Source organism: Cygnus olor, chromosome 3 (assembly GCF_009769625.2).
Source record: "Cygnus olor isolate bCygOlo1 chromosome 3, bCygOlo1.pri.v2, whole genome shotgun sequence".
NCBI classification, from domain to species: domain Eukaryota; kingdom Metazoa; phylum Chordata; class Aves; order Anseriformes; family Anatidae; genus Cygnus; species Cygnus olor.
In genome coordinates, this window is record NC_049171.1 from 1184124 (window position 1) to 1316325 (window position 132202).

The 132202-nt window shown below is 58.9% G+C and overlaps 9 protein-coding genes across 18 annotated transcripts in view; 7 read left to right on the forward strand and 2 right to left on the reverse strand.

Moving 5' to 3' along the window:
• The first annotated feature begins 5494 nt into the window (after positions 1–5494).
• Positions 5495–17062, forward strand: LOC121066936 (L-gulonolactone oxidase-like). Its single transcript, XM_040550778.1, has 12 exons — positions 5495–5530; positions 5765–5953; positions 6182–6307; positions 7538–7632; positions 8447–8537; positions 9213–9398; positions 14330–14437; positions 14716–14792; positions 15300–15449; positions 15774–15938; positions 16363–16453; positions 16665–17062. Exons 1-12 carry the CDS (start codon positions 5495–5497, stop codon positions 16791–16793), a joined length of 1443 nt encoding a protein of 480 aa, XP_040406712.1. The 3' UTR covers positions 16794–17062.
• A 771-nt stretch (positions 17063–17833) lies between these two features.
• Positions 17834–32697, forward strand: LOC121067567 (nuclear GTPase SLIP-GC-like). 3 transcript variants are annotated; one of them, XM_040552258.1, is made up of 21 exons: positions 17834–17903; positions 18133–18264; positions 18463–18530; positions 18852–18996; positions 19854–19934; positions 20539–20653; positions 21333–21555; positions 21894–22100; positions 22418–22636; positions 23188–23363; positions 23539–23557; positions 23808–23888; positions 24242–24347; positions 25257–25390; positions 25860–26024; positions 26908–27065; positions 28837–28969; positions 29383–29491; positions 30548–30684; positions 31559–31649; positions 32128–32697. In XM_040552258.1, the coding sequence occupies exons 4-21, from the start codon at positions 18969–18971 to the stop codon at positions 32193–32195; spliced, it is 2250 nt and encodes a 749-aa protein (XP_040408192.1). In that variant the 5' UTR covers positions 17834–17903; positions 18133–18264; positions 18463–18530; positions 18852–18968; the 3' UTR covers positions 32196–32697. The 3 variants fall into 3 exon arrangements, with proteins under 3 accessions (XP_040408192.1, XP_040408194.1, XP_040408193.1); XM_040552260.1 differs by lacking the exon at positions 18133–18264 and having other exon boundaries at positions 17844–17903; XM_040552259.1 differs by having other exon boundaries at positions 17864–18264.
• Positions 32698–34446: 1749 nt separating this feature from the next.
• LOC121067568 (nuclear GTPase SLIP-GC-like) lies at positions 34447–48453 on the forward strand. Its single transcript, XM_040552261.1, has 19 exons — positions 34447–34836; positions 35591–35703; positions 36933–37025; positions 37481–37586; positions 38049–38271; positions 38776–38985; positions 39588–39809; positions 40150–40325; positions 41031–41049; positions 41241–41327; positions 43026–43131; positions 43234–43367; positions 43910–44074; positions 44898–45055; positions 45778–45910; positions 46365–46473; positions 46953–47089; positions 48052–48142; positions 48381–48453. The coding sequence occupies exons 2-19, from the start codon at positions 35688–35690 to the stop codon at positions 48428–48430; spliced, it is 2235 nt and encodes a 744-aa protein (XP_040408195.1). The 5' UTR covers positions 34447–34836; positions 35591–35687; the 3' UTR covers positions 48431–48453.
• Positions 48454–50590: 2137 nt separating this feature from the next.
• SCARA5 (scavenger receptor class A member 5) lies at positions 50591–78323 on the forward strand. 3 transcript variants are annotated; one of them, XM_040552264.1, is made up of 9 exons: positions 50602–50799; positions 51721–51843; positions 55141–55269; positions 61636–62310; positions 66478–66558; positions 67727–67825; positions 73093–73140; positions 76885–77073; positions 77989–78323. In XM_040552264.1, exons 2-9 carry the CDS (start codon positions 51732–51734, stop codon positions 78123–78125), a joined length of 1470 nt encoding a protein of 489 aa, XP_040408198.1. In that variant the 5' UTR covers positions 50602–50799; positions 51721–51731; the 3' UTR covers positions 78126–78323. The 3 variants fall into 3 exon arrangements, with proteins under 3 accessions (XP_040408196.1, XP_040408198.1, XP_040408197.1); XM_040552263.1 differs by having other exon boundaries at positions 50604–50799; positions 76882–77073; XM_040552262.1 differs by lacking the exons at positions 76885–77073; positions 77989–78323 and adding an exon at positions 73561–74155 and having other exon boundaries at positions 50591–50799; positions 73093–73169.
• A 1375-nt stretch (positions 78324–79698) lies between these two features.
• Positions 79699–87326, forward strand: PBK (PDZ binding kinase). Its single transcript, XM_040552271.1, has 8 exons — positions 79699–79790; positions 80710–80774; positions 81241–81331; positions 81571–81713; positions 82519–82688; positions 83581–83710; positions 85230–85406; positions 86728–87326. The coding sequence occupies exons 2-8, from the start codon at positions 80726–80728 to the stop codon at positions 86931–86933; spliced, it is 966 nt and encodes a 321-aa protein (XP_040408205.1). The 5' UTR covers positions 79699–79790; positions 80710–80725; the 3' UTR covers positions 86934–87326.
• Positions 87327–87652: 326 nt separating this feature from the next.
• On the reverse strand, positions 87653–105056 carry ESCO2 (establishment of sister chromatid cohesion N-acetyltransferase 2). Of its 5 annotated transcripts, none has more exons than XM_040552269.1 (11): positions 104665–105056; positions 103216–103278; positions 100303–101320; positions 97746–97833; positions 95082–95142; positions 92812–92935; positions 90994–91125; positions 90624–90713; positions 89840–89983; positions 89385–89566; positions 87653–88462 (listed from the first exon to the last, which is right to left on the reverse strand). In XM_040552269.1, exons 2-11 carry the CDS (start codon positions 103260–103262, stop codon positions 88324–88326), a joined length of 2025 nt encoding a protein of 674 aa, XP_040408203.1. In that variant the 5' UTR covers positions 103263–103278; positions 104665–105056; the 3' UTR covers positions 87653–88323. The 5 variants fall into 5 exon arrangements, with proteins under 5 accessions (XP_040408203.1, XP_040408200.1, XP_040408204.1 ...); XM_040552266.1 differs by having other exon boundaries at positions 90817–91125; positions 104665–105042; XM_040552270.1 differs by lacking the exon at positions 104665–105056 and adding an exon at positions 104586–104641.
• Positions 105057–105138: 82 nt separating this feature from the next.
• Positions 105139–114756, forward strand: CCDC25 (coiled-coil domain containing 25). Of its 2 annotated transcripts, XM_040552273.1 has the most exons (9): positions 105169–105296; positions 107643–107690; positions 108406–108445; positions 110117–110168; positions 110506–110581; positions 111145–111248; positions 112270–112472; positions 113552–113597; positions 114655–114756. In XM_040552273.1, the coding sequence occupies exons 1-9, from the start codon at positions 105272–105274 to the stop codon at positions 114682–114684; spliced, it is 624 nt and encodes a 207-aa protein (XP_040408207.1). In that variant the 5' UTR covers positions 105169–105271; the 3' UTR covers positions 114685–114756. The 2 variants fall into 2 exon arrangements, with proteins under 2 accessions (XP_040408206.1, XP_040408207.1); XM_040552272.1 differs by lacking the exons at positions 107643–107690; positions 108406–108445 and having other exon boundaries at positions 105139–105296.
• A 4757-nt stretch (positions 114757–119513) lies between these two features.
• Positions 119514–132202, forward strand: part of CLU (clusterin) — a 20721-nt gene continuing 8032 nt past the window's right edge. Inside the window, exons 1-2 of the mRNA XM_040552275.1 lie at positions 119514–119598; positions 129501–129510. Coding sequence (XP_040408209.1) covers positions 119533–119598; positions 129501–129510 — 76 coding nt within the window. The 5' untranslated portion in view covers positions 119514–119532. The remainder of the gene's footprint in view (positions 119599–129500; positions 129511–132202) is intronic.
• Positions 120172–124673, reverse strand: SCARA3 (scavenger receptor class A member 3). Its single transcript, XM_040552274.1, is given in 7 exon segments — positions 120172–120636; positions 120638–120747; positions 121514–122557; positions 123041–123139; positions 123538–123657; positions 123739–123792; positions 124541–124673. Coding segments are annotated over 7 exon segments (1875 nt in total). The 5' UTR covers positions 124659–124673; the 3' UTR covers positions 120172–120306.

Consider the following 132202-nt stretch of genomic DNA (forward strand, 5'->3'; position numbering starts at 1 on the left):
TCACTTGTTTTGTCAGAGGCGTTTGCAGGAGAGCAGAACACAGCCCGAGTGGCAGAGGGAGCCCCCCGCAGCCCCAGCCCCTTGTGCGGTCCCCCCCCGGCTGTTTGCACCCATCAGCAGGCTCTGGAGCTGCAAGCACACCGTGCCCAGGTCCCGCAGCCCCCCTGGGGACGGCTTCCAGAGCGAGGACCTGCAGGGAGCTCCCGAGCCCCCTTCCCTCATTGCACACCTTATAAACCCCCCCCCAAATCCAAAGCAAGGCATTGCTCTGGCAGCCCCCTTGTCCCGAATCCCAACCCCTGCTCCATGACCCCTCTCCTGCAGCCTGGACCGGCTCCTTCAGCCCCATGGGCGCGGGCATCTTTGGGACCCCTGGGCGCACACATCCGTGGTCCCCTGGGCGCACACATCCTCGGCACGCTTGGAGAGCTCTGGTGTTACGCAGATGGGTGGATGGGGTTAGCCCAGAGTGACTCCCCCCCAGGATGGAGGCACCCCACAGCCTGCAGACCCAAAGCAGCCGTGGGGCCGGGTGGTGACGAGCCCAGGGGACCACGGCCAGAGCCATGCAAACGCCCCCAGAAAGGTGCCGGGTGCCCCCGGGTTTGCCTCTCGCAGGATTTGGGTGGGTGGGCTGCAGGGCACAGAGCCCCACGCCGGGGTTTGACCGGCCAGGTTGGGGGGGGGGGGGGGGGCCAGGTAGGTGGGAGGGCTTCAGCTGGGCTGGGGTGAGAAGAAGCACCCCGAAATTGATCCACGACGTTTTGGTGAGCGCTGGCAGCAGAGACGAAGGCGTCGAAACAGCCACGTCCTTGTAATGCCCCACGGCCAATGTCCAGCCCCTCTGGGGGTCACCGAAGCATCAAGAAAGCAGAAAAGGTCAGGGAGAAGCCTGGGGGGGGGGAAGGGGTTCAAGTCCTTGATTCAAGGAGCAGAGGCTTGAAAGAAATTGTCTCAGCACGAGGGGCAGCTCACAAAAGGCCGGCTTCAGAAAAGAAAAATCTTTGCAATTCCTGCTCCATAAATCACAACGCTCACCTTCAAGAACAGGGAAAAAAAAAAAAAAGTATATTAGTATCGAGAAGAAAAATCATTACGTGGCCCTCTGGGAGTGGAGACTCAGCGGTTTGGCCTTGGCAAAGAATAAATCCAGCCAGGGAGGTATTTGTGCACCACTTGGGTGGTGGTTTAATGCCACCCCCACCCAGAGTTACACCTCGCCACCTGCCCCGATGGCACGTGGGGCACCAGCCCCTCAGCCTCGTGCCAGATTTGTCCCTGTGCATGGGAATAAAAGCTGCAATTCTCATTGTTTATCCCCTGCCAGGTGTTTTTTGGTCCCCCCGGGACCCACGTGGGCATGGGGTGCACGCACTGGGGTGCGGGGTGCAGGCAGAGCCTGGTGGCTGAGGGCTGAGCCACTCGAGGGGTGTTTTTAGGGGATGCTCTTGCCCCACGTATGCCAGGTGTGGGCTGGAATATGCACATCTGCCCCCACTTCCCCTTAGAAATGAGCCTGCAGCGAAAGATATTGACTCTGCAGGGGGAACCAAGGAACCACAGGAGCTTTGGGGCATGGCTCGCGCTGACCCCGAGCCCCTGGCCAGGCTCAGCCCTCAGCACTGTTAAATTACAACCCTGGGGGCTGCATTCCTGGGGGAAGCTCGGGTAATCCTGCGGGGCCAGCTCCATCCCCCAGCGGGGTTTTGCCCCTCGAGCGGGCGCCGTGGTGCTGGGCAAAGTGCGAAGGGCCCGCCGGGTCCCGCACGTCTTCGCTCAGCTGGAGCTCAAACCACGCGGCCACAGCTTCACAAACCGGGTTTTGGGGCTGGCTCCCCTTGTCCCCTGCAAATGGGCTTTAATCCTTTTTTTCTTCTGCCTTTAATCAGCTTCTCCCCGAACGCTGCGGGGCAGCCAGGGGCCTGGCAGCAGGGCCATTGATCCCCAGGGGGATACAGGGGGGTCCTGGTGTGTGCAGGGTCGCAGCCCCCCTGGGACAGCCCCAAAACCCAGCTCCCCACGGCAGGTGACACCGGTCCAGGGGTCCCATTCCACTGATAGAGCATGAAGAAAGCAATTAACAGGGGAAGGAGAAAGATGAAAAAGCCCTCAGAGGCTGAGAGGCGAGAAGTAAAGTATAAAAGCCGCCCGTAATTCAATTTTATCTTTTATTTTTAAATGGAGAAGCAAGAAGGAGGGAAAAAAAGCAAAGTAGCTGATCGCTGCCAGTGCTCGAATTGCTCTCACCTCCCAGACCCTCAGAGATCTCTGCAGCAAAGCCAAGCCCCAGACCCCATCTGCACGGCGGGGTCGTGGCTCTGGCAGACCCCTCGTGTGCAGCCGGCCCTGGGAGGAGCAGGGGGCAGAGGAGAGGGGAGAGGGCTCCAGCCGTGAGACACCAGTTTGGGCAAACCCCACTGCCCCTAGGTGCAATTTGAGAACATGGTGCAATTTGTGAACGTGGTGCAATTGAGGAACATGTTGCAGTGTGGGAACGTGGTGCAATTTGGGAATGTATTGCAATTTGGGACCGTGGTGCAACCTAAATGATTATCTGATTCTCTCTGATTTGGGAACGCATTGCAATTTGGGAACGCGTTGCAATTTGGGAACGCGTTGCAATGTGGGAATGAGATGTGACAGTGAGGAGAATAGCTGCAAAGGTTGGAAATTCCTGCAGGTTTCCTGAAAATAAGCTTTTGGAGAGTGGCCCAGAGCAGAACCCCAGGGCTGTGCCAGCAGCTGCAGAGGCGCCGCAGTGGCTGCTGTCTGCAGGCACTGCCCAGGCCCTGGGGCAGAGGAGGAGATGAGCCCTGGGGATTGAATCCTGCCCTGCCCTGGACGCTCCCCGGGGTCTGCAGGAGCACCCAAGCCAAGCTTCGCAGCAATTGCTCCAGGAGGGAGACACGGCATGCCTGGGCATCCCCCATCCCACCCAAACCTTCCCTGATTCACAAATACACTCAGAAAAAAAAAAAATCACATTTTTTTTTACCACCTGGCAAAATGCAACAGACCACTCCCCTCGTTTTTATTTATTTATTTATTTAATCAAATGATTCCCTGCTGCTCAGCTTTAATAGCCCAAGCTGGGTCACCCCCCCGTGTCACCCCCCTGGGTGCCAAAAGCGTGCGGAGACCCAGGCAGGGGGAGCCGTGTCCCAGCCCCTGCTCCCCCCACCATGTGCATCCCCCACCTGCACTGTTAATGAATAATCCTTTGGGCTGTTTTTGGAGGCTCTGCTGACCTTTGCGCCTGCTGGTGCAGCACTTGGCCCCAGAGCTGTTAGCTGGGCCGGCACGGAGGGGTCTGACCCCAATCAGCTGCCCCCCTCAGCGTCGATCTGGGCAGGAAGACGTGTCGGCGAATTACTCATTAATTTGCTCTAATGCAGGCAGAAAAACAGCAGCGGGGGCTCGGGATGGTCAGCAGGCCAAGGAGCTTTGAAGGGAGACGTGGAGACCGGTGGAGAGCTCTGATGGAGCGGGGGTGCGGGGTCCGTCGCAGGCTGCGCAGCTCCTGCTCTGTAATTAAGAAGCAATTTTCCCCCGGTCGGTAATTGTGTGAGGGAAGGGATGGGTGTCCCAGCGTGTCCTGCAGACACAGCTCCCTGCCCGATCCCCCCATGGGTCACCTTGCTGTGGGTGCCAGCGGCTCGGGTGACTCGTTATCATCCTCCCTTAATGAGGGGCTGGGGACAGCTTTCTTATCACCAAAGCGCAGCCTCGGCGCAGTGCAGAGCTCGTGCAAGCGCCGCTCCTCGCTCACCCATCCGTCCTCCAGATGAAAGGGGCGACGGGGAGCTGCTACCAGCTCCTGCTCGGGTCCTGCCTCCCCTTCTGCTCACGGGGAGCAAGTTTTGGGTGCACGGCGAGCGTGCGAGGTGTGGTGGAAGAACCCCAGTGCGCGTGGAGAGGCGATGCTTGGAGGCCAAATCTGGCCCCCCGTGCACACACAGCCGGGGGGTCGCGCAGCCCCCAGACGTGGCAGGGCTTTTCCCTATTGCCCCTTCAGCTGCTGCTCCAAGGAATGCTGTGCCTTCACATGAAGAGTCTCCTCCCAGAGCCCCAGGGTTCACAGCATCCCTGTAGGATGAGGCCGGCTCCCCCCACCTGCCTGGGGCGAAGGGCGCAGCCCCTCTCCTCCCCCTGCAGAGCTCCGGGCAGGGCTGTTACTCATTGACCCCAGGCCTGAGGAGCAGCCGCTCGCCAACCCAGGCAGCAGGAGCAGCCCCACATCGCCCCACATCACCCCACATCGCCCCACATCACCCCACATCGCTGGCCCCCATCACCCCGCATCGCCCCGCGTCATTGCCCCGCATCGCCCTGCATCACCTCCTTGCATCGCCCCGCATCACCCAGCACCGTCGCCCCACATCGCTGCCCCACATCGCCCCCACGTCCCCCCTGCTCCATCAGCAGCTCCAGGAGGCCAGCAGCATGGTAAGGGGGAGCCCACCCAGCTGGGGGGTGGATTTCCTATCACTTGGGGTGGGGAGGGAGGTGCAGGCAGCGCGGCGGGGCAGGCAGGGCTTTATTTATTGTGACCTTCGACGGGGATTTAATAACAAATTAAATGATGAGATGAGAAACGAGAAAGGTTTATCAGGAGAGGGGGGAGGGAAGGCAGCAGATTCCTACGAAATAAGGTCAGGCTCCGGCTGCTGAGCAGGAATGTTTTTTCTAATTTTTTTTCTAACCCACAGATTTCTGATTTTTCTAATTTTTTTTCTGATTCTTTTTCTGATTTTTCTGATTATTTTTTTTAACCCACAGATTTCTGATTTTACTGACCACCTGCTTTCCTCGATTCTGTTCTCTTGCTTTTTTCAATACATTTTGTAGATTAAAGCAGCCTGCCTGTTCCCTCTACCTCTGAACTCAGGCAGCCCCAGCTGCCCTTCCCCTCGCCCCGAGGGCTCCGATCTCTCTTTGGGAGGTCTGCAAAGCCTGCGGGGGGGGGGGGGGGGATTGGGAGATTGGGAGGGGGGCATTGGGGTGGCAGGGGCAGAGGTGCTGGGACCCCCCCTGGGAGAGCCCTTACTGCTTCCTGGAGCAGTTCGGCCAGATTTGGGGTCTTTGCACAGGAGCTGAACCCATCGGAGAGACGGGGGGGGAAGGAAAATGAGATGAGGTGGGGGTAGGAGAGGAGGGGACGTGAGGAAGGAGGCAGCAGGGGGTGGTGAGGGTGCTGAGGTGGGACACGTCTGCTGGGGCAGCACGGAGCATAGAATCACTGAATCCTGGAGTGGTTTGGGTTGGACGGGACCTGAAAAATCACCCAATTCCAGCCCCCAGCCCAGGCTGCCCCCAGCCCCATCCAGCCCAACCTTGGGCACTGCCAGGGCTGGGGCACCCACAGCTCCTCGGGGCAGCTTGCGCCAGGGCCTCACCACCCTCATCGTAAAGAATTTCTTCACTTTCTCCTCTGGGGCTTGGTGCCTGGCCCCATGTCAGCTCCTTCCTTGCCCAAGCCCCAACCGGGCCGGCCATGGGCAGGGGGAAGCTGCCCCCGGCCATGGCCCATGTGAGGTGCCCGCGGTGCTGAGACCGGGTCTGGGAAGAGAGCAGAAGAGAAGGGGCCACGCAAACAGGGAGAGCAGGGCTCTATATGTATTTATGTCCATATATACGTCCCCAGCATGGGCCTGGCTGGCTGCAGTGGGCCTGGCCGGCCTGTTCATGTCGCCACTGGGGCTCCAAGGGTTTGGGGTGAGCCCCTGAGCCCCCAAAGGGCCAGGCATTGGGAACCTGGCTCCAGGAGGGGGGTTTTGACGGGGAAGGGGACTGTGTGAAGGGCACTGGGGGGGTTTGCTTTCCTCTGCTTCACCTCTTGGTTTTGGCCCAGGTTCACGGCCAAGGAGGAGTCAAGTTCCAGAACTGGGCCAAGACGTATGGCTCCTGCCCGGAGCTCTACTTCCAGCCCACCTCGGTGGAGGAGGTCCAGGAGGTAAGGGGGAGGCACCTCGAGAAACCAGGCAGGGAAAGCCTGCGGCCCCCCAGGGTGCTCCAGTGGGTTATCACCATTTTGGGGTGGTCCCGAGGGCCGTGTTAGGAGAAGTCCGGGCTCTGCGGGGCGAATTCTTCAACCCCAACGGGTGAATTTTGAGCGTAATGGTGGTGTCGGAGGTGAGAGTGGAGGTCGGGGCCTCTGCCCTTCTCCCTGTGGCCTCCGCAGATCCTGGAGATGGCCCGGCAGCGGGGCAAGAGGGTGAAGGTGGTGGGGGGCGGCCATTCGCCTTCCGACATCGCCTGCACCGACGACTTCATGATCCAGATGGGGAAGATGAACAGGATCCTCAAGGTGAGACCTGCTTTTGGCTGGGTGGTCCTGAGCCGTGGTGGCATGTTGTTGGGTTGGCCACTGAGGGCTGGGCATTGCACTGGCACTGCCATACCTGGGGCAGGGGACGAGAGGGGAGTTTTCCTAAACTAGCCCCTGAAAATGCTGGCACAGGAATGGGGAACGGGCATTTCCCCCATGAAAAAGCATTCCTTGTGCATGGGAAGCATATGGAGCAGCTATAAATTTGCAAGGAAGCGAAGATGTCTTCCCGGGATGTGTTCGTTGGGTCTTCAGCACCTTGTCCTCAGCACCTTGTCCTCATCACAGCCTCAGCACCTCAGAACCTTGTCCTCATCATGGCCCTGCCTGCTGGTGGAGAGGAGCCCTCTGGCAGCTCTGCCTTTCCTGGCTTGCTGGGTGCAAGCTTGCAGAGCTGCCTTTGGTACCCGTCTGGGTGTCCATGGTCCCCAGGTTTATGTCTGTGTCGGGTGGGAAATGTCCCTGCAGCAGGGAGGGGGATTGCTCCCTTTGACAATGCTGTGAAGGGCACAGCTCTTGCTGGGGGGCTCTGGATCATGTCCTGAGCACCTTGGGGAGAACGGGGACTGCTGGGGCTGTCCTGCTCTTCTCTGCACCCAGACCTCAGGAGAGCAGGGAGCACTGGGCGCTTACTGGGCTCTCTTACTGGGGCTGCATGGCCAGCTGATTACAAACACTGTGTGTGTGCACATATGTGTATGTGTGCACGCATGTGTGCATATACATGCATGTGTTTCTGCATACCTGCACGTGTGTGTGTGCAGCCAAGGATGCAGACATCCTGACTGTAGCAGCAGATTCTGAGCTCTGGATCATTACTGGTAATTAACAGCAACAATTAATGACGGCAGGGCTCCCCCCGACAGCCCTGCCTGCCAGAAGCAGGATGAGCAGCACGGCAGCAGAAGCTGTCCTTGCAGCAGGAGCCGGCACGGCAGGGCTGAGCCGCTTTGCTGGGGCTGTCTGCTGACTGCAATGAGCGTGGCGAGGGAGAGGGGATGCCTGTGAGGCACCGGGAACAGGGCAGGAACCAGTGGCACCATTGGGCTGGGTGATGTTTGGAGCTGGGTGAAGGTTTGAGAAGGGCAGCAGCTCAGGATGGAGCCCGGTCTGCATGGCACGCGGCTCTCCTCTCACCAGCCGCCTCGGGAGGAGCAGCGTGCCATGGGGTGCTCCTCTTCTGCCCGTCCCCGTGCCCGTCCCTTCCAGGTGGACAAGGAGAAGCAGCAGGTGACGGTGGAAGGTGGGATCTTCCTCTCGGATCTGAACATCGAGCTGAGCAAGCACGGGCTGGCCCTGGCCAAGTGAGTGGGACACGCGTGCGGGGCTGTCCCTGGGTGTCCCCCAGGTGTCCGCCCTTGCCCTGGGTCAAATGCTGGGACTTAGCAAATCAGGGGTGCTTGGAGAGCTTTTACAGCAGAACGGGGCCTTTTGGTTTGGGATCTGGTTTCTGCTGGGGTCCTGCAGAATGCGGGTCAAAACCCACATGACGGAGGAGCTGATCCTGCCTCGGAGCAGGACAAGGGCAGCCTTCATCCCCACACCGGTACTTCTCCTGCACCCGCCTGCCTGGTGTGTTCTATGTCATGAAGGAAAACTCTGCTCCCCAGCTGTAAAAAGGGTGATGGCTTTAAGCTAAAAGAGGGCAGGTTGAGGTCAGACATTAGGAGGAAATCCTTCCTTTTGCAGGCTGCCCCGAGGAGCTGGGGGTGCCCCATCCCTGGGGGCACAAGGCCAGGCTTGATGGGGCTGGGGGCAGCCTGGGCTGGTGGGGGTGTTGTGCCCATGGCAAGGGGCTGGAACCAGGTGGGCTTTAAGGTCCCTTCCAACCCAAACCATTCCAGGACTCTGTGATTCCATGAATAAGATGAGAGCTCCTCTCCTAGGGATGCCTTGAATGGGGTGGAGACCAACAACAGGCAGCTCTAGTAGGCCAAAGGAGGCTGATGGTCGATGAAATCAGACTGGAAATGACTTTTTGACAGCAAATGGCAATCAAACGTTGGAATATCCTAGCAGGAGGTGTGGGAGAGTCTTCTCTCTGCCTTGCTTTGGGATGTCTGCTGTCCCCAGAGGAGGAGGCTCAGGTCCTCACCCAGCCCCTTTGTCTGCCCGCAGTATGGGAGCCGTTTCCGAGGTGGCAGCAGCCGGTGTGATTGGGACGGGGACGCACAACACCGGGATCAAGCACGGCATCCTCCCCACCCAGGCGAGACTTGGCGGGATGGTTTCGATGCAGGGACATCGACCGGTGCCTGCGGGGATTGTCCCCGCTCTGGGGCTGGTCAGCCTGACCCAGGAAGGACCCTGCCCCCGGGGTGCTGCCGCTAAGGGGGCTTCTGTGAGCACAGCCCCCGTGTCGCCCACACAGGCCAGCCCAGCTCATTCCCTGGGACCCTAAAACACCGTGATCCAGCCCCAGGGTCCTCTGTCCCTATGCTTATGCTCCTGTAATTCAACAAAATAGCTCTGTACCAAAGGGAAAGTAGTTCTAATATTGGAGCCCCCCCAAACCAAGCCTCTGTAGTGCCCAGGTTGGTTTATAACTAGACAGTTATGAAAATGCTCTGCCCCTAGCTCAAACCCTGTACGGTGACCCCACGAATGGGTGTGGAGAGGTGAAGGCATGTGGGGGAGATTTACTTCTTCAGCTCCTGGCTTTTCCTGGCATCCCCAGGGAGAGAGGGGTCCTTTTATGTCACCACATCAGAGGTGGCAGGATTGGGGCTGGTGGGGCCCGGCTCAGCAGAGATCACCCTGGCTCTGGTACAGGGTCTCCCCGCGCAGCCCCCAGCCGTGAGGTTTGGGGTGGATGCGGGATTTGGGGCTGGTGACGGGACACCAGGTCGAGTGCTTGCTGACGTCCCTGCTCTGCTCCCGGCAGGTCGTAGCGCTCTCGCTGCTGACAGCCTCGGGGGATGTCCTGGAGTGCTCCGAGTCCGTCAACGCGGACATCTTCCAGGCCGCCCGCCTGCACCTCGGCTGCCTGGGCGTCGTGCTCACCGTCACCTTCCAGTGTGTGCCCCAGTTCCACCTGCACGAGGTGACCTTCCCTTCCACCCTCACCGAGGTATGGCTCCCTGGGGCTGAGCAAAGTTCCTGGCAGGAGAAATGGGCAGAGGGGAGCTGGGCAAGAGGGGAGAGCTGCAGGGAAAGGCACAGGGATGAAACTGCTCAGCCTGGAGAAAATGAGGCTGTGTCTCTGCAGCATCATCCTCGCTTCTCAGCATCAGTGGTCCCGGCCTGACTCAGCCCACAGGTGGCAGAAACCAGCCCCAGGGGTCCTGGCTCTGAGCCCGTCCCCTGCACATAACCCTCCTGGGTTTTAAATCTTTCATGTATCCCGTGGTTTTGAATCATTCCCACATCTCGTGGGACCGAGCCTGGCGCAGATTCACTGTTCCAGCTGGAGGAAATTGCCCTGGCTGGAAACCCCGGGCTGCCGAGGTGACGTGCTGGCCAGCCCGAGCAAGAAGGAGGAGAAGGGGGTGCCTCGTGTCCCACGGGTCCCGCAGGCATCCTGCTGCCTCCTGCTGCACCGTGAGCGGGGAGCCTCGCTTCTCCCAGCGACAGATGGGCCACCTGAAATAGTCCGAGAGCATCTTGTGCTCTCGGTCTTACCTCCATCCCTTCTCGTGTGTGAGGTCTGCATGTTTTTGTGATGGGCTTCTCCATCTCCCAGGGTTTAAATCTTTTTTTTGAGCTGAACTTGAGCGGAACCACGCTGGGGATAAGAAAGGGCACAGTGGGCGGCACGTTTCAAGGGCCGAGCTGAACAAATCCCTTCTCAGCACCCAGCCACAGAGCTGCATGGAGCCCTGCGGTGGAGAGCTCCCTTTAAACTATTTGCCATGTTGGCAAACTACTGGCCTCATCTGTCTCCGTCTTACCAAAGGTCCCAATCACCTCGACGGAGGTGTATGGCACTGGTGGCTGCCCCATCCGGGACCTCCCCCCAGTGGAGGTGACCTCCTGACCTGGTCTTTCATAGATCAGGGTCTGGCACGGCCCTGAGACCCCGCTACGGTGGGAGTGATGCACGTCCTTCAGAGAGCATTTTGAAGGCCCCGCGGGCATTTCTGGAGAGCAATTCCAAGGAACCCTTTCTCCTGGGAGCACATCAAAACTGATTTTCCCCATCTCCGCCGTTATATAAACTCCTTTTAACTGCTGGCTGCGTTTCCTCAGAGCTCTCCCACCCTCGTGGTGCTGGGACATTGGATGGGGCCAGCTCCTCAATCAGGTGCTGAGCCCCCCACCGCTGGCTCCGAGCTTGTCCCAGGTCACCTGCACCAGGGCATCACTGGAGGCTAAAGCCAACAGCACAGGACCATCTGCAGATAGACCCTTGTGAGATCTGATGGCCTCCTAACACCACGGGACTCACTGGAAGGAGTTACCTTGCTGGATGGGGAAACTGAGGCACAGCATCCAGCAGGAAGAAGAAACCAGTGGCGATGGAAAGCAAACGCTCCTGGAGCTTGGATCTGCATCAGCTTCTGGTCGTCTCTGTCCTCCTGCGAGGTCTGACACCCCTGCTGACGCTTAAACCTCAGCAGCATCTCCAGCCGTTGTCTCATCCGAGTCCCACAGGTCCACTTCCAGCCCTGGCCAACGACGGCACAAAACTTGGTTGAGCTGGGCTCATGGAAAATGGATGGTCCTTGGACCGAAGCAGCAGGATTCGTTGCAGGATTGATCAGCGCTGCGGCACCAGCAAAGCTCTGAGAAGTGCCGTCCTTAATTTTTTAAGGGCTGAATTATTCAGCGCCCCGCTGGGGTGGCTCGAGCACCACCAGGAGTGTGAATTTAGCACGCTTCTGCAGGGTTGGCTTTGTAAGCCCTGATCGAAAGCAACCTGGTGGCCCTCGTAAGGTGCCACAAGAAGGAGGACGGGGAGGTCCGGGCACGTCCCCAAGTGTGCTGGCATCTCTGCCTGCCTGCTGTCACCTCTGCTGCAGCACTGCAGGGCCTTGTTTAGCCCGGGAGGCAGGCAGGGAAGCTGGAGGAGCACAGCAGCCCCCGGAGACATTTCTCAGTGTGCCCTGGCAGCCCGCACCGAGCTCCTCGCAGGTGTTTCCAGCTGCAGAGGCGACAAGTTTGTGTTTCGTGGCTCGGGGGTGTCTTATCTGGGAAGCGCTTGCGGCTGCCCCGGTGTCCCGTGGCAGAGAGTTCCCTGCTTTAAATGCACTTAAATGTGGCAGGGTCTGCCAGCTCCTCGTGGCTTCATCCTCAGCCAGGCTCTGGCACCTCTCCTCGGCCCAAACCACACAGAATCCCCGAGTGGCTGAGGTTGGAAGGTGCCGCTGGGGCCACCCGGTCCAGCCACAGCGTGCCCTCCCCATTCCCCGGGGACCAGGGATGTGCAGGGTGGCTTGGCGCTGCCCTGGACCTCTCCTAAGGGCCGATCATCTCGCCTTGAGCAATGGAGGGGTGCCAGCCGGAGGAAGGTTTTACACCTCCTAATCTGCCTTTTAGCGAGGAGCTGGAGCCTTGTGCCGAGCAGGGGCCAGGCTGCTCGGGGCATGCCCTCAGCACCGCGCGGCCCCGCGGGGCCGGCGTGTCTTTCCCTGTCCCTCGGGGCTATCAGGAGGACGAAACAGGAATGCGCTCTATAAATATTAATGCCATTATCAATCCTCTGTTGTCGCTGCTCCTCGCTTGCTTCCAGATCTCCGGCTTTCATGTCGAGCGGCCCAGCGAAGCGGAAGAGAATAATGGCAAGGGAGCAGGTTGCCTGAAATATTTAAGCCCGAGTTATCTAAGACGTTGCAAATAATATATGTGTCAGAGGAGCCGGGCTTGGATTTGCAGTTATGTAAGATCTGCATGCCTTCTTTTCTGGCCTCGTGATCGTCTTCATCCCTGGAATACGCTCAGCTGCTCTGGCTGCCAATGGTGACCGGGAGCGAGGCACGGACAAGGCGGGTTCGTGGCACACCTGAGGCCACCCGAGCCCTGCGGTGTGTCCCTGGGCTTGCAGGGAGGCTCCTGCTCTGCCTCTGAGCCCCTGCAGACTTTTGCAGAGACCTGCACAGCCTGGCTGCCTGCTGGGTGAAGAAGTCTGGCTCTGAGCCTACCGCTTCGCACCCAAACCCTCCGCGTGGGGTCCCAGGGTGCTGGGACGCATCCCTTGAGCCCAGGTCCCCCACGGCCGCCCGGTGCCCAAACCTCTGTGCATGCTCTCGCAGTGCAGGGCCTGATCCAGTCCCTCGCGGGCTGGGGTTGCCTTCGGTGTGTGGAAGTGGATCTCCCAGGGGGGCACGGGCAGCGGGGGAGGCTCAACACCCACCTCCTCCCCCAAACCACGAGCTCCCCGTGCTCCCTGGCTCTCCTGCATCGCTATGATGGACCCAAGGGATGGATGCCAGCGACTTTGTGTGCTTCATCCTCCGCAGCACCCTGCCCACATCTGTCCCTGCTCCCAGCCCACTTGCCCCATGTTTGCCCATTCCCCAGGGCCCAGCTGGGGCAATCGAGCCCGCACTGCGCCCGACCCGCGGCTCGGCGAGCCAGCACAAGGCAAGCAGCGTGTTTTGACCCGGCCTTTACACATCAGAGGGGTTTGTTCCGGGAGGGAAGCGAAGCTCAGCAAATCCCCCGGGTCTCTTCGTGCTCCAGGGCCATCTCCGTTGCGTGTGTTGGCCACGTAACAGCGAAAAGATTTCCGCTGCCAACCTCTGCCTCCAACCCAGGCGGCCGACAGCGTCCCCAAGGACTCCCGGCCAGCTCGCTGCCCTCGGCTCTGCTGCAATTAGCCTACAAAGCCGACGGCTTATTTTCTTCAGACCGATCTGGCTCTATCAGAGGGATCAAAGGCGCACATTTTAAAGGTCGCCCTGCTGGCAGTTTGCTTTTTTTTCGCTCGGGAAGACGAGCGGGCGCTGCAGGATCACCTTGGGAAAGCTGCAGAGCGCTGCTGCCCGCTGCACCCTTCTTTCCACCACTTGTTTTAGCTCCTCAGTGCACTTGTTCCTAAACCAAAGGGGTGAAAATGCGTGGTCATGGCTTCTGTCTCTGCTTGCACAATCCTCTGTTTCCTTGGGGAGGCAAGGAGCTGAAAATAAGGACTTCTCCAGCCAGAAAACGGGCTGCGTTGGGACCTTCTTGGAGAGAGCTCATGGCTCTGCAAGCAGTGCAGATGTGTGGTTGATGGCAGCAGCGTTCGGTTGTTAATTAACACTAATTGCAGGAACGGCTGTGTGCTGTCCCACCCGCCCTGAGGTAACAGCCACTGAAGCATCGGCACCATGCGAGTGCACGATGGCCGTAACCTTATGGTGGGGGTCACAGCGAAATGCTGGGTGCTAAAACAGCCCAGCCTGCTGATTAATAGCTCGTTAACACAAATCTGGAAGCGAGCAGCCGTGACCTCCCCGGGGTTATGTCCGTGGGTCACTGCACCCTGCACGCTTCCCCTGTGTCAAGCAAATTCCTGGAGGCAAAGCCTCTGGGTTGTCTTTGTGCCTTTCTGCAAAGCTGGAAGCGATGGAAGATCTCTGCTGGAGGAGCTGGGGATGGCGAGGCTGCTTGAAAAGTGATGGAGCCCCGGCCGAGAGCACCATGCCCGGGGCGAGCACGTGTCCTCGCCAGCCTTGCACAGAGCAGGGACGAGGGCTGGTGTGTCTTCCCATTTCTGCAGGCGCGGCTGGGTCAGGCACAGATGTCCTTGCAGATTTCCTTTTCCGTGTCCCTGGGACAAGGCTGAGTTTGTCCTGGGGCTGCAGCCGCCCCCAAACCCGTCACCGGCATTGTCCCGGCTGTCACCTCTGCGCCTCCCTGTGCTTTGCTGTCCTCGGCTGCCAGCAGGCAGCTCGCCCACGGTGTCTTTAAAGAGCTGCCTTTCCTAAAGCTCCTTTCTGTGTCTTTATGAATAATTTGGTGACTCTGCATTCGGAGCAGGGGACATCTCTGGGATGGGGCCGTGCCGCACATCCCGGCTGTGTGTGCATCCCGGCTCCATCCCAGAGCTGCAGGCCCCGTTTCCTCTGGTTGCTGCAGGTGCTCGATCACCTCGAGGACCACCTGAAGAGATCCCAATACTTCCGATTCCTGTGGTTCCCGCACAGCGAGAACGTCAGCGTCATCTACCAGGACCCCACCAACAAGGCAGGTGCTGCTGGGCCCGGGCAGGAAGGGAGAAGGGGCCATGCCCAAAGCTGCATCCCTCAGCACGGCCACAGCTGGGGCTCTGCAAGCCCTCAGCACCTCCCTCCCAAAGCCTGCTCTCTTTCTGGGACTGGATGTGGCCCTATTTCATCACGGGAGAGAGATCTGGGGGGTCCTGGGGTGCCCTTCTCCAAACCCGTGCTCCCCAGTGGGGTGGAGAAGGATGCAGTCCCTGCCAGTCCCTAATGACCATCATCTTCCTCTGCTTGGCTTTGCAGCCCCCCTCTTCCTCCGCCAGCTGGTTTTGGGATTATGCCGTTGGCTACTATCTGCTGGAGTTTCTGCTCTGGATCAGGTAGGAGCGCAATCCGGGCAGCACCCGGGACGAGCGGGTTCGGGTGGGTTTTGTCCAGGGCTGGCCTCATCCTGCTCTGTTCCCCGCACCTCTGCACGAAGACCTGTGCTGCTGGGTGTCCTCGGGATGGTGGCAGGGGAGGGCTGTGCCCCGCAGCACCCCGTCCATCCATCCCCGGGAAGAAGAGGATGAAGAAGGCTGCCTGCTCCCCTCCGAGCGGGCTCCTGTGCCGGAGCAGCGGGGCTGTGCTGGGGCTGATGCCTGGGGCTGCGCTGCCCTCTCGTGTGCACGTAGCAAGAGCAGCGTGCTGAGGGTTTGCAGCAGAGAAGGAGCTTTTAGGGGACGGCGTTGGATGCAAGCCCTGAGTCCCAGGGTGGGCTCCAGCCCCGTTCAGAGGGCACCCCCTTGCCCAGCATCCCTGGGACGAGGCTTGGGGCACCACAGCTGCCGCCCTGCCCGTGGCAATGCCCCGGCGCCGGGTTCTCACCTTCCGCTCTCCCCCTGCAGCACCTTCGTGCCCAGCTTGGTGTGCTGGATCAACCGCTTCTTCTTCTGGCTCCTCTTCAGCTCCCGGGTGGAGAACGTTGCCGTCAGCTACAAGATCTTCAACTACGAGTGTCGCTTCAAGCAGCACGTGCAGGACTGGGCCATCCCCATGTAAACGGCTCCGCAGGCCACCCCAAACCAAACCAGCCGTCCCCTGCCCGTGCTCTGCCCCAGCCCACGCTGCGTGGAGCAGGAGCAAGGCCACGGGGAAAGGGTGCTGGCTAGCAGGCACCATTGCCACCTGCAAACATAGCATGGGGACCTTTGACATCCCTGTCCCGGGGCACCAGCTCCACACACACCACATCCCAGGGCGCAAAGCGATGGGAGGGAGGTGCTGGGACGTGCCCTGGCTTAGCGTGGGGCCAGGGATGGAGCTGGGGGGGGGGTTCGAACTCAAAGGGATCTGACATTAACTGTGCTGCTCCTGGGCAGTGAGAAGACGAAGGAAGCCCTGCTGGAGCTGAAGGCCGCCTTGGAGAACAACCCGAAGATGGTGGCGCACTACCCCGTGGAGGTGCGCTTCGCTCGGGGGGACGGGATCTGGCTGAGTCCCTGCTTCCAGCGGGACAGCTGCTACATGAACATCATCATGTACAGGTGAGTTGCAGCTCCCTCCTTCTCCTCTCCTCTCCTGCTGCTGCTCGGGTTGTGCTGGGGAGCACCAGGAGCCGTGCCCGGGGACCTGCCGGCAGCAGCACACAGCTCAGCCACCACCGTGCTGGTGGCATGGAATCGCAGAATCCCGGAGCGGTTTGGGCTGGCAGGGCCCTCAGAGCCCCCTCAGTGCCACCCCCTGACATGGGCACGACCCCTGCCCCCAGCCCAGGCTGCCCCCAGCCCCATCCAGCCTGGCCTTGGGCACTGCCGTGATGGTTCCAAGAGGGTTTCCATCTCTTGGTGCTGGTCAAAAAGCCAGCAATGGGTCCCTGGCGTTGCCGTTCTGCCCTGGGTGAGAGTTTTTTGGGGAGGGTGTGCAACCCCCTCCATGGCTCCTGATGTTATCCCCCTACCTGTCCCTCAGGCCCTATGGAAAGAACGTGCCCCGGCTCAACTACTGGCTGACCTACGAGGGCATCATGAAGAAGTACGGCGGGAGACCCCACTGGGCAAAGGTACAGGTGGCCTCGCAGTTCGGGGGGTCCTTCTCCCTTCTTTTGGTGGGGGCTTTGCGCCTGGGAGAGGCTCAGAGGAGAGCCCCAGAGGGAGATGGCTGCCTCGAGGAGCTGCGGTGCAGCCCTCTGCCTGTGGGGTTTACCCAGGGGGGCTTCCTGGCAGTGTGTACCCCAGCCATGGGCAGCCCCCCTGCTTCTTTCTCTCCTTCAGGCCCACAGCTGCACCAGGAAGGACTTTGAGAAGATGTACCCGGCCTTCCCCAAATTCTGCTCTGTCCGGGAGAAGCTGGACCCCACGGGGATGTTCCTGAACACCTACCTGGAAAAGGTGTTCTACTGACAGCACGGGGATGGATGGGGTGGTGCAGGGGACGGAGGAGAAGCCAGCCATCAGCCCTGGCTCTCAGGACACCCCCAAAGCTCACGGTCCTTGGTGGCTGCACCCCCAGCTCCGGTCTCTGCCCTGTGATGGGGGCTGGCTCTGATCTGCGAGCTGGCAGGGCTCTGCGGTGCCTGGAAGCCACTCCTCGTGGTCACTCCCTGTCCCCCCAGGATGTGCCCAGCCCCAAATGTCTCCCGTCCAAGCCAACATCTCAATAAAGACCTTTCTCCCAGCAGAGCCGGACTGCGCGTGTGCTTGCAGCCCCGACGCGCGTGCAGTGGAGGTGCCCAGCCCCGGGGACCAGAGAAGGGGCTCAGTGTCCCGGGTCAGGGCTGGGCACGGGGACTGGAGCCCACTGCACGGCCTGGGCTGGTGCCAGCCGGGGTGCAAGGCAGGGGACAAGGGACACCAGTGATGTCTCGTGACATCTCTGGTGTTGCTCTTGCTGGGCGATGACAGCGCATTTCTGGGCAGATGAGCTTTGACTTTCGGCGCCATCGGCTGGCACAGGGTGGTCCTTGGCCTCTGGGTCCTGCTTGTTTCCGCTTCCCTTGACCCTGGGCAGGCGTTGTGGCCAAGAACTGGGCACAGAACTGTGAATTTTGTGTTTATTCTGGTTCTCGAGCAGGCAGTGCACCAGCGAGGCAGCGGCTGAGCTGCTGCAGGGGCACACGGGTGTCACTGCTGGTCCCCACGAGCACCAGGGGAGAGGGACATGGACGCATGTCCCTTTCTTGGGGAGAAAAGGCACGGTGGCTCCTGCACCCGGTTCTGGTGCTTTCCCCTGAGGCTTCGCAATTGCTGGAGTTTCACCAGCCCCAGAGACGGGTGGGTGCCAGCCCCACGTCCCGAGGAGCGCGGTGCGGCTCCCCGACGGGTGGCCGAGACCTGAACAAAGCCCTCGGCAGAGCGGCCGGCATTTATAGACGGCGAGAGTGTGAGGAGGAAGCAGCTGAGGACTTAAATGACTCAAGTGACAGGGCTGGCCCCTGCCCTGCAGGAGGAGTTTGGAGCTGCCCTGGGTTTCGAAACCTGAGTTTCGTTTCTGCTGCTGGAGGGGTGTTTCGGGTAAGCCTTCGACTCTGAAACGAAGATTTTATAATCTTATATATATTTAATCTGCTTTTGTGATAGACTTCTTTTGATGTCTAAATAATGTATTCTCTGCTAATAACCTGATTAATTAATATCACCTTATACCTACTGACAGAAATCTGGGGAAAGGTTTCTTTCCAGGAAAAATATTTCAGTCTCTCAGCACCTCTGTTATAAATTGTTGGACTTGGTTTTCTTGTAGTAACTCTAATCTGACTCAACCTAAAAACCTCTGCGTTCTTGGAAAAGCAAATCAACAAAATCATAACCTCAGCATTCACACGTTCGTCCAAGACTGTGCTGTGTAGGTGTCTCTTGTTCAGAGGCATAAAAGGTGGGTGCTGCTTTCTGTTTTCTATGCAAATTGTTTGATGATTTACTCTGCACGATCATTTCCTTGTAGTATACAGCTGTTCTACATGATGTGTTTTCAGGTGAAAAAAAATGCTAATAAAAATTACCAAAAAAAAAAAAAAAAGATACATGGTATAAAAGAGCAAGGATAATCCTAGAAACTATTTTTTTCTTGCAGCCCAGGTTTGCAGCGATAGTTGCTTGTTTTCTCCAGGACTGCCGTGGCCAGCAGCACACGTGGGGCAGGTACGTACGGACACGGGGTGCCGGGTGGCATCTGCTCAAAATAACTTCTACATCTGCTCTCAAGGCTGTCTGTCTTATCAACCTCGGTGTCCCTGGCAAGTTTCTGTCTCCTGCCACCCTCACGTTCATCGTGTGCCCACCCAGAGCATGGGGCTGAGCCTGCTCCCGAGGATGCCTTAAGGCTAAGCCGTGGTGTCCTGTGAAGAAGCCAGAAACCTAAAAACCTCCCAAAGCCCTGCTCTGAACCCGCGGGAGGCAGCGGCGGTGTCGTCTCAAGCCAAGGCAATGCAGACGGTGACTGTGCTCCCCTCTCTCCCTCAGGAGGTTCTTGCAGTGCTTCTGTCCCTCTTCCTGGGGCCACCACCTGCGTGCATCCGTCCCACGACAGCACCCTGCTGCCTGCCCGAGCTCACCCCAGCTCGGCATTTCTCCATCCCAATGGCAGAAGAAGGACCCACAGCACACGGTGAGCTCGGTGTCACCACGAACAGCACCGGGAGGGAGTCCTGGGTGCTGAAGTGCTGCACCCTCCGAGGTGCACCTGATGGAGAAGGGGCCTGGATACTTGCTCAGCATCTCCTCCGAGATGGGACCTCCCAGTGGCATGGGGGGGCTGCGGGAGAGCTGGGGAGGGATAGTTTGTCGGGGGGTAGGGACAGGACAAGGGGGGGGGGGGGCAGCTTTAAGCTAAAAGAGCACAGGTTTAGGTTAGATATCAGGAAGAAATCCCTCCCTGGCGCAGGCTGCCCCGAGGAGCTGGGGGTGCCCCATCCCTGGCAGTGCCCAAGGCCAGGCTGGATGGGGCTGGGGGCAGCCTGGGCTGGGGGCAGGGGTCGTGCCCATAGCAGGGGTCGGAATTAGATGGGCTTTGAGGTCCCTTCCAACCCAAACCATTCCAGGATTCTCTGATTCTAGTTCCACCCCACTCTTTTTTTTTTTTTTTTTGTATTGTCCAAAAATCTGATTCAAGCCTTTTGTGGTTTTAATTCCCCCTCAAGGAGAATTTATGGTGCGGGTTGTGATGGCATCTTCTGTGGGTGATGTAAAAAGGGGGATTCAATGCAAGGTGGGGCAAAAAAGGGAGGTTTTGTCTATCTCATGCAGCTTCCTGTGCAAACTGGGAGGCCGGTGACTCAGGCTCGGTGAGGGGAGCCCTGCTCCCCCTCAGCTCATGAGCTGTTCATTTAACAGGAGCGGCTGATAGATGAGGGTGTTAAAGGGAGGCTCTCCCAGTGCTGTCAGGAATGATCCCCAGCTTACAACGCCCCCGGAGAGGGTGAGAAGGCAGGCGCAGTAACCAGAAATCCCCTTCCCTCTGACAAGGTGGCAGCGATGACTCACTGGAGGAGATTCCCAGGAAAAAGAAAAAGTACAAGAGAGACCAGAATCCTGAGGACGGAGAGTGTGAGAAAAATCTCAATAATTTTCTCAGATGGGATCTTCTGTGAAGCTATTTTATTCGCGATTAATGGCAGGCTTCCTGCAAGCAGAAGCGCGCAGTAAAAGTTTGTCATAACCTTATATTCCCTATTACCCGACACCTGATTTCTCCCGTTTCCTCGCTGGCTGAGTACTGCAGGTTCACAACCTACTCGATGCCCTTCTATACCATACGTGTACAATTTTATTTGACCAGCTGTTAATTTCTCCTTTTCCTCTTTTTTTTTCCTTCTTCTCTTGTGACTAGAGGGCCCGTGATTTTTTGCTTTTCCTGATTTCGTACTGCTCATGCTGTTTTTCTTAGCTATCCTCCTTATTTTGGGACAGGGGGACCTTCCCCTTAACTGCTTAACATACTCCCCACTGCTGTGCCGCACAATCCCTTTTGAATATGCAAGGTTAGTGGAATTTTCCACTGCAAAAACACCTTCTATTGCAAAAACACAACTTTGTTTCTCGCAGGAGCAAGAGGCTCTGAAGTCCTGTGAATATGGAAGCGGCACGGGGCTCAGCATGTCTCCCTAGGGAGCTCTGCCGGGGCCGCTCTGACCTCTGACCCTCCCTGCAGGTAAAAAGCTGCAAAACGAACTAAAGGCCGCTCTGGAGGAGTCCTCCAGGAAGCTGTTGCAACTCCTCCCTGAACACAGGCTGCCCGAGACAAGGAATGGGATCCAGTACCTCAAGTGAGTTGCCTGGCGTTTGTTCCCCAGGGGGCATCTCCTGGTTCTTGCCTGGGAAGGGGCGGCCCAGAGCTGTTGGCACACAGAAGGACTCTGAAGCCAGCGGAAATATCTGGTGAAGCAGATATTTCAGACATTTTAGAATATTTGGGAACCTTGCTGACTGCGGGATAACTCCATTTCAAAGGTTTATTCCCTCAGCTGGTGAATGCAGACGGTGTCGTGCTCCTGGGCAGCCCAGGAGGACCCTACAGCCGTGGGGGTGTCCTGGGGTGTCCAGGTTCAGTGGCACTCTCCTCCCTGGTCCAAAAGGGACATTTTGTGTGTGTGCAGGCCATGGGTGCAGGCTGTTCTGGCTTTGCAGAGCTCACTGGAAATCCTCCCCAGGGGCGGTGAGCCCCGTTGCTGATGGGCTGAAATCATAAAATCCCATCAAAAAAAAATAAATCCCATCATCAAAAGCCCTTCAGAAGGTGCAAACCCAGACGGTGCCGCAGTGAGGCTGGAGCTGATGCAATGTCCAGCCTGCTGCTGGGGACCTGTCCCTGAACCTGACTTATTCTGGATCTCACAAATCCCGGTTCAAAGCCCGTAGGACAAAGTATTCATTTTGCCCTTTTGAAAGGCACAGGCCTGTGGGAGTTATTTAAATTGTCCTTTTTTTCCCTCTCCCTGCCCTCAGGAACCGCCTCATGGGCTTGAAGCCAGACATCTTGCTGGATCCCATTCACATCGGTCTCTTCGGCAGCACCGGGGCAGGGAAAAGCACGTTGCTGAATGCCATCATAGACAAAAATTTCTTCTTGCCGGTGTCTGGGAGCGAAGCCTGCACATCCTGCGTGGTACAGATCAACACAAGCCGCGGCAAACAGCACGAGGCCAAAATTCACCTCCTCACGGACGAGGCACGGATAATATCTATTTTTTGCCATTTTGGGGGGAAAGGAAAGGAGACCTAGCAGGCTTCTCCAGAGGGGAGTGCAGCCTTCTGGAAGAACGTGGTCAGGAGGGGATGTGACCCCGATGGCCAAAGTGTCCCCAGAGAAGTGATGGGCACCAGACCCGGTTCCCCCTGAGCTGGGTGTGCAAGGCGGGAGGAAGCAATAGAATTTATTCCTTGCTGCCTTGTCCCGCCGCTGTCACCGTGTGCTGGTTGTCCCCTGGTGGTCTTGTCAGGCCCCGGCCCTCCCCTCCCTTCCAGGCACCCCAGCCACGAACTCTTCTGTGCATCTGATCCCAACAGGAGTGGAAGGATGAGCTGAAGGGTCTGGTGGAGCTTATGGACCTGGACGAAGACAGCGAGGACGACCACGAGAGAAGCGAGGCTGCTTTGAAGATCTCTGCTATCTACGGGAAAGAAGCTGAGACTAAGAGTTACGAAGAGCTGTGCAGGATGAAACCCGTCGTCTCTATTCCCCTGTCAAGGTGTATCCTCCTGAAGGAAACAACAGTGAGTAGCCCCTGTATTTCACAGAATCCCAGAATCACGGAGGGGTCTCCTGGGGCCTCCTGCTGCCCACCCATGGTGGAAGGTGACAGCTCTTCCCCATTTTTGTTTGTTGGATTTACCGTGTTGAGGAGAGCGTGGTCTTCTTGGGTTGTTCCACTCGTGGTGACCTTGGGACCCCTCTTCGTGTCCTGGTGCCCACACCTCGGGCACGGGGCTTTGGGTGTCACCACCAGCCACAGCAAATCGTCCTGTTTCCTGGTGTCTCTGAGGTTCTTTGCTAAGGAGGGATACTGCTTCTTCCCCTTGCTGTGTCCCAGGCTAAAGACCTTTCGGACAAAATGGGTCCGTATATCCGGAATCAGAGCAGTCCAAAAGCAGCAACAAGCAAAGAAGAAGACATAATGCGGCTCTGGCCCCTGATCAAAAACGTGGAAGTGACTGTCCCAAATTCACAAATGATTCCAGAAGGCATCATCTTCGTGGATATCCCAGGGACAGGCGATTTCAACACCAAAAGGGACGAGATGTGGAAAGAGGTGACCAGCAAGCTGTGGCATGGGGCGGGAGGGAACAGGTATTGCCCTCTGCCCAGGACTGGTCCCGTCCCCTTTGTAGCAGTGATGGAGAGACCTGGGGCTGTGGGGAGCAGGGAAGCCTTCCAGAGCAGCATTTCAGTGTTGCACACCTGAGCTAATGCATTTTCCAGTTCAGAAATGGTGCGGTTCCCTGCTTGGAGATGGCACCAAAGGCCAACAGTGTTTCTCTTCTGGTAGCATGCTACAAGAAGAGGCTCTGCAGGTGCTGATCCCATCTTTATCTTCCTTCCCTCCTGGTACCGTGCTGTCACCAGACACCCTACTAGGGCAAGCACTGGTGTCCAGACTGAGCCCCCATCAGCTGCAGTCCTGGGTTGTAGGAATTCATGATGGGAGGATGGGGTCTCTGGCTGGAAGCACAAAGATTGCACATCCCAGCTCTTCAGCCAGAGTTAATGAGAATTAAAGGTGCTCAGCATCTCTTGTATTTACTCTCTGCTGATGTTTCGTATCCTTTTTTATGACCCTTCTTCCCCTCCTACCCCTTGCAGAACATCAACAAATGCTCTATCATTTGGGTGGTCAACTCCTTTGAACGTATTCTGGGAGGGAAAACCCATCAGATGCTGCTGAACGAAGGCATGAAGGCTTTCCAGAGCGGGATGTGCAGGGACATTTCCTTGGTGGTCACAAAGTCTGACGAGCTGGATCCAGAGGAGTACAGAAAGTAATGGAACAAGCTGAGGTCCAGGGGCTGCCGGAGCCCACTCTCCATGCAGGGGTGCTGGGTGGGCGATGCTGGCCGTGGCGCTGCGTGGTCCTCCTTCCCTTCTCCTTACAGGAGCTGCATCCTGCTAAAATCATTCCAATGTGTAATTTCTGCCTTCTTTTTATCTTTTCAGGGAAACAAAGAGAGACCATGTGAGTATAGCCTTAAGCTTCTTCATCCCTTTCGGGTCATTTAAGAAAATGGGAGAAGTGCCCGTGTGATTCAGTGTCACTTGAGCAGAACTGATGGACTTGATGCAGAAACCAGAAACTCTGTGCAGTTCTTTGTCTTGTATTAGGGAGAAACTGTCCTGGACAGTCCCTTTGGCCTTAAAAAATTAGGGATCTATTTAGCATTGTCAGAAAATGTCAGTAATAATTCCTATTCTTTCCCCCAATGTAGATAAATAAGCATGATGCCATCCTAGAAAGGAACGAAACTGTGAAGCAAGAGAAGAGCCAAATGATGAAGAAAACCCTTATGGTAAAGTTGCTTGGCGAGCCTGGACAGCATGCGCCTGTGTCATGAATCTGTTTCTTTTAAAGTCTGATGCATGTCTGTATTACAATATTCCTGTCGTGGGTTATTAATAGACGTTGTCCTTGAAGTCTGGTCACCACCTAGCAACTTCTGCTTACTACAAACCCTTCCTTTGCTCTGTGTTTGGGCCCAATTAGTCTTCCTAATCATCTCCAGTTTAATTCTCCACTGCATATGCAAGAAATGCAGGACTTTGGTGATGGGGACGCCCCCTGATTCGGCATTTGCTTCATGAAGAAGAAGGAGCCCAGATCAAATTATGCTGCAGAAACAAACTCAGTGTATGTGTGTTTCAGAAAAAGCTTCCAAGTGACTCTGAGGTCGTGTGCAAGCCTGACCTCGTGTACACGGTCAGTGCCCGGGAGTACTGGCAGGGGAAGACGCTCAGCAAGGAAGAAACAGGTGACAGTCGGCTTTTATGCATGCAGGGAGCGTGCATGGGTTTGGAGAGGTCCTGGGTTTGGAGAGGTCCTTGGGCATTTCCCTTCATCTTCCTCCCCCCCTTCAAATTATTGATATCAAATAGTTCAGAGTCAGGAGAGGATCCCCTCATCCCAGCCTGGCACCACCTCATCCCATGCACCCCTTTCATGGCAGGCAGAATATTGAGATTTTTGGTCAGTTTCTGAATCATTCAGTACGTGCCATGTCGATCTATAGTGTTCTTAGGTCTGGCTCTGGAGATTTTACTGCTCCAAACACCTTGCATTGCAGCTTGGCACTTAACGTGGAGTTGCGTTAAAGCCACGTGAGGTGTCTTTGGCGTTACTTTTGCTAAAACCCTTCTGGTTTGGCATGGATGCTTCCTTTCCCATTTCCTCCTCCTTTGAAAGCGTGCCCCTCTCGTGCACTCAGCCGGGCCTGTCATTGTTCCCTTACCTTTTGAGCCCGACATGAGCGTTCTCTGAGTCCCTCAGGACTATGATCCACTGCTGGAGCCAGGCCGAGCCCCACAGCTTGAGCCATGCTGCCTGTGCATTTATCTGCTCCTTTGCTCATCTGCAGAAATACTTTGCTGTGCTTTTTTTCTCTTGCTCCCTCCTGTCCCCAAGGTGCCTGTATGGCTCTGTGGGACCAACCCAAGTCCTGGAGGCCCTGTGTGTGCCCCTACATCCCCACCCCGTGCCCAGACGGACCAGCGCTGACCCAGACCAGGCAACTGGTGCTGCAGAAATGAGCCCTGAGAGCCCTCCCAGGCTGTCAGGGTCTCCTGGGAGCCTCCTAGGAGGCCACCACCAGCCTGGTGCTGGTGTCCTGAGTGTCCTGCAGGATGTCTGCCCCCCTGCTAACCCGGCCTTTCACCCCTTGCAGAGGTCCCGAAGCTGAGGGAGCACATCCGCAGGTTTTACACCGAGCAGAAGAGGAACAAGCTGCTGAACTACACGACAGAGGCTCTGGTCATTTTCTCACTAATCTGGACTCTCCCATCCAACAAACATGCTCAGGTTTGTCCAGAGCAGCTTTCGGGATCATTGCTGTTTATTCTTTGTTGGGCAGGCAGCAAGGCCTCCCAACAGGCTCTATTCCTTTGAGCAGGCAATTTACATCATGCTTTTCCAGCACGGCACATATGCAACCTGCAGGCAAAACGTCTCACAGGGGGCTGACAAATGCATCGAGGCACCGCAGCCTGAAATAGCCGCAGTTGCTCCGTTTGAGCGCATCTCCTGCAGCCTACCCAGCAAGGAGAGCCCCGGGCTGTCCTCCTGTCCCCAGGGCAGAGGGGACAGTTCTGGGGCAGGTCTGCCTGAGTGGTGACCCTGCGCTGGGGAAAGCAGCCAGGGAACTAGGCGGCACTGGTGGCAGTGGTTGGGGCTGGTGGGGAAGCTGGTGGGGTTATTTATGGCCCTGTTGCTTCCAGCACAAGGCTTTCAGTGATTTTTTTTTCCCCTGTCTGTTGTCCATTGATTTCAGTCTCAGCTTGCGAAAAAAAATTACTTGACGGATTTCATTACGCAGAAGATCGCTGACTTGAAGAATGACATCAAGAAATGCTTCATACCAATCGAACAGCCACTCAGAGAAGGAGTAGAGGAAGCAAAGAAGTCATATAAGAAAACTATCTCCAATCTCCTCAAGGTGGGTGTAAAGCAGTGTTTTTGCAATCCCAGAACTATTTGGTTTGGGAAGAAAAGAAGAACAGAAGCACCGCTTCGATGCACTTTGGATGCTGGTCCTTGGGGGTGCAAGGAGCAGGGACACGAGCCCTGTTGCAGCATTGCTCTGGGGTGGCGTAGCCAAAGGTTGGCCTCCGGAAAGGGGAAGCCCAAGTCTGCAGCTTGGCAGCTCGGGCAGTGACCTGGAAGTCGTGGAAATGCCCTTCCTGATGAAAGCCCAATTTAGACATGAGATAAAACATTGCAAAAGTCTCTGGGGTGGGGACTCAGCCAGCTGCCTCCCAGCCAAGCAAAACCACCTGAATTCCCTCCTCTGACCCACATTGGTAGGAAGGAGCTGCCTGGAAAGGAGGGCTCAGCAGTCGCTGCTGGGCTGGTGAGCCTCCTTGGGGTCGGTGGGGAAGATGGCGTGGGTCTAACCAGACATAAGAGGGGTGCTGGAAACCCCTATCCTGCTCCTTCCACAGCTCCTGCCTGCATGCAGCCTTCACTCCCAGGGGGTGGAAGGCCGGCTGGATAGTTGTCCTGCTTTTGGTGAAAGATGAGGGCAGATGTTTGGGCGAGATCTGTCAAGAGGCATGGCTTCAGACACCTTAGCTTGGTGGATGTGGCCCCAGGGGAGCCTGCTGGGGCAGCATGCCGAGCTGGGGCCTGCTTCCACCGCCAGGCCGGCTGCCGAGCAGCAGGCTGCGAAAACCTCGAGGTACCTTTGGTCCAACGCAGCCCCAGCCTCCAAAATTCAGGTGGAAATCCCGTCCTTCCCTCCCTTCCCCTGCAAGTTTCATCAGCTGGGCGCGCGGCTCGGAGCTGGCTGTGCCTCACGGCCTGCGCTTCCCGTCCCGCAGCGCAGCCACGGGCACCAGGGCTACCACCGCACCCTGAAGGCCGTGTGCCTGAAGAAGGGGGTGTACGCCTCCCGGACCTTCTTCAGGATAGACATCAACGACGCCCTGGCGCAGCCCATCTACAGGAAGATCGACCTGAGTTTCGGGGAGGTGTTCAGGTGAGGTGCAGGCAGGGCTCTGGGGGTGCAGCGGGAGGGCTGAGCAGCTCCTTTCTGCTGTTTTTTTTTCTCTCTGCTTCCTACCTGCCTCCACTTTTGGGACCTTTTAACCTCCCCAGGAAGCCTGCTCCCAAAGCCTTGCACTGCAAAACCTCTCCAAATGTCTAATCCCGATGCTCTGCGACAAAAGTTTAACCCTGTTTTTTTTATTATTATTATTTTTCCTCAGGATTACAGAAAAAGGCTGTCGCTTTCTGCTTTTTGTTGTCCTTTTCTCACCTAGAACTAGAACCTTTTCAGCCCTCCCAGGCAGTTTGCTACCAGGACGTTCCCTTGTCTGATCCCAACCCATCTGGCCATGCTGTCCCAAAGCACGGCACCCTTCAGACACTGCTGCTGGATCCGTCCCTTCCCAGGCACTAGCTGCAGCCCTGGCGCGTGGCTCCACTCTCTGCTTCCCCTTGTTTTGTAGAAAAGTGGATTTATTGTGAGCAGCCAGATCCAGCCAGTCCAGCCTGGTGTTTGCTGCCAAATTACCTGTATTTACAAAAGGACAGGAGGACAATGTGGCTGCCCAGCGAGCAGCTGGGAGGCACTTTAATAGGAAGGCAGGGCAGGCTGTAGTGTCGGGACAAGTGCACCAAGCTGCTCCTTGCTTACCCCTGATCAGCATCATTTTTTTCTCCCTTTCTCCCCATTTTTCGTTGCTTGTTCCTCTCCATCTCTCTCGATCCCTTTCTCTGCCCCAGTTGCCTCCCCCAAAAAATTACTCACCCCTAATTACATTTTTCCCCAGAGATCCCAGTTTTGCTACATGCGTATCCAAACTTAATATTTCTGATATCTTCTCCTATGATGCCTTATCCTCATATGGTGTCACAGATATGGGTACCTGGCCGTAGCCACCTTGCAGGACTTGCTCCATAATGGGTCCCTCAGGCTCCCTTTTGGTCCCCAGAGGAGTTTGTCCATCCCCCTCAGCCACACGTGTAACTTCATGTGCTCTCTGAGCTCCAGCAGCTTCTACCCCCTCTATGCATCATGTTCAGCAGTTCCTCCTGCCCTGCCCAGCAGCTCGGGCAGCAAACCCTCGCACCACAGCATGCTCTCACACCCGTAGCAGCAGGTAGCCGAGGTGTGAAGCACAGTTGGGTGCTTGCAGACCAGACAAGAAAAGGAAAGACCAAACAGGGTCAGAAAACAGAGCCATCAGAAGGTGAAAAAACAGCAAACAGAGCTGAAAGAAAGACAAGTTTTTACTCAGTTGCTTGCTTAATGTGACAACATTGTGCCTCCTGTGGCTGCTGATTGCCCCCGTGTTCAGTGGACTTGAGGAGCAGGGACGTGCCATGGCACCCCACAACCTTGGCCTGTCTCATGCTCCTGCTGACTTAAGATACCTTGAAATGGGACCTGAACATCACCCCGAGCACTGTGTCCTGGAGGAGAGCAGCTCAGACTGCTTCTGCAGGACCAGGAGAGCTTCCTCCAGCCGAGGTGGATGAGGGTAGCATTTATATCATCAGGTCTAGGAAGGGAAAACCCATTGCATGCAGCATTTGCTCCTTTGCAAAGAAAAAATAACCACACCCTCAGTTTGGACTAGCTAAAGGCAAAGGCAGTTTCCTGCTCCTGGGAGCATGGAAACTGCGCTGCTGTGTTTGCTTTGTCCCTCCCTATGGGTCTGTGGCTTCGACAGACGTCCTGCCGTGCTGGGTGGGGAGGATACATCTTTGTCTTTGTCCTTCCTGATGAATTTACTGCCCCACAGGATCCAGATGAGCACCCGTTCCACGCTGAAAATCTGCCTTGACACTTTCAAAAACGCCGTGCAGCAGAAACTGCAGGAAGCTGGGATGAAACTGGTGGCTGACAACAACCAACTCAATTTCCTTAAGCAGGAGGTACGCTCACCTTGAAGGGGGCTTTGTGAGCAAGAATGAGGAATGGGAGAAGGAAAGGGGGAAAGCATGGCCTTTATGGGACCTGGGGAGGTGATTAGCTCTGTCTCAAGCTCCTGGAGAGGTGAGAAAGAGACATATGAGCAGTTCCACGTGGTCTCTGGTGAGCGTGATCTTAAGGAGGCTGAAGGCTTTCTTGAGAGCTAGCATAAAAAGTCCCAGTCAGCCATCTGCTGTGTTAATTCAGAGCACAGCAGAAAGGTGATGCCCACTGGCACCAACTGTCCTGGTCATCTGTTGAACGACACACTCATATTTAGATCATCATTCTGAGATTTTTATTATTAAATTGTTAGCTTAGCTTGTTTGTTATGACTGAAGCACCCGTGGGCAAACATTTGAACTTACTCCTGCAGACGGACTTCATCGTCGGTGAGGCTGAAAAATTCATCCTGCAGAGGAAAGCAGAAATCTACCAGTCCCTTGCAGTGTCCATTCAAAATGACCTGCTGCTCTGCTATGAAGGTAAGACCAGCCACCTCATTTTTTTCATCTTTGTCCCTGGAGGTTTTGATTTTCACAGAATAACTCCAATAAGGGCTCAGAAGAAGGGCCCAGGCTTACAACCTACCTGTAGAAAGACTGCGAAGAAATCTATGGGGCAAAAGGATTATCTGTTAGGTGGTCATCAACTCACAGAGGTTTCTGAAGTCTAAAGTAGATCATGCTCAAATACAGAAAATTCCTTCCCTGATTTACTCTATTTTCTACTTAATTTTTGTTTTTGCAAATCATGGATATTTTCTAGCAGTCATTCATTCTTATTTGCCTGCCTTTGAAGGAAGGAGAGTGAAGGATGCTAAAGCAATAAGCTGCTGAATCTGTTTTTTCCTTCCTTTCCTATCAGTAGGTGGCACAGTCAGAAAGTGAAACAGTTCAAAACCCCAAATCCAGAAGTTGCTCACATTGGTTTTAGGAAGACACCTTAATTACTGGGTTAGCTAGTTGTGAAAATGCACTGCTGGGCCAAAGCAGGAAGGTGTCCTGGGGATGAGCCACCCCAACAGAGCAGTGCAGAGCTCTCCTCACAGCCAGCCGCTCTTTCTCCGACCTCTGGAAACATTCGTGGGGCATGGGGAAAAAATACTGAGAGGAAAAATAATGAGCTCCTGTTGCGGCGCTGGGGAACATCCCTGTTTAATTAGTGCCTGCAAAATGTGCAGGAAAACGGGCTTGGGCCAGGAGTCAAAAAGCCGGTGATGCAAATTGGTCCTGTTGTTGGCAGCGTCCTCCTTTCTGTGAGAGCCAGGAGATGGAAATTGTGCGTGAACGTTTCTTGCCCCGAAGAGCAGGGGTCTGGCAGCAGCATCTCCTGCAGCTCGGGGCTGATTTGTACGGGTGCTTTTGCATCCTGAGGAGCAGGAGGGGCTTCTTCCCCAGCACAAGCAGAGGCAGCTTGGCCTCCCTCTGTAGAAGACTCTGGCGGTGACTTTGTCCCTTTCCCAAAGCAAAGTACTGCCCCTTGTCCCCGCGTGTGTCCTCGGCCTGGATCCCAATGTGACGGTCACCTCTTTGCCACAGAGGCTGCCATGGTAAGAGGATCACAAGCCTACCAGAGGATGCAAACCATCCTTAGCAATGGAGTGATGAGAGAGGTGGAGAGAGGAATGTTTGAAAGAGCTGAGGAGAGCATGAGAGGGCACCTCCAGGACATGCAGGTAGGTTGGGCACCTTGTTCCTTGGGGACCTCCCTACAGTCATTGCCAGTGCTTTGTGGGTAGGGGACAATGTTCCAAAAAGGATCTTTTGAACACATGTGATAACGTGAAGGCATTTCCTTGTGAGATGTTGGCTTCAGCAGGTTCTCACGTACGCTGTAGGCCACTGCTGGCATTGCTTTTGCAGCAGCGGACCAGCCTCCAGAAGCACGCAGAGGCGTGTTTGACGTCATTTATCCATTGCAGATCACCACTAGGGACCAAGTTTATCTCAAGGCACTGATGTGGGTCTGAGCCCTGTACTGGAGGGTCTGCCTGCAGACTTGTAACTGGTCTAGCAGTTATCCGTAACCGGTAACCACATCGCTCCTCTCCCCACAATAACCACAATTTGGGTTAAGGGGCTTAGAGGAGCTCAAAGGTGTCACCTCTGCCCCCCGGAGCCCATCAGCCCTGGCAGGCGCTCGTGGCTCTCTGCCTTGGTGATGGCCCAGGTCGCATCCTGCACTCTTCAGCTGCAGAGTCCTGTCCCACATCCCACTTATGTGCTTCACCCTTTGAGTGCACTCAGGGCAGTGCGTTTTGTTTTACTGCAGAGGCTCTGCTCCGAAAAGCTGTATGGAAATATTTAACCCCTATAAAAATATCGAGCCCTATCTGAACAGCCATGCTCCATTTCTGAGCTGTTGGCTCATGCTGCCAGCTGTGTTCTCCTTCTTGTGCACCAGCACCAGCAGCAATGAATAGGCTGGATGAAGGTGGCTGGTGGCTGCCCCCGTGCTTTCCCTGTCCAAGGGTCACCACATGCACAGGGAGGGACAAGGGGCTTCAGCCCTGTCCCCTGCTCATGTACTTGGCTGTCTGATGGTTGCAGGAGCAGATCACCAAGAAGCTGGAGGAGGACTTTTCCAGCGTTCTCAGCTTTGTCTTTTGCCCGTGGGACCAACTGGACGGCAAGCTGCCAGGTACGGCCGCAAGCACGGGTTTGGGGCTATTTGTGCAGGTCTCACACCCCCCCCTTTTGGAGGTACAATGGGATGGGTGACAGGGAGATGAGGGTGCCCAGGGCTGCAGTCCCAGCCATGAGGAACTTCCCTTGTGTTCCCTTGGGCATCAGAGGAAGTCGCTGCAGGCCAGCAGGGTGCCCACATCCCAACCAAAGCCTCAGGACTTCCCAGCTGTGGCTTTGCCCCACAGCAGCTCGCATGCGAGTTGCCTTTCTCTTGCTGTGCTTCAATCCCCAAGTCCATAACCACCGAATAACGTGGGTATGGGCACGTGTTTGGTGATGGGGATAAATAAATACCACCTGAGTACACTGGATTCCCAGGAGCTGCATGGGGGAATCTCCCCCATTCCCCACAGCAGGAGAGGCAGGGGCAGGCTTCCCATGACCAAGCGGCAGATGTCCAGCTGGCTCTAACAGGCTCCTCTGTTTTGCAGACTTACGGAGTGAATTTTCCACCATCATCAACATTCACAAGGCCCTGCAATCAGCCAAAGTCGCTTAGAGAGCTGTGGGAATTGTCTCTGACGGTGTGGTTTTATTATTCATGTTGGTGGCTTGTTCTCTTTACTCTGTGGCTTCATGGGAAATCACCTCTGGTGAATTTTTTCCTCTTATAAAAGCATTTCTGAGATATTTTGTATGCATTTTATGGTACTGCTTAAGTAAGAGTCCCGGGCAATGCCCAGTGCCCCTTCCCCTGCATGCCATGCCATGTTCCACACCCGAGGGGGCTCCAGCTGTGACTCCTTGTGGTGGTGGCACCCCGGACCATGGAAGTGATGCTCTCCTGGCAGAAGCAGGACCACGGTGCCTGTGTCTGTGACAGGGTTCTTGAGGTTTCACAGGCTGCTATGCCTCTGAGACCCTTCGTGCATGTGGAGATATGTGCGTGTGTTTCACTCCGTCATCCAGTGTGCCTACACACCACATGAAGCCCGATTTTACCCACAAGGTTTATATCTCTTTTGATATTTTGCTAATACAATAAAAATATTCAGAGCAGACTTTTGTATACTTAGTGTGCTCCCACGAAAGCCATGCCTGGATAAAACCAGCTCCAAAGAGCTGCTGGGGAAGTGCTTCCCTCTGCAGAGCGACCTGATGCAAAGCAGAGGTTATGGAATTGCACAAGATGTAGGCACTGAAGATGCTGCCCTCCCTCCCCGGGGATGGGGAGAGGACCGTGCTTTACATCAGCTCTCCTACGGAGACAGCTGAGAGAGCTGGGGCTGTTCAGCCTGGAGAAGAGAAGGCTCCAAGGAGACCTCGCTGCAACCTTTCAGTACTTGAAGGGGACTTATAAAAAAGATGGAGAGCAACTCTTTGCTCAATCAGATAACGACAGGATGAGGGGGAATGGTTTTAAACTACAAGAGGGGAGATTTATATGAGAGGTTAGGAGGAAATTCTTCCCTCAGAGGGCGGTGAGGCACTGGCACAGGTTGCCCAGAGAAGCTGTGGATGCCACATCCCTGGAGGTGTTCAAGGCCAGGCTGGACGAGGCCCTGGGCAACCTGATCTAGTGGGTGGCATCCCTGCCTATGGCAGGGGGTTGGAACTGTGGGGACTTTGAGGTCCATTCCAACACAAGCCATTCTGTGATTCTATGAGAAGCAGCAGGGAGAGCTGGGCCCCTTCGGCTGGAGGCAGAGGTGACTCTTCCACCACTCGGGGGGCTCAGAGGAAGGACAGAGCCCTCATCTCCTCCGAGGTCTCCAGGGAAGGACCAGGGGTGGCTCCAAACTCCAACCAGAAATAAAAGAAACCCTTCCCATGAGAGTCATAGAATCATAGGATTGTGGAATGGTTTGGGCTTGCAGGGACCTTAAAGCCCCCCCAGTGCCACCCAGTGCCATGGGCACGACCCCAGCCCCAGCCCAGGCTGCCCCCAGCCCCATCCAGCCTGGCCTTGGGCACTGCCAGGGATGGGGCACCCCCAGCTCCTCGGGGCAGCCTGCAAAAGGAAAGGATTTCCTCCTAACGCCTCACCTAAACCTGCCCTCTCCGAGTTTAAAGCTGTCACTCCTCGTCGTATCAGACAATTTCCTTCCTCAGTCACTGCTAACCATGACATGGACTGACACATGCTACACATAACACAGACGTGGCAAAAGACAGATGAAGACGAGAAGAAGCAATTCCCTGAGTCACAGCAGTTGGTGAGCCATCAAACCCCAGGCGCCACTGGCAGGAAGGCTGCGCCTTGCAGCGGGGCAGTGTGTGAAACCAGGGCACCCAGAAAGGGAAGGTGCAGAAACTGCAGAGCTCTGCAGAACCACGGGTGTGCAGGAGGAACAAAGCCAGGACAGGCAGAAAAGGGTAGAAAAGGGCCGGCTGCCTGTAAAACGGGGCTGGTTAGCACGCACTGTGGGGACAGGACAAAGGGCAACGGCCACAAAATGGAGCCCGGGAAGTTCTGCACCAACGTGCGAAAGAACTTGTTCACGGTGTTAGCAAAGCTTTTTGGGAGCATTTAACAGTGAGGAAAGCGCTTCTGTGGCGAAGGAGCTTAGGAAAAGCTCACAGGAGTTGGAGAGCTCTGGATGGAGCCCCGAGGAAAAAAATAAGTGGGGAGGACAGGAATGCAAAAGCAAAGACAGGAAAAAAACTAAGCAGAAACCTTTGTGGAAAGCCCTCGCGGGAGGGGAGCAGAGGGGGCTTTCTGCTTCTAGCTTTAAGGCCTGGAGGCGGCAGGACGAGGCCACGGGCACTGCTGCACCGTGATACCGGGCTTTGTCATCTGCCAGCCGAGGAGCCCTGGGGCTGCTTGCAGGCTGGGACAGGCCGGGTGAGGCACCCGGCTCCAGGAAAAGGAGCAAAAATCGCTCCAGGGTACAAGGGTGTTGGCACTGCTGTGAGCGGGGGGAACGGTCACGGAAACGTGAACCATGCAGAGAGGAGCCGGGGCAAGAGGAAGCTGGCCGGGGGCCAAAGAGGTGGAGGGTGGCACGGGCAGGATTGGTGCAGCAACTTTCATTTCACCATTTTTGCGAGACGGCAAGAGGAAGCCAAGGCATCAGGCTTTGGCTCGTGATTTTTTTGGGGGAGAAACGTTAGCTTTCCGATAGCTCTGTAGACAAGCCCGTGGCAGCTTCCTTCCTGTTCAAACACACCTAGATGTCGGAAGTTTTCACGGAGCACAGGTGAGAAAAGCTGCCTGCAGTGGGCAGGACCGCGTCCGTCCGTGGGCGCTGGCAGTGCGCTCCGTTGCCGCCCGGTGCCAGCGCCAGCTGGAGTTTATCTCAATTAGTCTGAGCGGCTGATTGGGGTTGCAATAGTCACGGAGGCTAACACTCGGGGTGAAGCAGGGGCTGTGGGTCGGTGCTGCCTGCCTGAGCACCGGCGGTAAGGGGAGGATGTGATAAATGACCTTGCTAGGACAGCTGGCTGCCTGCTGCGGGTTCCGCGTTCGCCTTGCCAGCTAGCGTGTGCGGGTTGATGATTAACCTGCCACAACACCGCAGACAAGCGCGTGGGGTGTCTTGGTTGAAATCCAGGGCGACCTCTGTACAAGCAAATCAGTAAGTGCCCTGTCTGGGCACTGCTTTTATTGCTCTCAGCAGGATGCTGTGCCCAGGAATGGCGCGGGGCAGGAGGGCTTTGAGCAGGTCTGGCCAGACAGCAGCCCTGGGCGGTTTTAATCCAGCCATTTCTTAATTTCTGCGGTCCGATGGCAAGGAGGCAGCTTGGGAGTGTCTTTTGGGGTGGTGGCAGTGCTGCATGGCTCTCGTGCAGGGTGTGAGCAGGTGCTGGGCCAGCCCCGAGCTGTTCTCGCAGGGCAGTGCAGATCAGGAAGCCGCACATGCCAGCACCAGCCACTACCCCAGGTCGTGCAAGGGCGTGGGTGACGCGAAGCAGGCTGCAAAATTCATAATTATTTCCTTTTTATTTCCCCAGGTAGTTCTTGGAGTACAGAGGTGGTCGTAACCAGTTCAGTTTGCTCGTGGAAAGTAGGAGTGACGTGGCACCGAGGAAGAGTTTGGAGGAGATTGAAATGGCAGAGAGTCACGGTGAGCGGGTGTCCCTGGCCATCCCCTCCGTCCTGCAGACAGGCTTCTGCTGCCCTTCCCTCCCCATTCCCAGCAGCTCACACCAATCTGGTTTGCTTTCGCTTGCTGAGCATAAAGCTTTCCGTCTTTAGCTAGATGCCAGGACCCAGGAAGCCACTGTTTCTCTTTAAAGTGCATTCCTTGATCATCACAGGGGAGCAGGGCTGTGCAAAGGTGTCTTCACCCGAACATACGTTCATTTCGGGGACCTAGCTTTGTGGCACTGCTTCTTGCAAAACCTGAAACTTGATAGTAGAAAAAAAAAAAAAAAAAAGGAGTCAGAAACAAACAATATACACAAAGATGAGTCACCCAGTTGTAGGCAGGAAGTGAAAATGTCCGCAAGGCTCCTGACACCATTCCTGCACAAAAATTACAAGTTGTTTTCACTCGCCTCCTGATTTTTACAAACGTAGGGCCAGTTCTGTAGCTTTTCTTTGCAGTGCAAAGTGTAAAGCCTCCTACCTGCCTGAAGCAGCTATCCAAACGAGGACACAGCTGTGGGTGACGAGTGCAGGGGAAGACAACCTGCATTGCATATGCTGTATATATGTAGGTGAGATGTGTCCTGTCCTCAGTGTTGTGATCTGGTCGTAGACAGGGATCATGCCAGCCCTGCTCTGCTCTTTCCTTAAACATCTAACACAAACAGCAGCCAGCAGCCATTTGCCTCGCCAAAGGAATTTGGGGGCTACTGCGTGGTTTGCTGTAGTGTCCCCACCCGGGCAAAGGCTGTCCTCGTGGTGTTGGGGGGAGAGATTCACATCCCTACTGGGGCTGTGCAGAGAAAGCCGGTTAGGAAAGGATGCTAGAGGGGAAGGATTTGGGTTCCCATGCGCAGACACCACATATGAAGATCTCCTCTGGCCGCCCTGGGAAGTCACGGGCAGCACTGGTGACCCCAGGCCATGGAGTTTTGGCAGCTGCTTGCCCTGGCACGGATGTCTGTGGCAGGGTACATGGTCACCACCCAGACCTTAGGGCTTGGGTTTATTCAGGTAATGATCAAGTGTCCAAACCTGCAGCTGGGTGATCTGACCTTCACCCCCACGTGCCACAGCAACCCTAATTCAGGCTGTGAGGGCTGATTTCTCTCAATGTCAGGAGTAGATTAGGCTGTTTGCTGTGAGGCTTTTACACCAGGAGAGGCTGTGATAATAATAACGGTGATATCCTTTCAATGTGAAAAGGTGCAGAAAACAACAATGCAGCTGAGGTCACCCAGAAGCGACCGCGAATGCAGGATGCTTTCCAGCAGGAGGAAAGGGAGACTCTCAGGAAATGTGAGTATGGGAAGCCACCTGCCTGGTGGCATCAGAGCCATGCCTAAAACATAGCAAGGTCTGGAGAGGGACCAGAGCCCTGCCTGTGGTGGAAGGAGAGGGACAAGCAGGCTGCAGCTGCTCTGAGCATTGCCATGGAAGATCCACTCCCCAGACTCCAGTGGAGCAATTTTGGTGCTGCCCGAGGAGCCAGAGTACCCCATAGCGCTCCCCTCTGCCAGCAGCAACTCATTCTCATTGCTCCCTGGAAGAAAAGCACCTTGGCACTGGGTACCTTCCCCATCAAACTGTGTTCAGTAGAAATAATGCAAATTTTGTAAATAATCCCAGCTCCTAGGGGTGAAAGCCTCCTCCTGAGGCTCACCGTGGGCTGCTGGGGCTGCTTCCTTTGGAGACCTACCTCCTGCTCCTACACGCTTGCTGCAGCCTGACCGTGCAACACCTCTCCCTTCCAGACGAGAAGATGGAGGACAGGGTCAGAAAAATCCTGACCAGCTCGTGTGAGAAGATAACCCACCTCTTTTTTATGAAGGACATGCCGGGGCACCTGGCCTATCTCCGGTGAGTATGCGGCCAGAGTGACCCCGCCAACCTTGCTTTCCCCTGGGCAATGTGCCACGTTCGTCCCCTAGGCTCAGCTGTGCTCCGGGGGTTTGGTGGGCACCAGCTCCTAGGCAGAAAATTAAAACTGGGAATTGCCACCAGAATCACTCTGGAGGGTCGAAGCAGGTTTTGCTGTGACAGCTTCCTGCTGTAAGGAAGATTAACTAACTATCCTTGCTGGCATTCCATGGAGGGGTCAGGGAGGCATCAGGGCTGAGCTCCGGAGCTGCTCCCACTTAGGCACGGGCTCCCCAGGGCTTGGGGCAGGCAAATGAGGGACGGGTAGGGATGGTGGAGAGCACGGTTTGTGCTTTAGGAATAAGTCCTTTGGGTGGAGATATTGCATCTAGCAAGGCGAAAACTCCCCTGAAATTTGAATCTGCTGTGGTGGAATCCACATTTTTCCCGTGCCTGTTCTAGGGACCGCATCACGACCCTCAACTCCAAGCTTGCCTTCGACCCCATCCGCGTCGGGCTCTTTGGAAGCAGCGGCGCGGGGAAGAGCACTCTGCTCAACGCCATCCTCCACAAGCGCTTCTTCCTCCCGGTGTCAGGGACACGCGCGTGCACCTCCTGCCAGGTTCAGATCAGCACCTGCAGGAGCAAACAGTACAAAGCCAATATTTTTCTCCTCTCCAACGAGGTAAGGCTGGGGCTCTGCAGTGGAAGGGGCTTTTTTTGCAGCTTCTCAGCACTGCTGGGTCACCTTCGTGCACTGAGACGCTGAAACGTGCACTGCACCCAGGGTGCTGGTGGGCAGTGCTGAACCTTGGTCACTGAATCCAAGCATGGTTGAAGCTGGGTGCCCCTGTCCCCCCCCCTGCCCCAGCAGGGTGCCCAGCCCCACGTCCCTGGGCTTGGGGAGCTCTCCAAGGAGCAGCCTCCGGCCCCTCTCAGGGCAGCCTGCGGATCTTGTGGATCTGCAGGAGGTTCCTGCAGCCCATGTTATGGTCTGTCTGGGGAAACCCAAGGGAAGACCAGGGAAAGCAGTAGGTTTCTCCTCTCTGCTCCTTCCTGGAGTGAAGGGCTCTGGCCACTCTTGTGCTTGGGAGCCCCTGTGCTGCTGCTTCCCACTGCTGGTCACAACTGCAGCCGCTCCTGCCCCAGCAAGCTGCTGAATAACGTGCTCCTTGCTCCACCGTGGCAGGAGTGGATGGATGAGGTGAGGAGCCTGTTCACGCTCCTGGAGATGGAGAGAGAGGATGGTGAGAATGACAGCGATGTAGAACACGCCGTTAGAGTGCTGCGGGCTGTCTACGGGGAAGGAGCAGAGAACAGGAATTATGAAGATCTGACGAAAGCCAAGCCTGCCATCACTATTCCCTCCTCCAGAGTTATTACTCTGACAACGACAGAGGTGAGAACATGGGTGTTTTCCAGGACTGTCCAGCCCTCTTCCTGCTGCAGCTGCAGCCACAGCGCTGCACAAACCTCCTCGGAAGCACCCAGAGCTTTGCCCTGGTGCTGGGGCCATTGCTTGCAGAGGAAAGTAGTTGCTCGCACACATCTACTCGCAGAGAGTCTCTGCCAGGCATCGCTTGCCACTATGCTATGCTGAGGCATCGTGGTCGGTGTGTTTATTTACCACGGTACTTCTCAGTGCACACACGACGCTTCATTGCCAGTGCGTCCCTTGTGCAGCTTGTTGCGCTGTTTTGGCGGTTTGCTCTTTTTCAGGCTGCTTGGAGGTTTTATTTCTGTATAGAGTCATGGAATCACCTAGGTTGGAAGAGACCTTCAAGGTCACCAAGTCCAACCATCCACCTGACCTACCAAGTCCCATCACTGAGCCATGTTCCTTAGTGCCACGGCCATGCATCTCTTAAAGATCTCCAGGAATGCAGACTCCATCACACTCTCTATGAAGAAATTCTGCCTAATATCCTAATCTAAACCTCCCCCGGCACAATTTGAGACCATTAATGGAGGGCGAACGTTAATTTTCTTATGGTGTTCCAGGCAGAAGCTCTCTCCCAGGAACTGGACCCGTACATCCGCAACCAGGAGGGGCTCGAGGTGGAGGACGCCACCTTCTGCAACGAGAAGATGCGGCTCTGGCCCCTCATCAAGTACGTGCAAGTGACCCTTCCCGCGTCTGACTTCGTGCCTGAAGGTGTCATCTTTGTGGACATCCCGGGGATGGGCGATTCCAACAAGAAGAGGGATGAAATGTGGAAAGAGGTGACTGGCAGGTGGGACCAGTGCAGGGGGGTGGGAAGCCCTCTGGTCTTGTCACAAGGGAGGCTGCAAAAAAACCAGGGGTTGGTGGCAAGGGAAAGAAGCCACAGCTGAGCAGGCAGTGGCTGTGTGCTCCCTCTGTAGCAGTGGGATGCCCCAAGCCCTCCTGCAGTGTACCAGCAGAGCCATGGGACGTCCAAGCTCAGGCAGCCCCCCCAGGGCCATGTCTGCAACCACCATCCCAGCACGGGCACTGATGCAGCTCTTTCAGGCCTCAGCTCCTGGTTCGGTGTCCTCGGTGCTTCCGTGTCCCACCTGACTCTTCTCCTCTCTTTCCCCCCAGAGCATCCAGGAGTGCACATCCATTTGGGTCGTTGCTGATGTTGAACGCGTTTTTGGGGCCAGCACACATGAAAACATGCTGAAAGAGGCGATTACAGCTTGCATGGTTGGCAAGTGCAGCGATATCACCTTTGTGGTCACCAAGATGGATAAGATTAACGTGGATGAGTACCTGAGGTAAAGAACAGCTCCATCCTTTTGTCAGGGTGGCAGAGAAGCCTTTGTGCCTCCATCAGAGCAGGCTGGATGCTATTTACCCATGGCACTTCCAGGTCTCGTTCATAGCGTGTCCTACCCACCCTGCATATGGAAAACGGCATTCCACGTAACAAATCATTCCCACTGATATTTTCATTATTTTTCCTATGCATTCAAGAACCTTAGCACCCAGAGCTCTTTACAGCACAACCCCATCACCATGCCTGCCTTTCCCAGGCTCATTTTGCCCCTTTGCTCTTCTGCCTCAGCTCCACGCTCGGCGCTGCCCCATTCCCTCTGCTTTTATTGCTGTCTTTCTGATCAAGGCACATCATCTGCTTCCTTTGGCATTTGTGCTGATGTCTCCCTGCCCAAAAGGTCTGGGGGATTTGCCCTTTCCTTCCGCCTGCGTTAGGCTGTTGGGGATCCCAGCACATCTGTAATTCAGAGGAGTCTGAAGGTACTGCCTTGTTCTGTAACGGCCCAAATTAAAGGATTAGAGCTCTTAAGCACTGGCGTGTCCCTGGGTCTGTTGTAAGCCAAGAAACCTGGTGATGTCGATGTCATTATGGGCTGTCATTTTGCTGCCAGCTGTGCTGCGTGCTCTCCCTGAAGCACATGCTTTAGGGTTCAGCTTTGCCATACCTACTTAAAGTCTTTTTTTTTCTTCTTTTCATTTCCCAGGAACCATCCCAGTGCACCGGTAAGTACCTGCTGGCTGCTTTCAGTGGCCAAAAACCAAATTCCTTTTCTGATTGCATATTCCAACTGGTGGGGCCAGTGCACAGGCTCCACCAGCATCCCGCAGGCTTGCTAGCAGCTTTGCCTCTGTGCAGGTGAAGTTTGGTGGTTTGGGGAATATTCTCATAACACTCTCTATCATTTGCCATCTAGGAGGATCTAAGAACGCGCGATGCCATTTTGGAGACGAAACAAGACCTGAAAACAAAAAAGACCAGAGCAATAAGGGACAGGATGCAGGTAGAGTACACCTTTTTTATTTTGGTAACAAATGCATCTGTTACAGTACTAATGTTTGTGCATGTGTCTTTTCCCATGCAGTGTATTTGCCTCCTTTTCTCTCCATTTGCCATGAAAACAAAAATGGCAACATCTAACTTTCTAATCTAGGTAATATCTTGTGGCCAGGTTTATCAAATTATCAGGCACCTGGAAGAGAGGTGCTGGCCTGTGGCAGCTGCACCAGTGATCCTCTGTCTGCTGTTATGAGCCCCTTCTGTCACTGACTAGCTTTAAATGCAGATGTGGGCTGCGTGTCTCCTCCTTCCTGCCCAATCTATCCGTGGATGTGGCTCGCACCAGCACCCTTGTTCTTGGTTGCACCAGTACAATGCACCAGTACAAATACAGAGAGGTCTGAGGCAACTACATAGGCTCCTGCATCAGGGTTTGTCTGCATGAGAAGGCTGGCCCGTGACAGCACAACAGCCTTTAAAACATCATTCAGCAGGGCCTTTGACACGGTCTCCCACAGTATTCTCCTGGAGAAGCTGGCAGCCCATGGCCTGGACAGGTACACTCTTTGCTGGGATAAAAACTGGCTGGATGGCCAGGCCCAGAGAGCGGTGATGAACGGAGTGAAATCCAGCTGGCAACAGGTCACCATTGGTGTTCCTTGGGGGTCGATGTTGGGGCCCATCGTCTTTGATATCTTTATTGATGACTTGGATGAGGGAATTGAGTGCACCCTCAGTAAGTTTGCAGATGACACCAAGCTGGGGGGAAGTGTCAATCTGCCAGAGGGTAGGAAGGCCCTGCAGGGGGACCTGGACAGATTGGGTCGATGGGCAGAGGTCCGTGGGATGAGGTTCAACATGGCTCAGTGCTGGGTCCTGCACTTTGGCCACAACAACCCCACACAGAGCTACAGGCTTGGGGCAGAGTGGCTGGAAGCTATGCAGAGGAAAAGGATCTGGGGGTGTTGGTTGATACTTGCCTGAACATGAGGTGGCCAGGTGGCCAAGAAGGCCAACGGCATCCTGGCTTGTGTCAGGAGTAGTGCACCCAGCAGGACCAGGGAGGTGATCGTCCCCCTGTGCTCTGCTCTGGTGAGGCCGCACCTCGAGTGCTGTGCTCAGTTTTGGGCCCCTCACTACAAGAAGGACATCGAGGCCCTGGAGCGTGTCCAGAGAAGGGCTACGAAGCTGGTGAAGGGCCTGGAACACAAGTCGTGTGAGGAGCGGCTGAGGGAACTGGGGGTGTTTGGTCTGGAGCAGAGGCGGCTCAGGGGAGACCTTATCGGTCTCTGCAACTACCTGAAAGGAAGGTGTGGGGAGCTGGGGGTCAGCCTCTTCTCACAGGTAACCAGTGATAGGACCAGAGGGAGTGGCCTCAAGTTGTGCCAGGGGAGGTTCAGGTTGGAAATGAGGAGACATTTCTTCTCAGAAAGAGCGGTCAGGCACTGGGACGGGTTGCCCAGGGAGGTGGTGGCGTCACCGTCCCTCGGGGTGTTCAAGGAGCGGTTGGATGTGGAGCCGATGCAGATACTGCTGCATCCTGGTTTGCCCACAGCACAAACATTCCTGTAGCCTTCCCTTCCCCACACAACAAAACCCAGGCAGACAGGTCCATAGAGGGAAGTCGAGAACAGAAGGTACAGGGCCCTGCACTGCTTCAGGCACCTGTTCCACGCTCATGTTGCACACTCATGTATTTCAGAAGAGACTGCCCAGCGACACAGAGGTGCTGCAGAAGTCAGACCTGGTGTTCACCGTCAGTGCCAAGGAGTACTGGAACCCCACGGTCCTCACGGAGGAGGAGACAGGTGAAGAGCGGGCTGTGTGTTTGCTGCAAGTCCTGCTGCCTGTGCACCGATTTCCATTCGTGGTGGGAAAGCAATAAAGGTTGCCTTTATATTCTCTTTCAGAAATCTCCAGACTAAGGGACCAAATCAGGAAGCTCTACCTGAACATGAAGAGAAATCAGCTGCAAGAGCACATGCAGGAAATCCTTGTCATCTTCTCCCTGGTGGACGTTTACCACGCCGTGCAGCTCAGCCCGGTATGTGTGGCTGCGACCCCTGCACGCTGCCACCATCCCATTCCTTCTGTGGCTGTGGGGCCAGGTAGCTCATCCTTCTCAGGAAACAAATGCAAATCTACCCTTGCTATCCTGAAGTGACCTAAATAGAGGTTTGCTGCCTGCATGGAGAAATTCAGCAATGCCAGGAGGAGAGGAGCATCCCTGGGATGCCTTTTGCCTGGTTCACCCAGCTGTGAAGCTGCGCCAAGGCCAAGGCCTGCATCCAAACCCATTTTCTGATTAGCTGCTTGGCTCTCTTTGGAGAGAATGAAAAAGCAAGAAAGCTGCAGAGGTTGAGCAAGCTTTGCCAGCCCTGTAGTCCCGTTGCCTGTTATCACCTCATCTTCCTCATCTTCTTGGCCCTCTCACGTGGTGCCAGTGAGAGGCAGGCTCTAGCTTCCCCCTCAGTGGTCTTGGTTTAGATTTGAGCTGCTCAGGATGCTCCAGTGAGGACAGTTCTGGAGTGTGCTGACCTTGCACTCAGCAGCTGTGTCAAGGCTTGTGCTGTCCCACTTTTCCAGGGTCCAACCCCGCAGCAGGATGGGCTTAACACGTTTGTGTCAACGAAGATCCAGGAGCTGAAGAGGATGGCTCAGAGCATTTTTGACCTGATGGATTTGCCTCTTATCAAGGGGGTGAAGTCTGCCAAAAGCTCATACAAGAAGAAAATTGAAAAGATCTTTGCGGTGAGTGGTGCAGGTCTGCCCCATGCTCTGAGGCTGGATAGGATTATTTCATTTTCTGTCTTGCAATTTCCATCACCATCAGCTGAGTTTCTCTCACTCATTAATCGCTGACAGATGCTTTGAGGTCTGCGGGTAAGAGACAGGGTAAGTTCTTGCTGCTACTCAGTGTTACTTTGGCTTAGAAATGAGAGCTCGAGTCGAGGGAAAAAAACACAGACATGTTAAAGAGATGCTGTGCCTAAAGCAGGTGGAGAAACGCCTGCCCAAGTTGCTCTGTGCCGTGAGGAATGGCCAGGTCTTGGGAAGCGCACTGGGTAGGGATGGTGGCGAGTAGGCTATGCCATGGGCCAGCTCCCCAGAGCCCACGGTGTCCTCCTGCCAAGCAGCAAGTCCCTCTGGGACTGGTTCCTCAGCAGGACTCCTGGACAGAGAGTCAGGCTATTACAACTCTGGGACAGAGTCCCAGGAAGCACGTTATGCCCCTACAGCTGCATACTCATCCTGCAGAGATCTTTTTTCCTTGATACAGGGGGGACACTAAGTGATGGTGTGTTTCTAAACAGTTGAAATGAGCATCTTCCAGGCTTAGACCCCAACCTAGTTTTGCCATCTTTAGAGCTATCCACCCTGAGCAAACACAGGCACACTGCAGGAGGCACCAAAGGTTAAAACAGGACATCATTTAATTCCTGCTTTTCTCTCACTGTGGCATTCGCTACCAGTAGTTTAGGCAGCTCTGCAATTACACGTGAAGGACTTGGCCCTGGGAGCAGCACTGCTGCTGGTGGCTCTGCTCACACTAGCTGTGTTCCTCCTTCTGCAGATAGGCGAAAAGTCCAAAGGCTTCCACAGGACCCTGAAAGCTGTGTGCAGGAGGAACGGGGTGTACGTGTCCCGCGTCTTTCATCGTGTAGACATCAACAACTGCCTGGCTGAGCCTATCTACGCAGAAATTGATATTATGTTTGCAAACATATTCAGGTGAGAGCAGTGGGCAAGCAGGAACCAAGCCACGTTTTCTTGGAAACTCCAAGAAAAGAGTTCTCCTGGAAAGCCATCTGCAGGCAACCTTGTCTGGGAAGCACTCGGGTCTTTATCTCTTCCTCACTCGAAAAGCTAAGCTAGCATTACGTTGTCTACTCACTGAGGCAAGCTAAAAATGTCCAACTGCAATTCTTTTACTTAGGCAAAGCTTCTAATTGACTTAGATGTCTCAGCAACTTCCACATCTCTCTCCCAGTCGCTACTGATCTTCCCCTACTGATCTTGGGTAGACCTGTGTGGAGGCAGGAATTGGGCTCGATGATCCTTGTGGGTCCCTCCCAACTGGGGATATTTTATGATTCCATGATTCCCCCCAGCCCCCAGCCTCTGTTTGCCTGAAATCCGGACTGATGTACCACATTAACTATGTAATATAGAAATTACAGTGGCATTTGCAGCTCCATCCTTTTCTGCTCCATGTTTTACATGGGTTCAGGCATAATAATAAAAAAAAAAAAATTAATACCTTTTTATTTACCAGTCCCCAAAGAAGAGGGAGCCAGCCAGATAGCCCAGGTAGCGAGGACATCGCTCCGGTGGAGTTGGAAGCTGTATGTCTTCTGATAAGAGAAGGTTACCTTGGTTGGCAATGTGCAGAGAATAAGTGAGGCGGGGGAAGCCCACAGGGGTCTAACAGTTTTTGGGTCTCATCCACGCAGAAAACAGAGGCTCACGAGGACCAGTCTGCAGGCTGCCATCAATGAGTTCAGCACGGAGGTAAAAGCCAGATTCATGACGTTTGCGAAGGACACGAATATGAATGAGTCCAAGCTCAAATTCCTCACACAAGAGGTGAGTGTGAAACGGGGGAAGCCCAGTGAGATATCCCTGTGTACCTGGCACAGCCCTGGGAGTGGGCACCAGCCCCTTGGCAGGAGCTCAGGGGCTGCAGCATGCGGAAAAGTCTGACATGCATCATGTAAGCAGCTTTGGCTGGAGGTCTGGTACAACCTCTGATGACCAGTAGTTGCTATTCAGCATCGGGTGCAGCAGGATTGTTTTTAATGCTGAGCCACAGACAGCTCACACTTTGTCCTTGGGGTATCATTAGATGGTTTGGTGGATGCTCTGCTAGAAGGTTGTAAATGAGAACTCCAGGTGACCAGACACAACGGATCTGGTCCGTGTAAGGGTTGGGGCGAACCCTGGTGTGCTCCACCTGCTCCTCACCTCGGAGCATTTATTTGTTCTGCTGGTGAATGGGGGTTTGGAGGTGCTGGTAAATGCTCTGCGCTAATTCCTGCAGACCAACATCATCATGAGAGCTCTTGAAAGAGAAATTCTTTTGAAAAAGAAGACTATCTATGAGTCCCTTGAGTTGTCCATCCAAAGCACCTTAACGCCTTATTACAAAGGTAAGACTGGTTTTCCAGCTAATTCTGTAGCTGACGCTGTGAATTTGTTGTCTGGCCCTGGGACACATTTTCCCAGCTTGTGTGTGGAGTCTACAGAAGCCTTCGTTCTCACTGGCTGAAGGAGGCTGTATAAATTTGTGCCTTCGAGTGATGCATTCAGCAGGTCACAGTCTTCTTACTAGGGAAGAAAACATTTGAGTTCCAAACCCTCCTGCATAAATTCCTTGTATTTTTGATGCCATTGCTGCCTCCTGTGATGGGACCCACCACACTTTTCTTGTGGATCAAATGGAATTTTTTAGGATGGCAAAAGCAGCTTAGGAAGAGGGGGACTGGGAGGTAGAAGTCTGCCAGCAGCAGGTTCGTGGGCAGCGTGGCCTCAGTGTGAGCTTTGCACCCAAAGACCACCCCAGCTCGTCTGCCCACACATGCTGCGGACTCCTGACAGCAGTCTGATGTTTCCCACCTTTGCCCAACAGAGGCTGATAAGATAAGTGGGAAGGATACGTACAAGCAGTTAAAAAGCATGCTGACACAGAGCATCGAGCTGGAGGTACGGCAGGCGATGTTCGAAAAAGCGAAGGAGAAGATGATGAGCCAGTTCCAGGATCTGACGGTGAGTCACACTGCAAAAATTGTTGTTGGAACTGCAAAAACTGTTGTTGGAAATCCAGGCTGGGTTAGCAGAGATTGTGACAGACAGCTAAAGGCTGGACGAGGCGCTCCCGCCCTCCACGCAAACCGGTGGTCGCTGCAGAGCGCTTGTGATGCTCTGGGAGATTTTATGGATCCTGTGGGATGTCGTTACTGTTTGAGGCGAGATGCAGGTTGTTCCGCAACATTACCAATGTGACGGCTGTCAGAAATTCTGGTGAAAAAATCTTTATCAACTTCAGCTGCCTGGACTTGCTCCAGTCTGACTTTTGCAGTGGCTCAGTATAGCACTTCAAGTCTCTTTCTGTCCCGAGAAACAAAAACATCAAACTGGATTTTGGTTTGGCTTAATTTCCCTGGTTGTCCCCAGAACCAGCTTTGGCCTCTTAGTAAGCAACAATTTTAGTTTACTAGGCGGGAATTTCCTACTTTGGTCCCTTCGACTCCAGATTTCTGACCTCCTACGAACTCTCCTCTACCTCATCCCAGGCCACTCAGACTCATTCATGTGTGTTGAAACCTGATGGATTCGAGCCACGGTCATACACGCCAAGGTTCATCACAGTTATCTGAGGGAAGCTCCTTTCTGCTGGCCAAAGATCTGTCACGCTGGCTTGACCAGAGACAATGGGCACCTAGGGGGGGGTGGGGGCTCCCCTCCTTGACTCCTCAGCTGCCTGGGGTATTGCAGAAGGTCAGGTTCATGCTTCCCCAGCAAGTTTCTTGGGAATGCCAATGCCAAGGCTGCCATCACTGGTGTCACAGCCTTGGCCATCCCAGCAGATAACAGTGCACAATGGCAGCTCCTGGAGCTCGAGGGCTTCAGAGCGCAGTGCTGCAGCAGACTTTGTCTAAGGAGGCCTCCAGCACAGCTTCTCTCCGCAAACGACATCAGAGTAATGCTGTCGTCCTCTCTGATTGCAGGAGCAGATGACCACGAAGCTGAGCAAGGACTTCCTCGACATGCTCAGCGTCATTTTCAGTCAGTGTGACACACCGGTCAGCACGCTGCCGGGTACGCTCTGAGCTCTCCTCTCCGGGACGTGTCTGGTGGGTGGGTGGGAGGGGGCTTGGGGGCAGATTTGGGGTGAATAAAACAGCTGGGGTGTCCTAAAACAGCTGGGGTCTGTAGCTCCTGAGCGTACTTGCATATTCGCATTCATTTACACTTTTGTACATTTGTATCGTTTTATTATCATTCTGTTCAAAAAAAGGCCAACAAAGTCTGTTTCTTTTTGCTTTTCTCCTTGCAGTTCTGCAGGAAGAATGCCAAGAAATCCTGGATTTGCTGAAAAACTTGTGACAGCCTGGCTGACCAAAAAGGCCGGCAAGAAGAGGCTTTCTTTACATTTTTAGCAATTCTTTTTTTTTTTTGGCTTTTATGTTTCATTGCTTTTAACCAGCCAGTTCAGTGCTTTGCTATGGTGGCCAGCTTGAAGTAGAAATTTTAAAGATGCCAGGGGTTAGACCGAGCACCTTGAACACAGGCTCATAAGGACCCAGAATGGAGTGGGTCCCTTGTGGGTCCCGTGTCACATCCCTTGTGCAGGGGCTTTTCCCCTTGCTGGCCTTTTCCAGTGAGCACTGGAGGTGCAACCATGAGACCTCGGTTGCTTTCTTGAACATGTTTCAGGAAATAGGACAACAGATGGTGAGTTTAATCGCATTTGTACAAAAATTTAATAGCTTATGTGTAGTTTTTATACTCTTTTCATAAAGGTAAATCCCTTTCTTCTATGCATATCAGTTCTCAAGTATAAGCCAGCAGGGTAAGACACCTATGTCTGAATTAAAGCCAGAGCCATCCACAGAGAAATTGGTTGTGTCACATATAAACAGCAAAAGCCACAAAAGTGCAACTCTGCTGGAAATTCTTTACCTGAAATCTAATAAAATACGAACCTTTTTGGGTTATGTGTGACTGATACTTCTTCAAAACGCAAAAGAAGCAATCAGGCTGCTTGGTTGGGTGCTTTATGTCCAGAAGAAACCTCAGAGATACTCTGTAGAAATTGTCTTTCTTTGCTGCAGCTGCAGTTTCGTCCCCATCTTGCATCTCCCCAGAGAGCGATGGCAGTGGGCGCACAGCTTGCCCCTCTCTGTACGGCCCACACCAGTCCTGAGGACAACAGTTGTTTGCTATCAGGTCAGCATTTCCCTTTGGTCCTCCGTGCCTCAGTTTCCCCGTGCGTGCTTCTGGGCAGCAACAGCTTCTGCAGGCCGTGGGCTGAGCACTCTGCCCTGCTGCGCTCCGTGGGGTGGCTGCGAAGGGACGGCAAAGTGGGGACCCCTGCAGCTCCGTGCCCCGAGGCAGGGCACAGTGGCACAGCACACAGCGCGTGGCACGGCCGGAGTGTGTGTGGCAGGGCCCTAGCGCAGCGCCATAGCGCACGGCAGTGCCATTGCATGTGGTGCTGCTGTAACACCTGGCAGTGCCATAGCGCAGTGCCATAACGCATGGCAGTGCCATAAAACATGACAGTGCCATTGCACGTGGTAGCGCCATTACACACAGCAGTGCCATAGCGCATGGCAGTGCCACAGCGTGTGTGTGGCAGTGACACAGCACACGGCAGTGTCATAGCACAGTGCCATAGTGCCCAGCAGAGCCACAGCACCAGGTAGTGCCATGGCACCTGGTGGTGCCATAGCGCATGGCAGTGCCATAGTGCACGGCAGCGCCAAAGCACTTGGCAATGCCATAGCATGGGGCAGTGCCACAGCCCGGAGCAGTGCCATAGCACAGTGCCATAGCCCAGAACAGTGCCATAGCACAGTGCCACAGCCCGGAGCAGTGCCATAGCACAGTGCCATAGCCCAGAACAGTGCCATAGCACAGTGCCATAGCCCGGAGCAGTGCCATAGCACAGTGCCACAGCCCGGAGCAGTGCCATAGCACAGTGCCATAGCCCGGAGCAGTGCCATAGCACAGTGCCATAGCCCGGAGCAGTGCCATAGCACAGTGCCACAGCCCGGAGCAGTGCCATAGCACAGTGCCACAGCCCGGAGCAGTGCCATAGCACAGTGCCATAGCCCGGAGCAGTGCCATAGCACAGTGCCATAGCCCAGGACAGTGCCATAGCACAGTGCCACAGCCCGGAGCAGTGCCATAGCACAGTGCCATAGCCCAGAACAGTGCCATAGCACAGTGCCACAGCCCGGAGCAGTGCCATAGCACAGTGCCATAGCCCGGAGCAGTGCCACAGCACAGTGCCATAGCCTGGAGCAGTGCCACAGCACAGTGCCATAGCCTGGAGCAGTGCCACAGCCCGCAGCAGCTCCGCAGCCCCCAGCCGTGCCCCCCCCAAGGCTCTGCCTGCCCCCAGCCCTCCCAGCCCTGCCTCCCCCCCCCCCCCCCCCAGCCCGTCCCGGTCTCCCCCGCCCCGGGGCGGGGACGGCCCCGCGGGGGCGTGCGGAGCCCGGCACCCCCCCTCCCGCCCCCTCGCCTACAAAAGGCTCCCGGCCCCGCTGCTCCGGCTTCAGCTCCGCCGCTTCCCGCAGCCGCCCGCCGGCTGCAGCCGCTGCCGGCCCCGGGGCGCCCATGGGGGGCTGCCGGGGGGGGGAGCTCGGGGCCGCCCCGCCTGGGGCTGGGGGGTCCTCGCCCGTCCCCGCCACCGCCGCGCAGCGCCGGGCTTGAGAGGGGCTGCGGGGGGCTGCGGGGCTCGGCCCCCGGTGAGTCGCGGGGAGAGGCGGTGGGGCTGGGCTGGGTGGGGGGAGTGCGGGGATGGACCCCCCCCCCCCCCCGCCTGCTGCTGCGCGCCCCGGGGGGCTGCGCGGGGGTCGCTGCCTTCCCCGAGCCTCCGGTGCATCCCCCGAGCATCCCTCCGAGACCCCCGGGGGTCGCCCCCCGTGCTCGCTGCCCCCCCCCCCTCCGCTCACGCGTGGGGTCGGGGTGGTGATGCCGGAGACCCCCGGCTCCCCCTCAGTTGGAGGGGGGGGTCCTGCAGAGCATGGTACCGATGTGGGGGTGCGGGGAGTGGGTCTGGGGGTGCTCAGCTGAGCCAGCCTGGCAGGGCTGGTGGGCGGCTTTAAATCCTTCAGCAGCAGAGCAGTGCGGGGATGGGGGCGTGGGGGGCTGCCCCCCCCCATGGCAGGTGCTGTTAGGACCCCCCCTGTGTGGTAGGTGCTGAGCTGCAGCCTCCTGACCCCGGAGCAGGGTCGGGGTGCTGGGGTGCTGTGTGCTGCTAGAGGTGGTGTGGGTATGGGGGCACCCCAAGCCCTGTGGGGGAGCACGATGGGGTGGTGGGTGCCCCTCGTGGGTGGTGGGTGCCCCTCCTCGTCCCCCCAAGCCAGGGGTATCCGTTGGTGGAGGGCATTTCATCGGGCTGCCAGCTGCTGCTGAGCTAGCTCGTGGCTTCTCCCTGCGGGGTTTGGCTCTTGCTCGGGGCGCTGCCAAGGCCAGCCCGGGCCATTGGCAAGCTGGAAACCTCACGCTGAGACGTGGCCACCTCTGCCCCCGTGAGAGGTCCCCCGGCAGCAGGTCGGGGTCCCCTGCTCCAGCCCGGGTCGTGCTGCTGAAGCCGTGCGCTGGGTGAGCCGGGTCAGGACGTGGCACGGTCGCCAAGCGCCTCACCTGCCCGCTCTGCCCCGCAGGTGGCAGGAGGATGGAGAACAAGGCCATGTACCTCCACACCTTCGGCGAGAGGGAGAACGGCTCCACCTTCGAGGAGCCATTTGAGGGAAGGAACCTCTCCAAACTGAACCTCTGCGAGGACGGTGAGTCCAGGCGCGCTGACCGTTCCCTCTGCGGGCTCAAGCCTGGTGGCACGATCCCAGAGAGCTCCTGGGGGGCGCACGGGGGCTTGGCTCACCTGGGGAGCAGCTCAGCAATTTGTCCCTACGTGGGACAAATGCCAAAGCATCTGGCCTGGCTGAGGTGCTCAGTTTGGCTGTGGAGCTGGGGGTCCCAGGGAACCAGAGCCGAGGAGCAGTCCCTGCGCCTGGAGGGGGCTGCTGGTGGGCAAGCCCGGGGTCAGGGCGTTGTGTCCCTGGTGGATGCGTGTCGCAGAGCAGGAAACTTCTCTTCTGGCAGAGCCCCTACGGGAGAAATGCCCAGGGAAACACAGGTCCCTGTGCCTCCTCTCCTGCTTATCCACCCCTCTGCCCGATGGGCGCAGCCTGGGCACTGCTGGCCTCTCAGGGCATGCAGGGTCTCACTCGGTTCCTCCACTGCCCAGGGCTGTGCTCCAGGAAAGCTGCTTTACTTGCTGAAGGTTGACTTTTTTTTCCTCCAAGCTCTGTCTCTCATGCGTGTGCTCTTATCCAGAGATGCCCCATGGTGGGGACAGTAGCACTGGGGCACGGTGAGACCTGCCTGCGTTTCTCACATCTTAGCTGGCCTCTGCCTCCACCGTGGACTTGCTGAACGCTTTTCCTTTCCTCGTGGCCCGTGAAGTGGTGTCTGTGTTGCACTCCATCCCGGCTCAGTCCCCGCCAGGAGATCTTGTACCCTGGAACAACCCCCCTGAGGGAGACAGAGCAGTGCGCAGAGCAGGGATGCAAACCACGGCATTTTCCCAGCCTCCCTCCAGGAATTTTTCACGAGGCCTCTGCAGGCAGGGTGGGCAGAGGTTGGCGCTGAAGTGGAGATGGGAGAGGTCCCCTTGGCTGGCAGCTTCGCTCAGAAACCATTTGGGGTCTCGCCAGCCAAACCAGGCTTGTTCTGGTGGGGCTCCCAGCAGCGCCGTGCCCCCCAGGCACAGCTACACAGGGATGGGGGTCTTGCCTTGCCAGGCTCAGGCGCTGGACCATGGCACGTGGGGCATCCCCAGGGTGTGATGGGGAGCCCGGGACAGGCTGCGTCCAGGCACTGGGAGGGCTGGGAACACCCAGCCCCTGCCAAATTGCTTTTTGGATGCTCGCGTGGCGCAGGTGGCTCGCGGTGCTTATTGCAAGCAGAGGCGTGGTGTTACTGGGGCTGAGGACCCCGGGGCTGGGGACAGCTGTGGGTCCGCAGGGCGGATTTCCAGCGCCAATGGAAGCCGAGACTCGATGTCCCCAGACTCGCTGTCACCCCACAAGGCTCCCCCACAGCCCTGCTCCGGGGACCACCCCAGCGGAGCCCTTGCCCTGGATGATGCCCGGGCAAGGGGCAAGGCCAGCCCTGAGCCCACGGGGATGGATCTCAGAGGAATGCCCAGCGTTGGGGTGAGGACGGATGCTGCAGCCTGGGTGCGAGCCCAGCACCCTCTGCTCCCACACCCGGGGCAGCAACCCCAGGGCTGGGGGCGAGCCCTGCCTGCTCTCGGCCCCCACCTCCTTCTGCGGCCAGGCAAACCGCAGCCTGGCTCCCCTGGGGGTGGGCAGGGGAGAAATATTTGCTTTTCCCCTTGGTTACCGGCCGGAGCACACCCCTGGGCCGCTCGGAGCGCCGTGTTGTGAAAGCCGGGCTCGGCGAGCGCAGGCAGGGAGGAGTGGGTGGTTCGGGGCGCGGGGCCAGCTCCTCCCGGAGTCTCCCAGGACCTGATATAAGTGTTAATGTCAGAAAAATATTGCAGCTTTCCTCATTATGAAACCCTCGGCTCCATCTGTTTGGCCGGTGACAGCACGCCCCGAGCAGCAAATGGGAACCGCATGCGGGTAATGAGTTGCACATTGGCGGGGGGAGGCTGCGGGGCCCTGCCCTGCACCTTCTGCTGCTCCGGGCGCCCTCAGACCCGGCTTCCCACGGGGTCCGGGGGTCAGCCAGCCTGACCTCAAGTGGTTTTATCATTTCGGAGCCTGGATGAGCCTCCCTCAGCCCCAAAACGGCTCCGGGTTGAGCTCTACACCCAGCGTAACCCTTTGCTCTCACGAGCCTCCCTGAAAGTGGGCAGGATGGAGGCACAGCCTGTGGGTGCCCAAGGGCCGTGATGTGATGGAGAAGGGGACAACCCAGCCCTCGTCCCTCCGGCACCCCATAGGTCCTGGGGGTGGGTGGGTGGGATGGGGTGGGCTCCTCGGGGGTGTCTCTGGACGCGTTGCTCATGGCCATAGGAGGGGGTCCCCTCCCCAGGAGGCCTGGCCTCGGGGCCATCGTGCCTCACCTGCATCACCTTTTCGGATTAACCCAGGCTCTGGATCTGGGCAGTCCAGGGCCGTGCTTGGGGCTTAAAGGGCAGAGAGCATTGGGACTATGGCACCCGAACACCGAGGGGCTGGGAGCGTGGGGCTCTGCTCCTCTTCCTCCTGTTGGTGTCTCCGGGGACGTCTGGGAGCTGGTGAGGGCGCAGACCCGGCGGCGCCCTCCAGCCCCTGGGAAGCTGCTGGTTCCCGGCTGCTCCTGGAAACCCCACTGGGAGAAGTGCCTTTGCTTGGCTGCCCCTTGGCAGAAGCAGGGGGACGGCTGGGTTATCATCACCCCTTCATCTGGGCAGTGCCCTGCACCCTGTCCATGGGCTCACCCGGCAGCACCGGGGTGGCTCCGAGGCATCCGACACGAGCAGTGCTGCAGCCCTGGGGCTGGGGATGGAGGCACCGGGTCCGTCCACAGCCTTGCTCTGCAGCGCTGGGTGGTGTTGCATCGCTTTGGGAATTCCCTGTGTGGGGGCCAGGCTCTCGCCCGCCTCCCCCTCCGTGGCAGGACCTCTGCTGTCCCTCGCAGAGGCGCCGAGCCGGGGAGAGGATTTCGGGCTGTAACAACCATCCAGGCTCTGGCTCCCAGCCTTGCCTGGACTCTTGCAAAACACAGCCTTGTTGAGCTTGTGCGAAGCCCCGAAGCAGAGGGCTTTTCCCTGGTGCTGGGCTCACTGCGAGAGCGCCTTTCATGTGCTTCCCTTGCGCTTTCCTTCCCTGCCCTTTACTGAAAACCAAGCAAACAAGCCCGCCGCCCCCTTCCTCCCTGCCCTCTGTGCTGGTGTTTTCCCCTCGGGGTCCCCGCCGGGCCCTTTGCACCCCATCTCTGCCCACGCAGGATGAGGGCAGACACACAAAGACGTGCTGAACCCCCCCCTGCAGCCACGAGGCTGCCGAAAGCCCTCGGAGGTGGCTCCAGGTGGGAGCGGAGCCCCCCGTGACGCCGCGCTGTGTCCCCAGGTGCCGGGCGCAGGATGAAGGCGGCCGGGCGCTGCGGTCGGCTGGGCTCGCTGGCGGCGCTGAAGTACGCCGTGCTGGGGCTCTACCTCCTCGTCTTCCTCATCCTCGTCGGAGTCTTCATCCTCGCAGGTAAGGGCCGAGCACGGGGCGATGCTCCAGGGGGACGGGGGGGTGTCTCTCCAGGCTGGGATGGGGAGGGGGCAGCCGGCCAAAACCTGGCAGCCCAAAGCGCTCCGGGGTGCTGTGAGCGTGCTCCTGCTGCCTCTGCGGTGGCGTCCAGGGGGTTCTGTGCCTGCTGCGGGATGTGGCACCCACAGAGATGCCGCCTGCTCTGGTTTGCAGCCTGCTGCTGCCCCGGGGCTGCTCCGGCTCCCTGGGAGCACAGCGACGTGAGCTTGAGCTCACCACGCTCTACTCAGCATGCCAGGAGCAGCTTTTGGTGTTGCCTTCGATGCTGGGGTCAGCGCAGGGTCCCAGCAGTGCACAGACCCCCACCTAGGGACCCCCCCGAGGACCCCCAGGCTCTCTCAGACACAGGCAGGGCATTGTCCCCGCACAGCGCATCCCTCCTGCCTCCCCTCCCTGGATTTGCTGAGCGCAGGGGCAGAGCCCAGAGGGCAGGGACGGGAAGGCTGCCCACGAATGCCTCTAATTGCTCCCAGCCCCGCGCACGCATCTCGTGCGCTTGGCTTCACTGCTGGCTTGTCTCCCCCCTCGCCGCGTCGTGTGGTTTGGGAGGTTGCCCACACCCCTGGCAGCCCCCCACGGAGCAGCTGTAACCCCCCTGTGTGGCTCCCATGGGCACCCCAATGAACCCAAGGGTGCTCCGTCGCTTCCCAGCCACCTCCTTCCCAGGTTGACCCCCCCCCCAGCACCTCCCTGCTGCAGCCCCTGAGTGCTCCCCAGGGCCAGGCAGAGCTGATCTGCCCCCCCATGAGCCCCATTGGGTGCGAGGGTGATTTTTGGTGGGTCTCCTGCAGCAGGGAGCAGGATGGATTCCTTGTGGGACTCCTCGCCGCCAGCCCTGTGAAGCCAGCCCGTGCCTTTTGCGAAGGGCAGATTTTTGCTTTTCGTGGGCTGGAGAAGGGACAGAGGAGGTTTCGCTGGAATTTTGAAGCCTTTCCCACTGATTTCTTGCGTTACATTGTTTTAATGTTGTTGTTGGACCGAGAAGCCCTGAGCTGGGGGTGCCATGAATTGTGCAAAGGGCTCGGGGCAGGCGCGCATGTCCTGGGCTGAGCTACAGCTGCTCGCCTGAGAGCAGCTCCAGCAATAACAGGAACGAGATTAGGGCCTCCGACAACAGCAGGGAGAGCTGGAGCCCTGGGCATCCTCAAGGCCTCCCTCCTGGAGCCCTGTGGCCGGCAGGATTTCAGCTGTCAGGCTTCAGCAAGACCCCGGTAAAATTGCCTCGCCCTCCTGGCTGCGGATGGGAACCTTGGAGAGGCAAAATGCAGCTGAACGAGGGGGGTCCGACCCCTGTGGGGGTGCCAAAACCCCGGATCTGCCAGCACCAGCATCAGGGAGAGCAGCAGGACCGAGCCCTGAGACCCCGTGAGCTGGAGAGCCAAAAATCTCCGGTGCTGGGGGAGCGTCGGAAAGCGCTGGCCGAGGAAAAGCGGCGTCTCAGCAGGGCGGTGGAAATAAGTGGTGATGAAGTGGATGAGCAGGCGATGGATGGATTGGGGCTGTGGGACCTGCTCCGCCTGCCAGCGCCTCTCCGCAGGGCTGCTAACGGGGAGAGCCGCCCGCCAGAGGGATTTTCGCTTGGAGGGGGCCCTCCTGGACAGCTTGGGGCTGGGGCTGAGTTCACCAAACCTCAGCGTGGGACTGGGGCAGCTCCAAGGGATGCTGCTCAGCCGGGTGGTGCGGAGCTCACGTCCCCACCGCTGTGTCTCCGAGCAGCGTCTGAACCCCGAGCCCTTTCCATCGCTGCGTTTCCACCAGAGAAGCACCGGGGAGGGCATCCCGCTGTTTGGCGATGGCCAATGGCATCCTCAGCAGACAGGGACTGGGCATTCCTTCATCGTGGAGGGCTTTTTTTTTTTTTTTCCTCGTGGGAAGTCCCCCTTTGTGCTAGCAGAGGCCAGACCTGTCAGAGCTGAGATCTCGCTCTCTTGCACAGCATCCCTCCTCCTCCTCCTCGCAAGGGGAAGGCAGGGAGATGCGGTGTTTAGAGAGGCACCCCCCCTGCAAGGAGCAGCAGCACAGGGGGACTCTCAGCCCCTCCAGTCCCTGCTGTGCTCCAGCTGCTCCCTTTCTGCCCAGGGGACGTGAGGAAAACCCAGAAAAGCCTCCCGGGGAAGCACCTACGTGTGCAAGGCACCCACACTTGCACCCATGCACACAGGACTTGCAAGGCTTGGTTTGCAGAGCTGTCAGGGCGTTGTGCATGCAGGGGGTTACCAGCGGCGAGGGTCACACGCAGCTTACCTTAATTCATCCTGCGGGACCCCAGCCTCCATCCCACCCCGTGCTTCGGGTGCCCGGCAGCACGCTCAGCCCCGTGCGTCCTGCCGGGGCGGGCGTGGGTTTGAAGCTGGCCCGGGCAGGCGTGCACGCTCCGTGGCAAGGGGTGGAAAATGAGCAAACTGCTAAAAATACCTTAAACCACCTAGGAGCTGAGGAAACGGGATGTTTTGAGCAAGAGAGCCACGGTGCTTTAAATGAAGCCTGCTTTCAATATCCGCGTTTGAAATGTGTAGCTCTTCTCTGCCTGCGCCCCTCCCCGCTCCTGGGGTGTGCGCTCCCTGCGGCTCCTCCAGGCACCAAAAGGGAGGGGAAAAGGCGATTTTGTAAAGCTGGGGCTGCCCAGGGGAAGCTGATGTTGCTGATGTTCAGCCCCAGCTCAGTCCCCACCGCCCTGGGGAAGGGGCTGCGGCCTGCGGGGAGCCGGGCTCGGCTGCTGGGGACCCAGCGCTTGGGATTACGGGAGTGGGATGCACGTTTGAGCCCTCCTCGTGCCCCAAAATGGCACCAAACCACTCCTGAGCACTCCAGTCTCAGCTTTTTTTCAAGGTCTGGGTTAAATCCCGAATTTGTTTGAGCCCGAATCCGAGGCCGATCCCACTCCTTTGCCCACCCTGGTGCATGGGGGCACCCAGCCCTGTGCTGCTCCGCAGAGCAGCGGGGCTCGTTAGGGTGAGGCTAACGAGCCAGGCGCCTTTGTGAGGGCATCCAAACCGTGCATATTTATGGACTCGCACCCCATCCCCGTGTGTGCACACTTCTGCATGCTGGCAGGACCTCACAGCAGGACCCCGTTGGCCAGCCTGCTCCATGTGTGCACACGCCTGTGCCAGGGTGCACAGGGATGGCCAGGAGGTTTCGCCCCGTGTAGCCACCAATTTTGCGGGAGCGGGTGCTGGCTCCCTTTGCTAAGCCCAGGGACGGCCTCAGGTTCACAACTCGTGTTCTGAAGGACAGCTCACCAGGCCAACAACAGCCGCACGTGCGAGAAGAGCAAACCAAGGAGCTCGTTCCCTGCTCCCCGTCGGCAGGCAGGAGTGAAGGCAGGGCTCGGCACGCGTAGCGGCTGCTTGGGAAAACGCCGTCATCCCTACACCCCGTCCTTCCTCCTCCTTTCCCCCAGCTTCTATTGCTGAGCAGGACGCCCTCTGGGATGGGACATCCCTTTGGTCCCTGGGGGTCAGCTGTCCTGGTTCTGTCCCCTCCTGGCTCCTTGTGCACCCCGGGCTCCTCGCTTGGCTCCCTGCAAGCTGCAGCAACCAATCCATCCGTGCGTTATCGCCACTATTTGCATCAAAAACCCAAAGCACAGCTTCGTATGAGCCCCTACGAAGAAAATTAACTTTATCCCAGCCAAACCCATGGCACTCCTTTTCAATCACACCGTGATTGCACAGCGTGACCATGCCGACCCACCTCCTGCCTCTTTGCACCCTCTCCTTTGCTGGCCTCATTCAGGGCCCGCTGGATTTTCAGGAGGAGCCGGTAAATACGTCTCCACCACCACTCCTGGCCACGCTGCACCATTTGCACGCATGTGCACAAGCACGGGCATGTGTGCAAGGGGGGAGCACAGAGCCGTGCAGCAGCTGGGGGCTGCAGCTGGCTTGGGGGGCAGCAGGAAGGGCTGACAGGGCTTGGGGTAGGACTCCTGTGATCCTTTTCTTCTCGGGATGGACTAGAACAGCTCATGGGTGCTCCCAGGGCAGGACGCGGTGCTGAGGCTGGGGATTCGGGCCAGGAGCTGGTGGGGACGGCAGCCAGGAAGACAGCTTGTCCCAAAAACACAATAGCGGGGAGGGAGCAGCTGCTCGCCGAGCCCTTCGGGGACCATTAGCTCAGCCCCAGGGCAGCCAGGCCTCGTGCTGGAGCTGGCGGCAGGCTGGTATTTTGGGTGTCTGTGGCGGGGAGTGTGTCTGTGCTGCGTGCACGTGTGTGTGTGTGTGCGCCCGGGTGTGCGACTGTGCTGTGTGCATGGGTATGTGCACATGCTGTGAGCATGCACTGTGCATGTGCTGTGAATGCATTTGTGTGTGCTGCGTACATTTCATGCACTTGTGCATGTATTGCTGCATGCACACACGTGTGTTAGTGTATCTGTGAGCGTGTGCGTGTTCGTGCACGAGCTGTGTGCATGCATTTGTGTGTGCGCGACTCTAACAACCGCCCGCCAGCTCCCAGGTCCAGATTTCCTGCAAACAACAGAACGAGGAGGAGGTTGTGGGACCAGCACCCGCCCATGTTCTGCTCCTCTGGCTCAGCCTCGCGCCTGCAGCCGTGGCCCGCGGTTGTGCCTGATGAGTGGGGTCACGCGCGGCCCTCTGCCTGATTACTCACAGCTCTTCCCGTCCCTCCTGAGGGGTGTTTCCCCACGCAGGATGAAGCCCTGGCTCAGCGCTTCGTGCCCCTTCCTGGGACAAAATTTCTCCTTCCCCGTCCCGTTCCCTGGAGCTGGGGAGCAGCGGGGCAGTGATGGGGCCACGGGCACCCTCCTGCCCTCCGGTGCATCTCCAGCTGCACAAACGCAAGCACGCGAGCGGTGCCCGGAGATGTCCCAAGGGTGATGTTCCTGTGACGCTGCGCCGTGGTCCTGCTGGATGTGGTGGCCGACATGGGGTCCCCCAAATCCCCCCTGATTTGGGGGACAGGAGGGCTGCAGGCGTGAGTGGGTGCGGGCACACGTGGAGCGTTGCAGGGCTGGAGGTGAGGTCCCTACCTGAAAGCTGATTTTGGCTGTGGCTGCGCTGAGATTGTGGTGGCAGTGCCAGGGCTGGGCAGAGGAGAGCCTCAGGATGCCGAGATGGTTTCTGGAAGTTATTTATGGGGTAACTCTGTATTTACAAATAACCACAGATGCAAGGGGAGGGAGCTTGCCCATGCGTCCCAGCCCTCAGCCACTGGAGGACCTGCCTTTGGGGGGATTTCTACTCATGATGGCCACTTGGGCCGCTTCTCCCCTTGTTTTTTTTGCAAGGAAGCTGACGCCGTGATTTTAATCCAAACCAAATGTCCTCCTTTGGTTCCTCCTCCTCGGAAATGGGGGGGTGAGCGGCCAGGATGGTGCCGGGGCTGCGCCAGCTGAACCCCAACACAGCCAAAGGAACAATAGTGATTTTTTTTCCCCCTTATTTCTCATTATTCCTGTGGGTTTGGCTTTGAGCCCCCCCAGCCCAGGCTGTGCTGGAGACCCAGCTTTAATGCAGGGAGAGGCAGAGGGCAACAATGCCCCCAGGCTGGATGGGCGCTTTGAGGGTGCTGCGGGGAGTGCAGCAGGGTTCTGGGCTCCACAGCCGTGCTTTACTGGGTGCCACTGGGCTTACTGGGCTGCCTGACAGCTACGAGCTGCTGAGATCAAAGGGTCCCCGGGGTCTCCATCCCTGGGGTGGGAACTGTCACCTCACTGGGGGAAGGAACAGTTTTGGGATCTGTGTTTGGGGAAGGGAAGCAGATACTTTTAGCAGCCTGTTGGCTAACCAAAGGCAGACACGATCCAGGCAAAGGCGCTGTGCAGGGTTTAGTAGCATCTGGTCTGCCCGGCTCGTCAGGCAAAGCAGAGAGGGGCTGACGGGATGGATCTTTTGGGATGTGAGGATGTTTATGTCTGTCAGTACCAGGGTGCTGACGGGCCCGGAGCCCCCGTGCTGTGAGGAGAGGCTGCGAGAGCTGGGGCTGCTGGGCCTGGAGCAGAGGAGGCTCCGGGGGAGCTCCCCCATGGCCGTCAGTACCCGCAGGGAGGTGCGGAGAGGCCGGAGCCGGGCTCTGCTCAGCGGTGCCCAGGGCCAGGCCCAGAGGCCCCGGGCCCAGCCTGGAGCCCCGGCGGCTCCCCCTGCCCCTCAGGCAGCACTGCTGGGCTGGGCGGGTGCCCGGGGGTGCTCTCAGCCATCCCAGGGGGCTGTGTAGGGCTTTGCCCTCCAACACCACCAAGAGAGGGGTGGCTGTGTGGGAGGGAGCGGGGCTGCACCTCTCCACCGGCCCCATCTCCACGGGGGCGTTTCTGATGCCCCCCCTCCTGTCTCTCCCTCGCAGTCTCCCGGCCGCAGACGTCCCCCGAGGACCTGAAGGTGCTGATGGGGAACGTGAACCGCCTCAACGAGAGCTTCCGAGACGTGCAGCTGAACCTGCTGCACCTCCCTCTGAAGGGGGACGTGATGGATCACATCTGGAGGCTGCAGGACCTCCTGCAGAACCACTCGGACTCCTTGTTCCTGATGACGGGGTCTCTGCAGAAGCTGGAGGGGCTGCTCTGGAGCCTGCAGAGCCAGGCCAGCCAAACCGATAGGGCCGTGTCCAGCCTGTGGGACAGCCTGGCTCAGCAGAGCGACGCGGCGCAGCAGGAGATGTACAAGCTCTCGGTGGAAGGCAACAGCAGCCGGCTGCTGCTCCAGCACCACGACCACCTCCTGAGCCACCTCGGCAGCCGGCTGGAGGGCCTGAGCGACCAGGTGACGGCCGCCAGCGGGGCCGTGGACACCATGAACAGGACCTTCTCCTACGACGTGAACGTCCACCGCGCCCGCATCCAGGACCTGCAGGTGCTGATCAGCAACGCCACCGAAGACGCGCGGCGGATGCGCCTGGTCCACATCGCCATGGAGCAGCAGCTGAAGCACGAGCTGGCCATCCTCAGCAACGTGACGGAGGACCTGCGGCTCAAGGACTGGGAGCACTCCGTCGCCCTGAGGAACATCTCCGTGATTCGGGGTAAGACGAGGACATCTTGTTAGCAGCTCCCTTAGAATCATGGAATCATAGAATATCCCGAGTTGGAAGGGACCCATAAGGATCATCGAGTCCGATTCTATGATTCTATGATTCGGGGTAAGATGAGGACATCTTGTTAGCAGCTCCCCTCGCCGGTGTGTGAAGCCAGGGGGTGTCCGTGGTGCTTTGGGGGTGCTGGGAGTGGGCCCCGTGGCACGGGGATGCCCCATGGAGTTGTCTCAGGTACTTTGGGATGCATCAAATCCATCAGGCACTGCTGTTGGGGTCTCTGTGGGGTTCAGGTGTCTCCATCACCTTGGATGCTCTGTAGCTCGTACCCTCCACATGCTCCGCATGAGGGAGGAAGCTCCTAGGTTTTCCTCACTGATGCCAAGGAAACTTCTGCCAAGCCCCTGCTGACCATGGTGGTGAGGCAGGATGAGCAGAGATGGTGGGCTTTGTCCTGCTTCTAATCGCAGTGATCGAGCAGGAGGCTGCCCACCAGGTCCCCTCACTCATCCCCCATCCCATCACCTTTGTTCCATGCTTCCCTTCCCATGCTCTTTTCCTTTCCTACTTGCAGCCCATGCCAAATAACCAACCCATCCCTCCTAACCCTTGACCATTGACTCTAGTTTTGCTGAACCCCCTTTTTTGGCATTTATGATAGAGTTGCCTTGGTAATGACCATAGCCTGCTAAGCATCTCCTTCCTTTTTGCTTTGTTACACAAGGTCCAGCCATTTGTCCCACCAGCAGCTTGTGAGCACAGCCCTACACCAGGGTTAGCCATCTGCTTGGACATTTCCACCGGCTGCTGTCAACACTTTCTGGCCGTTCCCCATGTTGCCACCTCGCTGGGGTGGCCGCACAGCCGGGATGGGGCAGTCGCTGCGTTCCCCAGCTGCAAAGCCACCAGCCAGGATGGGGACAGCTCCACGGGGATGGAAATGCCAGCACCGGAGCCCCGTCCAGCTGCCCCATGGGACTGGGGAGCAGCAAGGGGACAGTCCCTCTGTGCTGGGTGCTGCACCAAGGGGCAGGCGGGTTTCGCTTCAAAGATCTCTGAAATGAAAAAGGGAAGGGAGCTGCGCACCTTGGGAGCAGCTAGGCTGGGTGGGATGGTGGGAAAGGAAAGGGCTGAGCTCTTCAGGGGCAAGGACAGCTGGGCAGGCTGTGGGGGAGCAGCAAAATCGTGGGCATCCTCCTGATTTGAGGCACAAGAGCAAGGGGACGCCCGAGGAAGCAGCAGGCAGCAAGCCCAGGGGAGCTCGGGGCAGCCCTGTCCCCAGCTGCATTTTCAAGGCTGATGCCCCTCGCTGAGGACTTCGGGGAGGCAGAAATGTTAGCGGGTTCAGCAGGGGCGAGGCGAATTAACGCTGCTGCCAGCCCCCCGAGCACGGGCTGAGCGTTTTCCTGGTGCTTCTTGCCGGACTTGCAGATGGGAGTGAGTGCCGGGGCTGCTGCCAAGGCGCTCCCTCCCTCTGGCCGCCGGCTGAGCCAGGAGGGGACAGATGTGGCTTCGCAGCAGCTGCAACCACCTTGGCCTGAGCCTGCAGGTCTTAAATAACAGTGTCAGCAGCAGGGAGGGTGCCCGGCCCCGCCGCCGGCCCCGGCCGCTTGCACAACGCGCTGGGTGGGATGGGGGCGTGCTGCCGGCCGGCTCCATCTGGCCGTCACAAAAGTCCTCATCTGGAGAGTTTTGGAGAGGTTTTCTCCCCCAGACTCTGCCAGCAGCCCAGCCGCAGTGCTCGGGAGGGTGGAGCAGAGCAAGGGGCATCTGGAGAGGGGTTTTCACCCCCAGCAGCAAGCCCTGAGCCCAGTGGGGTGGGGATGGAGTTGGCACGGTGGCTGCTGAGCCTCTCCTCGCCGCCCCCCGTGCTCCTCCGTCCTCACCCTCGCTGTCCCTGGGGACGGGACTGTCCGTCTCCTGGAGCTGCTGGTCCTAGGGGATGCTGTGGTGGACCCCAGGGCTCACTGCAGAGCCAGCCAGCAGGGTCAGCCCGTCCCCAGGGGCTGTGTCTGACCCCTGGCATTGGGGAAAGCCCATGTGGGACAAGTGCAGCACATCTCGTCCCCAGATATGTTCTCCCCATCTCCTGCTCCTGTGGAGCAGAGGGGTCGATAGCTGGCCGTGGCCATCCTCCACGAAACCTTGTTCCATCGTTGATGACGGACGGTGGTGATGATGGTGATGATGGTGATGGAGCAGGATGAGGGGGCTGCACTGCAGCAGCTGATTTTTGGGAGGAAGGCCAGCTCCAACCTCCCCACCAAGGGGTGCCAAGGGTGGGCAGCCCCCGCGTCCCTCCCAGGCTTAAAGGGGATGAGGTGGGGCCCTCGTGGGGCTTTTATTTCCCGGTGTGCCCATAAAGCCAGAGCAGATGGCAGCTGTTGGAGCTGGACCAGCGGCTGTTCTGCTCCGGTCCCGCTGGTGGGGGACCCCTTCCCTTGGACAAGGGTGCTTGGGGCGAAGTCAGGGTGAGGAAGGGGGGAATGCTGTCTTGTTGGTTCCCACCCTATGTATTCCCAAGGCTGCTTTCAGCTTTGCTTGTGGTGGGATAAGTTTGTGGCTTCCTGCAGCCCAGCCTCAGCTGCGCTGGGGTGCAGAAGTGAGGGAAGAGCTCGTCCCAAGCCCGGGAGCGTGGCTGGGTCCTGCAGAACTTTCCTTGGGTCCTGCAGAGCTTTTACTGGGTCCTGCAGAGCTTTCCCTGCTCTTCCTGGGTGTCTGGGGCCGCTGGGCTGGGACACGCCGGAGAGATGCCAGAGGGAAACCCCTTGCCTTGAGACGTCCACTGCTGCCCTCAAACCCAGCATCACCTTTACAAAGCTCCACTCGGACAGGCTCTGCCTTCCGTAGTGCTCCCTGGGCTGAATTTCATGGTATTCCTTTATTTTAATTCCTTATTTCTATGTTAGCTCTGTGTTCTGGAAGGGACGGGGCGACTTGGGGCAGCCTAAAAACACCACGTTGTTCCCCTCTCCCATGAATGAGCCAGCAGGGCTTGGCCTCCTCGTGCTCTTTCAGGGAAGAGAGAGTCACTGGCTGGACGTAGCACCACCTGCTCATGCACTCATCTCCTTCCTATTTCTTTTTTTTTTTTATTTATTTTTTTGTCCATCTATTCAGCTTTTCAAACTCCAGCAGGCCAGTGAGTGGATTTAAGGACATGCAGTGTTCACGGCTGTTGTGCAAGGTTCTGTGCTCCAGGGGAGAGCAGCATCCCGGCACCATCTCAGCACCATCCCGGTACCTCCACACGGTGTGTGCCTCGCTGGCTCCTGCCCCACGTCCCCCTGGAGCAGCCCCTGGAGGTTTTTGGCTCTTCTCTGTCGCAGGAGATCCCGCACCCCCTGCCCAGGAGATCCCTCTTCCCACCCCAAACCCCCTCCTTGCTGTCCTCAGCTCTCCTGGATGCTGGTGCGCTCTGCACCCATTTGTTTTGCCTGTAATGCTGGCTGGCTGATAGCTTTCTGCACGACTGTGAGACTGTGGCTTTTGGGGTTTCTAGGAAAACAGCATTTAACAATTTCCAATTATCGCCCTGGCGTGGCAGGACAGTGACCAGATGACCCTTCTGGCCTCTCTCTGCCCTATTTTCTATCATCCCATGAGTCATTTTTATTTTTTTTCTGTCCAATTTCTTCCAGCGGGTTCAGCTCGTAATTGTTTTCAGCTTGGTGGAATTGGCCCCTAGCAGGCTGATGAATGTAGCTCTGTCACCAGTTTGGCCTTCCAGCTTGCTCGCAAGAGGTTGCAGAGAGCTGGTGGCTCCTTCCTAGCCAGGGGAGATGCGGTCTGTGCTGCAAATCCCCTCCTGAAGGCTCATCTCCGTACTTCCAAAATGCATTTCTTTTTTTTCCCTTTCTTTCTTTTCTTTTTTTTTTTTTGCATTTTCCTGGAAGATATTTCACTGGAGATGTCACACATTTTGGATGGAAAGAAATTCCAGGAAACTGGAGGGTTTCTCTTAGGGTCACGCTCAGGTGGAGCTGCAAGGTGAAGTTTTCTGGCGTGCAGAACAGGTCGATGGAGTCGTTTTTGTCCTTCAAAGCCCACAGAGCGCAGAAGAGGGCTGCTGGCAACATCCCTCGCTGTCACGTAGGGCTGCTGCAGCCAGCGAGGGCCCTGCGTGTGCTCACTGCAGCCAAACCTGTTGTGTTGCAGGGCCCCCGGGACCCAAAGGAGACCCAGGCCACGAGGGGATGGAGGGGGAGCCCGGCCTGCCTGGCCTGCCCGGGCTGCGAGGTAAGGATGGAAGTGTCTGGACCTGAGTGTGTAAAGCCAGGGGTGCAGCCCCCACGGGGTGTTTGGGGCCCCCAGCCCTTATGGGACAGCCCCCATGGGTTCCTCCACCCGTCAGAGCGGTGCTGGGGGTCTGACGCTTTGGGGCTCTCCGTAGGGGGCTTTTTTCAATCTCAAGAATGCCTTTTTTTTTTTTTTTTCCTGTTCTTCATTCAAACCATTGTTTTTGAGAGAAATTCAATCTAAAAAACAACTGAACACCCCGAGAAACCGGACTCGGCTCGAGGCTGTTTCTAATTTCAGGCCAACCCTAGAAGCACTGGGTTTGCGTCCAGGACTCGGGGACGGCACCGGGGCTGCCAAGGACCCCCCCTCGGCGAGGGTTTTATGTCCCCAGCAGGACAGAGGTGCCAGGATCCGTCCCACCCGGGGATGCTGCCCTGGACCAAATTCTGCACCCTGCTCTCATGATGGACCCACATCAAGATGGGGGGCTCAGCACCCTGTAACCCCCCATTTTTGGTGGCCCCGTTGTCCCCATGGCAGTGGAAACCTGGCTGCTGTCCCAGAGCCCTCCCTGGAGCAGCTGCCCCCGCTCCTTCCACCCCTGGATATTTTTGTTTTGTGCTGACAGATTCACGGCTGTTGTTCTTGGGCGTTACGAGCATCAGAAATACACCGTCTGCTTTCTTTCCTTTTTTATTTATATATATATTTTTTCTTTAAACAGAAAAACAAAACAGTCCCTGGAGGGTTCACCTTCGGGAGGAGCTGCCGAAAGGGCCGCTGTTTTTAGGTCTTTCTCCACCTCGCTTTCTCTGGTGCTTTTTTGGATGTGGTCACAGCGGCGGTGCCTTGTAAAGTCCTGTTGCGCTGCGGATCTGCCCCTGCCCAGCTCCCTCAGGGCCAGGGCCAGCTCCTGCCCCTCTTCGTTGCCCCCCCTGGGTGCAGCACAGAAGGAATTAAGCCCTATCCCCTATCCCCTTGGGCTTCCCAAATTCCTAAGAGTGGCTTTTCCTTCCTCAAAAAAAGAGGAAAGTCCTAAAATTCCAAAAAAAGTTTGGAAAAGCCCAGCCCAGTTTGGGCACAAGGTCGGTGCCAAGGGTGGGGGGGCTCCGATGGGGGGTCCCGGCGCTGCATCACGACCCCTTTGCTTCTGCCCATCCTCCAGGGCTGCCTGGGGAGAGAGGACCACCAGGACCGCGTGGCCTGAAAGGGGACCAAGGGGACCTCGGCCCTCCGGGTCCAGCCGGGATGCGAGGATTCAAAGGTAAGGGCCAGCTTCTGGCACCAGCGGGACGTGGAATCACAGAATCCTGGAGTGGTTTGGGCTGGCAGGGCCCACAGAGCCCCCCCAGTGCCACCCAGTGCCATGGGCACGACCCCTGCCCCCAGCCCAGGCTGCCCCCAGCCCCATCCAGCCTGGCCTTGGGCACTGCCAGGGATGGGGCACCCCCAGCTCCTCGGGGCAGCCTGCAACAGGGAGGGATTTCCTCCTCATGTCTGACCTAAACCTGCCCTCTTTTAGCTTAAAGTCGCCCCCCCCTTGTCTCAGCCTGTCTGTAGGAGAGGTGCTCCAGCCCCTTGATCACCTCCGTGCCCTCCTCTGGACTCGTTCTAATTCTTCTGTGTCCTTCTGGTGCTGGGGGCCCCAGAGCTGAGCGCAGGGCTCCAGGTGGGGTCTCACGAGAGCAGAGCAGAGGGGGACAATCCCCTCCCTCGAGGCTGCTTTTGATGGAATTGTGGAATTATTCGGGCTGGAAAAGACCTCCAGGGTCACCGAATCCAACCATCGGCCTGACCTACTGAGTCCCATCACTAAACCACGTCCCTAAACCATGTCCCTTAGAGCCCCAAGCCTGCAGGTCCCCACGTTCATCCCCAGCAGGGTTCGGAGCAGATTTGTGCCAGGCTTTTTTTTTTTTTTTTTTTTTTTGTGGTCCCCTTCTGGCTCCCCGTGGTTTTCCAGCGCCTCGCCACACCCGGGCTAAGAGCACGGAAAGCGCCCACGCGCCTCCCCAGCAAGGCGGATCGCGCCCAGGAGACCTTTTAAAAGAAGCTCCGGGCTGCAGCCTAAATCGGGATGGGTAGCAGCTCCCAAAACAGCCTCCTTCCGCCCCAAAACGCCCACCGGGTGGGCGGGGGAGGCAGGAAGAGCCCTGCCCGGGGACGTGGCACCACCTTGCTCCTGCTGTCCCTTTTTGGGGGCATCCCATGTGCTGCTCGTCGTGCAAATGCTCCCTTCCCACAGTTTTATGCGACGAGTTCCTTTGGTGAAGCGCTCAGAGCCGGGTCCCAGCTCCCCCGAGCATCTCCGTGGTGCTGGTCAATACCAGGACAGGGCTTGGGGTTAGGGTTGTGTTAGGGTTGCCGTGCCCACCTCCAGCGCCGGGCGCAGCAGCCAAAGCCCCCTTGCAGCCTGGGGGCAGGAGAACATCTTCACCCCCTCACCCCATTAGGAGGGCAGGGAGGTGCCACCGGTGCCTCGTGGTGCAGGTTGGGGACGTGTTGGCTCTGGGAGCGTGGAGGCACCGGGGCAGGGACGCGGTCGGTGCCTCCCCCCGCAGCACAAAGGTCCCTCGCAGGGTTAGCAGGCGCTCTCTGAGCCTGGCAGCTCGGATCCTGCTGCTCCTCATCCTCCTCCATCCCAGCCCGGGCTCCAGCTGCCCTCCCGAGGTGCATTTGCTGCTGGTGACACCAGGTTAGGTGACATCTGCGCAGCACCGCGTAGTCTCCAGTTCCCATCCGTGGCCCAGTCCCACCCGACTGAGCCCCAGGCTGATGGCACCGGGCCCTGGCTCCCACCCCGCGGTGGGTCAGGATGCCCGGCCGCATCCTGCCAGAGGTCAAAGGATCCCCTCGAGATTGGTGCTGGCCCGAGCTTTGCAAAGGCGCGAGTGCTGCAGGGACAGCACCAGATGCGCCTGGTGTTGGACACGAGGCACGCTGAGCCACCAGCCAAACCTCCCCTCCTTCCTCACCCCGGCCCAGAGGGCGGTTGGGAAGTGAAGGGTTTTTTTTGGGGAACCCTTCTGATAACAGGAGCGAGCCCTGATGGCAGCTCTGCCTCTCCTGGACGGAGGAGGTTGATGGCACCCACGTCACGCTCCCACTGCTGCCCCTCCAGGAGCGATGTGTCCTGCACCAGGGCAGCCCCAGCACCAAATCCTGGAGGTCAGAGCGCTCAGATAAGGGAGCTTCGCCCAAACCCTTCCCCAATAAATCACGAAGCACGCTGGCAGCAAGTGCCGAATTTCTACGGTTTATGGGATTCTCTGAAATTTATAGGAAACAGACCCGGAGCGAGGCAGTGCTCCAAGCCCAGGCTTCGAGCGAGGGCTGCTTTCCTGCATCACCAGGCTCACGCCCCTGTAAGGGGGCTTACACCCCTCCCGAGCACAGGAGAGCCGTCAGCCTGTCCTGGGGGGACCACCAAGCCTCTCCCCAAAAACCCTGGCTCAAAGCACAGCGCTTTCTTGCGGAGAAAAAAGTACCCTCAGCCATCCTGAGGGATGGCCTTTCTTCTCCCGGTTACTTTCCTCTCCTGGTTATTTTCCCTTCTTACGGTTTTCTTCTCCTCGATGTATTTTCCCTTAAAATTCCCCCAGCGAGGGATTATTTTCCTCATTTCCATACGGGAAAAGTCAGTCTGGAAAGTGCGCATAAATCAGTCGCCTTCGCTCCACCCCGGGGAGCGTCGTGCCGGGAGCGTGGCTAAGAGGAAAGAGCAGTAACTCAGCCAAAGGTGGGGTTCGGGGGTCTGTAGGCAAATTTGGGACAAAAAGAGAGCCCCGTCCTCAGCTCCACGCGCAGGCCAGGTGGGAGGTTCTGCCCGGAGCAGGCTCCTGGGGCTGCCTCCGCGTTAAGAAGGCAGCGGCACCCTAAAAGCTTGCCTTCCTCAGGTGGGTTTTGGGAGGCAGCGCAATGATTTTGCAGCTGCAAATGGGGCTTTGCTGGGGGCTCAGCAGTGCCCGGCCGTGGGGCTGCATCCTGCAGCCCTGTGAGCTCCTCCAGTGGCATCAGCTGTGCGGGTTTTGTGCCCTGCCTCCATTCGTAGCACTGCTCAGAGTGAGGACGATCACAGAGATGCTGCTCAGGAAGGCAGGGGCTGAGCCTCCGCAATGGGAAGAGCTGGGGGCCGCTTGGCACTGCGTGCCCAAATTTACGCCGTCCAGAAAAACCAGATGCAGTGGGAAACGGACAAGCAAGATCCCAGTCCTCGCTGGGGGAAGGCACCGGGTAGGACCGGCGGTGACACCAGCACAAGGGGCTCTCCTGAGCCTCCCCCAGACCCCAGTGCTCTCCAGCTCAGCGGCGGCTTCGTCCCAGTGGGGGTGCTCCAAGTCCTGGCTGCTCACGCAGCCGAGCCCAGGCAGCGGCGGTGCCACCCGCGGGGCTGCTCTCTGCCCACCAGGGAGCTGCTCTGCGGAGAACACAGCTGGGAAGAGGGGAAAAACAGGAAAAAAAAAAAAAAAAAAAAGGAGAAAAACCTGCCAGGAGAGCGAGGGAATGAAAGAGCCCAGAAGACAGCATGGGAGAAGCCAAGGCGAAGCCCGGCGTTGTGCTGCGTGGGCAGCATCAGCTCCAGGGATGGAGCAGGGGGCACGATGCTCATGGGGCTCGCCCCCTGCCAGCATCTTGCCAGCTCTTCCCTCCTCATCCTCAGCCAGAATCGCTCCTCAAGAGGCCCTGGTCCTACTTGTAAAAGCCCAAAGATGGCACAAGTCTTGGTACAGTGCGGGGGGGCTCCAGGCTGGGCCCGGGGCACCCCTTTACTCCCCTCCGTCCACGCACAGCCTGACCCAAGATCTCATCCTGGCGGTGGCAGCTCTGGCAATGGGGTGCCGGCAGCATTTGGGGTGAAAAACCCTGCTTTTTTAACGGGGACAGCAGCCCCGTGTCCCCTCCATGGGGTGACTGGGTGGCAGCAGCAGTGACCAGGGGCCGAGCTCTGCTTTTTTTCATCACGCGCAGCCGAGCAGCGTATCCAGCCCCTCTCCTGCAGCTCTCATCCTCATCTGGTTCCCATCAGCGGAGCAGGCTCCGGGCAGCTTTTCTCCATCTGACACAGCTGGGGCTGCCCAGGGGAGCGATCTCGGCTTCCCAGAGCCTCCAAGTTAAAGGGCAAGAATTTCCTGTGTGCTTTTTTTTTTTTTTAAATTTTTTTTTCCTGCTTTATAAGAAATCTCCGGGCGTGCGTGTGTGTGTGTGTGTGTGTGTGTGTGTGTTGTTTGTTGCTGTCACACGCAGACCGGAGGCGAGGATTTGTCGGAGCGGGGCCGGGGGCTGAAGGCAGGGGTGCCAGAGCAGCCAGCGCCTGCTCGGGAGCCGGGGGGGAGTGCCGAGATGTGGCACGGGTGAGAACTGAGCTCATTATTTTGCCTCGCTGGGCGGAAATATCCCCGGTTTTGGAGGCAGCCTGTTTGCTCAGCTGGCCGAGCCCCCCAGCACCGCCGCTTTCTTGACGCAGCACCGCTGGGTGCCGGCTGAGTCAGTCTGCTGCAGGAAGCGAGGTCCCTGCCCCCGGCCCCTGCTCCGAGGAACGTTTCAGCCCCCAGGGGACCACCAGGCCTCCCGGAGTGGGTTTGTGCACCTCCCGCAGCTCCAGCACCTTGCTCTGGCTTCGATTCTGTTATCCCAAGGCGCTCGGTTATTTGGGGGAGCGGAGCGGGGTGCTCCGGGCATCACTTGGCCCAGCGTTGCTGGTGCCTGGGGGGAAATTGCGCTCAGGTTCAAAGCAGAAATGGCAATTCGGGATGAACGAGGTCCAGGCTCGGCCTCTGCTCCTTGCACGGGGTGGATGCTGCGGGACCAAGCACAGCCCCCGTGTCCCTAGGGCCGGGGGGGGGGGGGGGGGGCCTCAGCCGATGGAAAGAGGCAAATGGGGAGATGCTGGGGGTCCCCTGGCAGCCCCGGTGCAGGGCTGGGTGTGCAACCGCAGGGCTCACCCCGGAGACACGTGGTGCTGTGGGATACGTGGCAGTGACCCGCCCCGGGGTGCTTTTGGCACGCGTGGTGGCAGTGGTGGGGCTGGGAAGAGGCACATGAAACAGCAGGTGGTTAGCTTCAGCGTTTTAAGGGAGTTTTGTGGGGTTCTGAGCTCCCCGTGTTGCTTTTTCCCAAACGGCCCGGGCTGGGGGGCAGGTCAAGGTGAATCGACCTTGTGCCAAGCTGAGGGGGCGGAACGGCTTTTGCTCGGGACGGGGCAGAAGGGGCTGCGATCCCCCCAAATTCTAGTTTTTCCACCCCAAAGCTCCCCCAGACTACCAAGGAGAGGGACCCCAGCAAAAAGCGCTTCTCCCAAGAGCAGCTCCAGGTTCAGCAGCCGGAGCACCCCTGCTCTCCAGGTGCTCGCCCCCTGGCACTGGGCTTCTGCTCCCCACAAAGGGCCGGGAGAGGGGCCAGCAAGCCAGGTGCTGCTTTGTGCCTCGGTTTCCCCAGAGGTAAGAGGAGGAGAAAGCCCTCCGAGAGCCCCAGCCCCGCCGAGGAGCCAGCCCCTGGTACGAGGTTCATGCCCTGTGCTCTTTCTCTTCCCAGGGGACCGAGGACCGAAGGGAGAGAAGGGCGACCGAGGTGGTGACGTGGGTAAGTGCCCCTGGGGGACATCTCCCTTCCTCCTTGTTATAAATTACTCTCAGTCGGAAGAATTTGAATTAATCAATTTATTGAGTAAGCGATCAGCAAGCAAAACAGCGCCGGGCGGCCGGGGGAACTCGTGCTCCTCCAAGGGGTCGTCCTGTCCCAGTCACTTCTGTCCCTCTGGTGGTCGCACGGATGAAGACAGCCATCCTCCTCTCTCCTTCTTATTCGGTTATATCGGTCCTTGAGGCAGGGGGGTACGTTACCGATTTAGCAACCTGTTCTTTACACAGCGTTCTCTCCGCCGTGGACCCGAGATATCCTGTCTCTGGGAGATGTCTCAGCATTCCAGCCGCTGTTTGAATAGCTCCCTTCGTCCCTTTGATGTAGCAAAATAATGGACAAACATTCTTGCCGTCTATCACACTCCTGTGGCAACGGGAGGTGTTTTTCCTCGCTCCCAAACCGAAGGGAGCGGCGTGGTCCTGGGGCGCGGCTGCAAAGGGTCAGCCCCTTGTTTTCGCAGCCGCTCGAGTTTATTTCTCCCCTTCAGCTTTTCCTTTTGCTTTGCTGGGGAAAGGAAGGGAGGAGGTTGGAGGGTTTGGAAGAGATCGGTGCCGCAAAAGCAAACGCACGCAGAAGGAAAAGAGGAGAAATGACGATGTGGGGGTTCGTTGGGTGCGATGCGGAGGGAAGGGGCCGGGGAGCTGCGCCCAGATGGATGGGACCAGGCAAAGGGGGCTGTGGCTGCAGCCCACGAGGGTCCGATCCTGCACCCCTGCAGCACGAGGAGCGGCTCGTTTGGGGGCATCTCCCCACGGCTCCGATGCCGAGCGCGTCCCCGGCTCCAGCTGCAGCCCTTGCAGAGCCCCCAAGGGCGCATGAAGCAGGTCTGGGCCTTGCTGGCACGGGTTTGCGAGGAGGGGCCGGGGCTTTCTGAGCTTCCACAGCCCCGCAGCTGGCCAGGGGCTGACAGGGAGGAAGGGCGGCTGCACGAGCAGCCCTCGCCCTGGTGATTAATGGGAACAGCCCAGCCCAGCAGCGCCTGGCCGCGCGCCCTGCCTGCACATCCCTGCCCTCCCTGGGGACACACTCGCCGTCCTCTGGCACGCACAGGCTCCAGGAGCACACGGTGGGGGTCCCACCACCTCCCATACCCCCCCGGAGAGCCATCCCTGCCGGCCTGCTGTCCCCACTGTCCCCACCGCCCCTGCTGTCCCCACCAGCTCCCTCCCTGCTGGTGCAGAGCAATTGCTGGATTCGTCCTTTTCACGGAATCCCAGAATTTTAGGGGTTGGGAGGGACCTCCAGAGACCACCGGGTCCAACCCCCCCCCCCCCCGCCGAAGCAGGTTCCCTAGAGGAAAGCAGGTTCCCTTTTGGCCACGCTGGGTGGCTCAGGAGCAGAGCACGGCCGTGGCGGCGCTGGTGGCGGCTTGGTGCATGAGGAAATCCTGAGCTCGTTCATTATGGGGACCGTTAATTGTGCTGGGGCCGCGGGACCCAGGCCGTGCAGTGCCGCCCGATGTGCGCAGGCATCGCGGTGTGCTTGGCAGGCCAGGGATGCAGGAGGAGGAAAGGAGGACGCGGGGCTGAGCCCTCGGCTCGGGATGGAGACGGGGAGCGGGCGCTGGGTGCCAGGAGCGTGCCACGAGCCCCCCGGGAGCAGGGAAGCCCGGCGGCTTGGAGCCAGACCCGGCTGCTTCGGGGGGATGCTGCTGGGCGAGCAGAGGACACCGGTGCTGGGTCGGGCTTGGAGGAGCAGCTGCTGGCAGCTGGAGGCAGAGGCTGAGGTCAGGACACGCGTGGAGCTCGGCAGAGCAACTTCGTCCAGCCCTGGGGTGACACCGGCGCTGGGGCGATCCTGGGCAGCTGCTCAGCACGGCTCGGCACGGCCCCACGAGGGCTGGGAGGCGGCGTCCCAGCTCGTTTTTCTCTGCCCGGGCCTCATTCAGGAGGCGCGCAGCACTCAAGAGCCGCCGTGCGTCCCGCAGCCGCGCCGTGCGCGAGGCAGGGCTGCGCAAAATGCCAGCGGGGCGGTTCGGAGAGGGCGTGAAATGTTTCCTGTCTCATCCACGAGCCCTGTGCCCTGCACAGATCCAGGAAAATAAGCTTGGGGGGTTCTGGATCCATCCTGGAGCCTGGCCCCGGCAGCTCCTGGCCGTGGGAGCTCAGCCCGTGTCGCCCAGCAGGGACGTGGCTGTGCCCCCGCACAGAGCGAGCCGGGCAGGGGCTGCACGCCCAGAGCCTGAAATATCCAACAAAAAAAGGTTTGTGCAGGTCCCAGCCTGCTGGCAGTGCCAAAACCCATCGCAGCGGGTCCCCAGGGCCACGTCAGCTCCCAGCCCAGACCCTCTGCTCCCCACGGGCTCAGCCCCACGGGCTCTGGCTCGGCCGGCCGCGTTGCTCAGACGTGAGCCGAGCCCCTCCAGCAGCCGCGTCCCAGCACAACGGGGTGACCGTGCTGGGCGAACGTCAAACCCTCTGCGGACCCCAGCTCTTCTCAGCTCCCTCTGCAAGTCCCCTCGTGGCGTCAGCACCTCCCCGCTGCACCCCTTGGGAAGCTGCCACGGTGCCCGTACCGACACGGAGACCTCCAGGGGTCCCTCCAAACCCCGGCCGTGCTGTGATTCCACGAGGCCCTGGCACGGGGCGAAGTCCCTCTTTTTTTTTTTTTTTTTTTTTAATTCCTCTTTTTGTTTTTTTAAATTGCTGGCGTTTGGTGGGAGAGCGGAAAGTGGGCAGCACAAGGAAGGTGGGCACGGATGGGGGAGATTTGCGGGGGGGCGGGGGGGGAGGGGGATGAGGGCAGAAAACCCGGCGACGCGGCTCCGTGCCCACTTTTGGTGGGACCAAAAGAAAGGGGGGGGGACACACACGTGGTTTGGCTGGGCTGTCAGGAGCAGGGGGAAGGAGAAAGGGAGCGGTCCCTGAGCTGCTCAGGAGCAGGTGGGGGGTTTGCAGCACCAGGCAGGAGATCTCGGTCCGAGGGGCAGCGCTGCGCGCGGCCACCCCAGGTCCTGGCGCTGGAGAAGCGATGCCACCGCGCGTCCCCAGCGGAATCTCGGATTCCCAGCGAGTGTGCTTTCGTAGGGAACATTTTCCCTGATTTTGGGAAAAAAAAAAAAAAAAATCTTTTAAATATAAACCTCCAAGCTGCTGCAATGCAACGGTGCTTTGGGGGAGCACGAATAAATCCCACCTGCTTGTGCCCCCCCCAGCCCGCGAGCCGGCTCCTGTCTCGGCACGGCCACTGCAGGCCCCTCCGGCAAGGGGCGGCCTTGGTGACCGAAGGGGACCTGCTGGGACCTCTCCAGCTCCCTGTCCCACAGCAGTGGGGTGTCCCCAAGCCACCCGCAGATGTGTCACCGGGTGCCTCCCGCAGCCGCGGTGCGGCGGGGAGGGCACCGCGGGGACAGGGCTGGGTGTCCCACCGGCCGCCTTCGTCCCCAGATGGCCCCACAAAGTGCAAAATGAGCCAGGTTTGGTAAAATCGCAGCGCCTGGGGGCTGTGCCCGAACTCTGAGCCCGCTTCGGGGCCGAGGGGGACGGTGGCGTTGCTGCAGGCGAGCAAACACACAAAATCCGGAGGCCGAAGGCTTTTGGTTCCCCCCCAAATCCCCCGACCCCTCGGCTCTCCAAGTGCCGGAGATGCGCACACTCAGGGGCACGGTTGCGTGCCCCCCACCCCGCCCCGTGCGTCCCCGTCCCCCCCCCCCCGTCCCCTGATGTCCCTCTCTGTCCCCAGCAGCCGAGGAGGGGCTGATCCGGCTGGTGAACGGCTCCGGCCCCCACGAGGGCCGGGTGGAGGTCTTCCACGAGCGGCGCTGGGGCACGGTGTGCGACGACGGCTGGGACAAGAAGGACGGCGACGTGGTGTGCCGGATGCTGGGCTTCCGAGGCGCCGACGAGGTGTACCGCATGGCCCGCTTCGGCCAAGGTTGGGGGGGGGGGGTGTTCCCCAAGGGGGGGGGGGGCGGCGGGGGGGGGGGGTGGGGGGGCTGCAGGCGGTGCTGAGCCCCGGTGCTGAGCACGGAGCCGCTCTCCGCGTTGCCCCGGGGCTTGGGGTGGGGGCTGTTGGGACCCAAACGTTTTGGTTTTCGGTTTTTCAGCCGGATGAGGCTTCTGATTTTTTTTTTTATTTTTTTTATTTTTTCTTTTTAGAATAACACAAGATTTTTATTTTATCTTTATTTATTTTTATCGTGTTTTTTTTTTTTTTTTTTTTTTTTTAAAGCTTTTAAAAACGTCGCGGCGACGCCAGCAACGCTTTTGGCGGGCGCCCCGGTGGCCTTTGGCCCCCCCCAACCGCCGGGCTGGCGCGTTTCTGCCGAGCCCAGCGCTCCCCCCGGGGGGGGGGGGGGGGGGGGGGGGGGGGGGGGGGGGCTCTGTAACCCTTTTTCCAGCAGCTGGGGCCACCGTGGCCCCCCGGTGGGGTCCCCTGGGGGGGGGGGGGTCACCCCGAGCTCCAGGAGCTGGTGGCCCCGGCAGCAGCTTTGGGAGACCCCCAGAGGTGCTGCCATCTCGGTGCCACCTCGTGTGGATGTCCTGGGGGGGGGGGGGGGGGGGGGTAGGAGGAGCGCGTCACGGTGGTGCCCCCACCTCTGGCGCGTGCCCGCAGCCCCCCCTGCGTGCTTCATACTGGGGACGGCAGCGTGTGTCTTTTGGTTTTTGGGTTTTTTTTTTTTCTCCCCCCCAAAAAAACCAGGGATCGTGCCTCCCCGGGGGCTCGGGAACCCCCCAAAATCCGGGGCAGCCCCTCCGGGTGACCGTGCTGCAGCGTCCCGGTGCCTGAACCTCCCCCCCCCCCCCGGGGCGAGGAGGGGGGGGGTCTCACCGGGCCCCTATTTTGCAGGCACGGGCAGGATCTGGATGGACGACGTCTCCTGCAAGGGGACCGAGGACAGCCTGCTGCGCTGCGGCTTCTCCAGCTGGGGCAAGACCAACTGCGGCCACGCGGAGGACGCGGGCGTCAAGTGCCTGACGCCGTGAGCGGGGACACCCCGAGAGGGGGACACCCCGAGAGGGGGACACCCCAACTGGGGGCGCCCCGAGAGGGGACACCCCGAGAGGGGGACACCCCAACTGGGGACGCTCTCGGGGCCGCCAAGAGCTGGGGACACCCAGCAGCAAGCGGACCGGCCCGCGCTTCCCGAAATGTTTTATCGGAGAAATAAAAGCTTTTTTTTTTTTTTTTTTTTTTTTTTTTTTTTTTATTATCCCCCCCCCCAGCGGCGCTGCCCCAAAACTTGGTTTTGAAGCAAAGGGGGGAAGGGGCGGGGGGGGGTGCCCCCCCCGTGCCTCCTCGCACGGATCCCCAGAGGCGGCGAGGCTCAAACCTCCCTCCTGCGCTTCCCCCCCCCCCCCCGTGGTAAAACTCCTCCTTCCCGCTTATTTCTGGGCTTTAATCCGTTTTTTTTGGATAATCGGGGAACGCAAGGGGCCAACCAAAAATCCTGCTCCCAACGCAGGTGACGGGAACGTGGCCGGGGGGGGGGGGGGGGGAGCAGCCCCCAGAGCTGCCCCGCGGTGCCGAAATTTCCTGGGGCTGGGGGGGGGGGCGCTGGGGGGGGGGGTGTTGATAAAGCCCTGGTTTGGGGGGTCTCCAACCAGGGGACCCCCCCCCCCAAACCTTCGCCCCAACCGTCCCAGCCCTGTCCCTTGGGGGCCGCGGGTCGCAGGGTTTGGGGGGGGCAGAGGGTGCAGGAGGGGGCTGGACGCTGACCCCAAAATGTGAGGGAGGGGTGCGGGACGGGGCAGCAGGGAGGCCTCGTGGCCCCCTGGAACCCCCCGGGTGTTGAAATTGGGGTTTAGCCCAAATTTGTGGGAAAACGAGGGAAAAACGTAAAAACAGCCCTGGTGTTTCCTGTACAGGGACGGCCCCGGGCGGTGGGGTGAGGGTTGGGGGGGGGGGGGTCCCACTGGGGGGGGGGGGGGGGGTCCCTGATGGGATGGCAGGGCAGGCTAGGGGGTGCGGGGGGGGGGGGGGGCTGCAGCAGGCCAGGGCACCCCACGTCCGGACCCCGACACCCCCCGGGGCTGGGGAGCTGCTGCCCCCCCCTGGCAGCACCCCGATTTGGGTCTGGCACCCCGAGGGTTGGGGACCCCACAGAGACACACCCCCCCCCCCCCCGGCCTTGGGAACCCCATGGAGACCCCCCCCAGGGAATTGGGGACCCCATGGAGACCCCCCCCAGGACATTGGGAACCCCATGGAGACCCCCCCAGGGAATTGGGGACCCCATGGAGACCCCCCCACACCCCAGAGCCCCCCCCCTGCAATGCCAGGGGACCCCACAGAGCCCCCCCCCCCCCCAAGGGCCCAGGTCCCCGTGGAGCCCCCCCCCCAGGCCCCACTGCACCCCCAGAGCCCCCCCCCCAGCCCCCAGGGACCCCCAGAGCCCCCACAGGCCCCGCCCACCCCGCTCGGGCCCCGCCCACCCTCTCAGACCCCGCCCACCCCATCCAGGCCCCGCCCACCCACCAAGACCCCGCCCACCCACCCCCTCAGACCACGCCCATCCCGCCCAGGCTCCGCCTCCCCTCCGCGGCGCCGCGTCCTGAGGTAGTTTGGCCGCCAGCGGCCGCCGTAGGGGGAGGGGCGTGTCGGGGGGCGGGGCTCCCGCGCGCGCAGCATTCAAACGGCAACGGCAGCGGGTAGGTGGAGTACTACTACTAGTAGTAGTAGTAGGGGCAGGGGCCCGCGGAGTAGTAGGGGGCTGAGTAGTAGTAGCGGGGTGTGGAGTAGTAGTAGGGGCTCGAGTAGTAGTGGGGCTGCGGAGTAGTAAGGGGATGCGTAGTAGTAGGGGCCTGAGTAGTAGTAGGGGGGCTGCGGAGTAGTAGTAGTAGGGGCCCGAGGAGTAGTGGGGGGCTGTGGGGTAGTAGCGGGGTGTGTAGTATTAGGAGGCCCGAGGAGTTGTAGTAGGGGACTGAGGAGTAGTAGTAGGGGGCTGTGGAGTAGTGGGGGTCTGAGTTGTAGTAGCGGAGTGTGTGGTAGTAGGGGGCCCAAGGAGTAGTAGTAGGGGGGTGTGGAGTAGTAGCGGGCCCCAGGAGTAGTAGTATGGGGGCTGTGTAGTAGTAGTAGTAGTAGGGGCTCAAGTAGTAGTGGGGGGCTATGGAGTAGTTATGAGGCATCTAGTAGTAGGGGCCCGAGGAGTAGTAGTAGGGGGGCTGCGGAGTAGTAGCGGGATGTGTAGTAGTAGGGGGGCTGAGGAGTAGTAGGGGGGCTGAGGAGTAGTAGGGGCTCAAGTAGTAGTAGGGGGCTGTGGAGTAGTAGTGGGATGTGTAGTAGTAGGGGGGCTGTGAAGTAGTTGTAGGAGGCCCACAGAGTAATAGGGGGCCTGCAGAGCAGTAGTAGTAGGGGCCCGAGGAGTAGTAGGGGGCCCACGGAGTAGTGGGGGCCAAATAGTAGTAGGGGGCCCGAGGAGTAGTAAGTAGGAGGCCTGCAGAATAGTAGTAGTTAGGGGCCCGCAGAGTAGTAGGAGGCCCGCAGAGTAGTAGGGGCCCAAGCGGTAGCAGAGGGCCCCTCCTCAGGCTGCTGGCGGCCGCGTAGTAAATCCTCCGCTCCCCTTTGTAGCGCTGGCTTCGCAGCGATGGAAGCCCTCAGGTCCCAAAACAACGTGGAGCGCAAGGAGAAGCCTGGTGAGTTACACTCAGGTGCAAGCACCGAGGACGCCCGGGCTCTGGTTGGTCGGTGGGTTACGTCCGGGCGTAAGCGGTGAGGACGTTAAAAAAAAAAAAAAGGAAATAAATAAAAAAAAAATAATAAAAAAAAAAAAAGCGGTAACCGCGAGGGAAAAACTGCGTTTACGTCTGGTGTAACAACGCCGACCCGGGAGGTAGCGGTGCCGAGTCACTGGCACGGCGACCGCCCCCCACGCCGAGTGGTGCGGCGCCCTGGCGGGGCTCTCCTGCACGCGTTTCGGGCGGGCCTCGAGTCGGTGCCGCCGCCTGAAGCCGGTTTTTGGGGTTGTTGTTTTTTTTTTGGGGGGGGGGGGGGGGGGGGGTGGGTACGGAGGTGCTGCTGCCTCCTCCTCGGCGCGTGGCCGCTCGCAGACTTGGGGGTTTTTTGTGTTTTTTTTTTTTTGTTTGTTTGTTTTCTTCCCAGATCCGGGCTCGGCTTCCGTCACCATCCCGGCCTCCCCCTTCATGCAGAAGCTCGGGTACGGCACCGGGGTGAACGTCTACCTGATGAAGAGGTACGGCTGAGCTGGGGGGGGGGGGGGCGCTCGTGCTCATCGAATCCCAAAACGGTTTGGGGCTCTCAGAGTCCCCCCCCCACACACACACCCCCCCGGTGCCGCGGGCACGACCCCTGCCCCCGGCGCAGGCTGCCCCTTTTTGTTTAAATCCCGTAAATCGGAAGGCAGGCGCTCTCCGAAGCAGCAGCTCCTCCACCGAGCGATGTGTGTGTGGGGGGGGGGGGGTTCCCGTGCAGGTCCCCCCGGGGTTTATCTCGCTCCCCGTGGGCTGTGAAGAAAATCAACCCCAAGTGCAACAGGAACCAGCAGAGCCTCTACCAGCAGAGGCTGAACGACGAGGCCAAGATCCTGAAGAGCCTCCAGCACCCGAACATCGTGGGTGAGCCCCCGGCGCGCCCCCCGCGGCACCTTATTAAATTATTAATATTAAATTATCCGCCCGAGGCGGGGGGGGCGCTTTGAACTGTCTCCGAGTGGCCGCTTGTGTATCGAGCGCCGCGAGCTACCAGGAGCTTTGCGGCCCTAAAACGGCGTCTCGCTTCTGGCAGGAATTTACAAACACAAAGACAGTCTCGACCTTCCCTGTCGTAAACGCTTCGTTTTTCTTTTTTCTTTTTAAAAAAAAAAAAAAGAAAAAAAAAGAAGATGCTGTAAATCATTTACAGGATAAGATTTTCCGCTGCGGCGCCAAAACTCTGCCGTGTAGAGCTCCACCCGTTCACAGGCAGGAGGAAAAAGCGGAGGGAGGAAGACTTAGCCTTGCTTTAGAGATGGCCCCGGTGTTCCCAAGCGTCCCCTGCTCGCCGTCCCCCTCCCCGGCTCCTCATCTCCAGGTGTCAGCGCCGCGAATCCGCTGCGCTCCCTGCTTCTTCTGGTTCTCTGTCCCCTGAGGATCGGGGCAATCCCCCCCCCCCCCCTCCAGGGCCTCCCGTGCCCCGCTGGGGAGCGCGAAGCTGAGCGGGGAGGTGCCTGAGGGAGCTCCCCTCGCTCGGTGCCTGAGGTCTGGGGCTCGCGCCCCCGCCTGGTGCCACGCAGGTCCCCACGGACGCTCCTGGGGTGTCACCTCTGCAGGAGCCACCCCACAAAGCCGCTGGGGCCCCTGGGGGTGAATCCGTGGCAGCCCCCGGCACACAGAAATGCCGGTGCCTGCTCCGTCTCTCTAACGGCTGTGATCTTGTCGGAAGGTTACCGCGCCTTCACCGAGGCCAACGACGGAAGCATGTGTCTCGCCATGGAGTACGGAGGGGAAAAATCCCTCGGCGACTTAATCGAGGAAAGGAACACGGCTCGCCTGGGCCCCTTCCCCGCCGCCACCATCTTCAAAGTGGCCCTGAGCATGGCGAGGGGGCTGAAGGTACGTTTAACGCTGCCTGTGGCCGCCCCGCGTGGGGCCGTAGGTACCGGTGACGCTGGAAAAACAAACGGATTCCGCGTGGGAGGGGGCCGGCGGACCGAGAGCAGATGCCGCGGGGTTTCCTACAAGCCCTCGGTGGGTTTGGTTTGCGTTCTGCCAGGGCGCTGGGCAGGCTCAGGCTCAGGCCGGCTGCGCTGCGAAGCCTGCCTCAAAGTAATACCCCAAGTGACAGGGCTGTGACCGCGCCGCTGGCTTGGAGCTGCCCTCCCCTGGGGCCCTGCTCGCTGCCAGGGGCAAATTGGGCTCCCTGCATCCCGCTGGGTGGCCGCAGGACGCCGCTCCTGGCAGGGACGGCGTTAGGTGACGCTCGCTGCTGCCAGCTGGTGCCGCTTGCGTACCTCCCCTGGCTGAGCTGCTGGGGCTGTGAGCGCGGGGAAGAGGCGACTCCGAGGGCTGCGAACATCGGGGCTTTGTCTGAAGCCCAGCGCAGCTCGGAGAGCTGCTTCTGAACCTCACCTGGGTCGTGCCAGTGCTCGGAGTAAAGCCCGGGCTTCCCCAGCTGTGGCAGGGCGTCCCGTGCTGCTGCTGCTGCTGCTGCAGAGACACAGCTCTGAGCTCCTGCGGTAAGTTGGCGTGGGCTTTCAAGGGTTGGTTCCTAGAGGCTGCCCAAGGCAATCGACACAGCCTTGCACCGAAAGCCTCCAAAAGCAGAGTGGAACAGCCTGCCCTGTGCCTTGGGCACGTTGCAGGCGGGTGCTAACCCACCCCTGAGGTTTTAACGTTAAACATGAAGAGTTTGGTGCTTCGTTCTCTAAATCCGATGGCTCCTCGGGTCTCTGCGTGGTTACACATACCTGCAGGTGGGCGTGAACTGCTTCTCTCTGCCTCCCAGTATCTTCACAACGACAAGAAGCTGCTCCACGGGGACATCAAGTCTTCAAACGTGGTCATTAAAGGCGACTTCGAAGCCGTGAAGATCTGCGACGTGGGAGTCTCCCTGCCCCTGGACGAGAACATGACGGGTAGGTGGGGCTGGGGAGGGCACCTGGATGCTTGGAGGCTCCGGGGGCAGCACGGATGCTCCTGGCTCCTCCGAGAGTTGCTGGTTAGTGGCTCACCCTGCCCGTGGGCGAAGGAGCTCTCCAGATGGTCCAGGTCTGTCTCCTGCCTGCCTCGTGCCCTTCCCGTTGTGCTGGGGAGGCCGGGCCGGGCCCTGCTGCACTCACTCCGCAGAGGCGATGCTCTTGCCAGAGAAAAAAAGCAAACGAATCTTTCTCGTGGGGCTGGAAGGAAGCAGGAGCCGAGCACAAGTGTTATAAAGACCTCATGTGAACGAGAAGCAGATGGCTAATGGCGTCGCGGCTTGGCTGTGGACAGCAGGAATGTGTTTGGGTTAATTACAGGAATGCTTCTCTCTGCTGCTTTACCCAGTGCTCGGGCCTGCAGCAGCCTCGTAACTTACAAAGCTGCTCTATTACATTTTTATTAGGAGCTGTTCCCTTGTATAAGGAGCGAGCGAGCTGGAGGCAGAGCCCCGGCGCAGTCTCCCAGAAAGGAGCGTGGTTAAAGTGCTGGTTTCGGGGCTGATTTAAGGGTTCTCTCCATCCAGCCCCGATTTTGGCTTGGCCTCCTGGTCCTGAGGAGTCACAGAGGATGCTGCCCCGAGCCGTGTGGCAGCCAAGGATTAAGGCAGCAGCCTGTGAAGCGCTGGGATTTCAGTATTCACTTCTCGTTACAGGCAGGGCTCTGAAGATGGGCGCTGCAGGATCGGTTCTTGAGCAGCTGAGGCTGCTGGAAGCCCAGGAGTTTGTTGGGAAAGTGGGGAAACGTGGCTCACATGTGGTGGAAGCTGCCTGTAACTGTGCTGGCCAAGCTGGGGCATGCAAGGGGGCCCAAAGAGGCACCCGGCCTGATTTCAGGCTGAGGGGGAGCGTTTCGGCTCTCCCAAGGCCAGTCGAGATCACGGAGGTGTCAAATTGAACAGAGCGGCGAGAATTTGATCTGTGGGGGAGCAAACTAAGCAAAACTGCGGGGCTGGCACCGTGGTGGTGGAGGCTGACGGAGCCCAGTGAGCACCAGGGGGTGGCTTTGTCCCACGTCGTCCCCCAGCATGGGAGGGAAGGGCAGAGCTGAGCTGTGGGTGCCCTCACCACGGTCCTGCTTCTTCCCCAGGGGCACTGAGCTGAGAGGGGGAAACGACGGGGTAAAACTGGTGATTCCTCGCCTCTTCGTGGCTGCGGGGTGCCTTGCAGTAGGGTTAAGCTGCAGAGCACAGCTCTGACCTTCAGCTCTTCTCTCGCTGAAGCCTGCTCCCGCAGAGGACTCTGCGGGACCCGCAGTCACGCTTTAGTTCCGCACCGTCAGGTGCTGAGCAGAGCAAGTCGCAGGTTACAGGGAACCCGAGACTGCAGGGATGTGAAAGAAAAGCAGGCTCGGGTCCCTGGAAGACCTCATCCCGTGACAGCTTCGGCACGCTTGAGCCAGGCTCAACCCCTTGCTCTAAGTCCCGGTAGACACCCAGACAATGTTGGTTCCTTCCAGTGAGCGACCCGGAGGTGTACTACATCGGCACCGAGCCCTGGAAGCCCAAGGAGGCTCTGCAGGACGACGGCGTGATCACCGACAAGGCCGACATCTTCGCTTTCGGGCTGACTCTCTGGGAGATGATGACCCTGTCCGTGCCCCACCTCAACCTGGGCAGCGGCACCGACGACGAAGGTTTGTTTCCGTGCCTTGCTGCCACGTTTGCTGGAGGGCAAAGCATTTCTGGAAGTTGCTCGCTTTGTAGGATTGGCTTTTCCGGTCCACGGCAGCACCACCAAAATGCTGGGTCTCCCCCGGGTGCCATATAAAAGTCTTACAAACATTTCTGCCTGCGCCAGCCAAAAACCCGACAATGCCGTAGTCGGTCTGAATCCATCTGAGCTGTTCTTGGGTGCTCTTTGAGGGAAGGAGGAGAATGAGTGCCCTGTCTGCCCCTGTTTTGCTCTGAACAGTCTGCTCCGAAGCTGCCTCGCTTCCCTGGGAGCTCGCTGCAGCACAGACGTGCCCAGCACCGTGCTCAGCACCGCCCTGCGCTGTCCTGCAGCGGGTGCCTGGCAGAGCCATCATCTGTTCGTGCACGTGCCTGGGCTGTTTCCAGCTGTTTGGCTTTGTAACTCTAAACAAGAAGGTGATGAACGATTGCAAGTAATCGTTGCAAACCGGAGCTTTGTAAGAGCTTCAGCACAGACGGAGAGAGCTCCTCGAAATTCAGCTGCTCCTCAGATTCCCGTCAGCGTGGTTCCCTGCTCAGGGGGTGGGTTTAAAAGGTGTCCCCGAGCCTCGCCGCTGTGCCTCCAGGAGCCCGGCAGCACGCTCAGCATCCCCTGCCCTCACGGCAGCGTGGGAGCAATCTGCCACGCTGTGCCTGTGGGGGATGCTGTTGGGATGACTCTGAAATGATGGGGCCGGGAAACCTTACCGTGACCTCCTGCTTGAATTGCGCGTGGGTATTTGAGGCAGCTGAGCCTGCTGGAAAAGAGAAGCTACAGCCAGCTCGGTAGCGCAGCTACAGCCCCACACGGCCCTGCCTGGGCACAGCAAACATCTTCGGAGGCGGCTGATGGGGCAGCGCTGTACCCGGAGCTAAAATGGTGCGGGCTGGGCAGGGGAAGCTCTGCTTGCTGCAGCCTTCGGGGCTGCTGGCACAGCCCCACAGACTTGGATTTTAGCCGTCTGCAGCCCCGGGGCGTTTTGCTCACGTTCCTGGCGTCGGTGGCTCCTGGCTGCAGCCTTTCCTCCAGCCGGCTCTGCAGTGGTGACTCGGGTTTGTTCTGCTGGGAGAAGTGAGATGGGTGCAGCCGTAATATCTGCAGCCCCAGGTGGAGATGGGGCAGCCCCAGGGAGCGAGGGCCTGAGTCCAGCACCTTCTTTCCTAATCCCTGTTTAGAGAACAGGGAGGAAGTTGGGGTCTGAGGGCTGCCGGAGCCCATGGGAGTGGGTAGAGCTTGCAGCACAAGCGCTGCGCCCTTCCTCACGTGCTTCTCCTCTTGGCCAGATGAGTCCTTTGACGAAGACGACTTCGACGAGGAGGCGTACTACGCAGCCCTGGGAACGCGGCCAGCCCTGAACATGGAGGAGCTGGACCCGTCCTACCAGCACGTGATCGAGCTCTTCTCCATCTGCACCAGTGAGGAGCCGCAGAAGCGCCCCTCGGCCGCTCACATCGTGGCAGCCCTGGAAGCGAGCCTGCCCCCGCAGTGACGGCCCCGGCTCCCTTGTAGGGGCAGCTGAGCCCTGGGGTGGTGCCGAGCTCCGCGGTGCTGCTGCCAGAGCTCAGGGCCTCAACGCAGAGCAGTGAGGCCGTTCCCGTAGTGTGTGCCCTCCTCGTTTGTGAAACCTGCTCTCTGTTAAGAGCCTAAACACGTTAAGCAATAGCCCCTTTTTAGCACTAGTTTAAGGATGTGCCCGAGGTGACCGGAGCTCGCTCTGGTTCTGAGCACTTAAGTCTTTGATAAGCTCCGTGCTCCGTGCAATGCCCCGGAGAGGCGTTTCTTAAGCGTCCTGGTAGTTGTTTAAAAACCTTCCCTGTCGGTGTTTAACTTAACCCTGTCTCTGGTTGATGTTTGTGACGGATGTTGAAAGTAATTTGTTCTCTAACCCGGTGTGCAAGGGGTGCTGTTTTTTTTTCTCTCCGGGCCGGCACCGGGGTGGGGACGTGCCTGCCAGGCACAGGTGGAGCCCTGGAGAGCTCTTCTGAAAGGGGTGTGGGTGGGCAGCACCCCCAGGGGAACAGCTCAGCACCAGGCTTCTTGGTTTAGGAAAGGGCTGGAGAAGAGGGGGCAGCTGTAAGGTGCTGGTCCTGTTCCCGTAGGCAGCCCCTGGCTGCTGTTTTAGCCACCGCTGCCTCCTCTGAACTCTTTAGGAGAGCTTTGGCAATGTTTCCCTTTCTCCTCGGCGCACAGAAACGAGCCCAAGCACCAGCGTTTCACACAGTTTATTGAGCAGGCAGTGACAGCTCCCCACGCACCACACCGTGAAGGTTCCAGACCTTATACAGCGGAGGCTGAGAAAGATCCTGCCCCGAGCCAACTGCTTAAACCCAGCTCGTGCTCCCTGCCGCGTGCATACATTCAGTGGCTGCCTGTACCAGGGCCTCTGCCCCAGCCAAGCCCTTTACATTCATCTCCCGCACGGTTCAGGATCTAATTCCAAGCAGCTTGCAGCCTGCACAGTGCACATCAAGCTCCGCTCCTCGGCCACCCGTGAGCTGCCCGATGCTCCCCTGCTGCAGCAAGGCCAAAGCAGCGCAGAGCTCGGGGTTAAACACCCACACCTGGGGGAGAAAGCAGCCCCCTTTATATTAGTTAAAACTCTTAAAGAAATTAAGTTACTTGCAACAAATTTGAGTTTCAGGAGGATTATCTGCAACCCAAGCAAGCTTCCACTTCCTCAGCTTCACAGCAGGTCCCACACCCTAACACAACTCTGTACAGACAGTGAGGCCTTCCCCCAGCTCGCTCCCAGGATGAAGAGCTAGCGGTCAGCAGGCAACCAGCGTTCAGCCAGGCACTAGCATCAGAGTGTTATTTTAAAAACAACGAGTTAGCTTAGCTGATTTAAACTCCCCCCAACTTGTAATAACCAAGTCGCATCAATTGCCGTAAACGAAGTTGTAGACGAGGAAGTTGGGCGTTTGGCAGTACTTCGTTGCAAACAGCTTGCCGTCCGGGGTGGGGTCGGAGAAGGCGATTTCCTCCGTGCTCAGGTGGCTGCCGTACATGAACGTGCTCCTGCAAGAAAGAAGAGAGCTGTCAGCACGCTGCAAGGAGCTGGCTCCTTTTAGCCGACTCCAGCGGGTAGCCCAGCCCTCGCTGCTGGGAGCTGTCGCTTCTTAAGCCTTGCTCTCACTCCAGAGAGGAAGGCCTCGAGGAGGCAGTTTGCCCTCCTGGATCCTGGCTTCAGGAACCAGGAGGTGTTCTGAGGTTAGCACGAAAGATAATGTAATCCTAGCACGGACAGAAAACATCACCGTGCCAAAGGAGGAGGTGTACACAGCTACCGGCAGCTCAGGAGGCAAGGGAAACAGCATTGGCTGATGATCTTTCAGAATACTGAGCTCCAGATGTAATAGCATCTGGTTATATGTTTATAAATACATATATATATGTATGCATACACTTTATATGCATATTTCTATATACAGTGAGCAGATATTACATATTGCTAGATACAAATTACCACAGGCTCGCGGGCAGCCATCAAGCTCAACCTGGAGGCAGGTTTCAAACAGATGGGGGACGTCCTCCTAGCCTGCTCAGAGCCAAACGCACTTGAAAAGCTCAGAGTTTCCTGCTTGGAAAAGTGTTTGGGCCGTCCACTTGTCCAGTAAGAGAATAAAAACCTCTTTCCTAACCAGCACGCTTCCGCTTGGAAAATCCACTCCGTGTAGCTGTGCGTTCCGGTTTTAGCTTGGCCAACACTTGTGTCAGACTTCAAATACACGTTATTTAAATAATAAATATTTATGCACACGTATAATATCTGCCCACCTGATAACCCTGCACTAGGACGAGGGGATTTCAGATGTGCTCAGCAATAGGAGCTGACGGCTTTAGACACGGGGCTTCTAAACGCTTCTTGCTGTGATCATCGTTCCCTCTCCGAGAATATCACCGCCCCAACCCGCTGTAGTCCTCTCCGTGCCGCCCGTACCTGACCACGTCCACCATGCGGCGCGCGACGCCCTTCCTGCGGGCCAGGCCGAACACCCAGATCCTGCTGACGCCGCAGACGGCGGGCTCGGGCTGCGTGGAGCAGCGCCAAGCGCGGTGCTGCTGCACCGGGTCCTGCCCCGGGGACCGCGCAGCCACCGGCTCGGCCAGCACCCGGAACGCCTGCAGGGACAAAGGGGGGAGTGGAGCTGCTGCGCCCACCCCCCGGGACCCCCGCGGGGGGGGGGCGGGGGGGGTCTTCACAGGGCAGACCACGGCAGAAGTCAGCACTTCAAGTGGCATCCTGCTCTGTTATCAGCTGTGCAAACAGCTCCCACGGATACGAGCACGAGCTTTTCCTTAATTTTGTTCTTCCCTCTCCTGTGCAAGGACGGGATTTCCAGCGCGTTATTAGCCTGCGGTTTTCCCCCCTTCCCAGTAATTCACAAATCATACCTGTTTGATTGACTCAGCCACGAGGCACCCGACAATCATCTTCTCGTTGGACACAAACAGGTACGTTTTGGTCTTGGCTGGGCAGCTCAGTGCAACTTGCTTAAATCCCAGTTCGTTATCTACAATCTCTCGCACGTCTTCGGCCTAAGAAAAAAAATGAGAGATGCGTTAGTAACACAATTCTTCAGCTCAGCACAAAACCCCTCCGGAAGGGGCTCACTTCCCTCAAATAACCCCGTGCTCACACAAGGTCAGGCTTCACAAAGCAGCCACAAAATGCTTTGCAACTTCACGTGATGCCAGCGGCTCTCACTGCAGCGAGTCTGGCAGTTTTCTTGTGTTTTTTTTTAAAAAAACCGAACAAAATCAGGTCTCAGGTGCTAAAAATCAACTCTTCAGGTGCTATTTTTAAACAAAAATGCTTCCCCATTTACCAAGAGCCCTCTGACAGGGCAGCCGTTTCCTCTGCCTGCACAGCTAGCACCAAGAACAGGCTCTCGCTCGCACCTTCTTGCGGAGCACACCTCCCTCTCACCCCAGCCCCAGGGACTGGAGAGCCCAGCTTGTGCTGGTCATTTAGGGACAAAACGCGGGAGGCAGGGCTGGGATGTGCACCCACAGCGACCCGGATCGCTCACGCCCGAGCTGCCGTGACCCCGCTGAGCCCCGCGGCTCGCCCCGCGCGCTGCCAGGGGATGTTTGGTCGCGCGCTGACGCGCTCCGGGGATTGGAGCCAGCAGAAGACTCATCCGCAGCACAACCCCCAAAACAAACAGACTTGTACCTTCTTGACTGCGTACTTCGGGTCAGCTGGAAGGATCAATACGATTTTCCCATCCCAGAACTCCGCCACAACCCGCTCTTTCTTCCAGCCCTGCCACAGAGGGGGGAGAAAAAAACCACCCGAGTTAGCGGTTCAGCAAGAGGGGAAGTGATTCAGCGCCGACCTTGGCGGACGGAGCTGTAACCTGACCCACCTCGGCTTGCGGGAACAAAGCCAAGTCCCGTCCATCAAACCATTTGCTGGAACTGCGCGTAACTCGCACGCTAACCTCACTCTCGGGTGACAAAATATTTGCCTGCAGCTGTCTCGCCGCACCACCTGGACACGCACCGCGTCCGTCAGCTCGGACAGCCGCTGCCACGGCCCTTACCACGTAGCGCAGTCCCTCGAGGAACCTCTCGTGGTGCTGGACGTGCTGGGCTTCGTCCTCGGGGCTGGCAGCTGTGTAGATCATGCCGCACGACTTGCAAACGACGGCACCGAAATGCTTTTGACCGGCATCCTGGGGAGCAAGGCAGATGGCTAAGCGTGGATCCTGCGTGCTCAGGTTCAAAAACCACGCTCGGCCTCAGGAATGAGGGTGGGAATTGGTTGTAGCAACAATGAGCAAGGATTCAAATATTTGGTTTCATCTGAATGTAGGAAGAGGAGCACAAGCTTTTGCTTGTTTGCAGAACATTCGAGGCTACATAGCATAAAATCACTCAAAGGACACAACGAATGCATTATTTGGAACGAGCCTCGAAGCAGGCGGCTCAGCGACATTCTGTGTCAACAATGTAAAAGGGCACCACGAAAACAAAGGAAAACCATGTAGCATTTTCTGCTGGTTCTCTTAAAAAAAAAAAAGAAAACAAACCACCAACGTTTTCATAGCTCTGTCAGAGCACAGGGAGAGGGAGAAAAGGAACCGGACGCCAGCTGTGCAACCAGCAGGTTGCTCAGCAGTGACGTGCACCGAAGCCTCGCTCGTTGAGGGTTTGGTTTATTTCCCTGCACGGGCGCTCCTGCGGCAGCTGCTCTCCCTTCCCCACGTCCCCCCGTGGGTGTCCCCCTGTCCCGCAGCACCTGCCGTCAGTCCCCTCTCCCTCCGTCCTGAAGGCGGCAGCAGGAAGGCAGACGTGCAGCTGCCGACAGGCAGCCACTGCTTAACGGCGTGCCCGGCTCTCCGTCGGTCCCAGTCCTGCCACCGTCTGCTGCTGTGGGCGCAGTCCTGGGCTGGATCCACTTGGGAAGGGCGGAGAGCAGGCAGGGTGGCTCGTGTCACTGCTCAGCACCCGCCTGGGGCAAGGGGGAGCTGGGTGCCTGCTTCTGCCGGCCTCCTGTACAAGTTTTGTTGAATGTTTGTGGCTGCAGTACTCGGCTCTTCACCCAAATCATGCTAAGTGTCACCCCCTGGGGGTGGGTAGGGGGGAACGCATAGGGTTAGGACATAAAGGAAAAGGAAAATGTGGAAAAAGCGTTAGGAAAGAGAGTTAGTGTTAGTATCAGTTAGATAAAGTGCGAGGAATGTTAGAAAAGAGTGGGGGGGAGAAGGAAGAGGCTGGTCCTAGCAGAGGCAGTCGTGGGCTGTGCTTCTCCTCCTCCGAGACAGGGACCCCTTGGCAAGCTCTGCGCCTTCACCTCTTGGTGAGGAACACCCAGGACAGCATTTCCCTAGCACTGTTATATATCGGCGTTGTTTATCAACAGCTGTTCCGGATCTGTTGTATCTGTCGCCTTATTAAACGCTTTCACCTTTGCAAAACTGTTTCAGGGAAAGCCCTCAGCAGGGCTCTGAAACAGGCAAACGTTTGACTGCCCCTTACCGTGACACACAGCAGGCTGGGAGGTTGTGGGAAAGGCAAATTATCCAGCCAAACCCACTCCCACAGCATCCATACATACCCTGACTGAGTTTCCCTTTTTGTTTTTGTTTATGTTCCACAGATCTCTCGAATTCCTAACCGGTAACAAGGCGTCAGCCCCACAGGAACCAGGAGGAGGCATTTCCCACCTCCTGCTACTGCTCTGCCCGAGCACGGAGGTAAATCCATTAAGCACGGCCCCGTTACAGCAGCCCGTGGGGTCTGTAGGAGGTTTACGTGTAAGGAAATCTGCTTGTTGGTTACCCTCAGCCCATCCCTCCTCTCCTCAGCACCGCCACCAAGCCACCCCAAGGATCCAGCGTGCCCCAGGGGAGCCTTACGATGATCATCTGGTCCCTGGAGCACAGCTCCTTCGCCTTCTTGCTCTTCTGCACGCCGGGAGCTGCTTTCGCGGGTGGGCTGGATCCGAACGGAGAACTCAGATCGTCCAGAGCAGGCTGCGTCCTGAAAATCGTTTCAGAGAGATGTCGGTTAGTCGCTCCACGCGAAGGTCAACCTTACACATGCGGTCCCTCGGGACGCGTGGTCCGAGCCGATTTCTGGGCAGGGCGACACGATGAGCACCAGGGCCGCGTTCTGCCAGCCTCAGCAGCACGAGCACCTTCACCTGGGGTCCTCTTACACGGCTTCGAGCGCTCTGCTCTGCAAGGAAGGCTGACTGCAGCACGCACACGGCACCAGCAACACCCTCCTCAAGGGAAGAGAAGGGAAAACTGGACCCCAGCTTCCCCCAGAGCATCTCGTCCTGGTTCTGATCCAGGTGTAGAAGCCCGGCTGAGCCCCACCACAGCTTGGTCCCAACCCCTCCGGGCTCCCAAGCCTGCTTCTCTCAGCTCCTGTTCCACCCCCAGCCCCTCAGGCCAGCACCTTTCGGCAGCGTTTTGGGAAAACCCTTAGAGGGGAGTGGGCTGGGGCGAGGCTGAGACACGTTTTTCCCAGGGCTGGCGATCCAGACAGGGAGGCTTTCCATGAATTTATCAGTTTGTGACGTGGGCTTGAGCTACACTGTTAAAATTGTTAATAGTGGTGTTTTTTCTAGCCTTACCTTTAGGCTTCTGCTCAGAAGGAGGCATTTCTCGAGCAATTTTAAAGGGGGAAATTGTCGTGCAGCGACCCTTAACGTGGAGCTAATTTAGAGATACACCAAACAACTTCATAGATTTCGATCCTAAAGAGAATTTCCAAAGCAGAGACTTTGGATAGGAAAAACTGGAGCTCATCAGCTTCCCCAGAGACGACTGGAAATCCACGGCTGATCCCCCGTTAATCACAAACAGCAGCATTTCCAGATCCCAGCGCTCCCCCTGTGCCACGGGAGGTATTTGGAAACCACACGAGGAAGCAGAGCAAATATTGCAGTCAGAGCTCGCTTTCAACACTTCTCCGTGGCAGAGCACTACAGTAGCAGCAAGCTTTGGAAGGTTTGTTTTGGCTCGTTTATAAGGAACCTTAAAGGTTTTTGTTGTTGTTGTTCTTGATTTTTGTATGGTCACAGTAACCTAGGCTCAGAGCATTTCTATTATTAACAGAACGTATCAAGAAGTTGATTCAGTAGGGAAGAGGGATTCGCATCTCTGGTTCTTGCATGGGAAGAGAAGTCTTCTTCCACGACAAGCCTTAGGGTGCAGCAGGAAATTAATTGAAGAAAGAAGCTATTCAGAAGCAGGGACATCACTTAGGACAGCTACACCTCACCAGGAAGGTCGGAGGCACAGCGCCTGTATGTGATTTAGCAAGGAAAGCGTGCTTTTTACAAATCCAAAAGGCAAACTTCTAATATTTCCCTGTCCTTCTGGTGCTGGGGGCCCCAGAGCTGAGCGCAGGGCTCCAGGTGGGGTCTCACGAGAGCAGAGCAGAGGGGGACAATCCCCTCCCTCGCCCCGCTGGCCCCGCTGCTGCTGGTGCAGCCCAGGGTTCGGGTGTCTGAGCACAAACGCTTTGTTTAGACAACCCTGGTCCCAAGTCAGAGCAAGAGCTGGTGTTGTCGCGGGTCTCTGACGAACAGCCAGCACAGAGACCGAAAGTCACTGCTGTTATGGGAACTCCAGCCACAGAGACAGAAATCATATGAATAAAGAAATAAATTAAAACCCTTTAGGCAGCCCGAACAACACTAATGCTGTGCCATTCTTAGTGATGAACATATCCCGAAACTGTCCAACCTTTTTCTAACGATTTTATCATTAATAACAGTTAAGAGAAAACCTTTGTTTCCTTTATAGTTCCAAAAGTGAATCCTATCAGCTCAAAACTATATGTAAATTCACAAGTTAAATGTACTATGGAGAGTAATGAAATGTGTATTTCCTTATTCTCAGCCTAGCAGCCGCCTAAACCAATGCACCATTTTTTGTCTTGCCTTCCCTTAAGCAAAACAAAAAAAAACAACAAGAAAAAAACCTCCCAGACCTTACAAGGCCGATTTCTCTTGTCTCAGTGCACAGAGACAGAAAGCCAAGCTACTGTTCTGAGAATGAGTGGGTGTCTATATAAATATCTATTTGTATGTAAACATATAAAAACTGTTTTTCTGCAGATATGACGCTTCTGGGAAGAAGATTAACTTCTCCTGGGAAGACGATTAACATACCTCTTCTTGCTTGTCGGGAGAGCACTGAATATGGGGTAGACCACGGCATTTGAAGATGAAGCTGGAAAAGACAAGGGAAGTTATTGTGGCTTGGTCATCTTCAGGTGCAGCACACGTCGAGGCATGGAAACAGGAACCCAAGCACCAACGAGACTTCAAAGTGACACGGATTTGAACCCTACAGACAAGAGGTTTTAGGATTACCAAGAAGCTGTCGCTGTCGCAATACATACAAGTTTTGTTCACGAGCGGTGCCCGCACGTCCTCCCCTTCACGACATTTGGCTGACGCTGATCGGGCCACTCTGAGCTTTCCCCTGATGTTTGGAATTAGGAACAGTCACATCCAGCAGAAGTTTCTGCTACGGTAGTGTTTCTTTGGCTATTAATAGAGTTAATCGAGCCCAGGTTTCTCATTTTCCGTTAGTTTGGCTACGGCAGCCTGAGCTTGTAGGCTGTTCAGCACAGAGAAGCTGGGAAGCCACAGACTTAGCACTGGGTTACAGCTCACGCTCTGCGCGTTTTATGAGAATTTAGCAAAGATAATTTCAGTAAGCACAACTCATCAAATTATTAATCAGGAGTATTTCCCCTCCAGTATACACAGTTTAAGTGCTCGACTGCTTTCTGCTCTCATTTTTTGACTGCATTCGCTAACAGACAGAGACTTCTCGATAATCACAGAAACATAAGGAAGTGCCTAAGCAGAAAATTGGAACTGACAGCCTCCAAAAAACACGCTGTGAAGATAAACCAGTTCTTTCTAGGATCAGGACACAACAAAAACGTCTCTTGTTAATATCAGAAGTGGAAAGGATCAGGAGTCATGAAGAAGGCAGCAATAAATAACAAAAAGCCTTGAATTTCCTAGAAACGCGGGATCTTAGAGGGCCAAGACACTTCTTGGGAAGGGCCCCAAAAGACAAATAATGTCAGGCAAGCTGGGGGAATGTGACGGCAGCAGCTTTTTGAGCAGGTGGAGAAAGCAGAAACAGGAGCCTTCGGAAAGAAAGGTGGGGATCAAAGACGGAAACGTGGCCAGCAGCAGAGCGTGAGGCTCCTCAGGACGCCAAGAGGGGGCACAGCACAGAAATGATGACCAGCAGGAGAACAGAGTTCACAGTTCCAAAGTCAAATAAGTTCCCATGTGGAGCAAATATAAAGAGGGGAAAAAAAAAAGGAATAAGCTCAGGAGTGCTGGCAACTTCCTCGACAGATTAAGACCAGATGCGCAAGGAGTGGAGCGAGAGACAAACACGGCTACATCGGGAGATTTTCGCTCACTGGAAGCGCAGGGAATCACGGTGGGGATAGAAATCCACGGGGAAAACACATCAGGAAGGCGAAGGGCTGAAAGCAGAAACACCAAAATGCAAAATAATCTCCTCCTAGAAAGCCACAGAGCCAAGAAAGCGTTCGATAATTGCGAGAGGAAGAGCCAGAGGTGAGTGCTACCTGGAGAGGAAACAGATGTCAGACCATGACACAACATGCGGCATCTTTTTAGTTCGGTCATCAATGAAATAATTAGCTGGGAGCAGATCATTAGCTCAATTAAGACATAACAGACGTAAGACCTTCCACACTGTGGAAAGAAAATGCTTGGGTAATTCACACATCTTTGGATTAGCAAGGATTGGGTTGACCCTAGGGTCTAGCTGGGGCTAGAAAAGGTAACACTGACAATTGGTAAAAGGGAGAAGGCAGGAAATTCGGATCAAACCACACAAATTGCACATCTCTGCAAACTTACTGGCACACGTTAGCGCATGCTTGGAACGGGAGGCAGGAGGTCGAGGCCAATGCATTATTTTGCCTTACAAATATACATAAGCAACGTATTTTCCTTTTGCAGTCTTGGTATTCCCAAGAGAAGAATAAAAGCCTCATAATTAATTTATAATTTCTGACAATTTCCTTGTATTAGCGGGGAAGCTTGGCCTAGGTGAACCTGCTATAAGAAAATGGGGAAAGTTGACAGGGCCAGAAGCGTCATATTCCGATAATTATTGTCAATAATTCACTGCCAAGACAAGAATTACAGAGTGGAGTTTCCTAGGCCACCATCAGGAATAAACATCAATAGATGCTTATAACCCTGTAGATGTTAGCTAGCAGATAGGGACACGTAAGAGATTGATTTGAAAAGCATTCCTACGTTGGAAAAGGTTGGAAATAAACAGAGTGAGATAAGGATGAGGGGAAGCACGAGGGGAGTGCCTGGCCAGGAGAGACAGGGCTCGGTGTGGAGGAAGCAAACAAACGACGTCGGATGCCTGAGAGTCAAGGTTTAAAAGGAAAGGTGAAAGAATCGGGGTAACTTAGTCCAAGAAGACGAGGGGAAATGAATAAATAAATAAAAGCCAGTAATAGGTTTCAAACAGAGTCGTTTCCCAAATCTCACTGGGATTTGCTGAGCAGCAAAGCGAAGAGGAAGGGCAGGTTAGGTACCAGGACAAAATCCAGTTTACGTACCATGAGCACAGATCTCCACCTCCATCGTTTCTGTCCAGCTTTTTGGAACACAAACCTATAGCACAACCTGGGAATTCAGCAAAGCGGCTCTTGGGGAACAGCAGGTATTTTAAAAGAGCTTAAAAAGCCTCTTCCACATCGTTTCCCTACAGAAAATGTCAGAGGCCAAGAGAGGTGCAGTCCAGCTTACCTTCCTTGTCCCCTTTGTGCGGAGATGGGCTCGGAGGAATAACGTCGTCCGACTCCTGGGTTGGGGCAGCACTGGCTTCATCACCACCCTGTGAATTAAGACAATTTTATTAGGGTCAAAAGAAAGCTCCCAGCTCTCGGGGAGCAGTTACAAAATCCCCTACAGTTTGAGCACCCCCTGCCGAGGCGCAAGAAGAAATTAAAGTCATGTCTTATTCCAGCCGTTGTTGTCGTCTGTTGACACCTGGTTATTTTTCGCCACGGTTCCTTCCTTAGCACAGGCTTAATTCTGAGAACATTCCCTATATATTAAGAAAGTTTTAGGTGTTAGTTTATTTTAGGTGTCTAATTAATGCAACACTGACCTGTCTGCATCCTGAACGTGACTTGAGCAGGGAGCACAAGCACTGTTTTAATACCTTATGCACCTCTGCAAACACTGAGATCTATTGCACCTTACAGACCAAATTAAGGGCTGACTTTCCTTCAAAACTTGTAGGATTTTTTTTATTTAAATTAACCAAGTGATTTCCTGTTTAAAGGGAAAAGATCTCTCCCTCCCACAGACCTTTAACGGGTAGTTTAAAGAAAGCAGCTCCAGAACGAAACAGTTTTAGGTGTGAAGGGACAAATCCATCCAAAAAAATGAAAAGGGAGCGAGGAATTCTAAAATTATTGGAGAAATCACTTCTCTATAGTGGTTCCCCAGTTTGTCAGTCAACATACTGAAGGATTTTCCTTTTTTATTTAATTTCACTATCTTGTGTCATGCTGTTACTATTTTTTTCCGCCTTTGTCTGCTGTAAGCATTTGAGAAAGACCAGAGTCCTACCTTGCCTGATAATGAACGTTGTCTCTTTCTTAATCTTACCTCGTCCATTTTCTGCCATCCCTCGAGGCTGACACCCGATGTGATAAGGGCACGATTGCATAATTTAAGAATTAGACAATTAAATTACAATTAAAGGAAATAAAGCGTTTGGTACTTTAACAATCCTTGTGATTATTTAAAACCAGAGATGTTCGAAGTTGAGAGATCTGTGGTGTGGGTTTTTTTTTTTGTTTGTTTCCAAAGAAACACCAACTATAGACACTTGAATCATTTGCTGAGCTTAGCCTTTCAGGGACTCTGCTCCGTTCTCCGCTCACAGCCGTGCACCTTCACAGCTTCTGGAAGCCTCGCAGATAAATTCTATTAAAATCAAAGTCTGCCAAGCTGATTTTTGCCTTAAACTCTGCTCTTTTCACATACGACCACGTCATTTCCCATCTCATCAGGAACCCTGGACAGTCACCGGGTGAAGCAGCTGCCTCTAGCAGAACGTGAAGCCAGATCAAGGCCACACTGGGCCGTGCTGGTTTCGCACCACAAAGTCACCAAGTTCGTGTGTTTCCAACGCTCTGTGCTTCTGAGGAACCCCTGAGAAACAGCCCGCCACTGCAGAAACTGCAGTCACAGCAGAATCAGATGTTTTCAGGTTATTTTTTTTTTACCTGCATGTGCAAGGTTGGATTCTGTAAGCTGCCATTTGGGTTTTGTTAACGCTGGGTTGTAAAAACCTACCGCCAATCAAGCCAGGTATGTGAGAGGTCTGCTGATGCAGCGCGGGTGAACTAAGAGGGCAATAAGTTGCCCTTTATTGAAGCGACACAGGAATATAAAGCGCATTAGTGCTGTAAAAACAGCTTCCCACCTTGCTCACTGCTTCCTTTCAGCGCCCACTGCAAAGCACCACGGCAGCACTCCGGTGCCCTTCCTGCTCCCGTGCGGTTTGGATGCCAGAACGTGGCAAGAAAAATGCCACCAGGTGTCACCAGGTCGTTTGGGGACCTGCTCTGAGCTGTGCTCCAGTGCCACCCTTACCTTTCGCACCTAAGCATCAAGGCTAGAAAGCAAGATCCGCATCCCGAGCCAAACAATCCTCTGGTAAATAACAAAAATAAAGTGAGGCAAGTGTTACCTGGTTGGCAATAAGCTAGACTCACTGCAAAGCTTCACCACTCCAGCAAATGCTAGACGTTTGCACAAGACTTATGTTAAAAAACAAGAAAAAAAACCACACATACAACATTTAAATCAGGCCCCAGGAGTATTTTCACTGCTGGCACAGCAAGGGGGAGAGGTTGCTTACGCCTCTCCAGCGAGCTACTGAAAGGTCTCAGCTCTGCCGACAGGCCAGCTCAAAGAAACTTGATTTGTAACGGGATGAGAAACGGGGACTTGCTCTCACTGCCTGGAAGAAGGGAGCTCCGAGCCAGCACCTGCAGCGTCTGCTGAGAAATCCTCGCTGGAAGACAGCCACGGAGCAGACCGAGGCCTGCCAGCGCCTCCTGATTAGGGCACGGGCTGCACTAGCAAGAATTCCTAAATAAAGGCCCTTCAGAACCAGAAATGGATCGTCCTTTGTAAAAACACAGTGCAAGGAAGCTGCCCTTCCTCAGGCAACATCCTCTAACGTTCCTAACTAAGCCCCTGGTGCCTGAACAACTGGAGCTCGTCACTGCCAGCTCGCTCGGCACACGTCACCTGAACGTGTCCCGATGCCACCACCACCTACCGCGTTCTCTGTGTCGCTGTCTTCTGCAGCAGGAGACTTGGGGGGGTGGGAAGGAACAGCAGGGGTGCCCCCCCTGCTCTGCAGGGACGCCTTTCCTTCGCACGCTGCACTTCTCTCTTCCTTTCCGTGACTCAAGTCCTCCCTGGTCTCCTTGTCTTCCTTCTGAGGCGCAGAAATCCTGCTCCGTGTACCACCCACCTTGGGATTTTCGCTCGTAGGAGCTGAGTGAGACGTGCCAGCTGTCCCTGCTGTGGCCTGGCCGCTTCCTTGCGCAGCCCTGGGGGGCGCCTGGGGAGATTTGGGGTCTCCGGCTGTTTTTTTGGAGTGCGACCTCTTCCTGGCACAAAAGAACGCCGCCCCCGCCTGGAGCTTCAAAGCTGGTTTCACCGTCATGCTGAGGACGCGGAAGGGCGAATCCATCTTCTTTTTAATCAGGCAGGGAGCGTTCTCCTTCTCCACGCTGGGTTTCAGAGGTGGGACGTCCGCCTTTACCTTCTTCACTGCTTTGGGGGCAGTTTTGGGGACAGTTTTGCCGTGCTTGGTGCTTGTTGCAGGCCTGGCTGGCCTGGAGCTCGCGTTCCTGCTGAGGTTCGTGTTCATCTTCTCGGTCCTGCTCGCAGCCGGGGCATTTTCATCACCGTTCCTCTCCCCAAAAGAGAGGTTCTCATTCAGCTGTTTCCTCTCGATGAGAGTAAGGTATCGCTTCTCCTTGCTGTAAAAAGACACCACGGGCACAACGGGCTTGTAGGATGAAGCTGCCTTTGGGGATGATTTACCGGAGAGCCCCCTGGGCGCAGCAGTGGGAACGCTGGCTGCCTGCAGGGGGGAAACATCCAGCCTCCTGGACGGCGCTGGCTTCACAGGGACAGCCTCATTTTCCTTCATCTCATCACCAGAGCCGGGCGACCATTTTATCTGGGACGCACACCAGTGCCTCCTGGATCTCTTGCGCGGCGACAGGCCGTCGATAAAACCGACCGCCGCTCTTTTCACAGGAGTCTCAAAGGCTAAGGATGCGCTGCAAAAAGAATTGCAAAGGAAAATATCACATATATGATCAAAAGCTTTCCAGCTCTTGCTTTGCTCAAATAACCCTTAAGTTTTGCTCAGCTGAGTTGCTGTGCTGGTACGTGCCCGTTAACGAAAGCAGATCTCAGAAGACCCATGACTGCCTTGCCACTCTCTGCTTTTTTTAAACATCAAATCAATTCCCTGTCCAAACTTGTTAAAACTCCAGGCATTTTGCTTTCTGGAGCACTACTGACACGATTAGCGCTACCCACAACTAAGGAGAAAAGCCCTGGCTTCTTTCAGACCAACTCTCTCAACTCGGATTTATGCTCCCGAAAAATTTTGTGGGTCCACCGCTGCCACGTGCGGGGTGGTAAAGGTGAGGGAGGGAAAACCTCTCCAGATTTGACACCGCTTTCTGAAAGGCACGTGCTGAAGCCTCATGCTGAGAGCTTTTTCAGAACCTAAACCTTGTCAGTGCTGCACCAAGAGCTTTTGAACCTACCAGCCTGAAGGAGAGGGACGTTTACATAAAGGACCCATTCAGCTGCCCCTGCTGGCACCACGCTCGCTGGGTGCACAACGCAGCGAGGCATTTCCTCGGCAAATATTGACGCCCGATCTCAGGAATTTGGCCTTCTGGTTCAGTAAGAAAACCTCGCTCCCGGTCTGCCCCCAAGAAATATCTTGTGGGGGAGGTACGGGACGAGCCTGAGAAAAAACCTGTTCAGCTGGCAGGGTTAGAGTGGGAAACAATCCGTTCCTCCAGAGGTACAGCTCAGCCTTTGTCCAGTGACTCAATTCATGGGGAAAAATATATATATTTTTAGATGCATGAAAGAAAGGAACCCTTGAAGGCCACTCACATAATTTGTGCTGACTCTTAAGTATTTCTGTAGTGCTTACTGAAGTCTTTCCAAGTGGAGGAGACTTTTCCACGAGGAACTGTGAGCATCAGGGGTTTATTTCTAATAACACATGTGGGCCATGCTATTGCGGTGCAGAACCACCCTCAGCGTTTTTTTTTTCCACTTTACATTAAAAGATTTGGAGGGTTTCAGATATCTAACTTACCCTAAGTGCGGCAAAACGTTAGTTTGTTTTTAAAATAAAGCATTAAATTGATTTTATGAGGAAAATAAAAGATTTAGGAAGGGTTAACGTACCTGTCAGGGGGGCTGTGGCTCCTTTATTTTTAAAATACAGCATTAAATTGATTTTATGAGGAAAATAAAAGATTTAGGAAGGGTTAACGCACCTGTCAGGGGGGCTGTGGCTCCTTTATTTTTAAAATACAGCATTAAATTGATTTTATGAGGAAAATAAAAGATTTAGGAGGGGTTAACGCACCTGTCAGGGGGGCTGTGGCTCCTTTATTTTTAAAATAAAACATTAAATTGATTTTATGAGGAAAATAAAAGATTTAGGAGGGGTTAACGCACCTGTCAGGGGGGCCGTGGCTCCTTTATTTTTAAAATACAGCATTAAATTGATTTTATGAGGAAAATAAAAGATTTAGGAGGGGTTAACGTACCTGTCAGGGGGGCCGTGGCTCCTTTATTTTTAAAATAAAACATTAAATTGATTTTATGAGGAAAATAAAAGATTTAGGAGGGGTTAACGCACCTGTCAGGGGGGCTGTGGCTCCTTTATTTTTAAAATAAAACATTAAATTGATTTTATGAGGAAAATAAAAGATTTAGGAGGGGTTAACGCACCTGTCAGGGGGGCTGTGGCTCCTTTATTTTTAAAATAAAACATTAAATTGATTTTATGAGGAAAATAAAAGATTTAGGAGGGGTTAACGCACCTGTCAGGGGGGCTGTGGCTCCTTTATTTTTAAAATAAAACATTAAATTGATTTTATGAGGAAAATAAAAGATTTAGGAGGGGTTAACGCACCTGTCAGGGGGGCTGTGGCTCCTTTTCTGCGGGGTGCGAGTCGCCATGTCTTCACCGGGGCGCCTACAAGAACAGGATTTTAGTGGTGTAAAACACGTTTGCAGTTAAAAAAACGAAGAAATCGGTAATGAAGGAAGGGAGACCGGGGGGCTGAGAGGAAGGCCGAGCGGGAGCAGGCCGGGCGTGACGGGGACAGGATGACAGGGCTGGGCTGCAGCTGAGCGCGAGCTCCGTCCTGCCCTGCCATCCCGGGACCCTAAACCACCTCAGGGCAGACTTTTGGGGTTTCCCCGCCCGCCTCCACCCCGCCGGGTACCCGAACCCGGCTGCCCGGCAGGCATTTAGAGGATTTCAGGGCTCGCCGCTTGCTGGCGTTAAGGCTCGTCGCGCTTGGCTTCTCTCCTGGTTTCGGGGACTCGGTGCGCGACAGGAGCTGCTCCGTCACGGGCCGTGCCCCGCGCCTCAGCGCCCCGCAGAAACCCCACACCCCTACAAACGGGGGCCTCACGCTCACTGGTCACGAAGTGCTGGGGCGTAGGGCGCAGCTCCTGTGACCTGCTGGGAGCCGGCAGCTCCTCACAAACGGCCCCCGGACCCCAACCCTCAGAGCCCCCTGCGTGGGCACCGCGCCTCTGCACTGCAGCGGACCTGGATCCAGCCCCCAGACCCATGGATCCTAGACCCCAAACCTCAGAGCCGGGTCCTAGACCCAGACCCAGATCCCAGACCCAGATCCTAGATCCCAGACCCCAGACCTATGATCCTAGACCCCAGACTCCGGTTCCCAGACCCCAGACCCATGATCCTAGACCCCAGTTCCCAGTTCCCAGACCTATGATCCTAGACCTCAGACCCCAGTTCCTAGACCCCAGACCTATGATCCTAGACCCCATGATCCAGACCCCAGACCCATGATCCCAGACCCCCAGAGCCATGATCCGAGATCCATGATCCTAGACGCCAAACCCCAGACCCAGACCCTAGACCCCAGACCTATGATCCTAGACCCAGTTCCCAGACCCCAGTTCCTAGAGCCCAGACCCAAGACCCCAAATCCCAGCCCAGACCCCAAACCCCAGACCCAGACCCTAGACCCCAAACCTATGATCCTAGACCCAGTTCCTAGACCCCAGTTCCCAGACCCCAGACCCGTGATCCCAGACCCCAGACCCAAGACCCCACATCCCAGCCCAGACCCCAAACCCCAGACCCCAGACCCAGACCCCGACCCAAGATCCAGACCCTGATCCAGGACCCAGACCCAAACCCAGACCAAAGACCCCCAGAGCCATGATCCCAGACCCCAGACCCCAGACCCCAGACCCCAGACCCCTCCCCCCCACCCCCCCCCCGCTCAGGGCCGCGCTCACCCCGCCGCCAACGCTCCCGCGCCTTCGAACCCGCGCTGCTTCTCCCGCCCGCCCGGCCCCCCCCGTCCCATTGGCCCACCTCCTTGCCGCTCAGCCCGCCTCGCATCGCCATTGGTCAAGACCCTCCCCGGGCCCGCCTCACTCGCCGTCCAGCCAATCAGGCAGCAGAGCTCGCCCGGTCGCCTCAGGGAGACTCCAACTCCCGGCGTGCCTCGCGAGCGCAGAGCCGCCTCCGGGCGGCGGGAGCGCGCGGTGCACGCTGGGGCCTGTAGTCCCAGGCTCACAGCCCACCCGAGGCTTGTTACTGGCTCACGCAAATGTTACCAGCCTTTAATTCCTCGCTTTGTTCTTCCCTTTTGCAACCTTCTGACTGTTTTTAATGGCGCTTCCTGTGTTTAATCCCGCTGCTGTCACCTCACAGCACTCCGCTGCCCGATCACAGGCAGCCGCGCGTGCGCAGAGCTGACCCCTCAACACCCCTTGCCCGGACCTTTCCGCCCGCTGCGCGCATGCGCAGACCTCTCTACGGCTTCACCTTCCGGCCGGGCGCCGCATGCGCACGGCGCGGAGCGACGCCTCCAGCACCGCACTGCGCGTGCGGCGTCGCGCCGAGCGCCTGCGCACTGCTCGCTTCCGGCCCCCGTCGGCAGGAGCTGGAGGAAGCGGGCGGCGGCGGCGGCGCTGCCATGGTGTTCTACTTCACCTCCGGCGGTGAGCGCGGGGCCGGCACGGGCTGAACGGGGCTGACCTGGGCTTTACCAGGCCGAACCGGGCTTTACCGGGCTGAACCGGCCTGAACCGGGCTTTACGGCGCTTTACCGGGCTTTTCTGGGCCGAGCGGGGCTTTACCGGGCCGAACCGGGCTTTACTGGGCTTAACTGGGCTGAACTGGGCTTTACTGGGCTTTTCCGGGCCGAACCGGGCTTTACTGGGCTGAACCGGGCTATACTGGGCTGACCCGGCTTGAACGGGGCCGAATGGGGTTGAACCGGGCTTTATTGGGCTGAACGGGGCTTTACTGGGCTATACTGGGCTGACCCGGCCTGAACGGGGCCGAACCGGGCTTTACTGGGCTGAACCGGGCTGAATCGGGATTTACTGGGCTTTACCGGGCTTTACCAGGCCGAACTGGGCTAAACCGGGCTGAACTAGGCTTTTCCGGGCTTTACCGGGCTGAGCCAGACTTTACTGGGCTTTATTGGGCTTTTCCAGGCCGAACCGGGCTGAACCGGGCTATGCTGGGCTGACCCGGCCTGAACGGGGCCGACCCGGGCTGAACAGGGCTTTACCGGGCTGAACCGAGCTTTACTGGGCTGAACAGGGCTGAACTGGGCTTTGTCGGGCTGAACAGGTCTGAACCGGGCTTTGCGGCGCTTTACCGGGCCGAACTGGGCTTTACTGGGCGTTACTGGGCTTTACCGGGCTGAACCGGGCTTTACTGAGCTGACCCGGCCTGAACGGGGCCAAACCGGGCGTTAGTGGGCTTTAGTGGGCCGAACCGGGCTTTTCTGGGCCGAACCTGGCCGAGCCGGGCGTTAGTGGGCTTTAGTGGGCCGAACCGGGCGTTAGTGGGCCGAACTGGGCTTTTCTGGGCCGAACCTGGCCGAGCCGGGCCAAACGGGGCGTTAGTGGGCCGGACTGGGCGTTAGTGGGCCGAACGGGGCCGAGCTGGGCTTTACTGGGCTGAGCCGGGCTGACCCAGGCGTTACGGGGCTGAATGGGGCTTTACTGGGCCGAGCCGGGCTTTACTGGGCTGAACGGGGCCGAGCTGTGCGTTACCGGGCTTTACTGGGCCGAACCGGGCTGACCCAGGGTTTACCGGGCTTTACCGGGCCGAACAGTGCCGAACCGGGCTGAACTGGGCCGAACCGTGCTGAACCGGGCTCCGTTGGAGCCGTGATACTGGGCTGCACCGGGCTAAACTGGGCGAACTGGCGCTGTGCTGGGCTGCACCGGGTTAAACTGAGCTCAGCCGGGTTCCGCTGCGATAAACCCGGCTAAACCGGCTCAAACCGGGCTGCGCCGCGCCAAACTGGTCTCAACTGGGCCGCGCTGGGCTGAGCTGGTCCCCAGGGAACAAAACGGCTTCCGCAGGGCCCGACGCAGCGGCCGGGGGGGTGGGGGGGGGGGGGGCGCGCGGGGCCCCTTGGGGTTCGTTTGGAAGCCCCCGCGCTGCGACACGCGGGAGCCGAATGGCGTAAACGTGAGCCTCGCGCTCCCCCCCCGCCCTCTTGGCGGCGTCCTCCGCAAGTTGCTGCTTCCGAAACTTCATTCCCGAGCGTTTTTATTTCGGGTTTGTGCCGTGCCTGTGCCCGCGGTGAGCTCTCGCTCCCCTGGCCTCCCCTTCCCGCGTGTCCGGAGCGGATTTTTTCCACTCGTTGACCCCCCCCCCCCCCCCCCCCCCGGCCGTACGACGCTGTTACGTTTCGGCTAAACGCAATTAAAACGGCGGTCGCTTTCACTTGGGAAGTTCTGTCTGGCCTCGGTGCCGCCGACGCCGGATTTTGGGGTACGAATACCCCCAAAAAGAACAGGACCGGCGGGCGGTTCGGGATCCGAGCCGTCCCACCTCCACGCAGCGAGGTGTTTTCTCTTCTGGTGCCTCTGGAAACGCCGGAGCCGACGCCGCGCTCTCCGACGATGGCGTTTGGGGGCGGTTTCGGTCGCCTGCGTGCGGATTCTTCTCCGTCCCGCGACGTCGCCGAGAAGAAGACGCGGGAAATTGTGGGCGTGGGCAGCCGCGCTCCTGCCCCCAGCGGCCCCTCCCGCTCACACCCGCGGGTCCGTGGCAGGGGAGGCCAAATTTCGCCGCGGCACCGGGGCGGGTGGCCGTGGCACCGCTCAAACTCAACGGAACCGTAGGAAAAAAAAATGAACCCTCGCGGGCTCCCCGAGGGACGTTGGCGGGCTGCTCCCGGGGTTTTTGGGGCTGCTCCCGGGGTTTTTGGGGCTGCTCCCGGGGTTTTTGGGGCTGCTCCCGGGGTTTTTGGGGCTGATCCCTGACACCGGGGCCCGTCCGAGCCCCTCCTGACTTGTTTTCCTCTCTCTGTCCCGCAGCTGCTCCTGCCGTTTACACCATTTACATGGGAAAGGATAAGTACGAAAGTAAGTGTGCCGAAAGCGGGGGTGCCTGAAGGTAGGTTTGGGGTTCCTGAGGGCACTGGGGGCCGGATGGCTGCGGTGTGTTGCTTGAAACCTCATCCCCTCCTGCAGATTATTCTGACTCACCCCTCTGCAACCCGCTGGGTCGCCGTTAGTTAGGGCAGGCAGACCTCGGGAATCCTCGAGGCGGAGCAGCCGAGGCTTCGGCCGCTCCCGCAGACTTCAGCGAGGTGAGAACCGGGCTGCCCGGAGGCAGACAGACAGACAGAGCACCTTTTCCTGGTGGTGTCTGGTAACCCTCTGCAAATCAGCCCGGGCTTTTCCTCTTCCCAGCGAGCGTTCGTGCTCCGGAAGCTCTCTCCCCTGTCCCTTCCTCTAGGGGAACCAGAGGGAACTTTCCCCCTCGGTCCTGTTTGCGCAGCAGCAGCCGGTGTGCAGCCGGGGGGGGGCTCGCTGGGGGAAGAGCGCTCCCCTGGCTGTTTCGAGGGCTCTCCCTAAAAGTCTCCCCGCGCAGCCGGAGAAACGTCGTGACAGAAAACCGCTAGAACAGGGGCGGAAGGTTGGGGATCCTCAGCCTCGCCCCCACGGCGGCTCCTGGCATCCTGCGCGCCGGAGCCCCTCTCTGCCCCTGCTCCGTCGTGGCTGGTTTCTCCTCTCGTGGGGCCTCGGCAGGCGCCTGGGTTTGCTGACAGGTTTGGTGACGCTTTTATTCCCGCAGATGAAGACCTCATCAAGTACGGCTGGCCCGAAGACATCTGGTGGGTACCGAACAAAGCGAACTGCCCCCCGGCGCTGCTGAGGGATCGCAGCGCCGCCCTCAGGCTCCCGCGGGTGCCGCGGTCTCCCCTTCCCCGGGCTGTTCGGTCCTTTAACTGCAGTCCCGGGGTGGCCGTGGGTCGCGGCAGAGCCACGGACGGGTGCCGGGGCACCGTTTGGTGCTGATTTTCATTTCCCCGCGCCTGGGAAACGGGCGCGGGTGAACGGGAAGGGCCCCCCGGGGCGCTTCGAAGGGAGCGGCTCCGGAAACCTCCGTGTGCAGGCGAGGGCAGGCAGCGGGCCCAGAAAGCTGACGGAGGACGGGGGGAGCGGAAGCAGCAGCACGTGAGGCCGAAATCGCGGAGGAACCCGGGGACGGAGCCGGAAGGTTTTCGGGCAGCAGTAAATGCTGTGCCTAGGGAACGCCGCTGTCTTCCCCTCCGCGTGTGCTCAGTCTCACCGTGGGCCCGTCCTGCAGCCACTGCAGCCTCAGGGGGCTGAGGCAGAGAGCGGGAGCGGGGGATTTGGGCCTTTTGCCTCCCGACAAGTAAAAGCCGAAGCCGCTGGCCTCAGACCCGCCGCGAGTGGCTCAGGCTGGCGACACGAAGCGCCCGGACGTTTGTGGCGTGGTTTCGGTTCGCGTTTGGCTCGGCAGAAAGGAGAAGGGGGGTTCCCCCTCCTGCTGGCAGCCGGCGGTGGCATCTCTGCTGGCTGGAGCGGTCTGTTGGTTCCCTAGATGAGGGTGTTTTGGTTTTTTTTTTTTGTGCAAGAGCCTGCTTCAGGCACAGCTGGGCAGCCCAGGCGTGTTGCAGCTGCTGCTCTCAGTTTGTCGCCAGAATCCCCTTTCAATCAAGACTGAAATCGGGATTGAATCAAGATTGCGCTTCTGGCTCTTCAAAGAGGCCTTCGCCAGGAGGAGTTCAGGCATCGTGGTGGAACTGGAGCTGCCAGCCGTGCTTGTGCCTCCCCTCTGTGTGACAACCTGGTAGCTAGCGTGCTCTGCGCGGCCACTTTGTCAGCAGGAAGCTAACTGGCACGGGAGAATTTTCCTCTCTGGCAGAAGAAATCTTTCTCGGGCTGAGGAACGTGGCGTTTTAGCGGCGTCACACCGATGTTCTGTCTCATACCTTGTGTATCACGAGATAGCTGAGGGTATGTCTACGCCGTTACTTAGGAGTGACCTTGAGATCAGCCCTCAAACTGCCTGAGCCACGCAAGTTTTCTTTTCCCAATCCCTTTGGTGTTTTACAGCTCACACCAGCATCACCCGTGGTGAGTTTCCGGTGCCCTCGGTCCGTCTCAGAGCAATGCGCAGGTCCTGCTGTGGAGCTTGCCTGGGAATCGTTCTCCTCACCACGTCTGGCACATTTTAGACGCGCTTCTCCTTGACGGGGGCGCGGTGGAATGGGAGCAGGGGGCTCAGAAAGCACAGGGGAGAGCTCACGTGTCGGTGCTGGAGGGCTCATCCTGTGAGGGCTGCCTGCACGTGGGGCAGCGTTTTTAGTAAGAAGGGGGGGGGGGGAAGGATTTTTGTTTTAATTTTTTCAGCCTCGCGTCAAGGTGAACGGCGTTCCTAGGAGGAGGAGCTCTGACTGCCTTGCGGTGTTCGTCGGGACAGGTGACTGCCGTCTCTTACCTCCCGCTAAATGCGTTTATTTTGTTTTATGTTGTAGGTTTCACGTGGATAAGCTCTCTTCTGCCCACGTGTACCTCCGCTTGCACAAGGTGAGCCCACGGCACGCGTGTTTAAAGGGCCCTGGTTAGCGTTCACCTGCCCAGGGGCTGCACGGTCCCACCCCGCAGCGAGCCCTGCGCGAGGCCCTCCTCGCTCCCGTGAGCTGCTAAAGCCCTTCGGGGAAAGCAGAGCAGAGCCTTGCTTCGAGCCTCCTTAAAAACAACGTGGAAAACTCCAAAAAAAACGTGTGGAACAGGGAGTGCGGGAGCTCTGGGTGCGCTCGCAGGGCATCACGGCCTGGCCGTGGTGGGTCTTCGGGTGCCCCTCGGTCCCCGAAGCCCCTCGTGCTCCGCGGCAAGCCGCTGACGGCGCCTCCCTCTGTGGCAGGGGCAGACGGTGGACGACATCCCGAAGGAAGTCTTGATAGACTGCGCCCACCTCGTGAAGGCTAACAGCATCCAAGGTAACGCTGCGCCCGGGAGGTCGCTTGGAGCTGGGTGGGAGGCGTTCGTGCTTCTGCTCCGCGCTGGGGGGGTGCTATTTTGGATCGAGTGTTCGCCAAGCTTCTGCTCTGCCGTCCTCTGTCAAGCCTGCGCTGCTCTTACGGGAGGCAGGTGCCGCTTACAGCTGCCGGGGCTGCCAGAAGGAGGAGTTTTAAACCTCCGACGTTGCCGTTTGTGCCCCCGCGCTGCTCTCTGAGCCGGAGGCCTCGCAGCCGCCTCTCTCCCACCGCCTTGGGGCCCCCCCTTCCCCAGCGGTCGCTCCTCTGGCAGGGACGGGGTCTCCATCTGGAGCTCGTTAGCCCTGCCTGCAGCGCTCCTGTTTCTGCAGCCGGCGGCGGTGTGGCGTTCTTCTCCTTCACCGGGGCGCTGCAAGGACCTCTCCTTTTCCTTCTTTTCTTGCCTAGTTAGTGACGGGTGGGACGAGAACAACCGTCGGCGGTTGCGTTCGCCTGGAGGACTTCAAATCTGCTTTCGGCGGGGGGGGGCCGGCGTCTCCTTCCTTTCTCTCTCTCCTCCTTCCTAGGCTGCAAGATGAACAACGTCAACGTGGTGTACACGCCGTGGACTAACCTGAAGAAGACCGCGGACATGGACGTGGGGCAGATCGGCTTTCACAGGCAGAAGGATGTGAGTGTTCGCTGGAGGGCGGCCTGGCGGCAGGCTGTGACGCTTCCCTGCTAGCAGCTGGGTGGCTTGGCTTCAGCGTTCGCTCTGAGGCGAGGGAATGACCTACTTCCTAAAGCGTGAGAGAGATCTCAGGGCGTGTTTGGGCATACCCGAGCTGAGAATCCATGGCTGAGCCTCACCTCAGCACGGCGAGGTGACGCCTGCGGCCGCGAGGCCTGTCCGGGATGTTCCCAAAGAGCAGCGCGGTGTGCGTGATGTCTCCGCTAACGCCCAGCGGCACCCGCGTCCGTCTGTGCTCTCGCCTGGGATTTCTCTCCGCTGACATTGGCCCTGAGGAGCCTGCCCGTGAGCAGTCGGTTGGATCAGCCCTCCGGCAGCGATGCGGTCGTGTCTGTCTCCGGCTTTGCTGTCCCTGCTTCGAGAGCTGTCTCACCCCAGAGCTCCCTCTGCATTTGTTAAACCTGTGAAAAAGCAGAGCTGCTGAGCTCTGTAGGGTCAAGGCGGTGTACTAAGCCGTCCCCAAGCCTGAGCTGGTGTCCCCAGATAACGCTGTGCCTAAATGGCATGGCTGCTGGGACAGAAAGCTCTCCAGAGCCGCTGACGGCTGACCAAAACAAGTCTGTAGCAGGGCAGGAAACGCAGAACCCCCTGCAAAGCGCAGAGCGAGCAGCATGTGATGTTCTCTTCCCCTCGTGGTCTGCAGAGACCTGCTGCCGCCACCTCAGGAGTCGGCAGGGGCCCGTTCTCGTCTCCCGGCCCCGTTGTCAAGGCCTGCGCCAAGAAGGCGAATTAGTCCCGCCGCTGTACTTCGCGATGCTCGTGCTCGTTAGTTGTGTGCTCCTGCACTACGGCCTCGTTTCGCTGGGACGGGGGTGGCGGGGGTTTTCCCGAGCGCCTGTTTGTGTGGGGCTCAGCCATGGGGCAAGTGGAGGTGGGGCGTTTCCTTCCCGTAGGCCGAGTGCCAGAACGAAAGGATTTTGCTTTTTTTTCTGTGGGCGTCGCGGTTCTTGGCACTCCCCAGGTGAAAATGCTGACGGTGGAGAAGAAGGTGAACGAGATTCTGAACCGGCTCGAGAAGACCAAAGCGGAGCGCTTCCCAGACCTGGCTGCCGAGAAGGAAGCCCGCGACAGAGAGGAGAGGAACGAGAAGAAAGCCCAGATCCAAGAGATGAAGCGGAAGGAAAAGGAAGAGATGAAGAAGAAGAAAGAGCTGGAAGAGCTTAGGTGAGTGATAAATCGCAGTGCCAGCGCTGAACTTCTGCACTTTTCATCAGCGCTGGGAGACGGTCGCGGGTCAGCAGTTTGTTCAATCGTTGGCCCGGCGTTACTCAGCGCTCAGCTGACCTGCTGCAGCGATGTCTGCATGGCCCGGTGGTTTCCTTTGTCCATACAATAAACGCATTTCCCCCTTTTTTGCCTAAAATAAACTTGGATGGTAAGCCATTGTTCACAGAAAGGAACCGCGCCTTTCGAAATCTGTTGCTAACTCGAGGGAAGTTGGGCAAGCCGCTTGTCTCCCTCTGCGGGGTGGGAGCAGCCTCACCGCACTCCAGCTTTGCGCGGGCCGTGGAAAGCCCCGAGCCGTAGGTAGGGCCGCTCAGCTTCCTGCTGCGTCCCCAGCGTCGGGAAACGCGTGTGAATCCTCAGCTCTCCCCTGCAAACAGTCGCCTCGAAGCCCAGAACGCGGTTCGAAATGTCGCGTTGACCTTTCTGCCATCCAGCCGCCGAACGTGCGGCAACGTTTGGATCTCGTTTTTCCCCCCCCTTCCTGCCTGCCCTGTGCAGAACGGGACGTGCCAGCCGGCCGGCCCCGAAGGCTTGCTTTGAAGGCTGTTGTTTGTGTGTGAGTGATAACGAGACTGGAATTCGAAAAACTCGAGGGTTCAGCACACGGAAAGATCAGAAAGGGTTTAGAGATGCAAACTAAACCAGGAGAAACTAGCAGCAGGCACGTCCGTGCTACTGAGTAAGGGCTCTGCCTTCCTGCTGAGCCTTTCCCTGGAGCTGCCTCTTCGCCACCCCCAAAGCAAAGGGTTTTCTGCCTCCCGATAGGATTTAGCTGGTGGGTTCTGGGCAAAGCTGCAGAGGCTGTGGAGAATGAGTCTGCACAGCGCGTGCGCTTCCTCCGGTTGTTTTAGTTACCCGCAGAGGACAAGATAAGCAAATATTCGGTCCAGCCTGGCTGAATTTGGAAAGGCAAACCAGATTGCTTTTCTGGTACTCGATCCCATTTTATCAAAATGCCTCTGTCGGTGGGTTTTGGAAACGTATCCTGTAAGATAATGTGATTTTTTTCCTTTCAGGAGCTACTCGTCGTTAATGAAGGCTGAGAACATGTCCTCCAACCAGGTAGGAGCCGACCGATGCCCACAGAAACCTTGCAGGCGGCTGAAATTCAATGCGGGGTTGGGGCGGGGCAGCTCCCGCATTGCGGTCCGCTTCTAGCGCCTCCTGCGTGGCAGAGCACAGCTCCCTTGCCCCTTCCCGTTGAAGGACGCTGCCTCTCCCCTCGCTTTTCTGAGGGGGCCCTGCTGCTCCCGGGTCGCCCAGGTGGAGCCTGTGCTGCTGGTGACGTGCGCAAAGTCCTCCTTAATCCCCTTCCCACCCAAGAGGAGGAGCAGGAGGAGCTTGAAGTCGGGCTCCAGCCTTGCAGGCTGTCGGGGAGTGACCCGAAACGTGAGCAGGGGGGTCTCCCTAACGGCAGAGAACCTGCACACGCCACCTTGCTGCTTTAGCGGAGGTGGAAGACGCACGCTTCTGACGAGAAACCAACCGGAGCTACCGGGCCAACGGCTCAGGGAGGGATGGGTGTAGGTTCGGAGGGGCGGAAGAGAAGGCTTGAGGCGACGTGCTTGCAGGGAGCAGGCAGGTGTCACAGCTGAGAGGAGCACGGGCCAGCAGGAGGGAAGTGAGCTGGGTCAGAGGAGGGCTCTGGTTCGGAAGAGGTCCTGGTGTGCACCGCTTGGCCTGAGGTCTGCCTCGCGTGCGCCTTCCCACCTGGGGGGGTCCTCGGCAAGGAGATCTTGGAGGTCAGCCCGGTGACCCTCAGCTTAAAATCCATTTTTCGCGTCCTAGTCCCTAACTCCCTGTCAGCGGAGGATGTGGCTTTCAGGAATCCCTGATTTTCCTCCTGGCGAGCACCCTGGGGCTGCTGGGGTGAGCCCGACCCCTGCCTCCTCCAGGGATCAGCAAACAACCGCCGCTGTTTCACAACACAGGGCCTCGCTCAGGGCTGTTCCCACTCCAGGGCCGCTCCCGGGTGTTTGTCCGCTCCGATTTCGCGGTGTTTGTGCTGAGAGGGCAGGAGTCCAGGATAAATGGCAAACCTGAAATCCTGCCGAGCGCACCGCTTCGCCGTTTTCCATTTGAATGCGCACAGCCATCCCGCTTCTCTTTCTTCCCACAGGATGGCAACGATTCAGATGACTTTATGTAAATAAAGTCTCGCTCCTTTCTCAAGCGTGAGGTGGTTTGGGATGTCTCAATAAGTCACCGTCGCTACGAACACCAAAAAAAAAAACACAACAAAACAACCAAAAAAAAAAAAAAGTGAACTCTGACCCCGTTTCTTCAGAACCTGGCTGGTTCTCCCGGCATCCCGACCAGCTCTGAGCCGTGGACAACTTCTGGAGGGAGAAGATCTCCGTGCCTGCACTGACCTCTCCTCTTCAGGGCCGTGGGTGGAAGGAAGCAGAACCGAGCATCGGCCCTACCAAGGCAGTGATATTTATTCTAGGGAAGGGGTTGCTGTAGCTTTTAATCCTGTGAGATTTAGGAAAGAAGACGACAAATTGTGCCGTCTCCCCGCTGCCCTGGCAGCCCGGCGGGGCAGAAGCAGGGGTTTGGGGTCACTGCTGTGTACACGAGCCCCAAAACCCCGCTGCTGACTGCACAACCCTTCTCTCCCTGGGGCTGGGGGATCCCTCGGAAACTGGGGTGTGTAAATTTTGACAGGCTGACAGCTGCTTTGCAGGCCTGCCCTGGCAGTAAAGCTGGCAGTTTGTAGCTGCTCGTTAACTACAGGGCTACAAACGAAGGCTCTGAGCTCGGCTGATGTTGCAGCCTACCTGAGCACATTACCGGGGCTGCGCGACGTGCCTGAGAACAGCCCCACGGTGTGATATTTTTCTTAATTGCGCTTTATTTCTGGGCTGTTCCCTGGAAACCTTCTCTGCAGGGAGGAGCTGACGCAGAGGAGTGGAGTTTTGTGCGGTGTCTGAGCCCGTCCCGCTCAGAGCTCCCCGAGCTCTCTGTAAGGTTTCGTGGGTGAGTCCGTACGAAGCGATCGCGGTCATCGGTGCAGCACCTGTATATATGTCATGATTAAATTCATACCGTGCTGGTAAAACCTGCCGGAAGGTGAGTGTCTCCTCTGAGGAAGAGCAGAGCCGTGTCTGGGGAGTTCTCCTCGGGCTGCGTGAAGCTGGAGGCCCCGGGGAGGTCGCGCAGAGGCAGCGTCTCCCTTCCCCACGCCGCTGCCTGACCTCCCTGTGTTCTGCACCCTGCCCCTGCTGGCTCAGGGCGTCCTCCTCCTGTCCTGGAGCGGGGCTGGGGGTGCAGGCAGCCCCCGTCCCCTGTCTTTTTCAGGGCAGGGGAGCTCCCTGCGGGCTCAGCAGCACGCACGGACCCCTGCCCTCCCCCCGGACTTTGGGTGTCCCCGGGAGGGCTCCGAGGAGCCAGCCTCTCCCCCCGTCCCCTCCTTGTTTGTCTCCCCTTGCTCCTTTTCGTGCTGCTGTCCGAATTTCCCAGCCGGGGGGGTGGTGGTGGTGGTTGGGGGGGGGTGTTTGCAATCCCTCCCAGCTCTGTTTACCTTTCCTTTCGCTCCCCGCCAGGGTGAGAAGAAAGGCGCCGCAGGCCTGCTGGCGGCAGCTCAGCTCAGCTCAGCTCAGCTCAGCTCGCTGCCTCGCGGCCCCCGCTGCTTCCCCGTGTCCCGGGACGGCCGTGGGAGGCGGATGTCTCCTCCTGCAGCGGCTCCAAGCCTTGGGAAAGGACTCGAATCGTTCCCAGCCCCTGGCCGCTGGCCCAGCACAGCCCTCGGAGGGCTGCGGGGTGACTGCCGCGGTCCTGCAGGGCCCGGGGGTCCCTACACGTACCCAAATGTACCCGTACGTACCCCAGGGTGCGCTTCCGGGGGCACCCATGGGTGCTGCGAGCTCGCAGGAGGTGGGGGAAGAGCATCCATCTGTCCGTCCATCCATCCTCCAGCTCTGGCCGGGCTTCTCCCGACCTCGGAGGGAGGAGACCTCCCAGCACAGGGCTGGATTTGGAGGGAAGGGCAAAGGGGGAGCGCGCTTTAACCCCCCCCCCCCGAGAGGAGTTTTGCTCTCGCTGTAACCAAAATGTTTAAGAGTCTAACCAAAATATTGGTCCAAAGGGAGTTAGTGTGGGAGGAAGAGCCACACCCTGCTGCAACGGGGTATTAATAACACACTCCCTATTAATAACACGCTTTAAATCATTTAATGTCCTTCCCAGGACGTACCCCTTCCCCGTCCCGAGGCTGCGGGGTTTGGGCTGGGGTGGGCGAGGGGTTCAGCCTCTGGTCCCTTGTGGGGGGGGGAGGAGGAGGAGGAGGAGGAGGGGGAGGAGGAGGAGGAGGAGGAGGGTGGGGGGCTCTGCGTCCCGCTGCTGCTCCTGCCCTGCCTCAGCTCGGGCTCAAATGAACCGGGGGTGACTCCCAGCTGCTGCCACCCCAAGCTCTCCGCGGGGTCCTGCTCCTTTCGGGACCCATCCTGGGGTGCTGAGCCTGGCTGGGTGCATGGACGGGAGAATTTGGGGTGTGGAGGGGGTCCCCAAGCCCCCCGGGGCTGCTCCCTGCCCCCAGGGCCGGCCCCACAGCTGCTAAATGGAAGCAAAGAATAACCTGCGGCGTGGGGAGCTGCACCCGGACCCCGCCAGCACCCCAAGGGAGCCCCCCGAGTCCCAGCGGGGTGGTGACGAGGCCACCCTCGTGCTGAGGCCAGCAGCCTCCCGGGGCTGCACGCAGGACGGATGAGCCTCGGGGCGCCCGTGCCCCCCACGTGCACGGTTTTGGGGCCAAATAGCGAGTTTTGACCCACGAACTGCGTCATGGGGAGCGCGGGGATGGGGACGGGCAGGAGGGGGCCACGAAGTCTGATGGGGAAACTGAGGCAGGGGGACGAGTTTCCCCCTTCCAGCTGCAACGGCAGAGCCCAGGAGTCCGGGAGGCTCCCGTGGGGGACCCAGGTGTTTGTGTGTGTCCCGTCCCCCCCCCCCGAGGGACAAAATCCTACTCAAAAGGGCCCTTTCATGGGGCGCGGGCGTTGGCCGGGGCTCGGCCCCGCGCTGCAGCTGCCGCCTGTTGTGCTTGGCTCCGGCACCGCCGGCGGCTCCGCTGTGCTCGGGTGTTCGGTGCTGGGAAACGGCCCCTGGGAGTCACTGCTTGGTGGGGTGTCCACGTCCCCCTGGGCGTCACCACTGCGGGTCTGTGAGTCCCTGTCCCCCTGGACGTTGCCGTTTGGGGTCCGAGTGTCCCCATCCCTTTGGGCGTCACTGTTTGGGGTCTGCGTCTCCCCATCTCCCTGGGCATCCTTGTTTGGGGTCTGCATGTTCCCATCCCCCTGCACATAACCATTTGGGGTCTGTGTGTCCCCATAGCCCTGGGCATCACAGTTTGGGGGTTGCATGTCCCCATCCCCTTGAGCATCACCGTTTGGGGTCTGCGTGTCCTCATCCCCCTGGGTGTCACTGCCTGTAGGGCTTCATGTCCACATCCCCCTGCGCATCCCTGTTTGAGGGCTGCGTGTCCCCATCCCCTTGGGCATCACCGTTTGGGGTCTGCCTGTCCCTGTCCCCCTGGACATCCTTGTTTGGGGGCTGTGTGTTCCCATTCCCTTTTACATCACTGTTTGGGGTCTGCATGTCCCCATCCCCCGGGACGTCACCATTTGGGGTCTGCATGTCCCTGTCCCTTTGGGCATCACTGTTTGGGGTCTGCGTGTCCCTGTCCCACTGGACGTCACCATTTGGGGTCTGCATGTCCCCATCTCCCTGCACATCATCGTTTGGGGTCTGCATGTCCCTGTCCCTCTGGGCATTGCTATTTGGGGTCTGCGTGTCCCTGTCCCCGTGGACATCACCGTTTGGGGTCTGTGTGTCCCCCTCAGGAGGGGCAGTGCCGGGAGCACCGTGCGGGTTTGTGGGGTGCCCGCAGCCCCCCAGCATGGGGCAGGTTTGGGGTATTTTGCTCTGTGCCCCCCCAGCACCCTCATCCTGACCCTCTGCAGGGGCAGTAAAGTTGGTGTTTGTTCCCCGCCCCCCCCGGCACCAAACAGCCCCGCAGCCCTGGAGCTCTGCAGGCGTCGTTTTTGGGATGAAAACAGGAAAACGCCGTGCCAACAGCAATAAAGAGCACGGCGGGACCGAGCCGGGGCACGGGCAGGGCCAGCAGGGGAGGGCACGGGGCTGGAGGCACCGGGGGGGTGGCAGGGGTGGGGCGGGATGGGGATGGGGTGGAGATGGGGAGAGAATGGGGTGGGAATGGGGAATGGGATGGGATGGGGATGGGGATGGGGTTGGGGGTGGGATGGGATGGGGACAGGAATGGGGATGGGGACAGGGACTAGGGTGAGGATAAGGATGAGGATGGGGACAGAATGGGGATGGCGATGAGGACTGGGGTGGGATGGGAATGGGAATGAGGATGGGGATGGGGATGGGGATGGGAATGGGGACAGGAATGGGGATGGGGGCAGTATGGGGATGGGGACAGAATGGGGATGGGAACAGGGACTGGGACGAGGATGAGGAGAGGGCCCGGGCCAGCCGTGCCCTGAACAAGCAGCTGGAAAGCAAACTCAGGGCAGGCTGTGGATGGCAAAACCCCGTTTCTCCCACGAGCGGGCAGTGAAGCAGCACTGGGTCGTGCAGGCAGCCAGGCAGGGATGTGTGTGAGCGCTAGGGGATTTTTGCGCCGGCACCGCAGGGAGGGGAACCCCGGCAGAGCCCGAGGTGGGGCCGGCTGTTTTCCCCAGCGCCGTGTTGCTCTTGGCACCGCGGCCCCGGCTCGGGTACCTGGGGCCTCCCGGCTGCCCCCTCCCTGCCCTCAGCAAGGGAAAAAACATCCCACACCCTGCCCCGGGGGGGCCGGGGGGCACGGGCCTGGCTCCGGGGGGCCCTTCTGGGGGGCGAGGAGCGGGGTCCCCGATGGAGACCTCGTCTCACACGGCACGAGCGTGTGCGCTCCTCGGCACGCACCGCGGGGCGCCCCTGGGTGCGCGTGCACACGTGTGCGCGTACACAGGTGTGCCCACGTGCCCTGGGTATGCACACACACGTACAAACACACACATGCACACGGGGGGGGCTCTCTGAGGCCGTCCCCCCCAGCTCCCACCCCACACAATCCGGCCCCAGGTGGCCCAGAGCAGGACCAGATCTGCGGGGTTTTGGGGTTTGGGGTTTGGGGTATCCCCGTGATTAGCCCCAGCCCGGCCACCAGCACCATCGCTCCATCTGCATCTCCCTCGGCTACATCGGGGGGGCTACAGAGGGGGCTTCTCCCCCCCCTGCCAGCTCCATCCAAGCTGCAGGACGGGGCGACGAGCCCAGGCACCCGCACAGGTTCTGCGCCCACCTCCCCAAATCACCAGCAGCGATGCAAAACGCTTCCCCTGCACCTCCTGCCCCACGCCGACACCAGCGGCTCACCCCCCAGCCCCCCAGGAGGCAGGAGCCGCGGGTCCCCGCAGGGATTTATTGTGCCACGAGTACAAAGCCGGTGCAGCGAGGGGCGGCGGGGGGGGGGGGGGGCGGCGGCCGGGGAAAGGGGGGCAAACCAGCTGCACCCCAACCCCTGCAGGTCCTCGTCCCGCGGGACCCCGGGGTCTCGTTGCCCACAGCCTGCACCCGCGGCCACCCGAGAGCCGGGGACCAGCCCCACGGCACCCCGAAGAATGGCGCTGGGGAGGGGTCCGGACACCCCCCCCCCCGGGGTCCTTCCTGCCCTGTCCCCAGGGGCTGGCAGCGGGGGATGCTTTTGGGGTTGGAGGGGGGGGCTCCTCCGTCCCCGTGCCATCAGCGTGGCTCCAAGGCTGGGTCATGGGCCGGGGGGACCGGGGGGACCCGGTGGTCCTGGGGGGCCCCGCAACCCGGGGTCTCCCTTGGGTCCCGTGGGGCCGATCCGTCCCACAGCCCCCGGGTTCCCGGGGAGCCCCGGTTTTCCCTGAGGACCGGGGGGTCCCGCCGGCCCCGGCCCCCCCTCCGGCCCTGGGGGGCCCAGGTCTCCCTTGGGCCCCGTCTGTCCCTCGGAGCCGGACAGCCCAAAGCTGCCCTTTGTGCCCTTGAGGCCGGGGAAGCCCTTCACGCCCAGGGGTCCCCTCTCTCCCTGGGGACCGGGAGGACCCGGGGGGCCGGGGGAGCCGGGGGGGGCCTGGTGAGCCCAGGCTGCCCGCGTCGCCCTTCTCTCCATTGCTTCCTGCAGGACCCTTGGTGCCCACGTCGCCCTTGAGGCCGCGGGGGCCCGGGAGGCCCGGCACACCTGCGGGAGGAAGAGGAAGGGGGTGAACGCGAAGCTCGGGGTGCAGCATCCCGGAACGGTGAGCCAGGGGGGTGCCCTGTGGTTTTTTTGGGATCCCGGTTAAACCCAGAGCTGCTTTGGCTCCCAGCTCTGTGGGGGGGGCATCCCTGAGCACCCCTGTGCATGCGGAGCCTCCTCTCCCCCCCTTCCTGCGGTCCCCAAACAGCTGTGCCAGCAGGACCCAGGGTCTGAGGACACCATAATTGCTTTTTCCTGGAGCAAAATCCCCTTTTTTAGCCAAAGACAGCAAGGGAGAGCGCTCAAAAGGGCTGAGCTGGGGGGGTCCGGGCAGTGCAGACCCCCTGGACAGGGCTCGCTGGGGGTAACAGGGGACGTGGGTGGATGGAGATGTCCCCAGGCCGCCAAAGACACCAGGGGAAGCTTCAGGACGCCTTGTCCAGGGGTGTTCGTGCCCTTTCCACCAGGAGCAGCGAGGGGGGCTCACCAGCACCAAGGGGGAGAGCTGTGGTGTACGGACCAACCCCACTATAACCACCTGGGTCACCTCCTGGCTGCCCTGTCCCCTGCACGGGGACAAGCTGAGCCACGCAGCTCCGTCCCCAAGACACCTCCACGTCCATGACCATTTGGGTACCTTCACGGCCACCCCAACACCTCCCCGGCCAAGGCACTGCTGCTTTGGCTCCTGTGTGGTGTGGGAAGCTCCCGAGGAGCTTGGCTGTCCCCAGGACCAGCCCCAGAAGTGCTGCCCGCTGGGGCCCCTCACCTCGTAAGACGGTGATGTTCCTCAGCATCTCCCCGTGCCGGATGTCCACCACCTTCATCTCCTCCATGACCATGGACAGGTTGCGGACGTCGAAGTCCAGCCGGGCGCTGAGCAGGCCGAAACGTTCCCGCAGCCGGTCGGTGGCTCCCTGGGCCTGGCCGAGGGACTTGTTGAGGTAGTAGAGCTCCTCGGCGTGGGCGTGGAAGCCCAGCGTGCAGGAGAGCCGCACGTCGTCCAGGTAGCGCAGCATGCTGTGCACGTGGCTGTCGGTGGCGTTGACGTTGGCGACGATGGTGCCGATCTCCACCTCGTGGGAGGCCATGCGCCCTTCCAGCGTCTCGAAGCGCTCGGCCGTGCGGTTCTGCGCGTACTGGCCGTGGTAGCGCAGGTCGCTCACCGTCTCTTCGTGGTCGTCCAGGGAGGAGGAGACGTTGTCGAGCTGCAGCTGCAGCCCCATCACCTGCAGCACCAGCTCGTGCATGCTCTCCGAGTTCTGCCCCACCTGCCGGGCCGCGGCGCCCACGCTGCTTTGAAGGCCCTTCACCATCTCGCCCGTCTCGGCGGCGGCCGCCCGCAGCCCGCCCAGGAGGCGCGTGTGGTTCTGCCACTCGGCCACCATCTTCTGCAGCGTCAGCGTCTCCTCGTCCGCCTTCCTCTGCACGGCGCGGATCCACTCGGAGCTCTGCCCCAGCGTCACGTTCAGCTGCTGCACGGCCGCCCGCGCCTCCAGCCGCTCCTGCGCCAGCGCCCGCAGCGAGCCCCGCAGCCCCGCGGCCGCGTCCTGCCAGCCCCCGGCCCGCGCCATGAGCTGCCCCACGCTCTGGTTGACCTGCCCGATGGCCAGGGAGCAGCCGGCCACCTCGGCGCTCAGCTCCTGGCCGGAGGACGCGAGCAGCTCGTGGGTGCGGGAGGTGCGGTCCAGGAGGATTTCCTGCGCCAGGAGCATCTTCTGGATCTCCTCCAGCTCGCCCTGCAGCCTGGCGAGCTCCTGGCCCAGCTCAGCCGTCTCACGGCACAGCGAGCAGTTCCCCGAGGTCTTCTCATCTGGAGGCAGGGCACAGGAGGCCCTTAGTCCACCACCCACCACCAGGATCCACGGATCTCCACCACGAGGCCCTTAGCCCACCACCAGGACCCACAGACCTCCCCGTTGAGGCCCTCAGCCCACCACCAGCACCCACAGACCTCCCTGTTGAAGCCCACCACCCACCACCAGGACCCACAGACCTTCAAGTTGAGGCCCTCAGCCCAGCACCAGGACCCACAGACCTCCCTGTTGAGGCCCTCAGCCCACCACCAGCACCCACAGACCTCCCTGTTGAAGCCCACCACCCACCACCAGGACCCACAGACCTTCAAGTTGAGGCCCTCAGCCCAGCACCAGCACCCACAGACCTCCCTGTTGCGGTCCATAGCCCACCACCAACACCCACAGACCTCCCTGTTGAAGCCCACCACCCACCACCAGGACCCACAGACCTCCCTGTTGAGGCCCGCCCAGCCCCTGGAGCTCCCTGTTGGACTCACCCAGCCCCTGGATCTCCCCCTGGATGGCCAGGATCTTCTCCTCGTAGTACGCCTGCGCCGAGCTGATGCCGCCCGCGATGGAGTCGACTCTCCTGAACACTGTGGAGGGGAGGAGGGTGCTGAGGGGCCGGACAGGTGCTGAACACAGCCCTGGCTGCCATCGCCTACCACACCAAGGGTCTTGGGACCCCCGCCAAAGGCTTTGCTGACCCTCATGGGGGACATGGGACCCCCTCAGAGCCACAAGTGTCCTGTAGGACAAAGCCCACCAGGCTCCATCAGGTCCCCTCACACCATGGTTCCCTTGGGATGCAGGAGGGCTCACCAAAAGGCAGCAAAGAACTGGGGGGGGGGGGTCCAGGAATTTAGGGTTGTTTCACGCCATCCTACTCCAACCCTTGCGTTGGAGGGAAGCTCACACATCCCCGTGGGGCCGCCCGAAGGAAGGGAAGGAGAAAAGAGGGAAGGATGCGGCCCCCATCCCCGCCTGCACTCACCCAGGGCGGCCAGCACGGTGACGGCCACGATGAGCAGGACGGAGAAGACGTAGAGGACTTTGACGGCCGTCTGCAGGGAGAGGTTCCTCTGGCACCGGCTGCAGCTGCTCCGTGCCCTGCCTGAAGCAGGAGAAGGAAGGATCAGGCCCTGCTGCTGCCCACCCCATGGAAGGGGGGCAAGGGGGTGGCCTCGGTGCTCACCGGTGGTGCGGAAGGACGGCATCTCCTCCTCCTCCGCTCCCACCAGGTCCTCTGCTGGAAAGGGAAGGCAACCCCACGCTTCAGGTGGGACCCGGAAAAGCGGCGACGAGGCCGGCCTCCATCCCGAGAGGCCTCGCTGCCTCCCAGCCCCTTCCTGCAGATCCCGTCCCCGTGTGTGGGGACGGCCAGGAGCCCTCCTGATTTTTGTCCCCGTGTTTGGGCTCACGCTCAGCTCCGGCAAACCCAAACCCAGGGGAGCAGGGCGGGTGGAGGGCCCCCCCCCGTCCCCTGTGCCCCCATCCCCTGTGCCCCCATCCCCTGTGCTCCCCATCCCCTGTGCCCCCATCCCCTGTGCCCCCAACCCCTGTGCCCCCATCCCGTGTCCTCATCCCCTGTCCCCCATCCCCTGTGCCCCCAACCCCTTTGTCCCCCATCCCCTGTGCCCCCATCCCCTGTGCCCCCATCCCATCCACTCCCAGGATCAGCCGGCTCTGGGAAGGGGCCCCCCCCCCCCCGTACTCCCCAAGCTGTTGCATTGATAAAAAAGCAAACGAAGCATCCCCAAGCCCTCAGCTGATTCCGGGGCTCCCTTCTGCTGGGGCAGAGCACGGCGATGGGGGGCACGGAGCCCAGGACCCCCCCAACAGCAGCTGGCAGGAGTGGCAAACACCATGGATCCCACCCGGGGGCACCAGGCGAGCGCGGTGCACAGGCTCTGTCCATGCCACAACCCAGGAGGGGGCTGTACCCCAACCCCTGCATCCCCCCCCCAAGCTTTGCCCCCCATCCCGAGCCCCCCGACCTGCTCCACAGCTGCCCCCAGGTGCGGGGGGCAGAAGTTGGGGCTGCGCCGTGCTTTCCACGCCGGGGGGGCCGCGAGGGGCCGCGTCCCATGGCCGGAGTGCCGGCGCCGTCAGCATCCCCTGCTTATAAACCCTGCCACCCCCACGGAAACCCGGGGCGGCACCGGGGGGGTGAGGGGGGGGGCCTCCCGCTCCCCTCCACGTCCCTCCGGCCTGTCATTTTTCAGCTGTCCCAGATTTTTGCTTTTCTGCCCCAGGAACGAGCGGCGGAGGCACCCGTTGGGCCGGGAGGAGGAGGAGGTCTGCACTGGAAGCACCCCCATTGCTTTGGGGGTCTCAGAGTGGGGCCGAGCCCACCTCAGCCCCCCGGCACGGAAAAAGCTGCCCATGGGGTGGGCAGGGAGGGGGGCAGCACCCCCCCTGGCCACCCCCCAACTTTGGGGACCATGATGGGGACCCTGGCTCGGCCACCGCCATCCCCTCCTGCCCCTACACCACCAACCTCACCCCTCTCCCAGCGTCCCCCCCGCCCAAAAAAAAGCCTCCAGCCCCCCCGTATGGCCCCGACTCACCTCTCATGGCCCCAAAACCGCCCGGCCGCGAGCGGGGACGTGGTGGCCGCAGCCCCGTGCCACCGAGGGCCTCAGCGCCCCGCTCCCCGCAGCACGTCTCCTCCCGCCGTGCCGGCGAGCATGGCCGGGGCTGCCGGGCTCCCTGCTCGCCTTCCTCGGCCCCTCGCTCCCCAGCTCGGCCAGACGGTTTTGGGGAGCCCTCAGAAGCCGCCCCGTTGGCGGGGGGGAGCCCCCGGGGCCGCCCGTTCGCCCATGGGGAGCGGGATGGGGAGCGGGAAGCGCGGCCGGGCTTGGACGGCGTCCACCGAGGCGCTGGGCTGAGTGCTGGGGGAGAAAGGCTGCTCCTTCCTTCCCTCCCTCCTTCCCTCCCTCCTTCCCTCCTTCCTTCCCTCCAGCCCTAATGACTACCAAATGTCTGACCGACCGCCCCGCCGAGCCGTGCCGAGCCGTGCCGAGCCGTGCCGAGCCGTGCCCGGCCAAGGGGAGGGATGCTGTGGGGTTGGGGAGATGTTGGGGGAGGATGGGGAGATGTTGGGGGCTGCGCCCAGTGGTGCTGGGGGGGGCGTCTGGCGTCTTGGGGTTGGGTCCTGGTGTCGGGATGGGGTCCTGGTCCTCGGGGTCGGGGTCAGAGGGTTGGGGCTTGAGCCCGTGCGCTTGGGCCAGGGCGATGGGGAGATGGGGTTTGGGGTCTGGGGGTGCTGGGGCCAGATCTGGGGCAGGGGCACGGAGGGTTTGGGGGCTGGGGTCCCGCTTTGTGCCCGTGGTTCTGGCTGTGGGATGTGGGGTCAGGCTCCGGCTGCTGCCTGGGGCCACGGGGTGCTGTGTTTCGGAGCGGTGGGGCGAGGGTCCCGAGCGGGTCAGGGATGGTTTTTTTGGGGGTGCCTCATCCCTGCGCTGTGGCGGGCGCCAGGGCACGCTGCTGGGGGCTGCTCAGCACCTTGGGGAGGGGGCAACCGAGAAGGGGGGGGGGTTGGGGGGGGGTGGGAGGAAAACCCCACGCGCTGGCTGGGAGCGCGAGGGGCTGCGGAGACCCCAATCCCCACGGCCACTTTCCGCAGGGCTGCTGCTGCCCTCTGCCGAGACCCTGCCGGTGGGCCAGCCTTCATCCCTGCGTGGCCACCTTCCTCTTTGGGGGGGGTCCCAGGCCCCGGTGGGACCACCAGAGCCGGCGGGGGTGGTGGTGGTGGTGGGGGCAGTGGCTGTTTCCCCACGTGGCATTTTCCCCCGTGTCGTTCCCCACGGCTCCGCGCAGCGGCCTCGTCCTTTAGCCACCCAAACCCCTGCCGCTCCTGCAGCTGCAGCCGTGTTTTTCCTCCCCTCCCTGGTCGCTTCGAGCTTCTGCCCCGTGTTTTCTGCAATATTCCCCCTCCCAGCACCTGCCCGCCTCCTCCTCGTGGCTCCTGGACGTCCCCACCCCACATTTCAGGGTCACAACTCGTCCCCAGGGAGCCCGCCCAAGATTTTTTGGGTCTCTCTGCTGTTTCTCCCTGGCATTTTGGGCTCTCGCTGCTGTTTCCTCCCAGCTCATCCTGCGGCACTGGCGGGCAGAGGAAGGAGCAGGAGGACGTGCCAACATCCACCACGGCCATTTCCACACGGCCAGGAGCCCCACGGGGTCACCACGCGGCACTTAGCCCTCGTGGGGCTCATCTCGGTGGCTCCGGAGAGGGGGGGAGAGGGAGGGGATGCTCAGCACCGGGGGGGGGGGGGGTTCCCTCCGCTGCTCCCCGTCTTTTCCTGCAGCCTCCTGCGTGCCCTCGCGCCGTCCCTGATGACTCACGGCTCGTGGCGCTGCTCCAGGGGGACCGATTTGGCCGATCCCTTCTCCTTTTGGCGCAGCTATTTTAACCGCCGCGGCGCTGCCCCGCTTCCCGGCCCAAGCCGCTCGGTGGCGAAGGCGCTCGGGCTAAGCCAGCGGCCGGGCAGCTCCCCGGGCTCGTGCTGGATCAGCGCCGGGGCTGCGCCTGGAGGCAGAGGTGCTGGTTACCCCTTCTGTTGGATTTGGGGGTGGGGTGGGGGTGGGGGTGGGGGGCACAAGGGCCCCGGCCCCGCTCGGAGCTGGTTTTGGGGTGCCCCACGGGAAGGCGCAGCGCCCGCTCAAACCCCGCACGCCAGGCTCGTGGCGCCCGGGTGGGGGCTTTTGGGGTTTTCCTAACAGCTCCGGGACGGAAGCACGGACGGATCCTGCACCCCCCCCAGAGGGTCCAGCTTGGAAACCCACACACACGGGTCTGGGGGAGGTGTGGGTGCCCCCCGCCCCGCGCCAAGCCCCCCGGCTGCGCCCCCACGGCCCCGCTCCAGCCTCAGGAGCTTTTTCTGGGGGCAGGCACCGTTCCCCCCCCCCCACCACCACCACCAGTGGCTGGAGGTGAAAGACCCCAGCCCCTGGCACCAGCGTGTGGGGGGTGCCCACCCCCATCCGACACCGGGGGGCTGCCCCCAGCCCCACGCTGCTGCCCCGAACCCTCGCACCGTGCGCTCACGGGACAGAGCAAGAATGCGCAGAGATGGCTAAGAAAAGATTTAATAAAAAAACAAACCCAGGATAGGACAGACTGCAGTGACAGGCCCCGTTTCACACCCGACCGGCCCCTTTACACCTTTTTCTCCCACCCCCCCAATTCCGTTCTCTCTCCCCCCCCCCCCCCCCCCGACCCACGCTGGGTTCCCGGCACTGCCTCCTTATGGGGTCGTCTCCACGTCCCTGCACCTCCTTGGTGGCACCTTCCTCCCTTCCTCCTCACCCCTTGGGGCACGGTCAAAGGCCCTTGAGCCACCCCCCCCTAGCACCCATCCCACGCTCGGCCACCCCCCGACCCGCTGCTCCCCCCGGTGCCCCCCGGCATCACCCCCGGCCCCCTCTGCCTGTACGTGGCCCCATCCTGGCGCAGCCGCGCCAACCAGGGCAGGATGGGCTCCGAGGGTCCCGGCGCCCCCTCGCCCTCGCAGGGGCTGAGCCGCAGCTCCACGGGGAAATCGGGAATAATCTGGTGGGGGCCCAGCGCCTCCCCCAGCGCGTACAGGGAGCGCACTGCCGCCAGGATCAGCGGCAGCCTCTTCGCCCAGTCCTTGCCCGCGCTCTGGGCCAGGCGCCGCAGGCTGCCCGCGATGGGTGCCAGGCAGTCGGGGGCCGGGGGGCGATGGGGGGGGCTGCCGGGTGCCCGTCGCCCCCAGGACCTGCCGCACAGCGTCCCGCAGGAAGGCTGAGCCCGGCTCGCAGCCGACGGCGTGGGGCGTGCCGTAGAGCTCCCAGATCTGCTCCGAAAGGATCTCGGCCGCCTCCTCCGCCGAGGGCTCGCGCATGGGGAAGGCGTCCGCCCAGTGCGAGGACTCGTCCACCGCCACCAGCAGGCACCGCAGCCCCTCCTCGGTGCGGGGCAGCCCCTTGATGAAGCCGAGCTGGAGGCGCGACCACGGCCCTTTGGGGCGCTGGGGCGGCGTGGTGCCCGCCTCCCCCTCGCCCCGGGCGCAGCGGGGGCAGCTCTGCACCCAGCGGGCCACCTGCGCGCTGTCCCCTTCCCAAGCGGCCACCTGCCGCACCGTGGCCAGGGTCTCCTCCACCCCCTTGTGCCCCCGATGGCTCCGGGCAACTATTTCTTGCTTCTCGTACTTCGACGGCTCCCAGTTTTGCTGGTGCTTCACGGTTTTGACCCCGGCAGGAATCCCCCGAGCCCTTCTGGCCACTTTCTGGCTCCATTCTAACTCCTTTTCGTCCCCGTCGCCGTCCCCCCCGGCGTGCCTGACGTGCAGCACCCCCGGGCTGGCGCGCACCCAGCGCAGGACGCGGTGCCACAGATCCTCCTTGGCGCTTCCCCCCAGCCCCCTGCCCCACTCGCGAGCCTCGCCTCGCAGCCTTTTCACCAGGGGCTTGGAGCTGGCGTACACGTAGAGGGGCAGGGAGCTGCAGTGGTGCTGCAGCAGCTCCCAAATCGCCGCCAGCTCCGCGCTCGGCGCCGAGCCGCCCTTCGCCAGCCCGAGCAGCCAGCGCTTTTCCAGGTTGGCCGCTGCGAAGCCGAAGGAGCTCGGCCCTTCCCGGCCCTGCACGCTGCCTGCCGTGAACCAGACGTTGCCCCGAGGCGTGCGGGGTGGCAGCAGCACCAGGGCGGGCGCGGGGGGCACCGGCGAGCTGTAGGGGTGCCCCCCGTCGGGCTGCGCGCTCCTTTCCCCCCTGTTCACCAGCAGCAAGGTCCACCGCGCCGGGGCTGGGCTCGGCCAGCAGAAGCTCCTGGTTTCGCCCCAAAGGAGGTACTTCCAAGGGGAATGGGGCATTCGGATAACGACGGGGGCTGGCCCTATGAGAGCCTCGAAGGCCTGTAGCGCCAGGAGCGCCGCCAGGCACCCCTTCTCCCCGGGCGAATAGAGGACCTCGTGGTCCTTCAGGGACCGGGAGCTGAAGCTCACCGGCACCAGCTCCCCCCGCTCGTCCTCCTGCAGCAAGGCGGCCCCCGCAGCCCCGTCGCTCGCCCCCAGCCTGATGACGAAGGGCTCGGACTTCTCCGGGAAGCGCAGGGCGGGCGCGGCGAGGACGGCGCGCCGCAGGCGGCTCAGCGCCTGCCGCTGCTCGGGTCCCCACACCCACGCCGCCTGCTTCCTCGTGAGCCTCTGCAGCGGCCGCACCAGCTCCGCGTAGCCCTCGACGTACTTCTGCAGGGAGCTCAGGTGCCCCAGCAGCTGCTGAAGCTCGTGCAGGTCCCACGGGCAGGACATGTCCCTGACGGCCGCCAGCTCCCTCTCCCCGATCTCGTGCCCCCGGGCCGTGAGGGTTATGCCCAGGTAGTCCACCACGCGCTGCACCAGCTGCGCTTTCTGCAGCTTGGCTTTGAAGCCGGTGCTTTGGATCAGCCTCAGAACCCTCTTGGTCCGGGCTTCCGTCTCCTCTTGGGTTTTCCCGGCGATGATAATGTCGTCGGTGTAGCAAGCAACCCAGCCTCGGTCTTCTTGGGGCAGCTGGGAGAGCATCCGGGCCACCCGGCGGTGCACGATGCTGGTGGTGCTGTGGAAGCGCGGGGGCAGCCGGGCGAAGAGGTACTGCTGGCCCCGGAAGGTGAAGGCAAACTTGGCCCTGCAGGCAGGTGCCAGGGGGATGGCGAAGGAGCTGCAGGACAGGTCGACCACCGAGAAGAACCTGCTGCGGGGGCTCAGGGACGTCACCACCTTGGTCCTGTCCAGGGTCTCCGCGGCCTTGCGGGGGGCGACCCTGTTGAGAGCCTTGCAGTCGATCGTCAGCCTCCAAAGCTCCCCGGTGCCTTTCGTCTCGAGCCACAGGGGGCTGTTGGAGGCGGACGTGCCCCTCACCACCACGCCGCCGCGCAGCATCTCCCGCAGGACGGCGGCCACCGCGTCTTCCAGGTGTTTGGGAAGCGGCTTCTGGTTTTGGAACGGCACCGGTCCCGTCGTCCTCACCTCCACCTCCTCGTCCACCAGCCCGCAGTCCAGCTCGTGTCTCGCCCACACGGCTGGAAATTCCTCCCTCCACCGCTCTTTGCTCCCGTCCCGCAGCTCCATGGCCCCAAAGATCCGCATCGGGGGGCCCGGGAAGCGACGCTGGGGCTCTCCTTCCTCTCGGCCGGGCACCGGCGCTGCGGGGGCCGGCGGGGGGAAACGGGGGGGTGAGGTGGGGCTGCCTCCAAGGGAAGGGTTTTGCTCCACCAGCCGCGGTGGGACGGGCAGCACAAGGGTTAAAAGCTGGGGTCTGTGCCTCGGGGAGGAAGAGGAAGGTGGCGGTTTGACACACACCCCCCCCCCCCCCGGGCTAGAAGATGGCAGCCAGGTCACGCGTCCCCTCCTCTTCCTGGCACCAAGCTGCCGGGGCTGGGGGAGGAGAGCGGAGCATCAGGCGGCTGCCTCGGGGCGCTGGACCCCAAACGGTGCTCCCCAAGGAGCCCAGGGGGGGGTGGGGTGGGGTGGGGGTGTGTGTGTGGCATCAAAGCCCTGCGCCCACGGTGGGGCTGGGTGGAGGTGGGAGCCTGGTGGTGCCTGCACAGGGACAGAGCACCCCTGGGGGCTGCGAGTGTGCAGCTGCGGACCCAGAGGTGCTGCCGGTGGTGCCGAAGGGGGCTTAGGGGGGTGCCGAGGGGGCTTGGGGGGGGGGCAAAGGGGGCTTAGGGGGGTGCCGAGGGGGCTTGGGGGGGGGCAAAGGGGGCTTAGGGGGGTGCCAAGGGGGCTTAGCGGGGTGCCAAGGGGGCTTAGGGGGTTGCCCAAGGGACTTAGAGGGGGTGCCAAGGGGGCCCACTGATGTGCTAAAGAGAACTTATGGGGGTGCCAAGGGGGCTTAGGGGGGTGCCCAAGGAACTTAGAGCGGTGCCAAGGGGACTTAGGGGGGTGCCAAGGGGGCTTAGGGGGGTGCCAAAGGGGGCTTAGGGGGTTGCCCAAGGGGCTTAGGGGGTTGCCCAAGGGGCTTAGGGGGGTGCCAAGGGGACTTAGGGGGGTGCCAAGGGGGCTTAGGGGGTTGCCCAAGGGACTTAGGGGGTTGCCCAAGGGGCTTAGGGGGGTGCCAAGGGGACTTAGGGGGGTGCCAAGGGGGCTTAGGGGGTTGCCCAAGGGACTTAGGGGGGTGCCAAGGGGACTTATGGGGTTGCCCAAGGGACTTAGAGGGGTGCCAAGGGGGCCCACTGATGTGCTAAAGAGAACTTATGGGGGTGCCAAGGGGGCTTAGGGGGGTGCCCAAGGGACTTAGGGGGGTGCCAAGGGGACTTAGGGGGGTGCCAAGGGGGCTTAGGGGGTTGCCCAAGGGACTTAGGGGGTTGCCCAAGGGACTTAGGGGGGTGCCAAGGGGACTTATGGGGTTGCCCAAGGGACTTAGAGGGGTGCCAAGGGGGCCCACTGATGTGCTAAAGAGAACTTATGGGGGTGCCAAGGGGGCTTAGGGGGGTGCCCAAGGGACTTAGAGCGGTGCCAAGGGGACTTAGGGGGGTGCCAAGGGGGCTTAGGGGGGTGCCAAAGGGGGCTTAGGGGGTTGCCCAAGGGGCTTAGGGGGGTGCCAAGGGGGCTTAGGGGGTTGCCCAAGGGACTTAGAGGGGGTGCCAAGGGGGCCCACTGATGTGCTAAAGAGAACTTATGGGGGTGCCAAAGGGGGCTTAGGGGGGTGCC

Coding starts and splice junctions, on each gene's coding strand:
- LOC121066936 (XM_040550778.1), top strand. CDS start 5,495: ATGGGCAGGGGGAAGCTGCCCCCGGCCATGGCCCAT. Junction 5,954..6,181: donor CGGTGGAGGAGGTCCAGGAG/GTAAGGGGGAGG, acceptor TGGCCTCCGCAG/ATCCTGGAGATGGCCCGGCA. Junction 14,438..14,715: donor ACCAGGACCCCACCAACAAG/GCAGGTGCTGCT, acceptor TTGGCTTTGCAG/CCCCCCTCTTCCTCCGCCAG.
- PBK (XM_040552271.1), top strand. CDS start 80,726: ATGGAAGCCCTCAGGTCCCAAAACAACGTGGAGCGCAAGGAGAAGCCT. Junction 81,332..81,570: donor AACGTCTACCTGATGAAGAG/GTACGGCTGAGC, acceptor GTTCCCGTGCAG/GTCCCCCCGGGGTTTATCTC. Junction 82,689..83,580: donor GCATGGCGAGGGGGCTGAAG/GTACGTTTAACG, acceptor TCTGCCTCCCAG/TATCTTCACAACGACAAGAA.
- SCARA5 (XM_040552262.1), top strand. CDS start 51,732: ATGGAGAACAAGGCCATGTACCTCCACACCTTCGGCGAGAGGGAGAAC. Junction 51,844..55,140: donor ACTGAACCTCTGCGAGGACG/GTGAGTCCAGGC, acceptor CTGTGTCCCCAG/GTGCCGGGCGCAGGATGAAG. Junction 55,270..61,635: donor CGGAGTCTTCATCCTCGCAG/GTAAGGGCCGAG, acceptor TCTCCCTCGCAG/TCTCCCGGCCGCAGACGTCC.
- LOC121067567 (XM_040552258.1), top strand. CDS start 18,969: ATGGCAGAAGAAGGACCCACAGCACACG. Junction 23,889..24,241: donor TGATGAAGAAAACCCTTATG/GTAAAGTTGCTT, acceptor TGTGTGTTTCAG/AAAAAGCTTCCAAGTGACTC. Junction 28,970..29,382: donor TCAATTTCCTTAAGCAGGAG/GTACGCTCACCT, acceptor TTACTCCTGCAG/ACGGACTTCATCGTCGGTGA.
- ESCO2 (XM_040552266.1), bottom strand. CDS start 103,262: ATGGCGACTCGCACCCCGCAGAAAAGGAGCCACAGCCCCCCTGACAG. Junction 101,321..103,215: donor AGCCACAGCCCCCCTGACAG/GTGCGTTAACCC, acceptor TTCTTTTTGCAG/CGCATCCTTAGCCTTTGAGA. Junction 90,714..90,816: donor CTTTGTTCCCGCAAGCCGAG/GTGGGTCAGGTT, acceptor CCTCTGTGGCAG/GGCTGGAAGAAAGAGCGGGT.
- CCDC25 (XM_040552272.1), top strand. CDS start 105,139: ATGCGCACGGCGCGGAGCGACGCCTCCAGCACCGCACTGCGCGTGCGG. Junction 111,249..112,269: donor GCTTTCACAGGCAGAAGGAT/GTGAGTGTTCGC, acceptor GGCACTCCCCAG/GTGAAAATGCTGACGGTGGA. Junction 112,473..113,551: donor AAAGAGCTGGAAGAGCTTAG/GTGAGTGATAAA, acceptor TTTTCCTTTCAG/GAGCTACTCGTCGTTAATGA.
- LOC121067568 (XM_040552261.1), top strand. Junction 45,911..46,364: donor TCAAATTCCTCACACAAGAG/GTGAGTGTGAAA, acceptor TAATTCCTGCAG/ACCAACATCATCATGAGAGC. Junction 48,143..48,380: donor ACCGGTCAGCACGCTGCCGG/GTACGCTCTGAG, acceptor TTCTCCTTGCAG/TTCTGCAGGAAGAATGCCAA.